At 45.1% G+C, this 138,788-nt stretch overlaps 15 protein-coding genes across 18 annotated transcripts; 6 read left to right on the top strand and 9 right to left on the bottom strand.

Moving 5' to 3' along the window:
- Positions 1 to 10,307: 10,307 nt before the first annotated feature.
- On the top strand, positions 10,308 to 14,571 carry LOC128297177 (protein tramtrack, alpha isoform). Its single transcript, XM_053032775.1, has 4 exons — positions 10,308 to 10,466; positions 10,587 to 10,904; positions 10,973 to 12,312; positions 12,395 to 14,571. Exons 1-4 carry the CDS (start codon positions 10,308 to 10,310, stop codon positions 12,936 to 12,938), a joined length of 2,361 nt encoding a protein of 786 aa, XP_052888735.1. The 3' UTR covers positions 12,939 to 14,571.
- A 3,507-nt stretch (positions 14,572 to 18,078) lies between these two features.
- LOC128297768 (probable DNA mismatch repair protein Msh6) lies at positions 18,079 to 21,858 on the top strand. Its single transcript, XM_053033459.1, has 4 exons — positions 18,079 to 18,789; positions 18,863 to 21,394; positions 21,470 to 21,625; positions 21,724 to 21,858. Exons 1-4 carry the CDS (start codon positions 18,079 to 18,081, stop codon positions 21,841 to 21,843), a joined length of 3,519 nt encoding a protein of 1,172 aa, XP_052889419.1. The 3' UTR covers positions 21,844 to 21,858.
- Positions 21,859 to 22,635: 777 nt separating this feature from the next.
- LOC128309612 (glycoprotein 3-alpha-L-fucosyltransferase A) lies at positions 22,636 to 24,859 on the bottom strand. Its single transcript, XM_053046046.1, has 5 exons — positions 24,462 to 24,859; positions 24,309 to 24,393; positions 23,549 to 24,126; positions 23,284 to 23,467; positions 22,636 to 23,217 (listed from the first exon to the last, which is right to left on the bottom strand). The coding sequence occupies exons 1-5, from the start codon at positions 24,548 to 24,550 to the stop codon at positions 22,693 to 22,695; spliced, it is 1,461 nt and encodes a 486-aa protein (XP_052902006.1). The 5' UTR covers positions 24,551 to 24,859; the 3' UTR covers positions 22,636 to 22,692.
- A 1,997-nt stretch (positions 24,860 to 26,856) lies between these two features.
- On the bottom strand, positions 26,857 to 29,856 carry LOC128305842 (alpha-soluble NSF attachment protein). The gene is made up of 5 exons (XM_053043462.1): positions 29,611 to 29,856; positions 29,099 to 29,285; positions 28,893 to 29,024; positions 28,500 to 28,820; positions 26,857 to 28,437 (listed from the first exon to the last, which is right to left on the bottom strand). The coding sequence occupies exons 1-5, from the start codon at positions 29,700 to 29,702 to the stop codon at positions 28,288 to 28,290; spliced, it is 882 nt and encodes a 293-aa protein (XP_052899422.1). The 5' UTR covers positions 29,703 to 29,856; the 3' UTR covers positions 26,857 to 28,287.
- A 315-nt stretch (positions 29,857 to 30,171) lies between these two features.
- On the top strand, positions 30,172 to 31,740 carry LOC128299652 (GPN-loop GTPase 2). The gene has a single exon (XM_053035668.1). The coding sequence runs from the start codon at positions 30,227 to 30,229 to the stop codon at positions 31,136 to 31,138; it is 912 nt and encodes a 303-aa protein (XP_052891628.1). The 5' UTR covers positions 30,172 to 30,226; the 3' UTR covers positions 31,139 to 31,740.
- LOC128299651 (serine protease inhibitor 77Ba) lies at positions 31,194 to 32,920 on the bottom strand. Its single transcript, XM_053035667.1, has 5 exons — positions 32,765 to 32,920; positions 32,393 to 32,592; positions 32,030 to 32,309; positions 31,590 to 31,952; positions 31,194 to 31,517 (listed from the first exon to the last, which is right to left on the bottom strand). Exons 1-5 carry the CDS (start codon positions 32,918 to 32,920, stop codon positions 31,245 to 31,247), a joined length of 1,272 nt encoding a protein of 423 aa, XP_052891627.1. The 3' UTR covers positions 31,194 to 31,244.
- Positions 32,921 to 35,078: 2,158 nt separating this feature from the next.
- On the top strand, positions 35,079 to 36,039 carry LOC128299653 (elongation of very long chain fatty acids protein 7-like). Its single transcript, XM_053035669.1, has 2 exons — positions 35,079 to 35,410; positions 35,482 to 36,039. Exons 1-2 carry the CDS (start codon positions 35,156 to 35,158, stop codon positions 36,028 to 36,030), a joined length of 804 nt encoding a protein of 267 aa, XP_052891629.1. The 5' UTR covers positions 35,079 to 35,155; the 3' UTR covers positions 36,031 to 36,039.
- A 1,597-nt stretch (positions 36,040 to 37,636) lies between these two features.
- On the top strand, positions 37,637 to 38,648 carry LOC128299654 (elongation of very long chain fatty acids protein AAEL008004-like). The gene is made up of 3 exons (XM_053035671.1): positions 37,637 to 37,694; positions 37,757 to 37,947; positions 38,015 to 38,648. The coding sequence occupies exons 1-3, from the start codon at positions 37,637 to 37,639 to the stop codon at positions 38,573 to 38,575; spliced, it is 810 nt and encodes a 269-aa protein (XP_052891631.1). The 3' UTR covers positions 38,576 to 38,648.
- A 143-nt stretch (positions 38,649 to 38,791) lies between these two features.
- Positions 38,792 to 48,765, bottom strand: LOC128299649 (small G protein signaling modulator 2-like). The gene is made up of 13 exons (XM_053035666.1): positions 48,720 to 48,765; positions 45,556 to 45,776; positions 44,288 to 44,460; positions 43,991 to 44,210; positions 43,699 to 43,920; positions 43,309 to 43,618; positions 43,069 to 43,248; positions 42,856 to 42,995; positions 41,619 to 42,791; positions 41,419 to 41,543; positions 41,168 to 41,347; positions 40,829 to 41,106; positions 38,792 to 40,761 (listed from the first exon to the last, which is right to left on the bottom strand). The coding sequence occupies exons 1-13, from the start codon at positions 48,763 to 48,765 to the stop codon at positions 40,673 to 40,675; spliced, it is 3,357 nt and encodes a 1,118-aa protein (XP_052891626.1). The 3' UTR covers positions 38,792 to 40,672.
- Positions 48,766 to 50,191: 1,426 nt separating this feature from the next.
- Positions 50,192 to 51,392, bottom strand: LOC128310303 (mitochondrial import inner membrane translocase subunit Tim22). The gene is made up of 4 exons (XM_053046908.1): positions 51,071 to 51,392; positions 50,671 to 50,989; positions 50,539 to 50,611; positions 50,192 to 50,474 (listed from the first exon to the last, which is right to left on the bottom strand). The coding sequence occupies exons 1-4, from the start codon at positions 51,205 to 51,207 to the stop codon at positions 50,392 to 50,394; spliced, it is 612 nt and encodes a 203-aa protein (XP_052902868.1). The 5' UTR covers positions 51,208 to 51,392; the 3' UTR covers positions 50,192 to 50,391.
- Positions 51,393 to 51,450: 58 nt separating this feature from the next.
- LOC128310302 (probable ATP-dependent RNA helicase DDX28) lies at positions 51,451 to 53,221 on the bottom strand. Its single transcript, XM_053046906.1, has one exon. The coding sequence runs from the start codon at positions 53,093 to 53,095 to the stop codon at positions 51,551 to 51,553; it is 1,545 nt and encodes a 514-aa protein (XP_052902866.1). The 5' UTR covers positions 53,096 to 53,221; the 3' UTR covers positions 51,451 to 51,550.
- Positions 53,222 to 53,509: 288 nt separating this feature from the next.
- Positions 53,510 to 55,730, top strand: LOC128310722 (protein NipSnap). The gene is made up of 5 exons (XM_053047430.1): positions 53,510 to 53,944; positions 54,193 to 54,375; positions 54,587 to 54,752; positions 54,823 to 55,090; positions 55,158 to 55,730. Exons 1-5 carry the CDS (start codon positions 53,892 to 53,894, stop codon positions 55,304 to 55,306), a joined length of 819 nt encoding a protein of 272 aa, XP_052903390.1. The 5' UTR covers positions 53,510 to 53,891; the 3' UTR covers positions 55,307 to 55,730.
- A 921-nt stretch (positions 55,731 to 56,651) lies between these two features.
- Positions 56,652 to 65,444, bottom strand: LOC128299680 (serine/threonine-protein kinase Tao). Of its 3 annotated transcripts, none has more exons than XM_053035706.1 (12): positions 64,486 to 65,444; positions 63,970 to 64,407; positions 63,241 to 63,892; positions 62,995 to 63,165; positions 62,691 to 62,902; positions 62,460 to 62,610; positions 62,262 to 62,384; positions 62,077 to 62,193; positions 61,812 to 61,985; positions 61,526 to 61,747; positions 61,333 to 61,451; positions 56,652 to 61,270 (listed from the first exon to the last, which is right to left on the bottom strand). In XM_053035706.1, exons 1-12 carry the CDS (start codon positions 64,920 to 64,922, stop codon positions 61,147 to 61,149), a joined length of 2,940 nt encoding a protein of 979 aa, XP_052891666.1. In that variant the 5' UTR covers positions 64,923 to 65,444; the 3' UTR covers positions 56,652 to 61,146. The 3 variants fall into 3 exon arrangements, with proteins under 3 accessions (XP_052891666.1, XP_052891663.1, XP_052891664.1); XM_053035703.1 differs by having other exon boundaries at positions 62,995 to 63,168; positions 63,247 to 63,892; XM_053035704.1 differs by having other exon boundaries at positions 63,247 to 63,892.
- Positions 65,445 to 67,215: 1,771 nt separating this feature from the next.
- LOC128297347 (vacuolar protein sorting-associated protein 33A) lies at positions 67,216 to 69,206 on the bottom strand. Of its 2 annotated transcripts, none has more exons than XM_053032973.1 (3): positions 69,093 to 69,206; positions 68,807 to 69,020; positions 67,216 to 68,739 (listed from the first exon to the last, which is right to left on the bottom strand). In XM_053032973.1, the coding sequence occupies exons 1-3, from the start codon at positions 69,204 to 69,206 to the stop codon at positions 67,250 to 67,252; spliced, it is 1,818 nt and encodes a 605-aa protein (XP_052888933.1). In that variant the 3' UTR covers positions 67,216 to 67,249. The 2 variants fall into 2 exon arrangements, with proteins under 2 accessions (XP_052888933.1, XP_052888934.1); XM_053032974.1 differs by having other exon boundaries at positions 67,216 to 68,728; positions 68,802 to 69,020; positions 69,093 to 69,205.
- A 2,369-nt stretch (positions 69,207 to 71,575) lies between these two features.
- Positions 71,576 to 94,013, bottom strand: LOC128297251 (zinc finger protein rotund-like). Its single transcript, XM_053032862.1, has 5 exons — positions 93,396 to 94,013; positions 92,510 to 93,061; positions 85,582 to 85,668; positions 84,937 to 85,260; positions 71,576 to 73,003 (listed from the first exon to the last, which is right to left on the bottom strand). Exons 1-5 carry the CDS (start codon positions 94,011 to 94,013, stop codon positions 71,576 to 71,578), a joined length of 3,009 nt encoding a protein of 1,002 aa, XP_052888822.1.
- Positions 94,014 to 138,788: the final 44,775 nt, after the last annotated feature.

Below are 138,788 nucleotides of genomic sequence, written 5' to 3'. Positions count from 1 at the left end.
TCAATACAAATGTTGCAGCCTGAGCTACACACCGGTACAGAGCAAACGGACGAAAAACGCGCTAGTACGAGTATGGATTATTTCGGAAACTTAAAAATTTGCAGATAAACCGAAACCCCCAAAACATGGAAACTGCATCAAGGGTTGACGGGTCCGATTGCTTCATGTGACGTTTTGCTGCTTTTTTTCCTCCGCAAAAACGCTTCCAAATGGAGAACGGTCAATAATTTGCATGCGTCTACGTCAGTTGCCTGGCACACCCGGGGTTTTCCACCATCACCACCGGCATTCAGTAGCGTCCACCATTTGTGGCTAGTGAACGTGTGAAAGGATTTCGAAACGTCAAACAGCTGCTTGACGCGCTGTCAAAGGACGACAATTCTGGTGGCGTTCGGTTTCGCGCTAATAATAGGTAACACGTAGGTCAGCATCCAGTCGGAGCCGTTACGGAAGCCGCTGACAGTTATTTAGCATTAAGCGTTTGAAAGTGGGGGCCGGTTACACATTGGCAGTAATTATGATAGCGCGATAGCGAATAGTTGCATGTATCAATTAGTCCACTCAATCAAACTGCCCCTGATGTACGCGAGACTGCGGACCGGGTAGAGATGGAGCAAGTGGACAAGACTTTCCCATTAGTGTTTGGGAATATGACAGGAAGGTTTTTATTTCGTGTTTCAGTATGCATACATTATGACATTAATATGCAATTCATGTTGAAAAAGCGTCCCGTGTGGGGAGTTCTACTATAGGTTACACAATCCTTTAGGGATGATATATTGTTTTGTAACATAATACTTGTAGTTAGAACAAGTGAGCAATATTGGATTTTATATTTCAACTTTCTTTTCCGCCAAAGTTTAATACCTAAAGAGTGTGGCTTGTTAATTGCTTTAAATACATCAATTAAAGCTAATTTAAAAAATAATATAAAGCAGCCAACTTCACCATGTTCTACCTTTACATAATATACGGCAAGCAAAACACATCATTTACAACATTTTCGAAGTTATGTAGCAACACACTGTAGATATGTCTCCGGCCTCCTAAACCAATCCCAATCAATAAATGCACAACTTCTCCCCAGAAGATCCTTCACATCACACTACCAACACAATCTTTTCGTTCTCTATCCCCATTTACTTCCATCTGTTTATGTCCATCGCGCATCTGTAACACATCGCGCCGTGGGACAGCACATGCACACTTTTCACCATTATGTACTCGAAGGCAGACGAATGTGGTGATGCATCTGCCTGCAGGGATGCATCTGTACCACGTGGCGGCTACCACACCGGGCGCACGTGTCGCGCAAGACAATGTTGTACATAGTACATAGGATCCGCATCGAGCGGAAAGCTTCCATCGCTGCGTGAGCTTTGTTAAGCTTTCGTGTAGTTGCGATCGGTTGATATCAGTTGTTCACTGGCCAACGACCGTAGAGGGTCACGTTCTATTCTCATCCGTTGTTCGTGTTGTGCTGTGATGCGACTTGTGCTGTGATGAATGAGTGCAAATAGTGTAATGTTCGCTGTAATTACTGAAACCCCAATAAGGTAAGGTTGTTTGGTAGCTGCTGCATAAGTCTAAATATGTTGTGAGTGTATCAATGTTGATAACATCTCCAAAGTTTCCAGCAAATTATTTGGACCAGATGTTTTTTTTTATTTAATTTATAGTATGACGAGGACCAGATGTGTTTATATAAAATTTTGATTGTTGCTCAGAAAGCCGTGTCCTTTCAGCAATTCGCTTTCGAGCAGTAATCAAAGTCAAATAAAACACTTCCGCTGCAGTTGTCCTAATATTGTTCAATTTTCACTATTTCCATCTTTAATGGCATTCAATTAGTAAAGTGTAGTGTTCGATGATGCAGATTCAGAAATCTTCGAACTGAATGAATTTATCTTAATCTCTAAGATCGGTATAAAGTTCTCTCCCCCTCCCCTCCACTCCCTTCCCGATCATCAGTTGCCAAAAATGGATCCAAATAACATTCCGCTTTAGATCTTCAAGGGACTGCTCTAAAGATTTATGAATCTTTTGAGAGTCGATTCTGGGTTAGAATGACTCCTCACTAGTAACTCATAAGAATGACTCTTCTCAAAAGGATGCGTCTTAAGTTCCCTCTTCTAACCTTCAGAGTTGCATCAGAACTGCAAGAACTTTTAATGCCCATGCAACACAATTTCCTCCAATGTCTGCCTTAACAACACTCTCGCTGTCATCACTTATTAAGAAGCTTAAAGCAACATGTCGCGCTCGATCGGTATCTTGCAATGTATGCAGATCCCTGTGGGCAATCAAATTACCGTGAACCATTGGTGCTTCAGGCGCAAATGTCATTCGGTGGAAGTAAAAGAGTGAGTTGGGACATCAGCTTTGCTCATCGCGCTGATGTTCGCTCTCTGTGGGCAGTGAACTTTTGGGAAAAAACAGTTTCCCATGTTCTCGCGGGAAGAGTGCGTATTTTCCGACCAGACCGAAACCGTCGCACACTCAGCCGCAGCGTACGCTAGAATCGGACAGTCGATCGGCAAGTGTGAGTTGGGCACGAGCTCATCTCTCAGCTCACCGGGGCCAAGCAACAACCCCGCTTAAATATACTTCACAAAAACTAAACGAACGAAACGAAAGACACGGGAAGAAAGACGAAACGGTGGGAATGTTCGTTACTATCCGCGTAGTAAGTCATTGTCGTTCCAAACTTCCGTCCATCTCGCGGTGATCCAGGATAACCCGTTGTCCTGCCGCCCGAAAACGAGACATCGAGTGCGTGTAGAGAGTGTGTGTTATTTTGTCCTTAAATGGAAAGAAGTGCGCATGGGATCACCTCGTTGCGTAGGAACACTTCGAACGGAGTCGATTAAGATGCGAAGGAGACGAAAAAAATATCGGGTACAGCTTCCTTCAGTCACGCACCCATTGCGCACTTGCGGTCCCTTGTTTCCCGGAATAGCAAAAGCGCACATCCAAAGAGTGGCAGTGGTAACGAAGGAGACAATCACGATCACTCGTCGATCGTCACTCGGTCGGTGTCAATCTCATCGCGTTTCGCATTTGTCACGGGCCCTTTTCTTTCCGTGCAGCACACGGTGGCAGCAGTGGCACACTCGGTCGCCACCCGCCTCCGTCCCAGTGGAGCCGATCGATCTCGATCGCGTTTGGAGTCGATTGTAGTCGTGAACAGAGCACGCGCCTGTCGTATGTACGAGGCAAGCTCACCCACGGTCCCGTGCGCTCGCAGAAGGAAATGATCAGCATAGCTTCTGGCTCATAGTTTTCGTCTCACGCCTTGCCGATGGACATGGCAGATTGATGGACGTGCGTGTGGAGTATTTCAACTCGGCTGGATGCGTGTTTTTTTTTTGGAGGGCAGGGATGGAAGATGGTGCGAATGGAGACGTTCCGATGTCACCGGACACCGGAGCACCCCTCACAGATACCAGCGACCCAACCGGTGATCGCCTCCTCGTCGTCGTCGTCGTCGTCCGGGCAAAGTCGTCTGCTGGCGCTGCCAGCGCGAACGCAACCGACCGCGACGACAACTGCGACGAAAAGAGCAACAAGACCTGTTGGCGCAGTCCGTGGATACCGCGAAGAAAGTGCGCGGACTCGCCGCTGTCACTGCCGACGGGTGCGCATTGTTGTAGTTGTAGTTTTCTCCAGGGTAGGCCGCCGGGTGCCACTAAAAATAGTACAATTCGGCCTGGATTTTTTGGGGAGGGAAAAGATGTCGTCTCTGCGTCGGCAGTAGTCGTCGCTGTCGTCCCAGGCTCGGCCTCCGGTCAGACACCGCACCGGCTTCCTACTCGGCCCCGGCTCCCATCCCACCAAATGGAACGCTGGCAGACGGAGGAGGAGGACTTTGCGTTCATTCCTTCGTTCTATTTATTGCCTGAATGTGGTCCGGACGCGCTCCGTTCGTCCAAGTCTGACGACAGTCTACGTTAGCGAGCGTCTGTTTCACTCCAACGCTCTTTCTCTTTATCGCTCTCTCGCTTTCTCTCCTTGCTCTCTTACGATTTGTTCGTGTCCAAGAGATCTTCGTTTTCGTCCACGATCGCTTTGCTCGCGGATACCTCAGCCCCTTGGCACAGTTGGCTCGAGAATCGCGGAGGAAGTCTGCTGTGGCCACGGAACGGAAGCCGAAGTCACATAATCTGCGGGCTGGATAGCCTCCGGGTGTACTCCAACCCGACATCAGTCCAGTAAATGACCAGTTTTCACAAATTTGAAGTTAATTCTCATCCGTTTAGTGTCGTGTATTTTGGTGACCATCACCCCACAGTGAATATCTGATGGAAGCGCCTGGTCATTCACTCAGTGTGAGAAGTGTCCAACGGCTAGGTCTCCTCCAATAATGTGATCGAATGTTTATCGCACACAGTGAGTCGTCGTTCTTTCTCCATTCTATTGCTATTTAAGGTGACTAGACGACAGGAAAAAAAACAACCCCATAAATCCTTTCCACTCTGTTCCACGTGTGTGCGTGTGTGTGTATGTGTGTGTGTGGCTTTGCTAACAGGGGGGTAATAAGATCGAGATCTTATGTACGAAAACGAGGATCGGACCTCAGCGCCGAATTCTCGCTACACTCGCGTTTTAATGCAGAAGAAAAAAAAGTGTTCAGCATGTGATATAAGTGCGCACTATTTCGCGAACGGACGATCGACGGTGATGGGCTACTGATGGACCGAACAGTGAACCGTGCAGGAGTGATGTACGATCGCTTATGCACGAAGCACGCGATATCAAGCAGTTTGGTTTCTTTTTCGATACAAAGCGCACCATGTGCTCCGGTGGCCCGTTGTGCGAACCGCCGCTGGAGATCTGGAACACGTGTTAGCTCATCTGGAAGACGACGAGAATCGACGAGTGCTCTTTAGCGTGCTATTTGTGGAGCTGGTGCAAACATGGACTCTGACCGTTGTTGGTTTTTTGTATTGTTTTCTTCCTCGTTTGATTTGTGATTATTTCCCATCAGTTGACAAACCGATGCGCGTAACGCGATCTGATTCGCCGGATTGGTAACGGATTGGCTTCGAATGCTACATGCATCCATTGTGTGCCGGGAAACATTTGTCCACTCATCGAACGTTCCTACAGTGAACCGAAAGGAATCCAGTGTAAGTTTGCAGTTTAGCGATAGATGACACAAACAAACAAACACGTCCAACCACACGTCCAAATCTTCAAAATTAAATACACCATTCGGCCAGGAGTTGCTTGTAATGTGTCCAATTTCCCAACGGTCACTCACAGACATGGGCAAGCAGGTGCATGCTTCTCCAGGATGGAATGAGTTGGCTATTTCGTTGTCCTTTCCCATCCACCTGAAGCCTGATTTAATGTCACCAAATGCATTGCATCTCGATTTTCCCGGTCATTTCGTGTCTCATGGACACATTCCGCCAGGGATGATAATTGCATTTGGATGTCGCCCTGACTCACTTGACACTTGCTCGCGCGCGTCGTTTGCACAGCCTCACTTGCGGATCATTGGCTGAGGAATTTTTCTTTTCACGCTGCTGATTTCCTTCTTTTCCTTACAAACACACACACAACACTCTCTCTCTATCTCTCTTTCTCTTCATGAGCTGCCACTTTCCACTCCTCGTTACGAGGCAGGGTTGATTTGGGCTGATTCAATTACACGGCAAAGAGAAAGAGAGAGAGAGAGAAGTGGGGGTTAAAAATAAACTTAATTCTACTTTATCCATTTGCGCGCACTGACGAAAACACAAAAAATAGCAACAACAACGGCAAAAACATCAACAACAGCAGCATGACAAATAAATCACACACTCGTCGCCTTTTGGCTGCGACCGATTGCTCGGTTTGCGCTCGTGGAGGCCAAAAGCAGTGACGGGCAGTGGGTTTGTGCGCGATCTTGCCTTAGCCGGCAGCAGCAGTCCATCTCCGTGCCGAGCAGATTGTGTCGTTGTATACTTTTTTTTCCTAAAAGGACGCAACACTCCCCGAGGGCCTTGCTCCTAGTGCGCTGGCGTGGGGTAGCGTAAAAACACACAAATGCCGGAAGACGGACAATAACATTGAATCGTTCGGTTTTAGCCAAGAGCAAGAGGGAAATAATGGAACTGATATAAGGAAAACTACCGTTTGGCATGTTAAATTTAATTATCTCAAAGCGATCTCTCGCTTGGAATGATTATTCCTACTCAAACTCGTCAAAACCCTTGCCCATCGTTGCCCATCCCTGTCCAACTCCACGGTTCAATCGTTACGAAAAAGATGCCACCACTTCACGATTTCGTGCGTGATTGATCGCTTGCCGAGCGTGATGTGACATAATCCACCACCCCACACACACACGAGCGCACACACACACACCCCACACGCTGCTTGTCCTCATTGATCGTCACCTTTCCTTGCTCGCTTGATCTTCGATCCTTGCTGCCCTCCAACGTGGTGACGAGAAAGTGCGTGGCAATGCTGCTGCGGGTATGGCCAAAAAACACCGATCGCAACCATGCGTCGAAGCATCTAAAAAGGAACACACTGCCACTGTGGGCCAGGCGGGCAGCAGAACAGATAGCGATCTAATCACGGAAAAAGACACAAGCAGCACGAGCCAGAAGCGACAGTTTCGACGTACCGCGGTGGTGATCGAACGGTGACGCGAATAATGGCTACCGTGGGGGTCCTAAAAATACTCTGGACTCTTGAGGGCTGCTTCGCTCGCTTCCCAATCTTTTGGTCGGTCATGCAGAGTAGGGATGGATATAATAAAGAATTAAATTGTATCCCCACCCTTTCTAGCGACTTCTGAAATGACTTCCTGAACGGTGGAGAATTGGTCAGCAATTATACGACTGGAGATGATATGGAGCACGAAACTATACCATCTCATACGAATCGTCATGGCAAGATCATGGTAGGACTTCTGAAGTTTCGGAGTATTTGAAAAATCCCTTTCATTGGAACTTTATAATTCTATTCGCCAAGAATTCTGATTAGATCGTGGTTCAGAACTCCAGAACGATGATAATTCGAATTTAATATAATAACAGATTAGCGTTCAGAATAAGTCCTCTGCCAGCATAATTTCGGAATTCTATTCCAAGCAATAACTTCTCAAATAAAAATGATTTCATTGGAGATCTTGAAGATTTGAGTAGACGAAATAAGATCAAAATTCTATTCCAGACAATATCCTCCCCCGAATAAAAATGATTTTATTGGATATCTTGAAGATCTCAGTAGACAAAACAAGATAAAATAAAATTCTATTCCAGGCAATGTCCTTTCCAATAAAGATCCTGGAGATCGCAATAGTAATCTCAGTAGTGACAACTCTTGACAGCTATTGAAGGACATGAGCTGATACTGTAACCTTTTTGCGCCAGGTTTTTCATAGTAAAATACGTATGATATAGACACTGCACCGTGTGACGTCGCTCGTCTGTCGAAAGGATCGTCGACATTCGGACATTCCGCACACTACACAACGCGTCCGCGCCTCTCATTGCGTACTTGTTTCTGTGCTTACTCACAAAACCCTTCCCTTGCTTTATTTTTCTCCATTCGAATCCTCGTCCCTCGTGCTTTCGCTACTTCTCTCTCTTTCTCTCCCTCTCCCTCTCTCTTTCTCTCTAACACACATACACAACACTTTACTCGTTTGATATCGGTGGAGATTCGTCGCATTCGGTGACATTCGCTAGAGATCTGGCCTGATCCGCGTTTTGCAAAGGGGTAGATGAGGTGGTGATTTTCCAACGGGACGACGCAAAGAGCGGAGTTTTGCATACATACAAACCCACACCCGTGCACTCACACGCTCACAGATGGGGAGGGGACCCCACGAGAAGCGAGAAGCGAGAAAAAAAGCCCCGTACGATTGCCGCATTATCATCAGCTTTTGTCTTCTGGGAGATTTATTTTAAGAAATTCTATCAACCAGCAGCAACAAGGGTGGGCCAAACGGTGCAGGGGCGATACGGTGTACACCAGCAGCAGCAACCTTTCGAGCCAGTAAAGACGGAGCATGGAAAATTTAAAAATACAAATCCCGCGCGCCGTGACAGACTGACGAACTGGCTGACTGGCTGGCTGGCTGGCTGGCAGATTGGTGAGACGGACGGACACCGTCTCAGCATCAGCAGCCTCTGCCAAAGGGTTCCGTACATGTCTGTGTGAGTATCTGTATGTGTGCCAGTGTGGCACAATCCAAGGTATGCATTGTTTCGGTGTGTGTTCCCGGTGATATGCCCCCGGATTTCGCGGTTTCCATCCCGCTGGTGCTGGTATTTTTGTTCGTTTGGCCAGTCCGTTTGCCCGGTACCGGGTCGGGCTCGGGCGGGAATCGAGATCCCCCCACGAGATCCGCGCACATATGGTGGAGCAATAAAAACAACAGCTCGCACCACCCTCTGTCCCTTTTCTGGCATTACCCACTAAAGCGCTGGGGGTTGTGGGAAGGAAGGGAGGGGTATGTTTGGGGGGTAATTTTTCCCACTTGCTCTCTCTCTCTCTCTCCGTGCAGTAGAGGATTTGTTTTGTCCAATGCCCGATTCTTCGTCACGGATCGTGTGTTTTATTTGCCGTTTGTCACGCGCTTACTTGTCTTCTTTTAAGTGGTAAGCATCTCGGTTACGATCGTAAAAGGCGATCGACACCGGGCAGTTATTTCCTTCCCAAGTAACCACTTTCCATGCTGGTTACTCGGGGGTGGGGAGGAAAGCTTGGAAACTCTTCCCGGCCGTACGGTGGATGTGTGGACAGTTTGACGCCATGACTTCGCAGAGGTTAAATGCAAACGCTCCTATGGGACATTTGGGTCTCATTTGAACATTTATTCCCAAGCCGCATTGTATACACCTCGCAAGGACACAGGATGTGCTGTGAAGTGTGTGAAGCAGTGTCTGAACTGAACCAAACAAACCAGACCAGACTGAATGTCTTGGTGGCGCCTGATGCCACGTCAATCATTGGTGTTTCTTTTCGTGCATCTTTCCCACTATGCTTCGTCGCCATTATTCGTACGTGACTTCCTCCTCCCGGGTCGAAACGAGCAGGTGGTTCAACAGAACAGAGGGAAGTACGCAAAATTTGGTCAAAAACCTCAAAACCCTTCTCGCTGTGCTAATGTACCGAAACAAAAAGAATGCTGTACAAAATGCATCCCATTTTTTCCCCAAATTAACGCACTCTGCCGTTTTGTGCCGTTTAAAAATAGTCCTATTGTCTTGCGATCTCCCTGGAATCACACGCTGGTGGTGGATTTTCCGAGGAGTCCCGAGAAAAGAAAACACGGTCCCAATTTTAAGTCCCACCAACACTTCCGTATCGCACTCGGTCTTGCACAATCGTCAATCCCTCGCATTTTCGAATGCCTTTGCGCGACGATTTCTCGCATTTCTTGCTGTCCCAGAAAATTCGTTACATCCCATATAAATCACCCGGCTTGCGGATCGCTCGCGTGGAGAAAATCACAGCGTCTGCTTGTGCGCCCGTGTGTGTATGCGTGTTTTTCCTTCACTGGTGGCGTTATTTTGGTTGCTTTCGTTATTTACGGTAACGAACACACTCACGGTGAGATCGCTTTTCCGTATCAATCCGTCTTCGTCCAAATTTTCCGTACGGGGTGAGAGCTGATGGAAATGCGCTCTCTAACTCTCCGGCTCTCGCTTGTTCGGGTTCTCTCTATCTCTCTGTTTTCCGCGATCCAACGGCTCAGTGTCGGAATCCTTTTTCATCGGTAGTTGTATCACCTGCGTCGATCGTATACTCACAACCGTACACGAACCCAGCTCCGAACACACATTCCACGACACTTTGCTGTCGTTCCGGACGAGCGGTACGAGTTCCTTCTTCGTGCTGGCATTCCTACGGCACGGCCCGGCATAACAAGTGGTTGGTGCGTATCACAAACGCGGGTGTGCACGGAAATCTTCAATAAACACACGAACAATCACACACATACACACATGCCCACGGACGTTTCACTCCCGACTCCCTCTGCTTCACGCCACGGATCACACGATCGCTCGATCACACGGGGAAGCAACGAAGGAAAGCTCGCGTACGTGCGTGGATCGAGCCGTGTTGTAGTAGCAGCAGCCCGCAGATCAGGACGGCCGATCGATCGAAGGGCTAACTGTTGTTGCTGTTGTTAGTGATCACACATTTACTCGCTGCCCGCAGCAGACTCGTCGTTACGATCGTTGGAATGAACTGCATCGTTGTAAGTGGCGCGTTTTGTGTGCCTTTTTTCTTCTTCTCTGGCTATTGCAGCGTTTCCGTCCGTACAAGTGACCTAAAATTGGCCTTTATTTTTAAAAATGGACGCCGCAAGCACGCACCCACTTGGAGGTCGCCCCGGTAGCTGCACCGGAGGTGGTGTTGGCAGTGGTGGTGGTGGTAGAGGTGGAAGAATGCCAGGAGGAGCAGCAGGCAGTTCAAGTCCGCAACAGTTCTGCCTTCGATGGCACAATCATCAGGTAAAGAAAGTTCCTTTTCTGTTCCTCACTGGCTCTTGCCCGCACGTCGTGCAGCTACTTAACTTTCATCCAATTCTTACTCTTCTCCATGGCGTACGGGAACGCAACCGTGGAACGCAGGCGAGTCTACTTAGTTCGCTACCGTTACTGCTCGACCAGTCACACCTTACCGATGTGACGCTAATGGCGGAGGGACACAAAATCAAAGCGCATCGCGTCGTGCTGAGCGCTTGCAGTACGTTCTTCTCCGAGCTGTTCCGTACGCTCGATGGCGCACAGTACCCGGTGGTGGTGGTGCCTGGCGCTTCCTACCACGCCGTAGCCGCACTGATAACCTTCATGTACTCGGGCGAAGTGAACGTGTACGCTGCGCAACTATCCGTCCTGCTATCGCTGGCCGAAACGCTGGGCATTAAAGGATTGGCCGACTTCAACAGTGTGAGTAATGTAGGTTTGTAGTTGTTTCACGAGCATGTAACACATTCACACTCCCTCCCTCCCATTAGAACCCCAACAAATCGAGCACTCCTTCCACGGATGCATCGTCCTCGCGGGATTCGGACGTACCTTCACCCTACCATTCAATGAAAGTGTCCTCACCGGTGGACAACTTCCTCGCCCGACCGTACGCGTTCGGTTCGGACATGTTTGAAATGCGCAACAATGCACAGGCGCTCAATTTGATCACCAATCCTGGAGGATCGAATGGAGGCGCGAACGGAGGTGCTAGTGGAGGGAACCATCCAAACGATGGGTACTCGGGCAACAACTCCAGTAACGCCAACACAACAAACGCTTGCAACACAATCGCGGGAAGTCTCGCCTCCAAGTCACTAACCACCAGCGATCTTTATGCACGGTTCGAGGCCGAACGTAATGAGCAGCTGAACGCGGAAACGCTGTGCAAGATGAACGAACTCAATCTGCACGCCGAGAGCGCCATGCTGAAGGAGAAACAGCATCACCTGAATCGTGCTAGTACACCGATCCGATCGGCTTACGCACATCAACAACAACACCACCAGTCCTCTTCTGGCGACGGCCGTTCGCTCGTCGAGTCGTCCATGTTTGCAAACTTTGGCAATGATAACGCGCGGGACTGCAAACTACCGAATGGTCCACTGCTGCTGGGCATGAAGCTGAAGGAGGAAGATCTCTCCGACAGCATCCACCAGCTGAGCCAATCGTACGGTTCTGTGCCGTCAACGCCGACTCCACAGACACCGGGACTGGAAGATGCGGGTCGTGTCACACAGGCGACGACCACGCGCAAAACGCACAGCACCCAGGACACGGCCACCAACAAGCGGAAAAAGTTGGAACAAATCACGGAAAATCTGCTCGAAACGCTCAAACAGTCGTCCGAAGGTGGCAAGCTGCCGTTGCATCTGTTTAGCAAACCACCCACCGTCACGCCCGTCAGCAACACGCAGAACCCGTACCTTGCTCATCATTTTCTCACGAACGAAAGTGCTTCCAAAACGCCGGAAAATTTTAGCTTGGAGTCGTCCCATCCGAATGCCGCTTCCAACACGAACACTCGTGCCTCGCCGATTGCAACGGCCACATCGATCGGGACGGCATCTTCGCCTACCACAACACCCGGTTCACTGCTGGCGCTGGCTCCCACAGCCGGCAGTGCTAACGAGAATCTCATCAAAACGCTTCACATTACCCATCCGTCGCAGGTGGTCGCCTTGCAGCAGCAGCAGCAGCAATCGCCGCAGGTGCCTTCCACACAGAAGCCGCCATCTTCGAAGCTGTACGCGACGTGCATGATCTGCAACAAGCAGCTGAGCAACCAGTACAATCTGCGCGTTCATTTGGAAACTCATCAGAATGTCCGGTAGGTGGCATGGAATGCTACGAGCAATATGCTGGAACAGTGTCACTAATCAAGTCATTTCCTATTTCCTCCCAAACTACAGCTACGCTTGCCAGGTGTGTTCACATGTATCGCGAAGCAAGGACGCGTTGCGCAAGCATGTCTCCTATCGCCATCCGGGCACACCGAGTCCCTGCGATCCCGACACGAAGCGGAAGCGCTCGAAGGGCGGCACCTCGTACAGTCAGCTCGCCAAGCAGGACGGCGGACTTGCCGAGCAACAGGCCGCGGCACTACTAAGCCACCAGCAGCAGCAACAACAGCAACAGCAACAGGCCAGCAATTTGCTTGCCAACCTAACCTCACAGGGTCCGCTGCCGTCGTTGTTGCAGACTTTTGCAGCACACCACAAATCGGCCGCACTGCTTTTCAACCAGACCGCACTGGCGCAGTCGGCAACATCGTCGGCCCCCACGGCCCCATCAGCAACGGAACCGATCACTGGATCTCCGGGCAATGTTCCGTCCACCGGTATCAAGCGGGAACCAACCACCAGTGAGTCGGGAGAGCAAAAGGCCGACGGCAAGTCGAATAATTCGAAAACGGATGACGCAACAGTGACCAAACAATCTGACAAAGACATTTAAAAGACCCCGATTGTTCTACTGCAAGGGGAGGCGTCTTACACCTAAAAAAAAGCAAAGAGAACACAAGCGGTTAAAGAAGAGCGTCCAGCCAAGCCCGGTAGGCAAACAGCTGAGAAACATTACTGAAAAAAGACATTAGGTTAACGATTTACGCTATATACGCTAGTACTAATAGAGACACATTTGGGGGTGACAGTGCGAGTTTGCATCCGACGGACACAACACCCAGTGCCGATCCGCCGATACGCGAAACAGACAGCGACGACTGGTAGCGTACTGTTTGCTTCGTTCAGCAAAGTTGACGATTATACTCCACCTTTCGATTTTGATTTCTATGTTGTTTTACACAAGAAAAAAGTCACGATTTTTGGTTTCGTTTTATCGCACAGATTTCTCATTTCGTTCTGTTTACTTAAACTTGTTCCCTAGCTGTGATAGTAAGACAATATTTTGTATAGACCTGTAACAAACTCTGAGTAAGACCTTATTTCGAGCGATCCTGTATAGGTCGGTACCGAGGGTAGAAATTCGAGATCAGCTTTTTCGCGTGCGCTATCAATTTCGTCACTTCAATTTGTGGTTAACATGTGCCTTAGATGAAATCTTGTACTACAAAGGATACTACTACCTCAACCGACATCGCCGCAACAGAGGACAATACGAGAAAAGGGATGGCGAATTCCTTGGGGAATGGAAATGAATACGAAATGCGAAGCTAAGCAAGTAGATCGCCCCGAATCCACGATACCTCTACCGATAGGACGAAATCCTCCTTAAACTCTTAAAAGACATTTAATTACCTACCCTGCCTGCTATAGTGCTCGTTCAGGTGAAAAGCCCCAGTGTTTGATTATTAGTTCCATTTTGTTGTAGTTACCTATTTGGTTCTAACCGAACGGAGCCTCCGGGCCTCCAACTATGTTTTTATCTAGTCTAAACCCTTATGCACCCTTATTTTTATTTCTCTTCATCCCACGACTCCTACTCTCACACCCAACGCCATGAAAGGCTGGCAGTTGAGCTGCGGGCTCACGTTGTTTCCGATGGCGGTTTGTTGCTTGTGGTAAAAAGGACACGCGTATTTCTTTTAATTTTGCTTTCTTAATGAAACGAAACAGAAACTTCAAAAAGACAAATACCTTCTCTTTTAAGCAACGATAGGCTAATGAAAACTCTAATTATATTTGTCCATACTTTAACAACACAAGCAAAGTGAGTGTGTTTTCCGCGTTCTGATTTAAAAAGACACACAAACACACAAACACACACACACAGATACGTTAGGAAAATGCTGAATGTTACCACCATGATCATCACACCCGGGAGGTTTCACACAACGCGGAACACCCAAACGCATGATCGTACACTATCAATACTAGCGTGTGGGGAGAGATGGGTGTTATTAGGTAATAGAGATTCTATCTATTGAAAATGTAATAGTAAACATTTGATTTAATTAAACATGAATAATGTTCACACTTTTCGCTCACTCGCTCTGAGTTGAACCGATTCATAAAACTTAACTAATACCGTACCAAAGCGTAACAAAGTTCGAAGTTTTCAATTTTTTTATAATAAAACAAGTTTGTTCTACATCGGAAAGAAATGCCCAACCGATCAGACTTCTTTTTGTAACGAGTGAAAACTAGTAAGACACAAACGAAATAAAAACAAGCAAAATTATTCACAGCATCTTGTTGGAATTAGAATTCACGCTGTATATAAACGCCACTAATCGTCCGGGATTATATTCTGCTGTGATAATATTTAAACGACCTGGAAAATAGTCACTGCGATTCAATTGTCGAATATTCCGTCTTACCTGATAAGGATGGAATCTTTAGGGCCCATCACGATGGCTGGGGCACATGACGAGAATGCCGGACTAAAACCCTTGTCTGTCCGCGATCAATTCGACACACGGCGTAGAGGAGCACAGCCAGCCTGTTGGCCAGCCAGCCTGTTGGCCAGCCAGCCTGTTGGCCAGCCAACCTGTTGGCCAGCCAGCCTGTTGACCAGCCAGCCTGTTGACTGACGTGTCTCCACTTAGAGCGATCCAAGAAGACACTTATTAGGGCATACTGCTGCAACCATAACTACATGCGCACTCACTAAGCACTAATTTTTTTATCATAGCGGAGCAAATGATGCATTCCTGATAGTCGTACGATCATAGATCATATTGCAGTTTTCGTATTACTGATTGTACCGTATTTAACTTGAACTATCGATGAAAAGTTGTTTACACTCGATCTCTATCAGGTGTCAAACGAGCGGCGTCTTTTGTGTCTTCTGCAAATATTGTTCACTAGAATGTACTCCTGCCGGCATGTTTGCCATCGACGCGCGCCGTCGTTGAGTCGTACGCGTTTGCATCTTTTTTACTTATAAATCCTTCGCTAACATGAGTCTCTACACACGTCAAGGGATCTGATTTCGCAAATTCAACACCTAAAAATTCGCACTGGTTATAACATTCACACGTTTTGTTTTCCGGCGACAAGCAACACAGCTTGTTTTTCTTCGAACCATGACTAAACAAAACCTTACAACAGTCGCTCGCAGATCATTCATACAAGCAGTCGCCAAGATACGTTCTTAGGGCTCATCCAATTATTACGTAACGCTGATAGGTGTGGAGGGAGTCAGTACCAGCGTTACGATTTGTTACATAAGGAGGAGGAGGGGGGGGGGGTGTAACTTTTTGTTACGTAACATAAAATAAGATTATATTTAGTTTCCCGCTTCATAGTCTATGTATGAAAAATTAACATATTTAAGGGATTTTTATACAAATTCCATGTTACCTATCTGCTTGTCGATTATTTAAAGGTCAAGTTTCTTAGTAATTGTTGATACCCACTCATTGATGATTTAGTGATTTTGGATTCCTGTGTGTAGTAGTTGTTCCTAGTGTAGTTTGCATCCATTATCACATAACAAATATCTTCGTCCCATGAACCTTAAATTTAGACTGAAGAGCTCTAAACTGTCTCCAATAATGATGCATCCAAGTTATCCACCATCTTAAAGAACTTCATACAATCATTCATCAATCATTAATCATACATCAGTTCATTATTCCATATCATTTAGCGCTTGTACGCTCATTCACGCTTCAATGATCAACTTTCAGTACTAGAATGATAAACACAATAAGAACGTGTGGTATCATGATCGGTGTGGTTGCCGTGTTTGAAGTCAGCATACCAGCTAAAATAGTTGATTTCAATGGGACTGAATTTTAAGAAGCTTATCGATTAAATTTAACCGTTTTTTTCCTAACCAAATGCCAACCACCATAACTTGATGCCTAACCAAATAACAATGATTAACATTTTAAATTTCTGATGTTCCATTGCGTGTTAAGCTAGAGCTATATAAGTTATATATCATCACCAATTTAATATGTAATGTAAACTCCAAAATTAGCTTCTTGAGCTTTTTTCAGTGGACGATTAGCAAATGAATAATGGTTCTACGTTTGGGATCTGAGGTGATTTAGGACTTGTATCGGAAGCGTCTTCCGATAATTGATATCTTTATCCAGAACCTATCCGACCTTGGTTTAGTTAACTTGGTGCATGCCAATAATACAAATTATATTGATGAAAGATACGGACATCCTGGAAACCAAAATTGTTAAAGAATTATGGTATGCAAAATTGTAGCTGTATAGATTGAAAAATGTTTCAATGTTTATTAATTAATTCGTCCACCGAGAACGGTTTAACGAGGATCGTTGTTTAGAATTACAATAAACGCAAAGAATTCTAATTTGGGACATGGACATCGTAAAATCGAACTGACACGAACATTGATTGAATCGCCTAATCATGGCTTGTAGGGGGTTAGCGCCACGCTGTTTGTAGGGGGTTAGCAAAGATTCGTCTGCCCAACCTAGCTTTCTTATGGCGTATCGTGTGAATCTTTTCTGTATTGTCTCAAATCTTCTTATAGATATCATAGTATACGGACAAGTAACAATTGAACAGTATTCCAATAACGGGCGAACCAACGAATAATACAGAGATTTTAGACAATGTGAGTCAGTAAAGACCCTCGTCGATTTAAACAGTAGACCTAATGTTTTATTTGCACGGTTAATAACGAAGTCATAGTGATGCTTGAATGTCAGCTTATCGTCAATCAAAACGCCTAGGTCACGCATTTCTTTGTCAATGAGTTCTGGACGTCAATGAGTTCTGGACGCACCACAGGTTAAAAACAGTAACAGCATGCTGTAGTCTTTCACAATCGTCGGCAGTTTTTACAGGCAAAACCCAATTTCACGTCATCGGCGTATAGAAGGTAGGCATCGTCAGGTAACACAGAACAGATCGTTGACGTACAGGATAAATAGAAGCGGTCTCAGATTGCTTCCTTGTGGAACCCCTGAGGTGCTGGTGAAAGGACGAGAGGGTTGTTGGCCAAATTGAACTCGATATGTGCGGTTGAGGAGGTATGAGCTTAACCATGCTGTGATTTAAATGGAGAAAACAACTTCAAATTATTAGCAACGATTAAGCAAGTTGGCCTGGCGTGAGTAGTCATTTATTAGGCAGTTTGTTCGTTTCGTTTTGCATTTGTCGAAATGCGTTGGAATTACTTACATAACTTAAGAAACATTCATATTTTTTTAAACGAGAGGGGGGGGGGGGGGGGGTCAACGAAATGTTACATAAAAATGGAGGGGGGTTGCGTCCAACGTTTTGTTACAATAGGGTGGGAGGGGGTCGCGTTACGTAATAATTGATTGAGCCCTTACAGCGGACCGCCGGGAAAGATCGTTAAAAAACTAGACAAAATCGTTTAACTTCAAAGTTACATAGTTGACTTCCTTCTCTGAAATTAATTTTCATAACAGGCGACTGTTTGAAAGAATACATTAACAGAACGGAAAACAATTGTTTTGTATGACAAAGGATGGTATTTTGGAAACCATTGTGCGTCTAATTGTGCCCATAGCTGTATATACCTTGAACACTTCAAAAAGCGCGCGATAAACGTCAAAGAGCTACATAAAATACGCGCATTTGTTGATGGTGCGTTTGGCTCTCGTTTTGCTTGCAAAATTCCAATTATTTTGTGAAGAGTGACCAGTTCATCCAGTTAATTTCTCGTGTGTGTCCGCCGCATAATGTCGAAAAATAAGGAAAAATTCCCAAGTTCTCCTAACACATTGCACAATTATTTTGCAAAATCTCCTGCTAGTACGAAGAAACCGGCAAACCCATCAACTCCGACGAGTGCTCTTGCTGCGGACCGTTCTTCATCTTTCAATCAAGCCAATGGGACTCCGAAAAGCTCAAAACCCTTTGTTAAAAAGGAAACTGAATCCACCGGCAAGGAAAAACGGTCTATTGCGAAAACACAGACGGCGAATGATGATGGTGGAGAAGGGACTGTATCGAAAAAGAAGCGTCGCCGTATCTTGATGCTGGATGATACGTCGGATAACGAGGAGGGCGATGGTGGTCAAAATAACGAGAATAAACCCAACAATAATAACAACCAACCGGAACAGGATGACCAAAGTGGTACGAAGAAGTTCGCGTTGCTTTCTTCATTTGAGCGCCCAAGTGAAACGGACGAAAGCGAACAAGCGAAGGAGCCAACCAAGCACGAATCGGATGATGGTCCAGTGCAGAAGAAGATCAAGTTAGAAGAGGTCCACGAACCGAGCGAACCGGGTGGTGCTTTGGACGAACCGACCGTTTGGACTCACCAGAAGTTGGACTTTTTAAAACCTAACAAAATAAAGGACATTCACGGTAATAAGCCCAGTAGTGAAAAATACGACGGCAGAACACTGTACGTGCCAGACCAGTTTCTTACAACATTGACACCGGTAAGAAAGGAAATAGTTGTTAAAATCAGAACAAACGGTTGCAATATGAATTATCCTTTTTCCCCTGTTATAGGCCATGCGACAGTGGTGGATACTGAAGAGCAAGAACTTTGACTGTGTGCTGTTCTTCAAGGTGGGTAAGTTTTACGAACTGTACCACATGGATGCTGAGGTCGGTGTTACGGAGCTAGGATTCAGCTTTATGAAGGGAGAATTCGCACATTCCGGGTTTCCTGAAGCGGCATACGACCGTATGTCGACCACACTTGTCGAGAAAGGTTTCAAGGTGGCTCGGGTCGAACAAACGGAAACACCCGATATGATGCAGGAGCGATGCAAAATCGAGCGTACCAACAGCAAGTTCGACAAGGTGGTCCGGCGAGAGATTTGTCAAATCACTCTGATGGGTACGGAGGTGTTTGGACAACAGGTAAACATCACCCCCAATCATCAGCCGCGCTACATGCTGGCTATTACGGAAACTTTCCGTCAAGGATCGGGCAGTCGCTACGGAGTTTGTTTCATCGACACATCGATCGGACTGTTCCATCTCGGTGAATTTGATGACGATAATCAGCAATCCAGACTGCTCACATTTCTGTCTCACTATCCACCGGTTCTGATACTCCATGAGCGTGCCGGATCTGGCAATATGTCTGAGGGAACGCAGCGCATTTTGAGAACATTGCTTGCTAATGTGAAGCGCGAAGCCCTCACCAACGGAAGCCAGTTTTGGTCGGGCGAAACAACGCTGAAATATCTTGCGGAAACGATTTACGGAGGATCGATGAGCGAAGAGTCCAAATGGCCACCAGCGTTGTGCGCTATGTTGGACGACGCGGATAGTTTGGGACTTACGCCAAAAGAATCTTACCAGCTTGCATTGAAGGCCCTTGGCGGATGTGTTTGGTATCTACAGCGATGTCTTCTTGACCAGCAAGTACTTTCACTGGCCACGTTCGAAGAGTACGTTCCTTTTGATGAAAACAAAGAAGCAGTAAGCGTAAAGATTGAACAGCGTCTTGGAGCCGCGCAAGCAAAACGCTTTATGGTGCTTGATTCCATTACACTGAACAATCTGAAAATCGTTGGATCGGAAGGTTCCCTTGTGGATCGAATGGATCACTGTTGTACCAAGTTTGGAAAGCGATTGCTTCACAGCTGGGTATGTGCACCGAGCTGCGTTAAAGAGGAGATTCTGCAGCGCCAAGAAGCCGTCAGTGAGTTGATCGAGAATGTGGACTTGCTGCAGGATGTTCGGCAGATACTCGGACAACTGCCGGACATGGAACGGCATTTGGCACAGATCCATGGTTTTGGACTTGCGCTTAACAACCATCCAGCCAGGCGGGCCATCCTGTACGAGGAGCACGTGTATGGAAAAAAGAAAATGCGCGACTTCATCGCAACCTTGAAAGGATTCCAATCTCTGCTAGCACTACCTCGGCTCTTTGCCACCACCTCCTCGAAGCTACTGGTACGTTTAACCCAAAAAGCTGCTTCTAACCCATCGGGAGTGTTCCCGTCAATGGAAAAGCAGATCGAATTCTTCGAAAATTCATTCGATCACGAAAATGCACTCAAGAGTGGCAGTATCGTTCCGGAGAAAGGACTCGATGCGGAATACGATTCAATCGAGCAGGAGATTAAAGATTTGAACGATGAGCTTGAAGAGTATCTCGTGAGCCAAGGCAAATTCTTCGGCTGCACCGTGAAGTACTTCGGAAACGATAAGAAACGGTTCCAGCTGGAGGTGCCGGAAGCGCGAGCAAAGAAAGCAACCAGCGACTACACGCTGGAGGGTACCAAGACGGGCAAGAATGCGGCCAAACGGTTTCACACCGAGGAAACGCGTCACTTCCTGAAGCAGATGATGCAGCTTGAGGATCGCAGAAAGACGGTTCTGAAAGATTTAGCACGAAGAATCTTTGAACGATTTTCACGCAATTATGACATGTGGAAGGGTTGCATCGATCTAGTGGCCACGCTCGACGTGCTTACGTCTCTGGCCGAGTATGCGCGCTCGGAAGGGCTCATGTGTGTACCGGAACTGCTCGATAAAGATGAATCGCCCAACGGAAGCAAATCATTCGTCGAGATCGAGGAAGGTATCCATCCGTGTCTGACCAGTGATGTGGCGGAGAATTTCATTCCGAACGGAATAGCGATCGGTGGTGAAGGTAAAGCCAATCTAGTGCTGCTTACCGGTCCGAACATGGGCGGTAAAAGTACGCTTATGCGGCAGGTGGGCTTGTTGGCCGTGATGGCCCAAATCGGGTCACGAATACCGGCCCAAAGCTGCCGTATGACGCTTATCGATCGGATTTTCACGCGGCTCGGCGCTAGCGATGACATTATGGCAGGACACAGCACGTTCCTGGTGGAATTGAATGAAACATCCGCTATCCTGAAACATGCCACCTCCGACAGTCTGGTGCTGTTGGACGAGTTGGGACGTGGAACGGCCACGTACGATGGAACAGCTGTCGCCGGAGCCGTAGTACACTTTCTGGCCGATTTAAAGTGTCGCACCATGTTCTCGACACACTATCACAACCTTGTGGACAGTTTCCACGAAGATCCACGAATTGCGCTGGGCCACATGGTAAGAAGAACTGGAGTGAAAGTTCATTCGAACAAGAAGAATTAAGTTTCTTTTGGTGTTCGTTTCGTTTCATAGGCTTGTATGGTGGAAAACGAAGATGGTGATGATCCTACCCAAGAGACGGTCACTTTCCTGTATCGGTACACCGAGGGGGCATGCCCAAAATCTTACGGTTTTAATGCAGCCAAGCTAGCGGGAATGCCGGCGGCCATCATTAAACGAGCATATGAGGTTAGTAAAAGGAATTGCAATGTGGTACAGTTTCTAGAGCATAATGTATAAGAAACAATGCTTAATTCCTTATTCCCTCTCTGTCTCTTCCTTGTAAGCTTTCTAAAACGGTCGAATCGGAAGCCCTTAAGCGTAAGATACTGATGAAGTTACTTAAAAGTGCACCTCAAAACGAGATCAAAGACCTCGTGGTAAAGTTTAAATCCTGCCAATTTTAATTGTTTTATATGTTCATTATCTATATTGTTTGCGTTAAGGTTCAGGTTTTGGACCGCTACAGCATAGATCAAACTTCTGAGAAAGATCTGCTGTATACGTTTAGTTTGTAGTCCGTGCCATAAGTACAATTTACTCATTAATCTACCTTGAAATAAACCATTTTTCCATTAGAATAAGCAAAACGATCGATTCCATTCTTATGTTCATTTTATCTACATCAAAAAGGATAATGTATTTGACAAAAATATTAAGTAACATAATTTCCGTTACAGCCGGCGAGACTACGGTGAGCGATCATTTATCCCACAACGCGCTCTAGAAGATTGAAATCGTTTAATGGCTAAGAAGAAACGGTTTTTTTTTCTGTTCCCTTCCTTATGACTTCTTTCAGCTCTTTTCTACTGCAATGTTTTACTAATGATGTATACGGAAAGGAACTTAAAGCACTTTCAGCCTGTTCACCCGCTTGTTCGCATGTTTTTGCTTCTATTCTAGCTAGTCGCCCGCATGAATACTATATGATCAACGTATTCCCAACGCAAAGTGACAATTGTTACACATATTAATAAGAATAAATAATCTGTTAAATAACTCCATAGTGAGCCGCATTCTGGCATTTCTCAAGAAACGAAGCTATCAAAATGAAAACTAATTATTTGTGAGCTCGCAGGACTCTCATACAACCGTATCTCTTAGTATTGATGGTCTAATGTCCTAGTCCCGTTCAAATGCGTTTAATTTAAAAGAAAGGAACTTTGCTATAATACACGTCTGCTCTCTGCCGGATCATCTTTCGCAAAAGGGAAAAAGAGTCGCGGGAACTGGATTTGCGGTCGGTTGCTCACTGCTCATCGGCTATCGGCGATCGGTTTTTCGGGGTTGCGTGCCCGATAGTTTCGCCACGAACCGTTCGTACAAACGCCCGGTCCACGCCACCATTCGTTAATATCGTCGTACGATTTGGGCCGCCGGAAGGAAGCTTCATCGTGGAGCATTGCACAGACCCGACACCAGTAGTACGTGTTGATAAACTCGCCGGTACCCTTCCACTTGAAGTAGGAATTGTACAGCTCGTCGTTACGATCGAGCAGATGCAGATATTCGGCGAGCTCTTTCGGGGAGCCAAACTCATCCACATGGATGTAGGACTTTTGGGGCGAACTAGCCTCATAGTCTTCCGGCCGGGCACCCATCACGATGGGCAGCACGTTGCGCGTTAAGGCATTGACGAAGAACTTCTCCGTGATGTAGTCCTTGCAGTTGGAATTTTCGAAGGCGAGATAGAACTTGTAGTCACGGTCGAGGATCTCGAAGCAACGCTCTGCTGTGCTGCGGGAGCACTTGAACGTGCCACAGGCACCATAAATATCGACCTAGAACGATACGTTGCGTTAAATAGTGTTCCGTACTGTGCGGTGATCTTTGTAACCCTCCTATACCTGGATATATTTCTGTAGCTCGTGTGCATACTGAAGGCGTCCGTTACGCGCACCACAGTTTGAAACAAACCAGGCAACTTTGCGCGTCTTGTTGAGTGCGTAGTTACGATCCTGCTCAACTTGTCTGATGCGTGGATCGAAGTATTCCCACTTCTCGTACGGTGCGACAATATCACTGTCCTTCCTGTTGAGAGGAACAGAACAAATGTTGCATTAGCGCCGGTGGACTTCAGCCTTCAGCCACCTCTAGCGACATTGTGCTCACCTGTACGTAGCTGTCCAGTTGAAGACGTCCGGATATTTGACGTGCTGCGTGTGGTATGGACATTCCAGGAAGTACATCATGTAGATTTGGTAGGACGATCGCGGAACCGAGGGCGGAATGTAGTGATCCTTGTACAGCACCAGATCGGCTGTGGAGGCCTTTTCCCGCTGCGCCGTAATAGTGCAGGTGGAAATGGGGCACTTTGAGCTAAGAAACACATCCCGTCCTGCCTTCACATTCCACGGACTAAGCCCATTGTACAGCAGGATCGTTTTCAACTTGCCCTTGCGTTTGATTGTCTCATAATTTGGCGGTACGAACATTAGCTGGTTGCTGATACGATCGCCGCGCGACGTTTCACTGGGCAGCAGGCGCGCCACCCGTTTGTTGGTCTTGCGATTTCGTCGGGCCGGCTTAGGATATCGCATACCCTGTGAGAAGTACCACGGTAGATCGCTTGCGGTTAGCGTTTCTTTAGGCCGCTCGTCCGATCGGGACTTTCCGTAGTCGACGATATCGTTCTCCTTCTCGCCATGATCGGCAACAGTATCCACCGCTTCTAGGGTCGTAACGGATGGCTGAAAACGAGGTTTGAAAATCATGCCCACGATTAGAAGTTTCCGGGTCGAAACGAACAGCCCCAGATATGGAGGTTTGCACATTGATCCAATCGACAGCAACATTACATGCGCTTAATTACACACTAAACGGTTCTACTCTGTCTTATCTGAGATGATACTACCAGAGCGTTGTACAGTACCTCGTGCCGCAGATTCGCTTCATCCAGCTGGTATTCATCTCTCGCATATAGCACATGTGGCGATTTGGTACTCCAATCTTTATCCCTACAAAACAAGACGAAACATTACGCTTGGGTGTATAGTGGAATTACAAAGTTGTTTCCCCCTATTACCTTAAGTTGAACACTAATAATATCAGTACGGCGAAACATAAAACAAGAAAAAAACATTTTTTAGGCGACACCTTCGAAAGTCTCATCATAGACACATTTCCATCCGCTTCGCTTTAATTGATTACGGAGTGGGAGCTGGGCATCACCATGCGAGTGTACTACCGGGAATAGATGTTTGCTGTGTTGTCCTGTCAATCCCGGATACAGGTTACTGTCGTCGTTCACCCTTAATGACTGTCTGCCATCTATTGGTTTGTGAGATTTTGGATGATTTACCACCACGTATATGCTTGTAATGGCGGGGTGAGCTCACTCTTAATGTCCGTAAAAGCCCTCTAATGGCATGATGCACCTTCGTACCCCGTAATCCGAGTGGTAATCCAGAGAGCCTGCACCCACTACACGCCACCACCGGGTTCTTTCGTACGATCAGCTCTATCCATACTTTCCACTGAACACAATTCGATTATCTGCACTGCATAAGCGTGGCTTGCTACCGTTGCCGCATTCAAATGTGTTCCGAGCCGGAGGGGGCGGATTCACTAATGCTTGTCACAGAATGGAGCTATCGGCACCCAGCAATAATCGCCACACACTGTTCTGCTCCTATCCCTCCGGCGCACTGCTCATCACCGTACGGGCACCGTAATGTTCACGTTTAGAATGTTCCGTAACGCTGCGAGCTTGTGATGTCCGCCGATGTGTCCCAAAATTGACCCAATTATTACTGTTCACTTTTTTCCACCCACCCAACATGCGTGTTCGATGCTGCGGCTGCTACTATCTACCAACCCTCATCAGCATGTTTCCCCTTCGCCCTTCTTGCGTAGAGATTGGGCTTAGTGTTTAGCCTACTACGATGCTGAGTTAGAGGTTGGTGTGAATGGATCACTGAGCAGCAACTAATCAAAAAACCGCTTCTCGGCCATGTTTTTCCAACCGGTTGTGCGGAACATGGTAGATTAAAATGTCTGAGTGTGTTTTTTTCTCTCTTCTTGTTAACAATTCTTGCGCTCCGAAGCAAGGAAAAGGGTGGAGGGGTTTGGGAACTTTGGCGGCGGTTCGGTAAGTTTGTTTTACAACACAATTTCTATAGCAATTTGTCGCAGTGTAAATGGTGATTATTTCACGATTTTACGATTGCACAGCTTAGCCCTAAAAAAAACACACACATTCACTGAGGCCTATCCTGTGGGGGGAGGTTATCGTGGGGTTTTGGGCCCTCTTTCAGTTCTTTGATTCATATCGCAGGAACGCGTGCGGTACGGATCACACTATTTTGTTGAACCTTCCAGACGATGAACGATTTCATAATTTTGATTTTCATCTTCGTCCTGTCGCTCCCTGCACCTTCGGCGCCGTAAAGGACTCTCGACCAAGGCTCTCTTTCGTGGAATGAGACTTGGGCAACTTTTTGCGGACTCCACTATCGTTCACGGTGCGTTTCCGGTACACCACGTTGGCTAGCGAGCTGTCGATGAGTACTCGATGCGAAACTTCATTTCGTCATCGAAATTCATGTACTAAACTTGCGACACGGACACATTTTCCGATCACGGAGTCCACCAGCCTACGTCCGAACTTCAACGATTGACAACTGAATCCATGCTCTCGCCTCTCTCTAGCTGAGGTTATTTTCCTGAATTTAGCTTAACGCATGGGGTGCAAATGGAACTTTTAGAAATATCCTTGCTCCTTTCGACACTGCTCACACCAACACACGCAAACAAACACGCACGTGTGTGCGCATGCAAAATAAAAAAAAACAATAGCTTGAACTCGAAAACACCACTCCCCAGGTTGCTTGGATCGGCAACAATTACACCGCACACACACACACACCTCGAAAGCAAGAAAAAAGGATAGCGATAGTGAGTGTTTAATCAGAAAGGACGTTTGGGTGCCCAGCGGTTTGATGGTGTGCGCTGGTGCACTTTTGATAGTAGGGTGTTTGTGCGTGCGCGCGCGAATGTGAACAAGTATTTTGCTCCGTAGTGAGAGCGCAACAAACGATACAAGGGGTGGAAAATCCTTGCACAGCACCCGACGACCCTTTTTCGTGCCATATCGACGGTGAGAAGGATATTCGGGAGGGTTTTTTTTTGAATGAGATTGTGTGTCTCGGGGTGTGTGCACTGCACGCAATGAAGCGCCACACACCAAACGGCTGTTTGTTCCGTTCGATAAGCATGCGATGCCGCCACAGTTAATGACCTGCTGGTTAAATCATAAAAATGCATACGATTTGTTGTATAGCGTTGATTTTATTTTATTGACTTCATTCACGGTAGTTTTGTTATTGCAATTCAATTGGAAACATGTAATCGTTAGTATATTTTACTCCACACTCTGTACTTCTTTCCCCCTTCCTCGTTTTTTTTCGCTGTCTGTCGCATATTATCGAGAATACATTATGCTTTTAATTCCCTTTCACTTCGTTTACATGAGTAATAGTTCAATGTTGTTTTGTTTTTTTTTTGTTTAGCAAGAAAGTGATAATTCCAGCCCTTCATTTCCAGGCCGTTTTAACGTTTTTTTTGTTGCTAGTGCTGCTAATAACTTGCTGATCGTGTATCTGTAACGATCTGCCTGTTCCGCTCATAATCCATTACTTAGCACGTAACATGCCACTGGTGGCCTGATAATGATTCGTGGTAGGATCGAATGGATGTGGTAATTGCTATACGTGGCAAGGGATCTACACAACTGCACACGAGCCAGCGTACGCCACGAGTATAAGTATATGGTAGTAACAATGCGATCTGATTCTAACTCCTCGCTACTGTCCTTGCAGCCGGTGTTGTTGGGTTGGGTTTGAAGATACATACTTGTTTTCTTTACTAGTTACTCTATATTTTTCGTCTAATGTCGAATGGTAGCGAATCATTACTATTATTACTTGTTAATGCCCCCCATTTTCTTCGAAGCGCCCCCTCGGAAGCGGAATCGTCCGGTACCGAACGGCTTCGTACAAACCGAAAGGACCGCATTCACTAGCCTATTGAACGTTTTTTTGCTATTGCTGGCAGGCAATAATTTATAATACGCAGCATAAAACAAATCCACGTCCCGGGACGATAAAGAGCCAGGACGAGAAAGCTTCCTTTTTGCACTGTAGTGGGTATGTGTAGATGTGTCCAGTAGTTTCTCGATCGCAATCCTTCACTCAATCCATTCACGCTTGTGTATTTGTCCTTTACTGTAAGATACGTGCGTGCTTGCTTTAACGTCTTAATACCTAGTGCAGTTAAATTTATTAACAAAACAAAATATAATTAGCATGCTACAGGTAAGACTCAACGTACGTATATATGTAAACGCAATAAACGGTTCCCGGTTGTCGAGGTAAAAAAAACGGATGTGACGACGAAAGATCGCGATCCCTGCTAGGGAGGATTTGCGGGGTGACAAAGTTATTAACACTAAACGCGGGGTGGTAATTTCGATAATTTTTACAGTTTACTGTTTGTGTTCAGCGAATATCGTGTGTGTGTTTTTTCTTCTTTCCGTTATTATACTTAGCTTTATAGAAGATAAAATTGTTGTTTCCATTAAATCCAGTGGGATAGATGGGTTAAAAGTGTTCACGCCCGGTACCATACCGCCATTCGAGACCGCAACAAAAAAGATAGCAAATAGAGTGAGTGTCGAATGAGCCGAACACAAACTACAATGCACTCGGTAAATAATAATCATTCAACGAACCTAACGTGCGGCCCAACAACTAAACAACGGTTGGTGTGTGTTTGCCGATTGCCACCGCGAGCGGGATGCACAAATAGACCAATCGAGAGCGATTGTGATAGATATTCTTGGTGTAAGCTGCTTATCGCAGGTCCGGATTGTCGTTGGCCTGCTTCTTGATTCGCAGCAGGATTGTGGTGTACCATTGGTCCAGCCTGGAGATGCTGTCATACTCCTTGACGGCTTCAGTGAACCCATCCACGTTTTGTTCCTCCAAATGTTCGCAGAGTGTCTAAAATAACAAAAGCAATGAAAAGAAGGCTTTTGCGTCGTTTACCTTCACAACAACTTTACCTTCACAAGCTTGTATTCTCGAGAGTCTTGGAATGCTGGGTACTGTTGTGCGTATTTCTCCATCGCGTGTTGAGCATTCAGCAGATCCACACTGAGGTGGCAAAGGGCCGCACGGAAGAAGTATTCTTTTGCGCTGTACTTCAGCAACGAGCTGTCGAGACAGGATCCGGCCACCTGTTCGTAGATCTGTATCGCCTTTTCGTAGTCCTCTAGCTGAGCGGCATACTGTGCCACCTTCAGCATGCACTTGTTAGCCGAGCTGGTGGATTCTTCGCCCTTGAAGTAATCGGCCGCCTGTTCATAATGCTGCACGGCTCTTTGCTGTCGAGGAGAACAAGGTGGCGGGTGTTAGAACACATCTTAAGAATGGTCTTATGCGATATAGCTACTTACCAAATCGTTCGCTTCATTTTCGTACATTTCCGCAATGCTCTGGTGATGTTTTGCAGCCATCGTGAACCTGCCCATGTCGGTGTAAATATCAATCGCCTTTAGCAGGCAGTTCACAGCTTCATTTGGATCGGTCTAAGGAAGGAAAGCATGTGATTAGATAGTGTATAGCTTCGCTACTATTGCTAAAGGGAACCGTAGACACTCACTTTCTTATAACAGTTTGATGCATCCACGTAGTTGGTGGCCGCATCGTGTCGACTACCTGCCTTCGCATGCAGGTTGGCCGCCTCACAGAAGGCCGATCCTGCCTGGCTCCATTTCTTAGCCATTTTAAACATATTTGCCGCCCGCTGGTAACATTCTACGGCCTCCTCCACCTTGTTCGAACCACCGCTAAACCGAGAAAGGGGGACAAATGACGACGCAGAAGATTAGTTAGTTTTATTGATTGTTTTTCAATGCAATGCTGCTGGCTCGGGGAGCATGGGATGGGAATACAAAGACCACCCATTATCCATGGGGTGTGAGCGTTTAAGTGGGAGACACCCTTTTGAAACAATATGACACACACGGGCAAGTGGAGAAATCCAGTAAGGAGGATTTCACCTGCTGTGAACACTTCCGTGTAAGCAAATTAGCGCGATGAGTCACTTGTTTTTGTGATTTCACATTGCTGATAGCAGCGAGGTGTCGTGGCCCTGCCATCGAATTGACCTACCCGAATAGCGATCCGAAAAAACTTTTCGACGAGTTTAATTTTTTCTCCGCCTCTGCCATCAGCTGCATCGCTTTCTGTTCGTTGTCGGCCATCGTGGAGCGTTTGGGTTAGGATTCTAATTTCACAATACAGTGGTTCTAGTTCTTCACAATCCACACAGTACCGAGCGTTTCTTTCTGATCGATTGTTCCTTGACGATCTCGACTTTGAACGAGAGCAAAGCTGTATTATTGATTTTTCATTCCTTGGCTGCGACGTTGAATGGATGCAACAAAGAGGAAGATTGCGCGACAGGCGAGAGACGTCAAAACGGAATTCGTCATTTTGCCATTTCAATTGTGTTCCTTTTTGTTCAATAGCTTTATAGAATGTTGAAGCGTAGGAAAATAGTACAAAGTTTCCAGAACTTATTTAAGTATATTTTTGTACGCATCAGTTTTACAAGAAATGCGTAAATTGTATTGCGTAAATTTGTCGGAACTTGTCTTTTCGTACGAAACGCCCTGTGTCAGCGCTTGCCGCGAAGCGAAACGTCAACGTTGCTGCCAGTCACAACAAAGTCGCGATTGTAAACAAACGGTGTGCGGTACGATTTTCCCACAAACGAGCAGAAATAATGCAAACCAGCATGGCAAAGCTTCGAACCCAAACGCCACTCTATGGACAGCTCGTTATAGGACCGCCCGGTGCCGGTAAAACTAGCTACTGCCATAAAATGCAAACATTTCTTGAAAAAATTGGACGTAAAGCAATGGTCGTGAATCTGGACCCTGCCAACGACAACATGCAGTACACCAGTGCCGTCGACATAATGCAGCTGATCACGGTGCAGGACGCGATGGAACAGTTTGGGCTTGGGCCAAATGGAGCGCTCATCTATTGCGTGGAGTTCCTGGAGACAAACTTTCAATGGTTATTGGATCAACTGAAAAGTCTCGATAGCAATTACTTCATCTTCGACTGTCCGGGTCAGGTGGAACTTTTCACCCACAACAATGCGTTGAAGAATATTTTCGCCAAGCTAGAACAACTAGGATACCATCTCTGCACGGTGCATTTGGTGGAGTCACATTACTGCACCGAACCGTACAAATTCATTTCGTGCCTATTGCTTTCCCTGCACACGATGCTACAAATGGGATTACCGCATGTGAATGTGCTCAGCAAAGCGGATCAACTAAAGGAACAAGATTCGAAGCTTCCGTTCAATGTGGAATACTACACAGAAGTGCTGGATCTTAGCTACCTGCTAGAGTGTATGGACACGAGCCAGATGGGGAAAAAATTCAAACAGCTAAACGAGGCAATCGTGTCCATGGTGGAAGATTACAGTTTGGTGTCGTTCCTGTTGCTCGATTCGAAGCGCGAGCAGAGCCTGCTGAGACTTAAGAATGCTATCGATAAGGCGAATGGATATGTGTACGGTGCTGGCGAGGAGAAAAACGTCAACACACTGCTGGCGTGTGCCGTTGGTGCTGAGACGGAGTCGGATCGAATGGAGCGAGACATCGATCCGTACCTAAGCTAATACAGGCGATCCGTCGATATTAAAAACAAATACTCTTCCATTTATTTGTTCGTTCTCCTGCTTCCGAAAGCAGTCAATCTGCAGTAGAATGATCGTGTAGGGAGATTTAGACCAAATTAGGCCGCTTGACTTGTCCGGCAAACAGGATCGTCCGTTGCTGTCTATTAACGATCATAAAACCAAACGGTCGGTTAGCCAAAAAGCGTGGCGGTGTTGCCTTATTGGCAAAGACACCGGTCGTTACGGCGGCCGTCATTGTGCCCTCCTCGTTGACAACTATTTTGGTTTGCTGTATAACGCTGCTAATGTAAATGGCGTTCAGTTCGGAGATTTTACCAAAGTTGGCCGCCCCAGAATCGAATGCTTCTTTGATACCCATCTGAAAAAATAGCAGAGATATTAGAAAGAAAAAAACTTGAAATCCTTCACAGAGCCTCAATCCGTCACACACCTGATTCAAGATGGGTATCAAATTATAGTCTGAGTTAAACTCGAATCTTGGCAAATGCACCTCCACCTCGTCGTCATCAAAATCTACCAAGCTACGGTCGAGCTCTTCAAAAACACGATCAACGCCATATTCAGTCAACTTGCGGACAACTTCAACTAGTGGAACACCTTTCCGTGGCATTATCAGCAGCATGCTAAGATGCCGATTGGCCCCATAAGGAAGTTCAAGAATTTGTGCATCTAATTCCTTGTAGCCGGCAAACGGGAAAATACCTCTCTGGAACATCATCTCTACCATACCGATAGGTTGATCGTTTTCATCGTAGAACGGTACGTTCGTGGTGAAAGATCGGTTGAATGGAATCTGGAAGAGCAACATGTATATCGGTAAGTACGCCTCACACACTTATTATTTGCATGAATTTAAGTTTAAGCACTAACCGTCCATTGTCCTTGGAAGAACAGTACCGAAAGCATGATCAATCGCGCCTCCTCCAGATCGCTCATTTCGATTGCCTTCGGTATCTGCCCTTTGGTTGCGTCGGAAACGAGTTGGTTAACCCGATCATACGTTTGCTTGCGATTGGCGAAATCCATCGGCTGCAGTACGCTTGGGTTGTAGAAATTGTCCAAATTCGTTTCGAAATCTTTCGACACGGGACGATTTTCGTCGGTGATGACGTACTGTGCCGCTGCCAGCTGTACATCTCGATCAAGGAGACTATGGATATCCGGAAGTTGTTTAGTTGTTCAGTAATTGTTTTTGCAGCCCTCTCTCTCTATGATTTTCCTCCCAAAACTCACCTTAAGCTTTGCACGAATGGTTTGTAAAAGTTTCGTATCTGTTCCTGCTGCTGGAGATCCAGTGCGGCGAGCAGCTCATCCAGTGTCAGCCCAGAGGCGCCTTCCGTTATCAAGGTCAACAGATTCCAGACCGAAAACGGCGATACGATGATGTTGACCGTAGTCACGTTGGGATTATGATCGACCAGCTCGGTGATGTACTAACGCGATCCGATCGTAGCCGGAACGAATTAAACGAAAGAAAGAAAAAAACACACAGAACCCAGCCAAACATGAAACACAAGCCTCGCACAAGGTCACTTGCAGTGAGATGCTTTCGGGGAGATATCACGAAGATGCAAGTTTTGCGAAATCGTCGCGGGTTGCTCTTACCTGGTAAAACTGTAAGCCAAATTTTTGTGAACTTCGCTGCAACCGGTCCACACCCGTATCCGGTCCCAACGTGGCAAATGAAAAGGTTTCATTTTGACTTGTCGCTAATGTTATCAGCAAACAACACACCAGACATTCGAGCACAAACCGTCCCATGATGTGTCTGCAGCAGAATAACAGCGACTCGCGGGCCAGCCAGCAGTAGCAGCAGCAGCAGCGGGCACCACATCAACGTGTGTAGGCACGGATGAATAAATACAAAAACCGGTATTTTGATTCCGGTTTCACGCTGGTCTCAGCGTAGCATTCTTCGCCGTATACGCATTGCCGGCATTAGCCTTCTATTATCTAATGTTATTTTGGTGACTTTTTGGCCGAACTATCGTACGCACACCACCGCACCAGGCTACGGTTTTACCTTGGCGTCGGTCATTTTTGTGCATGCGTTCATTCGTGCGATCGTTGAACATGGTGGCTGTGGATGGATTTTTTTGTACCGATCGATGTACATGCGTTTTGGAGCGCAGCACATTGACAAGATTCCTGGAGTGGAATGGTATCTGGGTTGGGATGCTCTTCCGCACACGTAGCGCGCAAGGTCATGACCTACTTCATTACAGACGCACGCATATCGTACACACGCATGGACATGCAAGTGCATCGGTGTGCAATGAGGTGCCAGGTATGGTTAATTGGGGAGGCTTGTGAATGTCCGTAATTATTGGGTCTGGTAGATGAAACTCTCAACAAGCTAGTTCAGTGGCTTTATCTAAATGCACTCGGCACACTTTGCCTGGGAGAGTCACCGTGGATATCTTTTGGCGTTGAATGGGGAAAACTTTCTTCTGGCAGTATTTGCCTCGTACTACGACCCGTAAATGGACTACCGTCAGGTGTTGCGGTCAGAATAGGATGGTTGGTTGGATGGTACTAATAATAGAGGTCTCGTTGTTGCCAGATGATCGACAGTCATTGCGAGAAGTTAGTGAGCGAAACGGTTACTGTTAATGAACAAATGGAAACGCTTCACAATACAGATTATGTTGTCAGGAATAAACGAATAGAAGTTATACTTGCTTATGTAAAGTATTGTACAGGGATGCTTATTGATGATATTTAGCACCCCTAAGCATTAGACTATAAAGCATTGATCCCATGGATTTTGGAGGGCCTTATGCACAATCTCTCTCAAAGTCCAATGAAGTCTTCATGCACTACCCAACAAGATCTCCTAGCTTGAGCCTCTGGTCGCTGGATTGTTTAAGATAAGTGTTGTGCTTAATGAATCTTTTGCGAAGAATCATTCATATGAATCGACTCATCGGAATCGACGACATGATTCATGATTCCTAAGTCGGAGCCGGATCAAGCCCTGTGCAGACCCTTAGTAAATGGGGCGAAATGGTAATTTGGCAATCAATGACCGAGGGGAAGAGGGACAACTTCCTTGGAGGTCATGAATCATATTCCGATTCATTCAGATTCATGAATCCCAATCAGATTGACCCACCACTAATTAAGATCGATAACGCTGGCAGAAGTGCGCAGAAGACTACCGCAATTGTCAGCTGATATAACGCTTTCCCGATGTGTCCAATACCTTGAGGTATCTCGATTTGGAAGAACTTTGCATAGACAAACAGTATTTAGCTGAGTGTTCATGCCTTTCTCTTAAACAACTCACAGCTCATACGTTACAAGGTGGCCAACAATGTCTAGAACGGGCTACCCCCGGATGGGGAAATTCGTTCCAAATCCAGGTGCGAAATGTTCTAGATAGTGCGCCTTCAGTTGCAACATGTACGAAAGTGATGAACTAGAAACAGTCGCGTCATCCAATTCGAATTTGCGCCATTTTCTAAACGCCTAGCATGTAAAGTAAGCGTCGCAATCGTTACCCACTGCTGGTCGGGACGTACTTCGTCTAGATTGGGGTTTGTGCCCCAAACAGTGACACCGTTACACACATTAGATTCTTCACGCCCAATGCAGTGTCCAGGGTACGTAGCGTCACCCAGGGGGTTGGTCATCCCTGAGGGAAACCCTCTCTCGCTCGATAATCGGCAGAGCTTCGGGTTGCTCGCGCGCTCCAGAAAGCGAGCAATTTCTAAGCTGCCCATTCTTAAGAGGACCCACCCCGGCCAAGGTTCCCGGGTGCGTGTGCATGGGATATGCATTGCAAATTTAAAGCATTTAAAAGTCGCTTTACCTACCCATCGGCGACTCAGTCGAACGGTGTCGAGTGGACGTGCCACGTGGCGCAGTGCATAAGGAGGTTCCCGCGTATCGAAGTGACCGTGGCGTCATCGGGCCGTTTCGTGAAGTGTTCTGTGCGTGGTTTTAGTAACTGCTGACATTGGTAGCTAGTGGAAGTACTCATCCTTCGCAGCCATGACGCTCGTTTTGGAACGGATGTACGATATGTACCGGGAGTACATGGTGGAACGGCGGGATATGCGCAGCGTGAATCTGCCGCTGGTCGGTAGTCCGTGGCCGCTGATGCTGCTGCTCGGGACCTACCTGTATGTGGTGCTGCACGCTGGACCACGGTTTATGGCCCAGAGAAAGGCGTTCGATCTGCGGAAGATCATCCGTGTGTACAACGTAGTGCAAGTGCTGATTAACAGTGTCATCTTCCTGTGGATTGTAAGCAAGACAGGGCGGCGTGTTGTCCGAGTACGATGTCCAATGTCCTTTCTCCGTTCGGCTCGTTGCAGGTCATTAAGATATTTATCGTGTACCGGGACTACAACTTCGCCTGCCAGGTATGCAACTACACCAGTGACTATCGCGGGCTCGAGGAGATGTATCTCAGCTACAGCTACTTCCTGCTGAAGGTGCTCGACCTCTCCGATACCGTGTTCTTCGTGCTGCGCAAGAAGCAATCCCACGTGTCCTTTCTGCACGTGTACCACCACACGGTCATGGTTGTGGGGTCGTACCTCGGCATGCTGTACGTACCCGGCGGGCACGCGATCATGCTCGGCATCTGGAACACGCTCGTGCACGCCGTCATGTACCTGTACTACTTCCTGTCATCGTACGGCTCAAAGTATAGTGCCCGCTGGAAGCAGAACCTAACCCGTATGCAACTGCTCCAGTTCATTCACCTCGCGTTCCACTTCGGCATACCGTTGTTCTTTAATCGCGACTGCAAGTTTCCGCGCTTCTGGATGGGCGTCGGCTTCCTGCAGGCGCTCTTCATCCTCGCCCTCTTTATGGACTTTTACATTAAGTCGTACATCATGAAAAGGAAAAAGCAGTAACAGTCCATTGACACCAATGCCCCTTCGTGGGGAAGGGGGGGGGGGGGAGGGGGGGAAGAGGGCGGTGGAAAAAGGGAAGGAGTGGCAAAAAGGGCCATCGATCGGAGACGAAGTTTCGTTCCGATCGGAAGTTAGAAGCAGCGAAGCAGAACGCAAATCACAAGGTACAAATTTATGAAGCGGTGAATGTGTGTACAGCCAAATGTAAGTGAGAGCTCGATAAGCAAAAATCGACAAAATAAAACGAATGAAGTAAGGAAATAAAAAATCAAACAAACCCTAGCGTACCGTTTCAATGTCGGCAACAGCAGCAACGCGTCGTTGCTAATTACAATTTCCAATCGTACCACCGAACCAATCCGAACGATGAGAGCTGCAGAAGGGGTAGGAATGAGGGAAACAAGTCCATCGTGTTGGTCAGCGGTTAGCTACCCGAATCAACGGGTGTATTGGACGACAATTAATTGCACTGATTATTCCATTACCATTGCCCAACCGCGTTAGAACGGTTAGTAGACACCGGTAATTTCCCACACACCCGAAAATGCCGATGTCACTCTCTGACGACAAATGTTGTTCCCGCATGGTCACTTCCTAGCTTGGGTATGAGCCAGCGAATATGCATGGTATCGTAACCTTCACCTCTTTCGTGTTATGCCAGAGTTTTGTTCTGTGTGCTGTTCAACTTCAAGCTGAGTTACACTGCTTTAAGCTGAGATTAAGGCTAAGTGCGACCTAGTCGCGGTTTTATCAGTCAATTTGAACAATAATGTATGAAGTCCTAATTCCTTAACTCGTGCTTGAATGGAGTTCTGTAACGTAATAATGCACTAGTAATAACGGCTATTGTTAAAACGACAGACACAGACACTACGAGATGTATCCTGTCCTAAAACGCACTAAAAAGCACACACGACATTTAACACGTCTACTTAATTTTTTGTTTGTTTGTTATAATTTACGCTCTATTCACTTTACGATAAATCGTAAAAGTAATTGCTTTAAGCATTAAATGTTGTTCTCTTCACCACTTCATTCGAACACCTTCCTGATTTTTTTGTACAAACTGGCATCCCGTGCCTTCTTTTTCCAAAGTTCCCCGAAGGCTTGAGATGCTTTGGGTTTTGTATATCGAGCACCGTCACAGCAGCGTTCCAGAAGTTTAAATACTTTTTGGGCCAAGGTTGTGAAGCACTGAATAGCACAATCAATTATAGAACTGTTCCACCTGACATGGAGTAAAGTAGTTTTGGTCGGTTCATTGTCGTACCGTGTTCTCGTGTGTGGAAGACGAAAGCTTATTCCCAACCTTGGAGGCGTGTGCGAAAACAAATTAATCCAACCAGCACGAGGTGAGTGCACGATCCTCGCAAAGAACTCGATGCTAACGTCACATAGTGACGGAACTATTTACTAGCCGTATGTTTAATTAATGGTCCGTAAGTGTAGGACCTCCTGCTTTGAAGAGCCATTCCTACTTCAAACTGGCGCCGGTTGTTGGACATCAGTCTTGCTCGAGAGTTGCTCCCGTGCGCAGAGTACACAAACGGTTGGTGTGGTGTAACTGGCTTGAAGTTCTAGCTGCAGAACATACGTTTGCACTAAGATGGCTTTGATCACACGATCGATCCTTAACGGATACAACTATCTAGTTGACAAAACAGGTATTAGACCAACTTCCCAAAGACACCTGGAACTCATGGGGTTTTTCTTCTCACCCCGACAGATGATAGAGTGGTCGATCTACCGTTCCTTCAATCCGTGTGGACGGTGCCATTGTTAACGGGAGCATATCTCTACTTCGTCCTCAACCTCGGCCCAAAACTGATGGCCAATCGGAAGCCGATCGAACTGCGCAGCTTTCTGATCGTGTACAATCTGGTGCAAGTCGCCGCAAATGTGTTCGCTTTCTCGTTGGTGAGATTACACCATCTCAATCTGGTGCATTGGTTCTCGATTGGTGACACGTTTTGAATCTTTGCAGGGAATTGACTTTTTACGAAACTATTCGTACTCCTTCGTCTGTCAGCCACTGCAAACGGAGAAGAACGATCAGTCGATGGTAGAGTTACGACTCGGTTACATCTACTTCCTGCTGAAGATCCTCGATCTGGCCGATACCGTGTTCTTCGTACTGCGGAAAAAGCAATCGCACGTGTCCTTTCTGCACGTGTACCATCACACGATTATGGTGCTGTCGACTTCGTTGGTAATGCGATATCTCGCCGGTGGTCACTGCTTTGTGCTCGGGCTGCTCAACACATTCGTCCACGCTGTGATGTACTTCTACTTCTTCCTCACCATCTACCGGCCGGAAGTGACGCGTGGTGCCACGTGGAAGCGATACGTCACACTGCTGCAAATGGCACAGTTCGCTTACCTGGTGTTTCATTTTTTCCGCCCTATCATACTCGGCCTCGACTGTGGCTATCCGCGAGCGGTGATGTGGTTCGTGGGCATGCAGAACGTCTTCATGCTGCTGATGTTCGGCGATTTCTACCGACGAGCGTACCTCAGAAAACCGGCCAAAGTTCACGAACATTGAGCAGAGCACGTTGGAGGTGTACAGGGTTTTACTCAAATTGTACAGAAAAGACAGGCAAGAATTGTTATATGTAGTAATAATATTACGATATAATACCTTTATTCAATAGTGTGTGTTTCTGTAAACACGGTCTGCTGATAACCACATTGGGTTGTAGTTTCTTTACATAAAATAAAAGAATGTCGCAATCCGCACTCGTCGGATCCTTAATGCGCTCGTATCCTGCCGTAATAGTATTTTTTTTTTGGTTTGTTTTGTATTTCATTCTGCAACAGAATGCACTTATATGAAAACAGTTTCTGTATCAACATTGACTACACAAAAATATTCACACAACACGCTGCTCTGCAGCGGTTGCATCCATCTCATCCACCTCTCAGCCCTGCAGTCCAATTAAACCCCGGCCGGTTGCTACCAGCACTCACGCTGCTGACTGTTGATAATCATTTCGTTCCCTTCGGGACACTATCGAGGATAGCTTCATTCCAGTTTAGTTGGTATGCGATTATATATGGCCTTGATTCGTTTCAGCCTCACTAAGAATACGTTCGTTAGAATGTTGCATCTATTGTATAATTGTAACTCGTTTAGGAGCATGTTTTGTGAGTTTGTGTGTTTTGTTTTGTGGTTAAGACTTTTGTCGACCAAACGCCAACTAATTGCTAGTGTTTTTAGGAGGATACATCATTGTTCTGCTATTTCTGCAATGGAAGCTTCCTGTTCAGTTGATTATTTGATGTTCTTGATCGTGTGTATGTGTGTGTGTTTGTGGTGTAAAACAATAGAACAACAAGAATATGAATAGTCCAACAGAACTCATAGCATTTCAAGCAAGTTTTGTACGTGATTGATTAACTGCACCCTATTTGACATTGAGTTTCACGCGGGTGGTAAACAAATGCTAAACAATTTGGTAAATATAATTGATTGATACCATTACTAACAGTTCCACTTACAACTCTAAAACTGTGTAATTTGTTTCGTCTTCGTCTTCTCTCTTCGTTTTTGTCTGCCTTTTAGTACGATTCATCATAAGATTCAATTGCATTGGATATTGTAGTTGTTTTGTTTTGTTTTGTTTTGTTTGTATGTTTCATTTACCAGTTTCATTTTGCAGTTTATTTAATTTGTATCATGTTTTTCAAATGGTTTTGCTTTCTTTTTTACTAGTTAGACATCGACACTAATCGGAAATGAAAAAAACACTACGTTGTGTGGGAAGGGAGGGTTATTTTGTGATTGTTTAACAACAACCCAAAAAAATTTATACATTTTGTTGGGTGTTTCACGTTTGTGGTGCATCAGAAAGTTGTGTTCATGTGCTTGCAGAAAATCAAACGGAATTTTGAATTTCTGTTTTTCTTCGCATGGTGGAGAAATGTTAGATGGTGGGATATTACTACGGGTTTTCAATTCTACATCGCTGATGCGATACCGGCACCTACCAGATGTGCCTATTATATGTGTATATGCGTTTGTACTGACAAACGAGGCAATAGTCTCACACTTTCACTCTAGTACACGGTGCAGCACAGTTAGGTAAGAAACGGAAACAACAGCGACAACAACGATAACGTAAAGCAAACCCAACGGAAAGACACATGTACGTACGTAACCGACACAGACAGGATACATGGTGTACCGGATGGCACTAGGAGGCGTTCCATTAGGTTAGGAAACCGTCGGATGCAGGTCCGTACTTTAAACGTAGCTACACCTCGAAAGTACTCGAACAAACTGTCCCCTTAAAAGATAACAGTGACAAGACAGACAGATAGACCACCGAAACATCTTGAGAGCCATTTGCCATCCACGGTTAGGTAGTTGTAAGATGGGGAATGTAATGTTGGTAAAGTAGTTGTCTAGCATGTCTAGCTGCCGCCCTGATAGAAATCGGTTTCGTACGATAAATACTTCGCCATTTTCTAACTCCCTTTCCCAAACTCTTTGTTGTACAATGTACGTGGTTTTTGCGTTTGTATACTGAATGCGTTTTTACTTTGCGTGTGCGAATGACGTGTTTTAACCGTTTATACCACACTGGTAGGTCAGTTCCAATTGTCTAGTGCTCACGTTCCGTATTTGTGATGCTGATTCTTACTTATTTTCAATAATAGTTTGCAGCTGTAGCACTAAACTGCGGGCCAGCTTCAGAACGGATGGTGTGTTGTGTCTTTCAGCCATTTCTGGAAGAAGCAAAACAACCCGATTAGTAATTGGAATGGAAGCTGGCACCAGATGTCTGGCACATACCGTTGAAAAATTTAATAATATCCGTAAAATCCATACTGTTGGACAGGATGATGTCGCGATAGGTTTCTAACAGGGCCAGCGCTAGAAACAGCACAAAGTGAGCTGACGCAACGTGCTTCGCCGCCCAGATCACCTCCCATACGGAGAAGATGTCGGCGTAGATGAGCTCTCGCTTGAAGTCGAGCAAGAACCAGCGGTAGCAAAAGTAGAAGTGGGTATAGTCACCGTGCGCATGCATCAGATCGTACATCTCGGAGTCTAAGATTTGTATCAATGATCTGCAACGAAGAGAACGGTGTGAGCAGAGTTCGGGAGGGACGAGGTATGCGATCAACTCACCTCATGTTAGCAAAGTGCATGTCCATGGCACCACCGTTCGGGAAGTTTTCGATCATGCGCTCCATAAACCGACAGAAGCATCCATAGCTGAGGGATTCGTCGTCGAAGATGACGAGCAGGGGCGCAACGAGATCACACATGCCCTGCATGTATCCCACATCCAGGTGCTCCCATACGTACCTGAAGGAAGCAAGAAGCGAGATCACACTTTACACTGTCTAACAAAGATGGCCGACGTCGGAATTACTCACGTGCAGATAACGTTACGCAGCTTGTCCAGATTTTCATTCGCAAAGTACCAATAGTTACGATCACACCGTTGAACATCCTTCTCGATGCGGTGGAGATTCAAACCGAACGACTCCAGCAGTTCGCTCTGTAATCAAAAGGGTCAAGCATACTATCCTATATATCTGAGCCCTATATAACCTATATTGAGGGGAACACATACACTATAGATGCCTCCGTTTGAGCTGGCCGGAGACACGCAGGCGGATTTGGGTTCTTGCAACGAATCCAGCGCCGGCTGATGATTGCTTCCCTCTTCCGGCAGTGTCGTTAGTGTGTTGTTGTTATTTAGCTCTCTAACCTCAGTCGGCAGCAGAGTGACGTCGATGGACGCATCGGTAACGATGACCGCACGAGGCTGCTCGAGGGACTTGGGCGAATCGGGTTCCTCTTCGTCTTCTTCCGCCTCGATCGCACCGTCGGAGGTGACCACTTCCTCATCTTCGTCCTCTTGCATACGCTCCACTTCCCCGGCAAGAGACTTTGCGCCTTCGCCCATCGGGGAGATGATGTCCGCTACATCGATGAAATCATTACCGACCGTAGCGTAGGATGAATCGGAAGGTGAGCTCTTGTTGCTGTCAAAGTCTTGTTCTTGATTCTGCTCGGAATGGTCCCGATTGGCGTCTTCGTCCCCATTCTCCCCGGTGTCCATGGTAGCGTCCTGCGCGACCACCGGCAGGGTGATGTTGTCCTTGGTAAGCTTTGGCTTTGCGTCCGATTTCTCTTCCCCTTCGACTTCCGGTTCCGACATGTCGGAGAACCCGTTTTCCTCAAACACCTCGTTCTCCATCTCTTCTTCCTCTTCCTCGCCGTCGGCATCCTGGTCGATGGTTTTGCTTTTGTTTTCAATGCTACCGCTTCCCGAGCTCAGCTTTGCAACCGCGACGGCCGTCTTTTCTTTGTCCCGTTGGCGTACGATCGCCTCCACTGCCAACCATTCGCTCATGGTCGTTTCGTAGTAGTGCTTCGCCGTTTCGTCCAATTCTGCCCGCTCGACCGGCGTGCTGCCGAAGGTGTAATGGCCGAGCAGATACGGCCACACTTCCTTCCGAATGTCATGCTCAACGCCACCGTAGTACACTAACCGGTAGACCTCCTGATCGTCCGCCACGACGCCGTTGCCATCATGCAAGCTTTCCCAGCGGGACCGTGTAAGACCCTCTTCGGCACCGGCTTCCGGTGTGATGCGACCATTCACCAGGCCTGACAGATGGGTCCGCACAGTGGAGAGATGGCGGCAGTACGCTAGCCAGCCGTAGAATGCGCGAGAAATGATCTGTCGTTTCATCGTGGAGCAGACGAGCGCAATGCTGGTCGATTGGTTCGATTGTGGCTAAAGAGTAAGGACGAAATTGGGATATTGGGATGGAGATGCTATTTGTGTGCGAGTTACTTACATTAGGACTGTCGATGGACATGGCATCGATCGAGAGACTTTTACTGGAACAGTCACTGCTTTCGTTGGTGGAGCAACTGCTCAGTTGGGCTCGATAGCGTGGGCTGGTACGTCCAAGTTCCAGTATCGAATGAGTTGCCACTGACCAAAGAAACCCCAAAAAAGAAAATGTTACAGCATCTTCTACGGGGCCGCTATCGCTTCTGATACTTACAAAACTCATCGGTGTTACCCTTGTTGACCACTCGAAACACATAATCGATAGGCATCTCATCGTTAGTCTCCAGCAAAGATGGCAATGGTCTGCGGCGCGACTTCTGAGGCCACGGAAAGATACGTCCAATGCCTCGCTGTGACCAGAGCGGAGGATCTAGTTGACCATGGGGCAGAAGACCTTAGAGAAATTTGGATTTTGAGTTAACTGGCAGCGGTACTCCAATGTGATCATCATTACCGGTTTCCAGACAGCTCAAAAAGGCGGCCATATGTCCACCCTCGGGGAAGTGTATTGGAGGACGCTGGACGCCATCCTGTCCGACCAGAATGATGGTCCCACCGGTATCGCCACCACGCGCCTGATGGCAGTGCACGTACACGATCTCGTCCACATTCACGTTCAACGCGTATGCCCAGTACGAGCTCTTGTCGATATTCTCCGACTCGGTGTAACCATTCATAAGCTGGTTCGGTGTCCACTTGATCGTGAGCGATTGCACTGTCTGATGCAGACTGAGATACCCTGGCATTGGCTCACTGACGTCTTTCTGCAGTTGGAGTTGTTGGAGATTAAAAAAAATATGAGAATTGTTAATGCGGAGTTGCTTCACGCAAAGGGAGATCGTACCGGGAGGACGAGAACGTTGTTCTTCCCGTACAGTAGTGTGGCTCGCGAGTTTTGATGTAGCGATTCCACGTAGTCTTTCGATGCCGATGCCAAGCTGTTTGACTTGAACGACGCCATACTGCCCTCCTCCGAGCTGGTGTGGAGACTTCGCTTGAAGTTCAACATCGGTCTTCGGTACGCCGGTGGCGTGGGATTACTCGAGCTGATTCTGTGGCGCTGAACCTGCCCAAAACCAAAGTGTACTCTTTAGTCACTATCGGCACACGCGATCCGCTCTACTTCTCTCTCTTACCAATTCGTCCGCTGGAGGATCGGTCCAAAAGTGATCGGCAGTTTTGGCACGGGAGTAATCCAGTGCGCACGGACCCACGAGCAGTGAGCTCAGAATGGAACCGTAGTCTGGATCAGCCACTAGCGAGTCGCGCTCGTAATACCGCGTTGCATTCGTCACAAGATGATCGATGATGCGGGACAGTTTCTTCTCGTACAGTGCCAACCGTATCCAGAGATATCTGCACAAACAGACAAACGATCGTCAAAGGGACTTTTCATGCTTTGGAGTGGGAAAACCCGCGTCCTGATAGCTTACTTTACAACTGGCGGTGACTGTGGTGGTGTCGTTGTCGAAACAGAGTTACTGCTGCTTTTCTTTAGTATCGGTGGTTTGTTGGTACTGTCGCTGCTTGACGAGGACCGTTTGTTTGGATCACTGTTTTCGATATCCTGCACCTTCTTACTGATACAGGCGGCTTCGGGACAATGCTGCGAAGGAAAGAACGATAAAAGATTCCAACGAGACGTAGAGGCGTGTGCGGCTTGTAAGTAATGGTGGTAGACGAAGGTGATCGGTAGCTGTCGGCAAGTAAAAGCTTTGGATTCTACGTTTTGTTGGAAGTTATTTGGTTCTGATGCATTCATTAGTGAGAGTTTCCACTGTCGGAATGAATTCAATGCTGTACAGATACACGGAGGAATTGGGGGCATTACATATTATCGACCAACCTACTCTGAGGTCAAAGGTCACCAACCAACTCAGCCAAATGAAAGGTCGAAAACTGGGTCTATCTTCGGTCATCAGGTACGGAAACAATATGGCGACTCAAGGTTACACGCAATGAACAATTTCGATACGAAGCGACGTGTATCTAATCAACTGTTTTCTTTTCTAGCGATCTACTAACAAACACCGAAACAAAACAAACAGCGCATCAATATTCTAACCAAACCAACGAATTACCTATGGCACGCGGTAGTGTGTTTAAAAGCTTGGAAAATGTTTTATCCCCAAAAATTGCTACATACATGATGATTGATCGAAAATAATAGAGAAGCGTCACGAAACTAGCATTATCTACCGTAGAAAGCCAGCCTTGCTGTTGTAGAACCAAATGCCAAATTAAACGGATAGAACGTAACATAACGCATATACCGAATGGTAATTTTGGGCAACTTTTGCTTACATGATTGTTGATCTTCCTTTTTGGGAATACACCGAGAGGAGGGGGATCGAACGCATCGAATATAGCTCAACATGGACACACACACACTACACTGAAAGTGGGTTGTGTATTTTTGTTGTTAAATGTGAATTACACGGCTTGAGGGCTGAACTGAAAACACGTTGAACGGTCTCTACACGATCAACAAAAAGTAAATATAAAACCATGTACAGAACGGAACGTATAAGACAAACGATCGAAAGCCCTCTACACGCGCTAAATGCATTTAAGGAACCTACGCTTGGGAAGGAAAGCGGGACAAGGAGGTGGGTTTTGTGAGGATCCAGAGGTTTGGATCTAAACCAGGAACGTTCAAGCGTTTTTTATCGAAGGAGGAAGGAAAGTTGTGAATACTCACCTTGGCCACCTTGTGCAGTAGGGCGGTGGTGGACGATGTCTTGAACAGGCCGAGAGCCCGCCTTCGCAGACCCTGGCTCAGGCACGCCTCGACCGCTGCACATAGAGCCGTTACCGAGCAAGACTCTTCGTGTATGTACTTCTTGGTGACGGCTTCCTCCATCACCTGTTTCACCTCTTTCTTCACTGCCGCTATGAGCTTTTCTTTAAAATCGACCGGATCTGGACGGTTGTTTGGGTGGGAAATATCGGCATTAGGACGTTGTGGAACGTGAACCAAAGGAGGGATTGTTTGAGATGTACATTTTAAGATCGGTTTAGTGTTTTTTTTGTTGTGCAACATCGTGTAGAGAGATAACCAATTGGAGGATCAATCGTACATAGGGATAGATATTAGTTTTGGATTATTGGATTATATTTGGATATTATATATTAGTTAAGACATGTAGCAGGAGTTTATCCACAGTCGAAGTACCAAGACGAATAGATCCATACGCAGAGTAGGCAAGCGATCGTGTTGATCGACACGACGAGAGAACGAAAGAACAAGAACAAACATTTACTAAATACACGGAGGTAACAGTTCGAACGGAAAGCGAAAGCAATAAGAACACACTCTGCGACACAGTGATCCGCAAAGCAATTCGGAAGATCGGAGAAACTTTAGCGCATAACGATCGATGCTAGCAGGGATAATTGATTCAAACTATTTACAAATTGATGAAATCAAGATTCAAATTTTGTACTGCAAAATAAGGAAAATAGAATAAAGATATCCATAATCCATGCAAACTAAAAGTGATAGTATAGAATTGAAGGTGATTTAATAGGGTGGATGATAAAAGACTTGTTGTGCATTATTGGCCGCTTACGGAAATACGGGGAAAGCGTGAATAATATTAATTGTGTGTTAGAAAGTATAACCTCGCCAAATTTCCAAAACCATCTTTCTGTCTATTTCATGCATTCCACAGTGAAGAAATTTTGAAAGATGCTTTTAAAGTCCATCGTTTTACAGAGCATTTAAAACCACACAAACCGCAGGTTCATTTTCATTCGGTTTATTTCCTCTTTGTTTGACTACAAGCATAACAGCCATCGGTACGTCTGTTCGCCGTTGACGTCAGCATGTCAGCATAACGAACCGCAAGATAAGGCCATAACTTTTAAAAAGAATTTTTCCCCAAAACGAAATGAAAAAAAAAACAGACAAATCACTTCTTACATCTTTCGTTTGATGTGCTTGAGCCTGAAGCGCTGTACGGTTTGAAGAATTTGTTCCCACCCGGTGAGCTAATAATGCCATCGTGAAGGCGAAACCACGTTGCACCATTGATGGAGGTGCCTGGTGGCTGATGATTAGTCCCGATGGCAGCCGGCAAGCAGATAAATTTACACAAAAGAAGATGCAAAACCGAAGTAGAAAAACTGGCTACATCATGCTTGGGAGTAGGTTTAATAAAATGAGCCTTTAACTTTCTATAATATGTTTATTTGCTGCTCATCATGCCCTAATGTCCTAAACAGTCCTTCTGATGTGTCATGCCCACTGTTCGATATTCCAAACCATCGACCTCGATATTTTCGCTGTCATTTCAGTGACCCGTTTGTGACCGGAACAATACCCCCCAGTGGTTGATTTGATTATCCACAACCTGAAAACCACACATCATCGCCCTACAATATCAACGGATGTTACAATTCACCGTTCACTCACCTCTCTCACGGCTTCACATCTCACCGAGAAGTGAACTCATCTCAGCCGGGAAAGCTTGCTCTCACTTGCTCGTGCTTACTTGGAACCGAAAAAAAAACACAGCAGGCGGTTTACTATACTATCACGCTTTTCTTGTCGTCTTATTTCATCATCCTTCTTTTGTTTTTTCCCTGTTTTTTGTTCCCTGTGATCAGGCCACATTGATTTCATTATTTATCTATCTGCCTTTCTGTCGCCAATCTATCGTCATTTAGCCACTCAGTGCATATTGTTAGCCGATTGTTTACCTTCGAAACCGTATTGTCCTGCTCGTATAAATGTGTGGACCCTTATTACCTTTCTGCTGCCGTTTAGGGGCCCTTCCCTACTAAGGTTTTTTGTGTCATCTACACACACACACGCGCTCTCTCGCTGCTTATCATTTCCTGTGATATATGTCAGCACAAATATGATGTTTACTTACGTACTCGAATGGTAAATAAGTTTCCTTTTAATTAATGCAGTAAAAACACTCCCTCTCACCGCCAGCAAAGCTCGCCACACACGCACGTGTACGCTACAATAACACCAGAGATGGGACGCACCCCCACCCTCACTGTTGGAGGTGGGTCCTTGGGGTGCAAAAATATGGAAACGCAAAAAAAAAACAGCGCATTGTAATAGCGCAAAAGCTCGCGTAATGATGATGGCAAACATCGGGCACACATACACACACACATGGACATGGTGCTGTTGTTTTTATCGCCACCCTCGTAAAATGGCTTCATGCTCGGCAGTTGGAGATGGTCCGGAACAGCTGCAAACAGCTGCTCACTCGACTGGCGACCGCCAGCTAACATCAGAATAAACAACAAAGCTGGCAAAAACGGACAAGTGAGATAATCGCTGCTCCCTGTACTCGTTGTCTTTGCTTGTTTTGTCTGTCCTGTTGTAGTTGTTGTTTTTCTTATTCACATTTGCAACAAAATCAACCGCTTTACTAAATTGCACACTTATACACACACACACACACATACAGGCTCACATTCAACATGTGGGCTGCTGGGAAAAGGATCTCTCCCGCGCCTACTGCGCCACATGTGTTTCAATGCACATGAGTGTTTGTCGTGTATATATTTACATGTGTATATGTGTGCGAGAGTGCGTTCGATAGCGTTTGGGGTGGGAAAGAAAATAGTGTGTGATAAAGCTTTTCCTTTTAATTATTTTTTGTTTTGTGATACTAACTTTCTCTTTTCTACATGCTTTTCTTTGCAGAACATAAAACGGAAACCAAGGAATACAGGAAGAAAATTCACCAAGTCAGGAAAACAACGGGAAAAATAAAACCTTTTTCCGACCAGAGAACTTGAAAGCGCATACACAGATGGCGATAAACGAAACAACAATCGAGTGAAATGGGGATGCATACAATACACACACAAACAGTAATTTAATCTATGCCATACCTGCTTGGAACGACATTTTTCTTGGGGGATTTATTTCGGGAAACATTTTCCGACAGGGTTGTGTGCTGCTCTCTCGCTCTCTCTTCTTTACTCAGTTGCACATCAAGGGAGTCACGATTCCCGTGCCCGTGAACGAGGAATGATACAAGTTAATTGGCCAACGTTGCACACCGTATGGAATGGTCCAAAACGAACAACAGATGTCAGAATGTTACTTGCGAAAATCCGCGGCCGTTTTCATCCTCACTGTCGAATGGCGCTCCACCGTACGCACGACACAACTTTCAATATTGAAATGCCCCAAACAATTCACCATATGATGTGTAGTAGACACTTTTCGCACGCTGAAACGTTAGTGCACGCACTTACGCATGCACATTGCAACGCTCCAAAGGAATATTTACTAATAGCCTTCGCAAAACTGCTGCCCCTTGTGAACTTCACCTTCACCCTGATGATGTTTGTGTGTGCGAGTGCTTGAGAGTTTTTTTTTATTCCCAAAAATCAGAACTCCCACCGGACATTGCTTTTTGCTCTTCCTTTCACTGCACACATCACACACCGCTCACAGCTGCTCCAGCAAAAACCCCTTTTCGCAAAACGGCTACATCAGTTCAATATGTTGCGGGTTAGATGATTAAAACTTTGCAGAAAATAGTGCCAAGACACACAACTTTTAGTTTTTTCTCAGCTTCCTGCCTTAGACGTTGGAACGTATCTATTCCGCACTAGCTAGCCAGCTTTTCATACGCCCAAAAGATGAAGTTGTCCGTAGTTCATTCCACACACTCCAGAAATCAAGGACAATTGTGAAAAATTCCAAAATCCTTCCTCCTTCGCGCGCGCTTCGAGTCGTTCGAGACGCTTTTGGAAAAAAAAACCTCGCTTTCCTTGCTTGAAACAACTTGCTCTGCCGTTCTCGTAGCACTTTCCGCTATTTGTAATTGTTAAATTTCAATAATAATCCACCGAGCAGCGTCCAACTGCGTGGTCGGACAGCTGTGCTTTCTGTTACTACAACTGAAGCTGCACAGCACTGGAAAAACGTAAACCGCGATAGCTTTTCACATGCGTAATGAGCGGCGAGAGACGGAACTGAGCAGCTTCACTGATGGAAAACGTACGGACGAACAAACTTGTCCAAGCGGGTTTACCTATTACTGCGCATGTTCCTGGCGAATGGGAAAAAGGCGAGAGCCTTCAGTTAAGCGTAACCTAACCGTGGTGTCTTTTGACAGAATTTTTACAGGGATGGACATTCGTTGGCAAATTTTGCCTAACTATGTATTTGGCAAGCTTGATGAGGGAATTTAAATTGGTCTGCTGTTTTGTATGAAAAGCTTTTTCAAAATATTGTTCTTTTTCTTCGTTATCGGCACACCAACCTCAAGAAGGTCAAGGCCGGCCATTTCTTTGACTTTATTTACCCGTAGCCAGATAGTCACAGTCCTGCCTACGGAAGATTGGTCCGGATGGGATTTTGCACCGGTACTGTCTTGTGAAAGTCGGCGCCGTTTCTGTACGCCACCGGATCACCCCAAATATTGTTATGAAATCGTCTTGGATTGTTACACCTAAACAACTTTTTATTTTACTTTAATGTTATCAGACAATATGGTGTGCCTGTGATTCTATAATTATGATCTCTTAGCCACACTCTTCCATCGAACACTTATCTGTGTCGCATGTAATAATCTATAACTGTGGAGAATGCGGCAAACCCAGCTGCACCGATTATTCCAGCTTTCACTCCAGCTAAAACAAAAATATCGTTTTAGTGTGCAGCCTATGTACCGAGAAAGGAATTTCCTATACGTACCTCGCAAGCCAATCAATCCTCCCGTTACGGCTCCGGCATAGGTTCCGTTCTTCCAGTCCGAGACGCCACGTTTCTGTAATTATTTTAAACATTAGCACAAAATAAATCCCAATCCTAATCGCAGGAACGTACCGATTCAATTGCACACTCGACGGCCGCAAACACTGCCCCGATGACGGCAAAATTTTTGCCGTACGAATGCGTAGCTTGACGCATTTCGCGAAAAATTTCCCTCGCCGTTTGTTGCTTTTCGCCCGCCATAGGATCGGCAATACTGGGATTGACCGATGAGCTGAACAGACCAATGGCCGCACCCAAACCGTACCCCAACACACAGCTCATGAACGATTTGAACGCACAGCTTTCGAAGGCGGCTTCCACGAGCTTTTCTTCGTTGGTTTTTATCTGCACCACTCCGTACATTTTCGGTATGATAATATTTTCTCGATAACTGCAATAAGAGGAAGTGAGTTATTAGTGTAATATCCTGCAGTTGTATTACGGCCACGTGCTTGGCACACTCTCCTCCTACCGGTGAATGTTTCCTATGAAATGTTTAGCCACCTCGTCTAGGTCGGATCCGGGAAAAAACACACCCTCCGTTTTGGCCGCATTCTCCCGCTTGGCTGCCTCTTCCGGGTCGACCGGTTTGGGCAATAGCGTGGCCATGGTTTTGCGTCTACCAAAAGCCGTCCCACAAGTGTATTTTACGCCTGAAAAACTTCGACAGATTCGTCCGACCGTGTACCAGCTGAGTTACAAAACAATTTGTTTACATCAGTGTGGTGATGTTGTGTTCATGATTTTGCCGTCAGTAGGAGTTTACACTATCGAGTAGGATTCTTCAATCCTGGTTCGAATCTTTGCTCCAGGAGCTTATCAAAAATGCCGATGAAAGTAATGGTGCGAATTATTTGAACGTGCTCTTTAGGATTTTATTAAAAACTACACATATTCAACCACTTAGTAGCGCATAGTATGACTATTATACACCTAACTGTTCTTCCCACATTTAGCTTGCTATCTTTTCTTCATTAAGCACTCCCATGCTCTTCACCATTCTTCGTCTAATTATACCCTTCACGTTCGCATCGACGTTCCTAAGCATGTTGGTTGTTCTGGCCGCATGTTCCAGACGCTGTACCGCACCAATTTCTGCTTGACTCGATATCAAATTCGTCGCCAAACAGTCGTTCCTACTCCCAATACGCCCGATACGTCCTACTCGGTGAATATAATCCGCAGTGTACAGTGGAAAGTCGAAGTTTATCACGTGTGCCGCGCGTATTGTATTCAACCCCCGGCTAGCGACATCCGTCGTCGAAAGAATGTTCACTTCCGCCTGCTGAAATTTTTCAAACTGTCCCAAACGTAATTTCAGCATCATGTCCCCGTTTAGATTAACGCACGGAAAACCGTGCGCGTTCAGATGCATCGACACAAAGTCACAGGCGGGTGTTTTGTTGCTGAAAATGATCGTCGGTACGTTGCGCTTCGCATCCTTGCGCACAAGATCGAGCAGGATCTGTGGTCGGTCTGATTTGCGTACGCGCATGAAGCGTTGCGTAACGTGTCCCATTAGGCGGTGAAGATTGGGACTAACCACTTGCTCAATCGTCGCTACATTCACCAACTTCGACAGCAGTTCTTCCATGTTGGTCGGCATGGTAGCGGCAGCTAGAATCATCTGTGTACCGTGAATATCCTCACCAAGATCCTGCAGATGGTTCTTATGGAAGGGGAACCGTTTCATCAGGTGTAGTAGCTTGCTGTTAAAGCTGTCATCTAGCAGTGTGTCCGCTTCATCCAGCACAACGTACCGGACTTCCTCCATGCGGTAAATGCCGCTCGTTATAAGCTTGCTGATAGCTCCAAAGCTTGCCACCAGGATGTCGATATCTTCGAAGGATGGATTCAGCATTTGTTGCTTCGTTCGTCCACCAAGCACCACGCGCGTATTAATACCAAGCCCTTCCGTAAGCTTTGTCGCTACCGAACCGATCTGTTGGGCCAGTTCGCGACCTGGAGTAATGATCAGCATCAGAGGGGTGTTAAAGTCACGCTGCTTTTCGTGAAGTTTTCGACGCAGAATATGTTCCACTACTGGCACCAGATACGTGTACGTCTTGCCACAACCCGTCTCAGCGGCCAACAACAAATGGCTACCGTCGAGCATTGCCTGAATTCCTTCCACCTGGTAGTGTGTCGGTGAGAGTACATGTTGCTTTTTAAGATTTTCCACCAAAGATTCACGAATCCCGAGTTCGGTGAAGTTCCGTTCGCTCAAACCGTACGCTTCGTAAGATCTTTGCACTGGATGAATGATGAAGTAATCGCCATTGGACCGACGGTGTCGCCATCCGTCCGAAGCGAGTGGCAGTTCACCAAACTTGATCCGATCCGGATTGCCCGGTAGATCATGCTGGTAAAGATTAAACTGTTGCCGTTTGCAGCTCACCACTGGCACCGGTGCCTGGCTTTGGATCGATGCTAACGGTCGCACCTGGGTTGAAAAGCAAGCGCGCAACGAAAGACACACGCGAGTTAACTTAGTCATTGCCCTGGAAACCAACCGCAATGGCTTTCGCGCAAATGCCGGTGAAGACAGCGTGGGATTGTTGGGGGGTTTTGTTGTTTGTGTACAACAATTTGGTTTCCCAATCAAAACACATCTGATCGAGACGAACTGTCAAAATAGAACGGTGCTCGCTTTGAGCTACTGTCAGCAAGCCGGCAAGATGTTGTTGCTCAGAGCGGAATGGATAATTTTGAAAGCAGAATGATACATTTTTCGATTGTAATAGAAGGAAGTTAGTAAATAAAAAGATCGGGAAACATTATAACGTAAATCACTATGCAAAATAGAATAAAAATCAATGAAAAGATAACCGAGTAGATATAAATACAGATTGGTCAACACCCAGCATGCGCTCACTTTTGTCAGGGTTGCATGAAATGCTGACAGGAAATTGAAAAATAATGATATAAGCTGTTTCAGCTAGTGATAACAACAGAGGAAGGATTATTTGTTGTTTTCCGCTTGTTTGCCTTCTGTTCATCGCCAACCGTGGCAACTGTGGCCCCAAGTGCGTAGATATTCTTCATCGCAAACCGTCACTAAAAATAAAAACCTTGCCTCTGTCCGGTCTGGAAGCGAAGCTGTTGCGTGTGTGTTGTGTTTATTTGTGTACACGGCCCACAATCAGTAGTCGCGTTTGGAGGATCCATCTCGAAACTTGTGTTCCTTGCTCTCACCCTCCGTAGCAGGATTACGATCGACTGAAAACTCGGGTCGGTGAACTTTGGCCGGAGGATATCGAAAAGTGCTCCGCAATTGTGCAAGGAAAATCACCATGTCCTTAGCATCACTACGTCACGCACGGGCACTTCTACCGCAGCCGGTTAGGTAACAATGGGAGATAAATATTGTTTTCTTCATGCGAATGCACCACTAAACGTAGAGGCCACAAAAACGCCAAAAATAAACAACAACATCCTCTTCCATCCGTGCGCGAATGCGTAATAACTCAAGGCATAAGATTAGTAATGTACATTCCTATTTTGGCATGCATTTTCGAACGGTGATGCTGGCGCCGATGATGGACACCTTGTTTGATGTACTACCCCTGGGTGACCCCTGCGATACACGTGAAGGACACTGACGACGGGCAGCGCCCTGCACAAGGACGAATCGTCATGGCTGAGCAAGCTGATGGTTCGCAAGATCGAACCGACGAAAAACTCCCACAGCCGGATGCTAAGCGAGAAGTTCGAAATCTACGAGCTACACACGCACAATGTCCGTCCGGATTCGGTCGGAAAGTATCTGGAAAATTAGTAAGTACCCGAACCCCGGAATGATCGCAATGGACATGATCGTTCAGTGAAGAAGGATTGAATGATCGTAGGTGGACCAACCATTGCCTGCAATTGTCGCTTATTCTTAGCCAAATCTTGTTGCCCTCCTGATACGCGTTATCAATACGGCTGAACGTTTCTTATCCGCTACACGCTGGTGGCTTGGTTTGTTCTTTTTTTGTGTACACAGCAAAAACTCGGTACAAATCGTACAATCAAAGGGGAACCTATCGATGGAACTGATCGGCTCGTGGAATGTGGAGGTGGGCGATCTAGACCAATGTCTCCACCTGTGGCGCTATACCGGTGGTTTCGAGATGGTTGATCAAGCAAAGCGTGAGCTGAGCAGCGATAAGGTAATGCGGAAAAACGGGTCGGGAACCGCTCGAGACATTCATTTCATGCGTATCGGTATCTCCTTTGTAGAGTTACGTGCAATTGATGCAGGAACGAGGCACATTTCTGCGATCCCGGCACTTGCAGTATCTGCTCGCATTCAGCTACTGGCCCCAGCTGCAGCTGCGCGAAGGCAAAAATATATACGAAATTCGTTCCTACCGGTTGAAGCCGGGCACCATGATCGAGTGGGGCAACAATTGGGCCCGGGCCATCAACCATCGTCAGAACAACAACGAAGCGTTTGCCGGGTACTTCTCGCAAATTGGACGCTTGTACAACGTTCATCACATTTGGTGTAAGCGAGCTCGTGGCAGACCGTTTAAAACTGATCGGATACTGAACTGGTTACTACTCTCTTGCAGGTTATAAGGATTTGCAGGGCAGAAAGGAAACGCGTGAATCGGCTTGGCGATCGCCCGGCTGGGACGAATGTGTTGCGTACACTGTGCCACTGATCCGCGAAATGCACTGCCGCATTTTGGCCCCGACGGAGTTCTCACCGACCCAGTAGTAGTAGTAGCAGTCGGCGTGACGCATGTTGGATGTTGTGTTGCCTTGTTTCCTAACGAAAATCTCCGCCACATATTATGGGCGTGTGTGTTGGGTCAATTAATTAGTTCCAAATGGCATTTTTTTTCATTCTTGTTAGACTGTTCTATCTCATTCACATGCATTTTGTTTCGCTTCTAACCGTTTCTGGGCAATAGTTTTGCAACAGGAAAGTGCTTTATATTTGAGCTTAACGCGAAGGGTTGGTTCTTATTGTGAACCCAATGGGAGTCATCGAGGGTCTTTACATGATTGTTTCTTAGTTCCGTAAAATTACATTCATTCATGCAGCTTTTGTTTTGATGTATACAAATGTATTGTTTCTCCTAAAAAAAGCATGTGATGTACGATAATAAACGATACACGGATACACATTGTAAATTCCTCCTGAACCGGGGTTATGTGGGACTATTATTTCGGATTTTTCATTTTCCCAGCTTGCCTAACTCTTCAATCAAGCGTTTAGAGGGGACCACCTGCGACTCTGAGATGAAAACTTAGGGGAGTTTGCTCTATAAGTTATTCCTGGTCCTGGTCATATAGACAGTCATTAGTTTGCTATCTACATAGTGGATGCTTATCAGAGGATCGAGCAGAAGGCGGAAAACGTCGGGTTGGAGATTAACAATGCCAAAACCGAATGGATGGTGGCTCCACCAGCACCTGCCCTGCTAACAAATGCTGACTTACACACTTTTAAAGTCGCACAACATTTTACCTACATTGGGCCAAAGGTCACCATCGATAACAGAATTGCTGTTGAGATACGTGCTGGGGTTCAGGCTGCCAACCGGTTTTTCTACAGTTTGAAGGAACTTTTCTACTCAATGCACCTGTCGCGGCAGCGGCAGATCAAACGGTAGGCGGAGTAGGCGGTCGCCTAGGGCCTCGCCGTGTTGAGGACCTCAAAAAATTTTTGCCAATTGTGCAATTTTTGGAAATTTAACAGCAGAGTTAATTTATAGCACAAAATCTAGTTAAAAAGGTAAAAAATGATTGAAAATATCCTTGGGTTTTATATATCCTTGGTTATATAAAACATTTGTTTCTGGACAACACAATGGAGGAGCGCTTTGGACTCGCCAGGTTCCGGTGCGCTGGTCATTTCATGAGAATGACACTGAACGACCGTTAGGTTGTCCACATGAAAGGAGAAGGTGGGATTTCGTTGATGCGTCCACCAGAAAGGTGGGGATAATAGATTAGCAGACGTCGGAGCTAGACTGGTAAGCCGTTTAGAGGACCAAACGTCGGATAAGTAAGCAAGTAACAACACAAAAGAGAAGGGTAAGTTTCGCATTGTGAGTATGTATTGTTTGAATGTTGTGTTTTCTCTTCTTTACTTCACCATTTCACGCATCAATTTCCACCATTCTCGCGGTTCGTGTTCTGTTCCTCATTGTGTTAGCTTTCATATCCTTAGCGTCTCTTACTACTCTCGTTGGCTTTGCTTTCCTATTCACATTAGTTAATTGTATGTACAAGAAGAATCGTCTAACTGTTGTTGTTGTCTGATACTGCTGCTGCTGCTACTGACGCTCTTTCGGGGCATTTGAGACACCCCTTTTTTCTGCCGTAAGGATCTCATATGTTACAGGAACTCTAGTGTGTTTAGGGAGTAGTAGTTTGTGTGCTGTATGTTCTACTAGGAAAGGCCGGGGTGTCGCGCTTTATTTACGTTCTATGAGCCTTGGTCGCTACGGAGGCAGTCTAACACCTTTCGGCGGCTGTGTTGGTATTCGTGTCTCACTGTAGGACACAAAAATGGGAGTTTGTTAAAGAAGTTTATTGTATTGTCCATTACGAACACCCATTGTACCAAACCTCCCAACTTGCCACAACAGCCAGGTGGAGTGTGGTTTTATATAGCGATCAAAATCGAAACGGTTAGTGAATTACGCATTCGGTTATATTAAGGATGTTTTCAGAACTTCTCCTTTTGATAGCAGCTTTATACCTATTATTTCCTTTCACTATTCGAGCAGTTGCAGTACTTGGTATTGTTCATACGCTTATACTATCCCTTCCCCGTTTTTCTTTTGTTAGCTTTAGCATCTTCGCTTCTTTGCTCACAGTTTTTCCCCGATGCCGTTTCACTTCGCACTCGGGCCGTTCCTCCCCGTTTTGTGTCTAGATAAAATCCTTTACAGTTTACATGCGTTTCCTCCCTTTTTGCTTACATACAGGACACTACCGTTCGCGTTCGCGAATTTCGTGCAAGATTCCTTCGTGGCGGTGAACTTCTTGTTTCGGAGTCACCGGTGTGTTTGCTTGTTCTGTGCTTCCTTGTCCTATACGTGTTTTATAATTGCAATAAGGAAAATGTACGCAGTGTTACTTAATGTTTGTGTGTGTATGTTATCAGAAAAAGTTTCTGAGTAGAATAGTAGTAGTAGCGGTGTGTGAGTGTCTCCTGTACGAAACACTTCAGCTGAAAGAGAGTTGCGAAAAAGGATTTACTCTGCTGGGTAGAGCACATTCATACACTTTTTGCGCAATGTTCATCGCTTTCACCATCGTCTCCTCTGTGGGCTGGCACACGCACGCACAGTTTGGTTATTTCATCGCTATTATAGCATGTTATTATGTTATAAGACTTCACAAGCATACGTGGTATTTAATTTGTTGTTATCTTTTTTTCCTCTCCCTTTTTTTCTTTTATTATATGAAACGCGTGTGGTGGTGTGGCTACTATTGGTTGCTTGCTTGCTTTCTCGTGGTTTAGATTGTTTTTATTTGCTGCTAATTTATTATGATTTCACTTTCATCACGTTGCGGTAAAAATGTGCATATGAGGCATTTCTAATGTTCTTTTAACATCCATCACACATTTGCTCCCTCCTATTCTTCCGGGGTAGCCCTAACGCGTTGCCTATAGCATTTTGTCTTTAGCTACTTTTACTTTTGTTCATTTTGTGTTTTCCTTCCCTCTCCTTTTTTCTTTTAATTTATTTCATATTTGTTCGCTAAAGCAATGAATTGTGTTTCTTTTATATCAGTAAAATGAATAAACTACACTTTTGTTTATTCACATTCCCGTATTTCATCGCTATCGTTAATAATAGTGATTATTCTTACTTATGTAATTGTTAATAAGGTTTTACTATTATTCACTCGAACCCACTCAATAGTTCGATCGGTTCGTACCAAGCTACGCCTGATGCAATGATTGAATCCAGCCAAGCGTGTGGCGCAAATATGTTGCCAGTATGCAACCTGGCTGGATTTTCTGATTGTTTGGCTTCCGTTTGCTCTAGAGAACTGTAAAAGACGACAATGGATGGGTATGCCTTTTCTTTACTTCAATCAAACTTTAATTTCGCAACAGTTAAGTCAACAAATTGCTCAATATCGAGTTTGCACGGTTTAGCGATAAGAAAGCAGAATAAGCACCACCGTCTTTAAGAGAAGCAACCCTCTTGATCAACTCATGTTGCACGGATAATGTAATTTTCATTACTAAAGTGCTGCTGCACGATTACTATTTCATTTAAAAAAAATCATGTAACAAAGCCGGAACGGGATTTAGAAGAAGATTCCCGCGTCCTGTTTTTCTAAGAGATGGAAATTACAAGAAGTTGATAAAAATTGCCACCTCCTTTTTTCAACCAAGCGAACCGCAAGCAATACAATGATTCATCACTAATTCGTCCTCTCTTTCTACTAGCCTCCCATTTTTATCGGCCAATTTGCTGTTCAGCTTCATTACGTCTGCGGTCTATTGTATATTGTCTAAAGGATTCGCGTACGCGCTTATTCAATTATTTGCTTTGTCTGTTCGCTGTGTATTATAGGTTTCTCTTCCGCCGCTTGTCAGATCTGCCAAGGCTGCAAAAATGTTGCCATTACTCTCGCGTGTTTATTAGGATATTGATTAAATGTTACTATAGTTTTTGTTTCCGTATTATCTTAAAAATGCACCGACCGATAGACACTTGCCTCCTTTTTTCACCTTTTCTCTCCCTCTTTCTTAGAATCTCCCGTTATACCGTAAAGGCATCATCACGGGAGCTACTTTACTTTGCACAATTATATACCTAGGTTTTTCTTTATCTAATTAAACTTTACGCAATGAAAGCTTGGCAATTGTTCTGATCCGGAAACAGGGGGGGGGGGGGGGAACAAAGGAAGCCGAAGTTCTTTTGTCGATCTGTAGTTGTAGGACAACAACTCCCGCCCGCGCACCGTTTTGGGTGGTGTGTGTTTAGATAATTAATTAAACCATTCATAATATCGGTACAGAAATTTTATCTACACTAAAATAGTATAAACTTAACGCATACGTAACGAATGTGTTTACCGCCGAATTGAAGAAGAAAAAAAGAACAAAAAATGAAAGACTTTTTGTTAAAAAAAATCCAATTAATCCAAACAACGAATAAGAAGAAAGACTAAACAAACTTATGTTTCGTGTAGTAAATTTGACTATTTTCTGCAGCTTTTTATGAAACTCCAATCATTTTGTAAACACGGAGCATGTTTTAAAATGGGACACACGCAAACACCGTTTAAAATTCTCAGCCCATATGGACGTGTTTTTTTTTCTTTTGCGACGACAGGAATATAGATCGATGATTCGTTTCTAACGCTATTACAAAAAAATGTACCCAGAATTTCGTTTTTCCAAACAAATCTATTTATCCTATCAGATGGAGCAGCTTTTACTTGCTATCTTCATGATCACATTCGTCAGTCGCAGCAGTCAAATAGGTTAAGAATAAATGTTTTTCCTATATATTACATTCAGAACTGTTTCCAAACTTTCTCCAAACAAAACACGGATGGGACAACCCGGTTTGCCGTTAAGAGAATGATAACGAAACGACGTTGCTACAGTTGCAATCGATGTTTCCTGACTCCCAAACACAAGTTGGGTCGGTCGGTCTCTCTTTTGGTAGCGTTGAAAAGTTGAGTATTTTTTGTGGTTTAGTAATATTCCATTAACTTTCTTTTAAATGTTTGATTGTTAGTAAGAAGATTAGCGTTCAAGAAGTGTTTTGAATAGCATGTTGACTAGAACATTCTTTCGGCGGTAGTTAGACATAACACAAGTGCGAAAGAATTAACAAAAACAACATGTGTGTGTGTGTGTTCGGTAGTCACGTGTCAATAAGCACTGGTGGACTTTTCACACCTCGAAGTGTGTGTCCACGATCATGACACGATCTTTTCTGATTATTTAATAATTTCTAAGGACAAACCAAGCCGATCTTTTGGGCCCCCGTCGTCTTGGGAAGGGCAGAGCCGACGGAAATAAAATAAAAACAACTAAAAGCAAACGAAACAGTTCGATAGCGTTAGTCTGTCGTCTTAACGTACAATTATTAAAGCTGAAACCGAATATGTGTGTGCCTTTAACGCGCATGGTAACACAGAACAAGGGGGGAAGGAAAAAAAACATACATAAAACATACGAGCACATTTATCCATAACGACATAAAACACACACCAGGCTGCAGCGTGTGTACCGCTGCACCTGGAACACAATAGATTAAATCCAAACACTCCACTGCTATATCGAACTCGTGTGAGTGCCTCTCTCTATCTCTGTGCCCCGAAACGAACCACAATTCCAAATTGATCGATCTATCAGTCTATCCGTAGGGCCTGTGTCATTCGCGCCAACTCATAATCTCAGAATCGCCCTCTCCGTATCCAAAAATTTAGTGTTTTGCTAGAACACTCGGCACTGGTACCAATCTCACCACTGACAATTTCAGACGATCCAACCGCGGTACAAGGAGGCCTTTCGCTTTACATCGAATGCTGACTCGACAGGGTCATCCATTTGGAGGACTTATGCTATAGAGATCCAGCCGGGAAGCTGGTGGAACTGTTACTGTGCGCCAGGCTCAGCATTGAACCGGACAGGCTGCCTTCCTCATCCGGGTACGTTTCTTTCGATGCTTCCGCTAAGGCCAATGCACTGTGGGCGATGAAAAGTGTGTTTACCAAAACCACGTCAGTAAAAGTTCGGGTTTTCCTTACCTGAAGCCCATCCGGGCAGACTCTTCGTCGAATGCCTCAAGCTGCTTGTCGTGTTTCTCCTTCAGCTGGCGGATCCTTTCGGCACGCTCCTGATTGAACTGCTGCAACTCAGTTTCCATCTGAATGGGAGGGGGGGAACAATATAAGCACTCGAACGATTTCTTCCATTGATAAAGTGTGTCAATGTCCTTACCTTACTCTCCAACAGTGCCCGCCTTACACTGACGCGATCCTCCAATTCCTTACGCTCCCGATCGCGTTGCGCTTGCGCCTGCATGCGATTTTTGCTCTGATAGGCGGTCAGAATGTCTAGCTCGTACTGTAACCGATCCTTCAGCTGGTGGCACTCAACTTCCTGGCTTTCGTCCAAACGAAGGCTTTGCTTCTGCAGCATATCAGCAATACTTTGTTCATACTGCACAACAACAAGCCATAGAAATTAGTTGATGTCATCTAGGCTTTGGCTGTTTTTTACATACCTGATCACCGAGCAGTGTTAACTTACGATGTTGTTCTTCCTTTAGTTGCTTTATCACAGCCTTTTGATCTTCCTTAGGTGTTGTCTGCAGTATCTGCCGCTTCAGTGCCTTATACTGGATGGTTTGTGTTTTACACGTTTCACGAAACTGTTTCCTTATCTGGAGTTCTTTTTGCTAGTTGAACGAAATCAGAAACAGATAAGCATGAGTTTCGCCGGAACCGTAGACTCGCAGACCAATCGATGTCATTTATTCGACGACCTACCTTCAGGCTCTTTGGCTGCTGTTTCAATTCGAGTGCGTGTCTTCGTAACAACTCTCGCTCGGCCCTGTCCATGTACTCCTTTTGGTTTCGCAGTTCACTTTCATGTTGTTTTGATATCTAAAAAAAACCAAACACCTTATATTTTAGTATTCCAACACTAAAATCCCAGATTTGCTTGTACGTACCTGCTCTTCTCTAAGTGCATGTACGCTCTTTTGCTGGCGATACTCGAGATCCTGTGTTTTTTCATGGTGTTTGATTAGCATGGCATGTGCTTGCTCTAGTTGCTGCTGCTTCTTGCTGAGCTCCTGTTAGCGATTAAATGGATTTTGTCCTTTCGTAAGAAAAAGCAAAAAAAAATAAAACATTCGCAACACACTTACGTCACGCAACAGTTGATCCTCAAGATCATGCAGCAATCCCATCTTTTTCCTGCGAAATTTTCGCATCTCCAGCTCGATGTAGTTTTTCTGTACCCGCAACAACCGCTGTTCCTCCTGTTGTTCCGCCTGCTTGAGGTTATCCTTCTGCGATCTGCGAAATAGGAATAGAAATGTAACCATTCAAAGAACTCATCTATTGGACGTAAGGCAAGAGCTATAGATAACACTCACTGCAAGGTTGCATCCCGTTGCCGCTTGGGCGTCGTATCGTCCATCGATAGTTCGCGCTTCCAGCGTTCCTTGTTTGCCTTGTATTCCTTCTTTCGATGGATTTCGAACGCCTTCCGGTCGCCCTCCTGTCGGGTCGATATTTCCTTGTGCAGCTTCTTTTCTGCCGCGTCATTCTGCTTAATCCTTCGCACAATCTCCTGTTGATGTTTTGCCTGGCAAAAAAGTGGTAGCGCGAATCAATGCGTAATTCGATTAGGATAAATGAAAAAGAATCACAATTCTCCATGTTCCCAACAATGCTTACAGATTGTTTGTCTAGCTCTCGTGTAAAATTATGCAGCAAAAGATCATACTCCTTGTCCAGGGCGGACTTATGCTGCTCCATCTCCACCTTACACTTCTCCTCCAGCTTCACCAACGCGGCCTGATGCTCCCGTCGCATACGTTTGTAGCCCGACATTTGCTCGTGCATTTCCTCCTTGACCAAAGGCAAAATTCACCATTAATTCCTCTATTATTTCCCATCATTCGCTAGGCGGATTCATCATACACTTACCTGCATGTGTTCCTTCTGTTGCTTCGTCACAATACTGGTCGTACGGATGGTAGCAAAGTTGTTGGCACCATGATCGGCGACGACACTGGCCGCCACCTGCGACACGTGGTTGTGGTTGTGCTGCGGGTGATGGTGCGATGGTGCAACGGGACTAGAGGAGTTGTGATGGTGATAGACCATGTTAGCACCGATATTCGTTTGCCCACCAGCCGCACCCGCGCTACCGCCCTGAATTCCACTTGCGCTCATGCCAACGCTGCCACCCATTCCGCCGCCACCCGCCATCATCATGCCGCTGCCCGATCCACTGCCACCGATACCGGCCATCATGACGTTCGAAAGCATGCTATCCCTCACATTGCCACCCGCCGAATTGTTATGCATCGATGACATCGGATTGGTCGGTCGGGATCGAGACGAATTCCTCATCAGGCCGCTACCTACTCCACCGTGCTGCTGCTGATCGACCGATGGCAGTGAGTGTTCGGAAGTGATACTGTTGCTCTTGCTGCTGTCGCCACCGATCTGCTCGTCCGGCGTATCCTCCGCGTCGCCAATGTTGCTTTCCGTCTCGCAATCCACCATCAAGATTTTTTTCATCTTGCGATAGTTCAGATTGTCTAGTTCCCTCACAGCTGCTTTTGTTCTAAGGTGTTTGATTAAAAAAACGGAAACCGAACGTGAGTTTTGGTGGGCGCAATTTCATCATGCGACCTAAATTACCTGGCAATTAAATCAATCAACACATTCGGCGACCGAACTCTTGTTACGAACGTATGTTTTAGAAGCTGTGTTGACGTGGGCCGATCAATTGGTGACTTTTTCAGACAGAAATCGACAAAGTTACGGAACATATCCGACCACTCCTGTGCCTGGAGCGATGGTGCATCATTCTGCGCAATATGATACAATGCCGACATAGCGTTCATGTTGAAGTACGGAGGTTTCCGTTCTGCTAACTCGATGCAGGTGATGCCAAGTGACCACACATCCACCTTCCCATCGTACTGGCCCTCGTCCATCGCTAGAATTACTTCCGGTGCCATCCAGTAGGGCGTTCCGACGAAACTGTTCGCCGGGCACTTGATGGCGGCACTGCCGAAATCGGCGAGCTTCACAATACCCTGCTCGGTGAGCAAAATGTTGCCAGCCTTAATGTCACTGTGAAAAGGAAGAAATAGGCCGTTCACATCATTTTTCCTTTTATACTGTTTCTGGGGCATCCGGATCAGCACTTACCGATGGATTCGACCGAGACCGTGCAGGTAGCTCAACCCCCGCAGCACACCATCGCATATGGCGGAGATTTCGTCCTCCTTTAGCGGGCGCTTGTGCACTTCGATGATGTCCGATGCAGACCCAACACAATACTCCATCACGAGCCATGCCGTGTTTTCGTGTAAATAGCATCCCTTGTACTCGATCGTGTTCGGATGGTTTAGTTGCCTCAGGAAGCGTATCTCCTTCAGGATGTCCTGCCACTTCTCCATGCTCTGCTTGCCCATGTAGGACATCTTCTTGATTGCGACGATCTCGGGCGTAAGGTTGCATTTTGCGTAATACACCGCACCGAACGAACCGTGCCCGATTTCGCGCAAATCTTCGAATATCTTTTCCGGATCATGTTTGTTGAAGAGTTCTGCTATCTCGGGGTCTTTTAGGCTTCCCGGCCTCATCCTCGCACCACTGTCTCGCCACTCGCTTTACGCGAATGCGCCCCGTTTTTGCACACACACACACGCAATTACCCGACGAACTCAAAGACCTTTGTCTACGAGGTGCCTTTACCACGAGAATGCACCTTCAAGCGTCGCCGAAATAACTCCGAGAAAAATTTGCTTTTGCTATACACTTACACTTTCGTAATCGTTTCTCTTTACACATTTAACACATTAAAACACACCACCGTCAGGGAGGGTGGCCACGATGGAGAGGTTCTTTGCTTTGTCGTGACACCTTCTCCTTGGACACATTACTCCGCCCTTATACGATGTGCGAGGTAAAAAAAACCAGATAGACTATTTAATTGGTTCTTGACGATTATCACCATTGGGCCACTATCCTTCGGGTTCGAGTAATCTCAACTGATCTCAGGTCGCTGTGGCAATACTATTGTCCAGCACAATAGTCCCGTTGCGTCAAACCGAACCCCAAACAGCAGCTGATGACGATCTCGATACGCACGTTTGCCACTTCCGGTAGAGCAGGGCGGAATTAAGCGTTTCGCCGAACCTGTGGAGAAATTAAGGGTGGATCGATTATTGTCTGTTTGTATGTTTGGAGAAAACGCGAAACAGCGGTTGTTGAGGAAGCATGGCGTGGCCTACTATTCAGGCAGTACATTATTTCCTATGATTCATTTGATTCATCGTCCCAGGAAGCATCTAGCACCAAGAAGAAATTGCACTGGTGTGATCAATTATTCCAAGAGTTGATATCTATATCATGTTCACGCTGATTTGCCAATGAACTAGAATTATCCCATTTCCCATTTTCTTGAGATACAGAACGGTCCATTTGACAACCGCTAATTAAATAGATCAACACACAACCGCGACGTTCTTTATGCTGCGTTTCATTCAATGTATTTGACGCACAAATGGATTCTGCTCAGTTTTTCTGTGTTTTGATAAATATCTTCAAACCCATATGCATGTTCGGGCAAAATTTCAGCTGCATCACAAAACCGTCCAAAGTCTTTCCAGCACTTTTAATGTCACCTTTTCCTTCGCTGCTTAACTTGCCGCAGGGCTAGTCGGGCTTTTTTCCTATGTGCTCCGGGCTTGAACCTTTCGTTGGCACCTTTTGGGCGAAGAATTTCAAGGTCGGCCGGCCGCATGTGTGTCAGGTTTTATTTGGTTTCATTAGTTTTCTTCACCTTCCACTTTTTCGCACATTTCTCTCCACCACGCAGAAAAACTATCCGCCGCTGCTGCCAGTGCACCACCAATCGTCACCCACACCCACAGTAGGGTGCCCGTGTCTTTTCGCACTCAGACCACGCCTAGAGCAATTCGGTGGGTGTGTGCGGCGCGGGGACATACGTTCGCATCACAAGCACAGACACACGACGGCAAACCTTTAATGGGCTATTTGCACACCCTTTTCGATTGCCAAATTTGCATAATTTGCAGCTGACTACGAATGACGACAGGACCCCGGATTGGGATATTGGTGCAAGACGAACAAGTTTCTATGAGAACGAGTGCAGAGATTTTCGTAACACTGAGCCACCTTGATGCAATATGTGCCTAACTGCAACGTTGCCGTGGTACTTGAGACTGCCCCATGGCTACGAACGGTCTCCCTTGTCATAGGCTCATGGATTCGTAAATTGTAGCAACCAAATCGTTTGATCTTAACCTTTTCCAGTTCGTCCGACTTCACATCGCCCTGAAACACAAAATGGCGATTTCACACAAAAAACATGCATACACACACGCACCCATTCACACACACAGCCCGTCCTGAAACGTCAAAATCCTTGCAAAGAACTAGAAGACGGCTACTGTCATCGTTCGGAGGAGCCGTCAAACATCGGCACGCTTTGACGTTCCGTCAAACTTCGTCGAAACTCAGTTTTCGCGGTGGCCAGTTTCGGTTGTGGGCCACCTGTGCCGTTGGTCGATGTACCGACAAACGTTGGAATCATATCCAGTTTTGCCAATTCAGTAAAATTTTTCGTTTTACGTTAGCAAACGTCCCGTTTATCATGTTCGTTGATAAACGAAAATGCGAGCTTGAGTTTGATGAGTTTGTGCTGATTGCAACGACTAACATGTAATAAATAAATACGATTTGTTCACAAATATGTCTTATTTCGTATCATAAATGTTAATAAACGATGACAGATAAGCTTTCCTTTGTAATAATACTTAATAATGAAAATAAACATGGTTCTCCATTTAATTATTGACCTTTATAAACGATATTTTAAAACAAGCAATGTTTTATACACGGGAAAACGTGCTTGCTACAGCATACTTTACACTTATGTTTTGTTTTAACTTTCAACAAACGCATCTAGGAATGTATTCTTATTGATTAGCTTTGTCGTGCAGATAACAAACTCGACGTTGTTCTCATCCTGTTGCGCGAGGAATCGCAATGCAGATATTTCCGCAAACGTACAGCCTCCCACGAAGAATACTACGATCACGCGCGGGATGTCGGATTGCGACATTTCGCTGGTGAATGAACCGCGACGACTACTTAAGCTGGGGGAAGCTTGAAAATCTTCGAACGTTGGACTAGGCAAGGAGGAAAGCTTCTCCGTTAACAGTTGCCATCCGTTCGGCTTCAGATGTTGCTCAACGATGCGAACGGACAGCGGCGCGTAGATACTATGCACGTACGTTATGTCCTTTGGAGATACTTCCTCGGGGGTTTCTGCGGTAAGGTTGAGGGTTTTGCGGAGAACGTGGTACGTGCGGGAACCGGTCTGCTGTCGCAGAAGGCCCGCTTTTTCTAGATTACCCAGTGTGAGCAACGTTTTCAATCCGTAAACTTGTACCAACTCCCGCTTGTAGTAATCTAACACTTTTGGTTTCAGCCCAGATCCTGCAATCGACTGCATGCAAATCAATCGAAGCACATTCCGCAGTGGTGCCTCCTTCGCAATCATATCCTCGATGAAGCTGTTCGGTTTGTCCACATCGGAGCAGAGCAGAAATTCCTGCTCACATCCCAACACGTCCAGAAATGCATTCGAAGAGATCACATCCTGCACCAGTTCGGCGATCGTGGTATGAGTCGCAAGAGATTGCTCATTCGATTTGATGTGTGGTAGACTTTCGACGAACTTTTTCAACTCCTGAATTGACTTTTCGCCGTGATTTTCGTTGGCTCGCGATCTAATTGATTTGGCCATGCGCGATAGCACCGCTCCCACCGCGTTAAAGTTTTTGTCCCTCAGCTCCGTGTATAATTGTTCCTTCGAGTTCAGTATGAATTGGCTTTTCTCCGTGTTTCGATCGGTCGACAGACCTTCACCCGTGTTGAATTTTTCCGCCGGAAGATTCACCGTCGTATTGTTGATACCGAAAATCTCGTCTATCAATCCTTCGTAAGTGAGCTGTGTTGCCAATACACTCATTAAGTCGGTCGATCGGTCGATAATGAGCATCTGATCGATGATTCCCTTCTCATTGTTCATAATATGCCCATCCTCTTCGGTCAGTGCCTTCGTAATCTCCCAAACGCGCTGCGCGTAACTTCCAATGCCGTACACCTTCGGAATGCGTCCGTATAATTTCTGCAGTGCGACAAGCGCACACGCTGACTGGTGAAGCGAACTCGTGTCACCCTCGATGTAGATCTCTTTGTAACCATCTTTCAGCTCCATGGAAAGCAGATCATTGTCAAATGGGAAAAACTCACAGCGAAACTCACCGATGTAGGACAGGCTGCCGTGCACTCCTTTGATTTGCAGTCGCTTTTCACAGAGAAACGATTTTTTGGGAAGAAAATACAAAAAATACTCCTTACGGGACACTGAAAAAAATGGTCTTCGTTAATACAAACCAAATAGGAAGGCGCAACAACACGCTTGATACGAAACCTTTTCGTTTGCGTTCTTCTTCGTGAATATTGTTAGCGATGTAATCCATCAGTATTTGATGGGGGCGTGTTATGAAGATAATGTTCTTCACGTCGATGTCCGTCCATGCTTCCGGTCGTAATGGATACATTTTTGTAACATGGTGCTCTTTAAGAAACGTATACCTTGCAACAAGCCCGACCGGTCCGCCCAATGACTCATCCCATATGATAGCCTGCAAGGATACAATCAAGTTTTGAAAATGCGGGGTTCTACCTTGTACGATGTCGGCTGGCATCGGATTTACCTTTGTACCCTCGCATCGATCAAGAATCGTAACAAATTCTCGTACAGCAGCTTCCTGCAGCAGCTGTATGTTGACTCGTCCTCCCGAAAGATGTGTATACATGTTTACTACCATAAAATTGACCAGAATGAAAAATCGAGAAAGTTTTACGAGGAATGTGTGACGTTTCCTTTTTTCTCCGTGAAGATTTCTTTCTTCTAGCAGTGGTGGAAACGAACGGAAGTAGTAATTGCTTATATTGTTTGTTTAAACACTTTCCAACCGCTCATCCAATCTATTTTATACACAAACTGTATCAAACCTCAGCGATATTGTTGTGTGATTGATCTTTGCCAAAACAGCTGATTGCAAAATTTCGGTTATAGCTGTAGGTTCAACACTCGAGTGCAGCATTGCGTAGCACAGTGGTTCGTCCACAGAAAATGTCTGGTCTCCCGCTGACAACAGCTGGATATCGAGGTATTAAAAAGACAACTATGTTGTGCGAATTGCATACTTTGCTCTTATAGTATATAGCATAGTATTTCTTGAACGAACACAAGTTGGCATTAATTGATGTAAACAAGAAGATGTAAAGGTGGAGTTCAATAAGAAATAATTGTAACTGTTAATCAACTCACCTACAACATTGAAAACTTGTTTAATTGAGAATGTCTATGATGCTGATGTTCTCACAGATTTGAACATCTGCATAAACCATAGATTCTATCGTTCTTTCGATTGTATGTCTAATTTTATTGTTTGTTTTCTAATACTAAAGAATGTTTGAAGAGAACACGACTGATTAGGTAATTTACATACATTTATAAGAGTTTTATTTTTATTCGATTTTTGAAGTAGTTTCATAGATTTGTGTTTTATGTGTCTGGATGCGTGTGTGTTTGTTGTGTTGTGAAGGATGTACAGATACAATGATACAAATAAAAAATAGTTTAATCTTTCCGTTTCTCAAATAGGTCCTTCGAAGCAGGACTCTCATTTGAATGTACGTTTGCTCAGACGATCGCCATAAAAGAACGCGAGAACAAGAAACATCGATCAGCTTGTTCAACCATTTCTGTGACACACACACGCTCACATACACAGGTGCAGCGAACGCACGCAACAGCGCCTTGCAGGATTATGCCGTGGTGTGTCGCTTGTATGTTCAGAATTTCAGTTACTTAAGTTACAAGTTTTAATGTTACTTAGCGTAAGGTTTTGCCTATGCTTTGCACCATCGACAGTCAACGACGGTTGGTTTTTAGTTAGTTTCATATTTTTCCATTACTTATATTTAGTAGTATCTTCTCATTATTTCGTTGCTTTCGCTCGGTGGCATATCTCTAGGCTTCGCTAAGATATTGGTGCACTGCCAGTGCTCACTGTCCGCATTCATTAGTTCATCGATTAGAACGGATCCGTTTGAACGAGTTCGTTTAATTTTGCCATAAGTAATGAGCGAAGTAAGAGATTTGGAAAATGTCAATACTCCTCCATGATTGTAAACTATTCGCACGCAGTGCTCACATTAAATTTTACACATTTATTCTCATATGCAGTGCCATATGAGGAACCTTGTTTTGCTGCAAGCTTAGAATGCTACGAATTGGCGGAGCACCTTCTTTTCGTAAACATAATAAGCTATCAATTTTTACATTCTCAATCGAACATCGCACGTTTGTCGGACGCATTTCAAGACGGCAAATGATCTGAAGGTTGTTGGGAAGATGGAGGACGACACATTGCGTAGAAGCAACGAACAAGAAGCAAAAGACACGGCCGGAAAAGAAGGAAACGCAAGCGAGACTGGAGCAATCTTTTGCAAGATGTCTCCATCATCTGACTGGTTTATCACAGTTGTATGTAGGAAACTAAACCCCTTCTATCGGAAATCGTATTTTAACACCAGACAACGAAACGCACCAGGAAACTACTGTAGCGGCGAAAGAACAGAATGTAGTTCAGCTAAACGATGGAGTCATTTGGACGGTCCTGTTCATTTAATCGTGGCTCAGAGTAGTCAAGGTTGTTTTGTGGGGTATTCTGGAACATCTAAATATTTCACTACCCACATCAACAGTCCACCATTTCGGCCGCGGGAGAAGAGAACAATGTGACGTTAGTGTTATAACGAAAAATGATTCAAAATAAATCTGTATCGTGTGAAATAAATGTGGCGCCAGAGAAGAAATCTTTTTTCGGAACACGAGATAAGAGATATGTTATGGAAGTGATGTTGCAATGAAACTATACCAGGTATGGATCTTTTCAAGGCTCAAAATGTTCAAGTGTTTAGTTCGTCCAAGAATCGGACGACCTCTGAGAGGTTGAATTCTAAGATCAGAGCTAACTCGCACGTCGGATTTTGGTTAGCCTCTTGCTTGCTCGTTCCAGGTGGCTTACCGTCGATCGAAATCGATCGTCAAGCGTGTATGTACAGATGAAGTAGGAGTAGCTATGTAACTGAGATTACACTGGGAGCGATTGAAGTCCACCTTAACTTAACCCTTGTCTTTGCCTCCGGGACCGACGGTGACACCGAGCAGATGCTCGCCGGCCATTAACCCTCCGGCAGGTTGATGCGCGTAGTTGCGTATCTGGTGAAGCGAGATCAGCTGATTGGGAAATGCATTTGAGGGACTTTGAGCCATGGCCGCCTTCTGGTTCTGGAAGCTGATGGCATCGTACAGATAGGAGGGCCTCTGTGTCGCTAGCTGATGATGGTGCTGCAGGCTGTTCAGATGCGGTGGCATCGCGTTGATCGGCGTGAAAGCCGAGTTACTGGTGGCCTTCGCTATGCTGTTCGAGTCGTAGCTAGCTGACATGGGTGTTGAGACTGGTGGGATTGCCAGGTTACCGTTCATGGATGCCGTTCCGTTGTGCTGCTGTGGTGGAGGTTGTTGTTGCTGTTGCTGTTGTTGCTGTTGTTGCTGCTGCTGCTGTGCGGACCCTGGATTACCACCGGTGCCGCTGTTGGTATTTCCGTTGGGTGTGTTCGCATTGTTGACGGCATTTTCGGGTGGCCCTCGGGCTGTTCCAACCAGCTCGTCGACAGCATCATCTCGCTGATGGTGTGATCCGGGAATGTCGGACCCGGACCCATGCACCGCATTTCCACCGCCCGATTGTGGGCCATTAGCTGCAGAACCATTGCCGGTGCTACCGTTACTTCCATTCGTTGCACTGCCATTCGGGGTTAAGCTGAAGTCGTGATGATTGTTCTGTTGGTTGATGACATCGTTGATGGTGGCCGCGGCCGAGTCTGGGCTTACCTTCGGCCAGAACGTGCTCTCGCCGGTCATAGTGGCCGGACCGACGGTGGTTGTGGGGCCGTTCGATGCACTGCCACTGCCCGAGCTGCTACTGCCGGGTGTGGACGCACTCAGGTTGACCGTACTATTGCTACTTCGCGTCCCAATCGGAGGCCGTTTATCTGTCCGTTCGGCGTGTTTCTGCATGTGTTTCGAAAGGTAGGTCTCCTGGGTGTAGGACTTTCCGCAGTACTGACAGATGTGCGTCTTGAGGTGCTTCGATTCCTTGTGCTTCGGGATGTGCTCCAGCAGCGACGGTTCGTCGGAGAAGCACTTGTAGCAGGAGTTGCACTTGAACGGTTTGTCCGTCTGGTGACAGCGCGAGTGGGACTGCAGGTTGGACAGCTGCGAAAATGCCTTGAGACAGCCCGAATGCCGACACTTGTACGGTTTGTCCCCGGTGTGCGTCCGGATGTGCTGCTGCAGGTGCGACAGCTGCGTGAACTTGCGCTGACAGATCTCGCACCGGTACGGCTTGATGCCGAGATGGATGCGGGTATGCTGCGACAGATAGCTCGAGTTGGCAAACGCCTTATTGCACTGGGAGCATTTGTACGGTTTTGCTTCACGCATGTGAATTTGCGTGTGCAGCTGCAGGTCCGCCTTGGAGGTGAAGATCTGCAAACAGCACAAAGAAATCAGAATTAAAAGAATTAATTTAATTATTGATTAATAACATCGGTACACAATCATCCGCAATTTGGAGCTACCTCGAAGATGAATAACGTAGAAAGTATTTGGGATATTAATCATAACATTAAAATGGGTTAAAGTTACTCGCAAATAAGGTTTAAATTGGGTACGCAAAAAATCATTCCATCATTGTTCATTGTTATTTATCAAGTTCTTCTGAAAATAATTAAACATAACCGTCTACTAATCAGTACCATTATCTTGTACAGTTAAATTAGCCTTAAAAAGTTATTAATGTGCAGTGTTCTCTCTGGATGTTTGCGTCATATCCCCTGCATTTCGCAATGCAGTAGATATCCGAGCGATATGGAGTACAAATCCGGATTCTAAAAAAAATTAAATGTAACCATACGAACGATGTAAGAACATGGAATGCTCTGCTCCAGACATCAGATACTACTCTACTCGGCCATTTGTTGCCAGCGGCCCTAAAGGTGGCAGCTTAAAGGAACCACCATGGACACTCTCGAGGCGTCAAGCAGCAGGAAGGCTTACAGGTCACCGGAAGCGTCGGCCTGCGGGCGTGATGATTGCGTTTGGTGGTAAAATTTGCACATAATTTCCTAGCCAGCAAGCATTAATGGTAGAGAAAAAAACGCACCCAAACGCGAGAAGCGCTCTTCCATGTCGCTGTCATCGTGTGCGGTATTCCCACGGCAGGGTGTAATTAAAAACGAAATGCCTGTCCCCGACCAAAGACGCCGACGGACTACCGACACACGGTGACGGTTGAAGCGGTTAAGCGGCGCAAATTGCACGGATGGAAGTTTAAGCTGGGAAGTTGTTGTTGTGTGGGAAGGAGTTGTAAGTTTTCGTAACACTTTTGGTTGTGTGTTTTCCCTATTGTTTCAATTGGGAACCATATTCCCGTTCGTGTAGTTAATTGATAATAAGCCGCTTTCGGTGTCTCATAAGGTTTGGGGTGACAAAATAATATTGCTTTTATTCTTATATATATTTTCTAATGTTCGGCAAAGAAGCCCGTCAGATAAAGAGGTTGGAAGCAATGAATTGCATTGAGTTTCTTTGGTTAGTTTTATTTTGATGGCATCGTTTCCAAATTAGTATAATTAATTATAAAGAATTAATAACTGCAATTTGAATCAAAATGATCCATATTTCCTCACAATAAAAAATGGTGAAAAAACCATTCCAAAAACGTAAAATTCATGACTGTATTTAATATGATATTTCTAACCGAATCTGGACAGATGCTAACTTCAAACAATGTGGTTGCTGATAGTGCAGTTCTCCGCTTATTATTAGGTCATATAGAAGCAGCTCATAGTAAATGACTTCTTTCTGCTCCCACCAAATACACAATATAGCTTTTTAATCAGCTGATTTAATTCTAATGCTAATGCTATGTTAGTTTAAAAATGTGATTTTTTTTTCGTTCCCCAAGCTTATAAAATGGATAAATCCATTCTTTATATACCACTTATGACGTGATATTCCAAGGTGATTCTGCCAACGGGATGAACCTCCCGCTGCTTACCTTTGAGTCCTTGGAATCGAGCAAATCATCCGAATCCTGAAGCAACTGTTGCTGTTGCATCAACAGTACACTATTCGTTGGCGATGGTGGACAGGAATTGTCCAGTTCCTTCTTCTCCACAATAAACTGCTTAAGCTCCAGATCGATCTGATCGCCGGCGGAATTCGTGGGACCCGAATTTACACCACCACCGACGGTTGTTGGTCCTCCATTGGTGGAGCTTGGAACATTGTTAGCAACAACACTACTAACCGGTACATGGCTCGGACCACCTCCATTGGCACGTTGTACCGGTGCAGTTGTAGCACCGCCGATAACCGGACCGGAAGGATTAACGGTCGCATTCGGACGGTGGTTACTGCTATCAACTCCAAGATGGTTATTGTTCAGACGATCATCGACGAGCGGGACACCATTGCTGCCGACAAGCAATCCGTTCACTGCGAGTGATATGTTACCGGGCACTCCACCGATCGCGTTAAGAGTATTGGTAGACTTGAGAGGAAACTCATGATGTGCTACGATACCGTTGGGTAGGAATGGTTTTTGATTTTGTTGCTGCTGTTGCTGCTGCTGTAGATGATGTTGTGGTAACTGTGGATGTTGTTGATGCTGCAACTGCTGCACTTGCTGCACTGGAAGCTGTTGCTGTTGCTGCTGCGGTGGCTGTTGATTATAGCCTAACACAGTGGGATTGTTGCCATTGTTCTGGATCGGTGTGAAGGTGACGGTAAGCTGCGTGTTCGATGCCGACGCAAGAATGCCTCTTTCGTTCAGCGATCGTAGCTGGTCTATCGAACGATGAAACTGGCTGTAATCGCCACCAGCGGCAATTTCACCGATCAGTGGCGAGTTGTGGTAGTCTAGTCCACCTCCCGGGCGGGAATACTCAACGACGCGTCCCTCCAGCTTGAGACAGTGCAAGGTAGAAGATGCAATGGAAGCAGCACTAATACACTTTGAGCACGCACAGCATAAGTTTTTAACCACTGTTCGATCACGTTGTATATGTTACAGATTCACTCTTCGTTGTAGAAACTAACAAGAAAGCATAAAATAACAGCTATTCTTCAATAACACAATGTGATGAACACTGTTCTTTCTTGAAACGCACCAGGCGCCTCCATGAGCGACTCAATATTACTAAAAGGAACCAAATTAATATTTATTAATAAATGCCAGTTTAAGTTATAGATAAAAAACAATAAATTTAAACTTATTGATGTGAAAAATTGGAATTTCACTAAAAATTGCTGCAATAAATCGAAAACGGAAATCTAAACAATAAATAAGCAGATCATCTCAAAGCTGAAACTCAATTAATTAACACGACAATATTCAATAAACATTCATAAACATTTCTCCATATCGCCTTAGCTTTACACCTTTTCACATCACTCAAATGATCCTTTGCGTAACAGGAATGGCTTTAAATATTATTTCCAAGATATATTTCGATTGAATCATGTATGATTGAACATTCACACTTTGCATAGCCATTGCACATCACTCGTAGCATCACACAAATGCTCATACAATGAACTCACACTAGAAAGGCACTTAAGGTTCACCGCAGCAGCTCGCCATATCAAACTTTCACTTGATAAGAAACAAATCCACCGCCGGTTACGTTTATCAAAGCCGTATCGATGCTGATGGGCCTCGGTAAGCCACTCAACCATTCCCTCCGACACGGCCGAAGGGAACGGTTGAATGCGAAAGCTGAACCGAGTCGCGATCGACTAGATCCCGGCAAATGGAATCCATTTTTCTATCCCGCTATTCTATTCCGCTGAGCAGCTGTGCTTTTTTTGTATTGCCAGCTTCTATCTCACCATGACATTTCGCATCCACGATGTGTCCAATGTTTGTTTGGATTTTCGGTTGATTTTTTTCTATATATTCACCACCCGCCACATGCTGCCACTGTCGGTTTTGGTGGCGGTTTTTCTTACGGGGTTCAATCGGTTGGCCTCTTTTTAAATGTTCCATTTACCGCGCCTCTCCCAACAGCTCCTTCACACTCCCCCAGAGTGGAAGGAAGGGGACAAGGCGGCCCTTCTGGCTGGGACGGTTGTGTTTGTGGATGTTTTGCTGGCCCGACGACGAGATGCGACTTTTTGCTCCGCGCGACTTTTCACACCCGAACCGTTTCTGCTGCTGCGCTGGAAAATGCCGGGCAGGAACGCGGTCTGGTCGCGTTTCTTCCGTGTGTTGTTGTTGTTGTTTTTTTTACACATTCATTTCCATTTCTTTCTATAACTGGTCGGTCCGGTTTTTTGTTTTGTTTGTTGTATAACAAATCACTCGGCTACAGCTAACAGACGGTTGGGGAGTTTTTTTTTCTGTTACTGCCGCTGTAGCAGCAATTACACGCGCGGAAAGGCGCGCAATCGGCATTCGATCCGATCGGGCAGACACGGATGGCACTACGGAGGATCTATATTTCCATTTCGATTGCATTCGTCTTACACTCGTGGTCGCGGGCAGCACACACCGGGATCGTTCGATAAGTCAAACATTGCACCGTGCGCGTGTGTGTTCAGGTGATTAAGGTGACACTTGAACTGGTCCGTGTCCGTACACGCGACCGCGTTCGTGTGTGAGTGTGTGTGAATTTCTTCAAGATAAGCCAACAGACCCAACTCGCGTACCGCGCACAGGAGTAATCGGCCTCCGTGGCCAATTTTTGCCGTCGCACAAAACAATTGCCGAGAAGCGCGCGCGCTATTTGGTACCGCGTACCAAATTCCGTCGCTTTTGTTCCGAGCGCAACCCCGGACGCGTGTTTCGGGCGCGTGCTACCGTGTTGCGGGCAGCGCAATTTTTATGTGCTGTTACTCATTAGAATGTAAAAACTCGACTGATTTTTTTGCACCAAAAACGCTCTGTGTGTGGCGTGGCGTCTGAGCGCGCGCTGGTTGGGCTGAATGTCCCCGGAACCTTTCCCTTTTCCCCCGTCAAGCCGAAAAAAAACTCGCCCCCGGTCCATCCTCCTCTCTCCATTCCCCCGCTTGTCCAGGATCGTCTTCGTTTTCGTCTCATTTGAACCGCGGTTCGGCGCGTACCCGTCACCACCAATAGAGCACCTTTCCTCCGTTCCTCCATTCCTCAATGCGTTGGAACCGTTTGCAAGCCTGCCGAGGAGCGACCGAGAAGGCCGAGACCGAAACTGGCCGAACCGACGACTGGTTGATGCTGCTGTGGCTTTGCACCGAGTAGTATCATTTTCGATGGGGAATCAGGGAATCAGGGCAACATGGGGACGGTAGTGGTGGGCCGGGTGCTCCTCTCGCGATGGCAGCGGGGTCAGGTGGTAACGAAAGGTGGACCTGATGAAGATACGATTGGGCGCATTCGGTGGCCAAACGTGCTGACGGCGAAAGGACGAAGCGTTGTGCGTGTGGCAGTTTGGTGATGCGGAACCGAAGGGGAAGGTTGGTGGGGGGGGGGGGGGGGAGGAGAAAAGGATGCGAAACGGACGAAAGGGGAGAGAAAAAATCGTGTGCAAATTTTTCAACCCTCCTGGCTGGGAGTGTGCTGACCACCCACCCGACGAGACGATGACACGATCGTGCTTGGTGGATAAAAACGCATTTACGTTCAAGCAGGGTAGGTTGGGAGAGAAGGATCGGGGTAGGTCTTTTGCAAGGGTTGTTTTGGGCGCGCGGGGGGTTGATGGAAGGAGACGAAAAAACTAAAACGAAAGAAGAAAATGGGTACTCGAAGGTGGGCACCATCGGCCGAACGTCCTAGCGGTGTGACGTTTAGCTTTTGTAAAAGCCCGAAAGTGTCAAGTGGTAATAATAGGAAGGTGTATTGTTCACAAATATGAGAGTATAATTATCAAAATAAAATTCTCTTTCTTCTTATTATTTCACTTTGCTTTTCTTTTTACCGTCTTTTTGAAAAAAAATCTGCTTCTTAAACCTTTTGAAAAGAACAAACTTTGACCAAAAACTAGTTAACCATTAATGATTCACATTTTCGTATCGAAAATTGTCGAAGAAAGGCAAATTTAAAAACACAACAATAAAACATGAAAACATAGAAAATGAATTTAAAAAAAATATAACAAACGTTTAGTAACTGCCTTCACAAAACAAGAAACAATAAACAGTAATGAAGAAATAGAAACAGCTAATGAAGCAACAAAACATTTCTGCCCAATTGGATTGCAATACTGTTCACCAGCGAACTGGTCTGGCAGATATTTTACCGAACCGTAATGAGTGCAGATTAAAAACGAGAAAAAAAAACAAGACAAGACGAAGCGCACGCGAAATGAGTGCAGAGAGTGGAGAATTAAAAAAGGAGCGCAAGGACAAGAAAAAAACCCGAGGATGCCATCTCCGTTGGTGGTTCGGCAAAAATAAAAATCGTGTACAACGCCGCGCACGCCGCGTAGCCGTAGAGATGGAGAAAAAATCCGAGATTTTTGCATGTGTTGCATCCACTTGTGGGGTGGCCTTTCTGCACCTCCCCTGCTCGCCCTCCGCTCTCCAGCTCCGCGTGTTGCGTCTGTCTGTCCGCTGCCCGGTGGTGGTGTGTATGGGTGCACGAGAACCAACACAGTACAAGGAAAGTATCCGGTGCTGGGCGCCTCCATCGGACATGGACACCCGAACGATGGGACCCACCAATACCAGTATGTGTGTGTGTGTGTATGGTGTTAAAATGCAAGAAAGGACGAAAAAAGGATGAGAACCGTAGGACGAAAAAATTGCCTTTCTTCGGGCACTCCGGGGTAGCGCTAGGATAACGCGTGCGAGTGAGCGTAATGGATGCGCATTTTTTCCCCAACTTTTGCGTGCATTTTTTCTCATGTACTTCTCACTCTTTCTCACTCACTCACTTGCTCTGTTCGTCCACTACGATGTCCAGCTTCTGTTCGCTGTGAGTGTGTTACGCAGTCAAATTTGAATTATCCTCCATTACGCCTCCCCCCAGTTTTCCTCATACCCCCTCGTGCTCCGAGCATTGGAGGCTGGGGCAGGGATAAGGTTTCCTTTTTTTCGCTTTTCCTTATCGCTTCGGCATATTGGGTGACGGGTTTGCTGTTTCGTTGCCTCTTTGCCAAACGGCCAAGCGGTCGAACGAGCGGGACAGCGAATCACAGCGAGGGGACGAAACGAACAAGATCCGCTTTGCCTGGTACGTGATGTTTCACATGGGGTACCGTGGCCGATTGTGGAACACAATGGAATAAAAAGAACATTAGCGTATACATAGGCTGCTTTGCTGACCGCCTTGCTTCCATTTGGCACTTGGCACGAACCAAGGGAAAGGGATACGATTTTTCCCGATTTTTTCGCCGTGTGTGCGTGCTTTTTTCCGCGGCTGGGACGCGGCCCAGGACGCATCGCGTGCGAGAGAAGGATCTCGCGTACCCGAAGCGCCTAAGTCTGGCTCACTCAGTGGGAAGGAAAATAGTAGAAAACAAACCGCGTCACTCACGCACACAAGCTAGAACACGGGCGGGAAAGCGAATTTTTATTTCGCCAAAGCAAAAGGAAGCTGAGTTTGTTGTCCCCCCGAACACCGAACCGGACCGAACCTGCACCAACACAGATAGTGGCGCGAAGTGCGCCTTTCGTTGTGGTGTTTTCTTTTCCCGCTTCTGTTTGCCGCGTTACCAAGACTTCCGTCTGGGCGAGGATGGGTTGGATCGTGGGAGATTGTGGTGATGATGCTTTGCATTTTGCCAAACCACTTCTATATGGCCTTCGCATGACGCATGAACGACGCATGATGCGTTCCGATGGATGCGTTGCGTGTTCCGCGTGGCATATGAAACGCGCGCGTATTGATTGAGCGCACATGTGTGCGTTTGGGTGACGGAGACGGAGGACGTTTGTTTCGCCATTTACTTACACTAGTTTCACCAGCTAGACAAAACAACAATCTAGCAATGTTCTGGCACGGGTTTTCGATCCTCGCATCGACCCTGGTAGGACGTGGGAAAAGCGAATTCAAAGAGGTGAGGTGGAAATTTGTTTTTTTTTTGTGTTAGCGGAGTTGGTTATGTATGCGTATTCGGTGGTAGCATGGAAGGAATTTGATAGTTTTTAAACTTTTTAATGCACACGAAACCATTTAATCGATAAATAAGTCAAAGGGAATTAAAAAGAATCGAAATTGTTCATATAGTTTAAACTATTTTATTATAAATGAACATTAGAAGTTTAAATGAAATGTTTCGTATTGTTAATATTGCATAAATAAATGGTTTATATACTTTTATTTTTGTTTCCAACATCAACTTGGCTAAAAAGTTTGTTAACAATATTTGAATTCAATGCCGTACCATAACTTTTCGTAGGGCTCAATTTTCTATTGGTAAAACGCCTAAAAGTATGCAATCACGTATCTGAAGGTTGCATCTAGCGTGTTATAAGGAGTAGACAGTCATGGCATGCTGTTAGCTAGTTTTTGTACCGAATCTATAAATGATATTAGATAAATTACGTAAGATCATACGAAACATTGTGTTGTCAAAAAGTAATTGAAGTAGTATTTCTTAGAAGAAATTTCCTTAAGGAACCTTGTCAAAAAGTGGTCGGTGTCCTGTTTAATCACGTTGGGTCCAGTTTCACGAAATGCAAACCCGCAAAGGCAAAAATTAGATACGATGAAATACGTACAATGCACATCAAACACACACAGGATGCAGATGCAATCATGCGTTTCGGCAGAAAGGAAAACTCGATATTCGGATTCGGGATGCCTTGCAGCTTTCCAATAATCGAAGCCTTAGTCGGAACAGTGCGAATAAAACCAAAACGTGAACCAGTGAACAGTGTCGGGCAAATTATGCACACAAGGCAAGAGGCAAAAATAAAAGCAACACAAAAGGAATGGGAAAAGCACAAATTCAAATTTGGTACCCAATGCCCACTTCGTTTCGCGTTTTGCAGGAATCGAAGGGATCGAAGGGCCCGAAAGCGACAAAGGACCACAGGACCAGCGGGGGACAAAAAAGGAGTAACAGAACAGAACGCATGCAATAAGATCTCAAGCAAAATGCCGTGTTTCGCTTATAAGGAACGCATACACGGACACGCATCGTTTGCTTCTCGTACATGGATGCGGCCGTGACCGTCATCGGAGGGCGTCATCGTCGTCGACGGAGGCATCATACCATCAGCCGAACATCACGAACAGGCCGGGTGATGGCGAACACTGGACACGCTAGACCATCAACGGTCATCAGACGAATTTCCATACGGTGTGGTGATGCGAATCGGTTGCCCTGGTGTGTGGTCAGCAACCGGTGCGTACTACGGTGTGCGAGTGGGAGCCAGCTTAGGGGAGGGAAGAGTTGATTAAATGATAGAGCCATCGGCGAATGCGGCATCGTTCGGATGGGAACCAAACGAGTTTAGTGTGGGACCAAGCCGGGAGAAAAAGACACACAACAACGAAACAACGAAAAATTGGTGGAAGTTTCCAAATTTGTGCACTCATCCCACCCCTAACGGAGCTCCATAGGAGCCCCCTGATCCTTCACCCCCATTCCCTGTCCAGCCCGGTCGCTCAACAACGCTCGGTACCGATCAATTTTGGGTTGGAATTTTCAGCTCTTTCTAGTCGAGCAGCGCGGAAAAAACTCGTGGAAACCGAATACCTACCCAGGAAAAGGAACGAGTTCGATACAGGGTGTGCAGTATTTTTTTACCTTTCTGTATTGCCCGATCCTGACCATCGCCTGGTCTAAGCAGAACGAGAAAAAAGAGGTCGGTAAGGGACAGGACATGACCAGCGAGATATTGCATCTCTACAGCATACGTGGAGCAGCGGTCCGGATGAGGCGTTAAGAGAATGAGGAAATAGGGGATGGAAACGCCATATAGAGTGACCATGGAAAATGTGGAAAAATGTACAGGTTTTTCCTCGGGTTTTGTGGTTTTTATCTCCCACTCCAATTTAGAACCGCATACATGCACACTAAAGCAGATCGGGACCTCTTTCCGGGTGCTGATAAAATGAAATTCTGACAATTGTTTTGGCTGCATCGGGCTAACACGCGCGCGCGCCTTTCTGGGTGAGCTTCACTGTCATACGAATTTACATAACTTTCCGCAAACGGATTTCGCGGAAAGTTGGCATGCAGTTTGGGCGAAAATGAATCGAATGAATTTTACATTTTTATTCCAACAGTCAAGGTTGTTAGAGAAATGGTTTAGCGTTGTTAGTCGGGAGTCGGAGTGGTCCATCAAACTTTGACGTTGTTGATTTAAAGTCTTCACGAGCGCCTTTTGCCAGAGGTTCGCCAATTAACGCAAGCTATGAAAAGGTTGAAAATTGGTTCAGAGCTTTGTTTTGTCCTGTTTCCCACTCCAGTCCAGTTCAGGCGACTTGAAATAAAAGTGTGCCGCTGTAACAGGAAAACTTTAATCAAAAAAAAATCGCTCTGTCACTTAATGAATGGGAAAGTTTCACCACTTTTGCTTGTCTTGCTTTCCGAGAACAAAACAATTGATTTGGTTCTGAATGTTTTATTTCAGGATTTTGCGTTTTTTGCGCTCTCTGTCGGTCTGTGCGCTGAATGTCACCATCAACCGGGCACGAACTTCCGGGTGTCGTTAGGGAAGTTGTCACACTTTGTTGCTTGCCCATTTGGCCAGGTTCGAATATGGTTCAAGCCACCACCAGAATTCATTGGTGCTGCCGTGAATGGGAAAGTTTTCCCTCCGTCAGTGGCTCGTGCAATGTGTCAGAATGGTGTGGATGTGGAAATAATGTTGGTGCATAATTTGGGTAAAATAATTGCACCAGTTTTTTGCCATGTGGCTCCATATGCGCCTCCGAGTGGACGATAAATGAAAAATATCCTCTTTGACAGGATTACATGCTACTGCACGTTCTGGATGTAAGAATTGCTAGAACTATTTACAAAAAAGTGTAACCGATTTTAGACAAGTAATTATTTAACCCATGCTAACCGAAGAACAAAAGACTGCGGTCGAAAAACCCCCGGACAGGGGCAAAAATGATGGTTTTGTTCGATTGACGAACTTTGAAAGTTGATTTTTCTTATTACCAGCAAGAAGTGAAGAAGTCCAAAAGAAACAAGAGCGCCATTTCGTTGCGCTCAATTTTTCACGGCACACAACCGGACACCGGTTCTATTCGCGTAGGGGTGAGAGGGAACTGACAAGCTTTGTTCTTCGGGTAAGTCTTCCATCACCACCTTCCACCAGAAACGGAAGGGTTCTGCGTGTTGGTTTGCGTTGTAGTGCGCCCGGAAACCCAAACGCAAAGTGAAAAGAACCCAAAAACTCCCGAACAAAGAATGTAAGAAACTCCTTAGCGAAAGATCTTGAAAAACAATTCCTCGTGGGATAAAACTGAAGGTACAAGCAGAACCGAAAACTCACCCAGGACTCAGAATCTCAGATAGAAACGAAAGCGGGAAAAGGGGAGCTCCCTGTGGGGTGGTAAAATTGAAACCAGGCTCACCCACGGATGCAAGGAAAGCGCGACGGTTTGGAATCGACCTCTCCACGAAAAAAAAAAACACACACACCCTCTGGAAGACACGATAAACGCTGGAGGTTTAGAAGTAAGATGTTGAAGAGTGGACTCCATATTTCGTTTCCTTTCATTAGCTTGATTGAGTGTTTGTAATTAGTTGATAATGAGTTTCTTTTTGCGATTCGTTGGTTATCCCGGGACAGCGGCTGCGTTGACCGGCGCGAACATCAAGAGCAGTAAAGAAAGGTCTACATTTTAAGCCGTTTGAAGCAACGAAACAGGAGGTTGATGGTCTAAAAATATACCAACACGATGTTATTAATGCTTAATAGGCGTCAACGGACATGAAGACGGCTGGCAGAGTTTGTTATAATTGTTTAAGGAAAGCTTTTGACGATTCTGAAACAACTTTAAATGGGAGTATAAGAGGGTATGTGTAGCATAAGTAAATTGCTTCGGATAATGTGTTTCACTCTCATCCACGCTCAAAGCTTCATAATTATTTAAATTCATTTAAAGTGAGAGTGGCCAGTCAATGCACGACCATCCGGACCTGTTGGGAACTTCCGCACACCGGAAAAGATGTACATGTTCATTGTCTTTTTGCTAAGTAGTCTTATTGGGGTGTAATCCGCGTATGACGAAAAAGCAGGCTACAACCCACGTAGAATCACTTTACAATGAGCACAAAGGTGACGGTGAAAGGTTTTAATTATTCAATCATTACTGCAACCAGATACACGTGCCCCGAACCCCGGATGTGTTGGAGGATGATTGCAAATTCGTATAGTGTTCTATTCTATGGTTTGAGGTGTGATTTAGAAGTTCTTCGAGGTAAGTCATTATGCAGTAATATATATCTTAAGCCGCGACCCGAACCTACCTGGGGACACATTTTGCACTGATACTTTCGGCCCGTTCCGTTCGGCAGTCCGTTGGCACCGATCTTGGTGGCATTGATGGGCTGAGGTACGACGAGCAGTGCGGTGGCCGGATTTGTGGGGCCACCGTGTCCGGTGAGGCCACCCCCCGGTGAGCTACTGCTGGATGATCCGCGGGCTCCGTACAGTTGGCTCATCTGGGCTGCGCCCGTTTGCATGGTGTGATGATCCAGCAAGCGCCCATCATCGATCATGTGCCCTTTCTGCAGGTTGTTGTGATGGTGATGATGGTGGTGATGGTGATGATCGACTGGATTCATTTTTGCCTGGCGGAAAGAGAGTAGAATGAGGTTTAAGAGTTGAGAAACTTAACGCAACAATAATAAATAAAAGCATAAGATTCAATACAATAGTAACAAGTAAAGCAGTAGTATTTATAAAACACCTAATAATATTAAAAAAAATGTAACTCTAGTAGAAGGAACTAGAATAATAAACTATAATAAATAAACACTAATATTAATCTTGCCTTGCATCAAAATAACAATAACACAATAATCTGCTCATCAAACAGAATAACCAAAAAGACAAATCAACATGGGCTGACAATCATCGTCATAGAGTCAACAACCATGCGGAAACACTACCTCGTATCCTTGCTTCATCGCCATTGGGTTTCGGGGTGTTGGCCAACCACCGTATGTGTCCATATCCTTCGTGTGCTGTCCACATTGCTGCCCCAATCCAAATGAAGATGGAGGCGGCGATGCATCGTAATGCATCGTGAATATTTGTAACGTATTTGCATATAGAGATTGTTTTTAAATTTCGTTCCATTTTCAGCCGTCAACAACAATGCAATTTTGTGGCAAGTTCGTCAACAACACAATCCACGTTGAAGGGTAGTAAACAGGTTGATGAAATTGGTGGCAGATGGTGTGCGTTAAAAGAGAACAAGAGAATTGTATTTAGAGTTAGCTTGTACTGCTGGAGTATTATTAAAGTTTTGTGTTTTGAATAAAGCTGATTAAACTATAAATGATTTCAAATGATTTGTAATGAGTGTACAAGAAAGTTCGCAGCGTTCATCGGATAGTTGGTTGGGTTTATATGACATGATCTCCAAGGATCCTTCTGATCTCACTGTATGTATTCTATTGCTTTGGTTTGGATTGAGTTTGGCCACTAGAATAGGCATATGTTGGGAGTGATAGAATTGACATATGTTGGGAGTGAATTGTTAAGACAATTTCACACGAGATCTGTCATTTCTAAAACGCCTGTCTAAAACGCTGCAAACTTACTTATAGACCCAATACTTATTGGTGTGTCTCACTTTCACTCTGGCTCTGATGTGTGTTGGCAATGTTTGGCCCTTCATCAACAAATAAATTAAAAATTTCTAAAAAGCTTGCTCCGGTATTTGGCTGCCAAAACGGGGATAACTATAAACTATAATGAAAAATCGCCACTCCAATCACAATAGCAGGACAATTTCCATTAGTAATTAGTTTATCTCTCTACAAACTTCAAGTCGATTTATAATTATTCATCTAGCCCGAGCTTCCCATGGCATTTTTGCTGCCATGGTCTTCCACATGCTAAACAAGTGTTCGTGTTAAAATCACCCCATTCCCATCAGAGCCAAAAGGGGTGGCCACTTCGAAGAAAAGGCGTTGAGAACCCAACCAGCTAACCGATGAAAGTGGACCGCGGTTTATGCTTGTAAAATGATCGCTTTCAAGCGTTCGTTTACTAAAATAAACTACAAAAAAAAACAAAGAAAAAAGAAAAGAAAAGGTTTCGCGAAAGCACGACCAAGATAAGTTCCTGTCCGGGGACGCCCTTTCGAAGCGGCGAAAAATGTGTGTGTGTGTACAGCAACCGGGTGCAAATGAAGGCAAAACGGAGCGTTCTGTCTCGTCTCGGTTCAAAATCAGCACCGCGCCGTGCGGCGGGATTGGCACCCCGGACAGAGTGGGTGGCGAACGTAAGAGGGTGGAAAAATTATTTAAAATACTGGAAAAAATTAGCTCAAGGGTGGAAAATTTTTATATCAAAGTTATTTTTTAATTGAATTTTTTCTCGCTCGCCTTGTGCGGATCGCCCCGTCCGTTTGGGTCCGCGTTCGCCAGTTTGCTCTGACGTTTGGGTTGCTTTTTTTTGTTTTATACCACCGCACCATCCCGTTTTCTTCGGTCCCTTTTGCGTTCCCGGTGATGGTGGTGAAAATTAAACCCGGCCAAAGCAGCCGGAACTGGAAGGTGGCCAAAAGGATCTTTTCCCGCCTGTCCCACCAGCCCGTCTATGTTACGCAAAAAGGGGGAAAAGCATCGCACATCAGCACATCGGGTTTAGTTCACGGGTTTCAATGTTCCGTCTACCGTGCCCTCTCCTGTTACGCCACCAGATCCCGTCCCACGAACTGGGCAGGGGACGGCTCGAGGGCTACGGACACATTGCGAGCGTAGCTGAAGCCGACAAACGGCTGGCTCTCTTCTTTGATTGCTTCACTTTGATGGAGCTCGGTTCCGACCGGGTCCGATCGAGTTCGGAGGGAAGCGAAGGAGCGGATGAGAGGGGGTAAAAAAGGGACGTAATCGGAACGAGGCAACAAGGGGACACGTGCAGGCAACAAGGGGAAAGTTTGAAACGTGTTGATGAATCTATGGTAACGATAGCGAAGGATCTGCCGTAGAGGCCGCGTTTCGTGCCCGTTGTCCGTTTCGGTGCAAGCATTTTCTCTTCCTTTTCCTCGCTGCTCGTAGCTATCGTGTTGTATTTCTGTATTTCCCGGGCTTTCTGTGGTACCCGGGCTTAAAGTGCGTCGACGGAATAAAAATGGTCGTGGACCTAATGCACGGGACACGATCGTTTCCAAAATCGACAAATCGGGAAAAGCAAGGGATAGCATTCGTTTTCCCGCTAGCAGAGAAAATTGGAAAACGAAACCAAAGCGGACAAAAAAAGTGGTAACATGAATTGGGCGTTATGTGTGTGGCGCGTTGAGACGATCTTCGTGCCCATCGGTGTTGACCGGTACGGAACACACATGCTACAATATACAGGACCGTAGTAACGCCGACTCATTGCGCCAGCAATGGCATTGGGTGGACGAAATGTACATTAAATGATTTACTTCGCAGCTACGCTTCCGGTAGTGCCGGTCGGATGACGATGATGATGATGATGATGCGTGTGCGCGTGTTTCCTACACACCGTGAGGGTTGTGTGGACGAGCGACAGTTTTGGCGCGAGCAAAAAGAAGCTCCCAAAGGGAAAACGCAATCAGCGTGTGTTTTGAGGAGGAATTAAAGCGACGAACCGGCTATGCGCTATCGGGCCCTGAGCGGTGGGACGATATTTGTTCAGACTCGTTTGAAATTCGTAGTTTTAATTAGATTTTTTTCTCCAACCGGCGTGCATAATGCTACAGCAGTATGGATGCTTCGCTTATAGGAGCGGATGAGTGGAGTAAAAGTTTTGATAATGATAAAAATTGTGCTCCTCTTTTGAAGGTCTGAACTGAGATTAGGAAATGTATTGATATTTTCAATGAATTCTATACTATTTTCAAAAAGTTGTACTACAGCAAGAGGAGTTAACAGAAACGTTGTTAAACTTCTCGCGTAATAAAATAAAACGCTCAATTCGCAAGGTTCTCGAATGCTCGCTTCCTGGTTGCAAATTATATTATCCCGCGGTCCGGTTAGTAAACATCGTCAGCGCTTCGCCGACGCTAACTACAAATATTTGAATTTAATCATGAAAAATGGGAGTCTATTTTTCTCCTTTGTTACGTGCGCGCCGCCACACCGCGGACGGCAACCGGCCAGCATCCGGCCTTGAAGTATTGACGGTCGTGGCCGCCGGTACCGTGGGCATTGAAGCGATGCGCGTACGCGAAATCGGTCCCTGTCGCGTACGAACGAAAGGGCCGAAAATTGAAAAATAGAGCAGGAAATGTAATGAATGCCCGTGCGCGATGCCCATAAATCATTAGGTGAGCAAATTTCTGGAATCAAAGCCAAAATTGCTGGCCCGCGGGGGAAATTTGTTCCAACACCAATGACCAAATCTCTAGCTGAGCTGGACACGGTACGCATGTGGGCAGGTGTGGGGTCTTTATGTGCGATACATATACGCCTGCACTCTGTTGTCCCTGTCGGTGGAACAGTCGTCGTATACATATACGCGAGCACTGCTTGCGGATGGAGTTGGAATCGAGACGCAAGTTAAAAATAAGAATACGTCAACGACACTCACATTCCCCATGTCTCGCGGGAGTAATTGGTGACGCAACCCAAAATGCTTTAAGGGAGCAGAAGAAGTAGTCACAAGAAGAGACGAGGACGCGTTCATTAGGTGAACGGTGGACGGATTAGGTGGGAAATGCATGTTCGAGTTTGTGAATATTGGGAAAACGGAAGCTTGAAGCTTTGCAACGGCATTGCTCTCCGTGGCCTGTCGGTAAGGTGACAGCCAACATCATTTATAAGCCGGTTGTAGATGGCTGGGTTTTGGGAGGGTTCTGATGTATCCTTTATGAGCACGATTTATGAGATTTTCGTCCCAGCTGTCTGATGTACATTAGAAAAAAATTTGTTCAACGTAGAAATACTGTCGAGAAATTTTGATTAACATGAAGCATTTATACGAAATGTGGTAGTGCCTTTTAGCCGATACTTTCAGTTAAGGAGAACTACTTTTACAAACTGACAGATGAACATCTATGTATCCAATAGTAAATAGATAGTATAGTAGTAAACACAATATAAACAATAGTAAAACACAAATTAAAATAAAACGACGTACTGTACAAAAAAACAAACAAACAATGATCTCGTTATATATTGCATGCTAAATTTTTAGTTTTTAAAAACAGATAAATAGTGTACTTAAATAATAAACAGTTATTAATCAAGAAACTGGATTACTAGATTGGTTTTAAGTAAAACGCGTGTTATTACTACTAAATATATAAAAGAGTTTAGTGTAGGAGTCTGTTGGAGTCATTCCGCTCCGTAAAAAAGAGCATTACACTATGATAATGTAAAATAATAATAGATTGGTTTAACAATTCAATTTCGTGGCTATGCTATGACCCGAAGTTCATACTTAATACTGTTCCTAACTTAGTATTTAAAATCATTTATTGTGAACCTAACGAATGAATGAGTTGCTCGTGGTTGAACAAAACATTTATCTTACGTAGCTAAACGTATGTTTATCTATTTCAATCATATAAGTATCTTAAATAAACTACAAAAATCACTTTCTTTTCTACTGTACTGTGTAGTGTACTACTCCCTTAACAAGGAAAAACGTTTCAATTTTAAAACTCGTCTCAATTAATCCTCTTATAAAATATCATTTAGTATTCTTCAGATGAACATAAAGCGATGTGGATCAAACGGTTTACTCAGACAACTCAATTCTCGCTTAATTAACAGAAAACAATATTGATGTTTTATTTATTCGACCGGACTTTCATGCAAACCACATCTTCAACAGTAGTTAAAATAACTTTCGCTGCTTGTTACACACATTCACAGTGCGTGAACAGCAGTGTGGAATACAACGCACTTACTGCATCTGGCACTGCTCGCCATCCGTCAGCAGCGAGCGTGGATTGTGCTGTAATTCCAGCTTCGAATTGCGAGGAACACATACACATACCGTTACCATTTCAAGCGTGGTGTTAGTGATTTCTACTGTTTTTCACACCCATGTACGTGTTGGTGAAGAGTGTGCGAAGGTGTGCAGGTTAACAGTTAGTAGTTTTTTACTTCTGTTTGTTCTAACAGCGATTCCGGTTTTTTTTTCCTTTCTTTTGCCGTACTGTGGGGATAGCAATTTTCCCTCCCGGCAATGGTAGCTGTGTGCTCTTCCGGGACGGATTTCCCCGCCAGTTTTATTCGTTTTTATTCGAACGGAGGAAAAAATGGTCACGATTTTTGCTATTTTCTTTTGATTCGAACAATTCCAAATCGGGGTTCGGGGTTAAATACCAAAGTGGGGAAATTCACACATACAAGCATTAGATAACAAAACAAAAAAGGAAAGAATTGAACAAAATTGTATATTTCCGGATGTCCCTTTCTCTCAATCTCCTCCATGCAGGGATGCTACTGTTCTGTTACTGCTCGATCACTGTTTGTATTTGTGTGCTAGAACGTGTTCGGTTATTGGTGTTCGTGTGAAGCAGTTATGTTATAGAGAAGGTTTGAAGCTAGCGGAGCAAGTATGCGTTGTGGTGGAGACGCACGGTCGTTTATCGCTTTGTTTCATGGGTTAGGGAAATGTTTACAAAAGTGGCCATTCAAACTGACTTTGTTGTCCTCAAACATCATCCACATCCGTCTAAATGACTGATGGAGCAAAATGAAAGGGAATTTAGACAAGAAAATCTTTCAAAAAATATAATAATACCATATACAAAGACATATTATGTAACCAGCATTAGAATAAGAGTCAATGTATCGTTCAGGAAAGTCATATTTGTCAAAATGAAAAAAATCGCGTTTCAAAAAACCCTCAACCGAGAAGCAAACTCGCTTCGTGGAACCTTTTCTAACAAATCACACACAGAACCAGTGGGAACGCATAATCAAAAGCACAACATGCCTGACCAGCCTCAAGAAGCCGCCAGTTGGAAAGGCTCCTAATGTTTGAATCTCACTCGTCACCGACCAAACTGTGAGAAGAAAAACGCACGTGATAGGAGTGGACAGGAGGTGGCGTTGATGTGTTTGTTTTCCTTTTTTGTGTGTGCTGTTGTTTGCTGCTTCGTAAAGCATTCTTTGTTACGCTGGTGTTTGTTTTTCTTACACATCCTCCATACTGCTGGAGATTCGTTTTTCTTGGCCACAGACGAACAGGAGAGGGAATAGAAAAAAGTATTGGGAGAGAACTGGAGAGATCAACCGACACCAAAAAAACACAAGGACATTCCTATGTGTTGTGGGAAGAGGATTGCTTTCACCTAGTTCGTTCTTCGTGGGGGATACTTTAGATTTTCGTTCGTTGTGTGCTGTGGCTTTCTCTAGCACTATGGCGAAGCATGGCGTACGTTCTTTCTTTTCCAACTGGGCACACTTGGGAGAAGCTAGCCAAACGAAACCAAACACATGCGCATATGGGTACGAACAATTGTATTTGGTTGTCGGTGGGAGAAAAGAAATGCGACTGGGTTTTCTTAAGAAAGCTGTGGAGGATATTCTTTTTGCAAACTGAAGGCAAAAGCTCTCTTTTTGCGATGCTCTAGCGGTTGATGACATCTAACCGTACGAACGGGAAAGTGGAAATCAATTGTCATATAACTTCAGCGTTTTATTCAGATGATTTCTTTTATAGTATGTCAAAGTGATGGAAGAATGATTTTTTTCCCGAAATATAGAAAAAATATATCCTTTAGCTTCTGAAAATCAAAATATTTCGACGTTTGTTGGTTGAGTAATATTTTTTGTTTAGTTGAGAAATTTAAATACATGTTTATGTAAAATATAATTTCATTTTGTCTGTGCATCGTCATGCATAGAATCATGAAATTCTTCACACATATTTGACACTCACCTCGACCGGTCCATTCCACATGTAGTGCATCCCGACGGCAGCCGGATCATGGTGCGGGTTGGAGGTCATATGCTCGGCCATTACCGCGCTCATCCAGTGCACGAGGCCCTGGGTCGGGTTCTGGCCCTGCACACCGCCCGGGACGGGCATCTGGTTAAAGTTGGGGATAGCCGTGGCGGTCGCCGTGGTGCTGCTGGAATCGGGAGTAGCTCCCTCGTTCGCTGCTAGGCTGGAGGAGGCCGTGGGCGATTGCGGTGGCCCACAGTTCAACGAGCGACACTTGGTGTCTTCCGGATGGCCGTGCCGACAGTTGGCGGCGGTTAGAGAGCTGCTTGAAGCGGGTCCAAGATTGGACTGACTTCCGGCCGAGGTTGCCGAGTGCGGCAGGTGAGGATGATGGGAATGGTGCGGATGATGGTGGTGATGATGATGATGCGGATGGTGCGGGTGCGGATGCAGATGGGGCGGCGTACCGTGATGATTGTTATTGCCCTTGGTATAGTCGTTGTTGTTGGTCGCCTCTGACAGCCACGGGAATGCGTTCGACGGTTTCTGATTGAGAGAGAGAGAGACAGAGTGAGAAAAGCGGATCGAATACAAAAGAATGTTTAATTTGCGGTTAATTGGGGTGGAATCAATTGCGTGGAATTTCGCGTGAAATCGTTAAGCTCATTATATTCATGCAGCTTCCATGGAGAACATTGAAATGTTCATTTGCATTAACGTAAATCCACGGAAAGTGCGAGAAGACGAACTTCATATTTTCATTCCGCGTTTGAAAAGAAGATGTTGGAATAATTAAATCCGGATGTCATCAATGTCAGTGTGTACGAAATAAAGCAACAATAAGCGGAGATGAATGCTACACACTTATGCGTTAACTAACCTCCAGGATCTCATTACTTTCACTCGTGTCAACATCACGGTCAATTTCCGGATGCGCACCTCCTGACGTACTTTCCTGGTGTGCTTGAGTCTGTGCGGAGGATGGGTTAGGAAACAGACTTCGTGGGAATTCCAGAGGTGAACTCGCCGTAGGGTTAGAAAGATCTTGCGCCTGCTCGTCGTTTCCAGTTTCATCCTCCGAATGGTCCCCTTGATAATGGCGACAGGTATCCGACCCAGACTGCTGTTTCTTAAGCAGAGACGCCGAAGCAGCAAACAAGTTCTTGTAGAACTGTGCCGGAAAGATAAACGCAGACTTGGGTGCAATGCCTGTGTCGGTATTCTCGTACTCATCTCCATGGTTTGGTGAATGTTTGGTAATAATTCTCTCTTTTATCACTTGAGAAGAACATCCGCCTCTATTACGATTCGTTTCTTCACTGGACGCTTGTTGATCGTGCATTGTAGCACCTTCATCGGTGTGAAAATAGTTGGAACTTCTTGTTTTAACAGCTTTGTACAGCATCTCATCGGTGTGAGATGGCGCGAGACGATTGTAGAGATCGTCCTTAATGCGCAACTTCGAGGGCGTCATTGGCGAGGAATAAATTGTAGACATTTGTTACACTAATAGGAACTTTAATCATAAAAACCCTACGCTCAAGATCGTACCACTAAACTCCCAACACACTCATTCACTCATCGGTGAGAATGTTGCAAAATTCACCACTTTGATTTTTCTTTACTCACTAGCTCACCCACTCACAAACTCACCACTCTCATCTTGCTCCGTGCAAGTTACTCACCAAACAGCCTACTACTATTTCCACCTGCAAACTGTCACCGCTCTTCCAAACACCAATAAACACGCCACTTTCACCCACACACTTCAAACTGACCAACGGTGGACCATGAAGCAATACTTAAGCGACGGTAAGACTTTCGCTTTTCCGGTCACTTTTACGATTTACTCGTGCGAACAAGAAACTATTAGAATAATGCCGGTCCCGGGTAATCTTCCCCCAGGTTCACACTCCAGGCGGAAGTTTTCCGGGAGATTCTCTTCTTTTTTTTTGTTGGTGCGATGAAACTTTTCCGTAAAACTTTTGCACACACAATCTCCGTGCGGGAAGTTTAGAGTGTTGCGGGGAATATTGAAGGGAACTGGAAGTTCTTCCTATCCGTTGGAAGATGGTGTGAGTTGAGGGTGTGAGGGGAACTTGAAAATTGACTTACTTGCTTCAAGTTGGAATCCGAGTTTGTGTGTATGAGTGAGACAGAGATGGAAGGAAAACAACACAGGAGGATGTGACACAATTTCTATTTCGGATGTATCGGATGTACTCCAGATTAGTTGACGTTGAGTTGGACCTACGCGCGTTTTGTGTGTATACGTACCACTTTTCGAGGGTTTTCACTAAGATATCTCTTCATCGATCACAATGACACTATGTACTGGAGTGAGGGTTTCGATTGTAAGGCTTTAGATGACTTTTAGGAACTTTTGGTTACATTCGCTTGGACCAGAATGATGCACTCGCTGGAGGCACCTTCACACCACCATCACGGCTCTTTAGGAACATTAGTTTCACACGTCAGGTTTGTCGAGAGGTCTCTGCCGTTAATCACAAAGCTTGAAGGCACCGAATGGTTTTAGCGGTTTCGTTTGATCACCGGTTCCGTGTGATCGCACACTGGCTTGGGCGATTCCTGGCTAAATATCGAACTGGCCACCGGGAGCGTAACGTCACCACGATGCCATCCATATCGGCGGAACTGGCAGCAATAGTAGCAGAAACAGCAACAGCACCATCGACGATAGTCTGTACGATGAGGACGACGACGACGACGACAACGACGACGACGACGACGAGGATGACGACGACAACCACGACCACCACGACCAGGACGAAGCAAACGTCTTGACGCTCATAATACTACTTCTGGGGGTTTTTTCTCTGCTCAAACAAAACCGAGAAAAAGTGCTGCGAGAAAAATATAAGTTTTATATATACACACATATATTTTCTTCTTGCTCCCATCGTCCCACCACCGTGAAGGACGACTTCGCGGGGTGGAGATGTTTGGGGGTGGGAGGTGGTGAAACAACCATTCACACACCCATACTCGCCCCGGACTCCCTTCGTTCTACTTGGCTTCAGAGGTGTGTGTTTTTTTTGTGTGCTATATTGTTGATTCCTCGTATGCACACTATCGGGACCGGACCGCGAGAAAGAAACGGCCCCCTTCTGGGAGGATGTTGGGTAGCATGAGGATTCTCCGTTCGGTGTGTGGATGTGCTTCTTTTTGCTGATTTTTTTACCTCTCTTTTTGGTGCTCTTTTTATTTGCCCCCTTGTTGCTTTCGTTGCACTTCGTTTGCACCCTTGTTGTCGCTTCCTTTTTTTCTGCTGGCCGTTTCCTTTTCGCTTTGCGCTTACTTCTTCTGGTCTATCCGCCACTGTATGCGAGCTAACACCGCGTATTACCACCGCGCGTTAGCTTGAGCTTCTTCCAGCCCCGACCGCCATCCTTGGACGTTCGTAACCATTTCGAACTGTGTGCTGTGGGGATGTGTAGCTTTTTACGGTTCTTTTCTTTCGTATGTTGTACTCCTGCTGGCTCCGGCAGCTTTCTTTCGACTAGTGTGTTGTTGGCTTTGGCCCACCCACGGTGTGCCCTTCGCGGTTCCTTCGCGCGTTCATGCTCATGCCGGAGCAGTGTTTGTGTGTGCATGTGTCTCGGAGGATGTTCTTTTCTCTTTTTCTTCATATCTTACTGGTTTTGCTTCTACTCATTCCCCAACTCAAAAGTGTTTTCTTTGGCTTTTCCCTAGTTTTTGTTCTTCTTTTTTTCGTTTCGTTTTGTTGTTGATGTGTGTGTGTGTGTTTTTGTTGTTGTTGTTGTTGTTATAGTGTTTATAACTCTCACTCGTCACACGGTTCTTTTGCTTTATTTACGTTTGAGTCACGGAGCAGCTCCTTTCGCGACTGTCCTTCCGGATTCCTGGCCGTACACCCGTAAATTTCTCGCGCATTTTCTCACACAGCCTTCTTCGCTTTGGCGCGCTGTTTTATGCTTCCGTGTGGCCCACCCATTCGGTTATCCATCGATTTGGAGCTTGAACCTCGCCAAGAAGCTGTTGATTTGAACCGCGCGTTCGTGTGAGTGCCCATGGACGGGGTGGAAGATGCGTTTGTGTGTGATGGGGAGGGAAATTTGTGTTTTGCTGTTTTTTTTTGTCCCACCCTTCTGGCGATGAATTCCTTGGCTGGGAGTGATATTTTATTCTGATGGTACCACGAGTTGCTGAATGATTTTTACTTTCGTCCTCACGATCATGTTTGGTGTATGCGAGGCACGTTTACATTTGCGCGCCATTTTTTTTTGTTTGTTTGTTGAGAGGAATTTTTAACGCGCTGTACTTGTTTTTCAGTATTTATGAAGATCAGCGTAATGTTGCTTTACTTTTAATGTATGTTTGTTTGACCGTCTGTGAATGTAACTCTAAACACATTATATTAGCACAAAAATGCTGGCGTTTTACTAACAAGGTTTAAATTTTCTTTCAGTTTTTGGTGTATACTGACCCATTTATGTTTAATAAATTTTGTATTACTTTTCATTCCTTTTCCTGGAACGCTGTATCGATATTCAATCAATATTATCTTCCATATTAAAAATTGCACTATCAACATTGTCAATCTGGTACGAATAAATGATGAAATCTTGTTGCTTTTCTAGCACCATGCTTTCAAGAAATGCATCCACTTTTTACTCCCTTGCATTCCGTTCCAAAACGGATAAAAATGCAGCCGCGGTAGAAAAAAACCTGGGTGTTTGAGTGAAAGGAATCAGCTCGAATGGAAGTAAAATAAAATATCAAATTGGTTCAGTGAATCCTTATGTGCATGGGTTTGCTGTGTGCACTTCGCAACAACAACGAACAAAAAAAGGACCCAAAAAAAGGAAGAAATGCATTCATATACGTGTATTTCTTTTGCTTGTCTGTCTGCAGAATGTATGTGGTACATGTTTCGCTCGGGAAGGAAACGAAGATGTGAACACTATCGAACTAAAAATAGATTGCTTCAGGAGTGCACAGGAGAAGGGAACAAGGATAGCAGCAGGATAAGAAAAGTACACACATACACTCAGTCTTATTCAAATGGTAGTATGTTGGTGCGAGAGTTTAAGATGGTCATAAAAACATACGAAGTAGTTCGAGCAAAAAACCGAACTTAGAGTGAAAATCTTGAGGAAAAAATGTTCCAAGAAAAACCAACGCCGTGCGATAAGGAAACAGTTCATACACGTTGAAAACAAAAAAAAACAACAACCATGAGTCCTTCTTGGCAAGAACCGTAAGGGCAAAACACATTCTTTGCTTTCGACCAGGGAAATAGTTGGAACAATTGAGAGGGCACAACGAGTGAAACAGTTTTGTATGTGAGCAGATGAAAATACATATCAATAAAGCACTGTGAAGCTGAGTTTTGCTAAGAGTTCTTTTTTACATTTATTTCACAGTAATGATGGGTGTTACTTTATGTAGAAATAAAAAAATACAAAGGGATATGGTGTAAGCTTGATCGATTGTACTCTGTATGAGCACCAATAATAAAAGTTTCAATAGTAAAAGATTAGAAACAAATTTAAAAAAAATGTGTGGTAGCTATGGTTGTTGAGTATTTACAATGCTTTTAGTGTTTCAAGAATATGCTTTAAACGCTCGCAAACTTCTTAAGAAAAAGAATAATTATATTCTTATCAATTGCATAATTATCTTTATCTCCAGAAGCTAATAGTTTTAGAATTTCAAAAACTTACGACCGTTTTTCCTCATTCCTGACCAGCCGTTGCTTCGAATTCAAGTGAAAATTTAACCGAGACAGCGCCATCTGTTGGATTTTCCCCGACACAAACCTTTTGCGCCTGATGGTATGCAATTTGCGATACAATCGGTTTGAATTGGGCAGCGTTCAAAAGCGACGACAGGCTTGAACTTTAGTGTTGTTTTTAATTCTAGTATTTAACATAGCAAATATTTTCTCAAATTAAGTCCAAAGCGGATAGATAAACTTCCTGACTTCTAAATAAACCAGAGTTTATTAGCATTTATAGCTATTACTATCTGAACAATGCAGAAAAACACCCATTGCAAGTTGATTCATTTTGCTAGATAAGAAAAGATATGTTACTCTGATACGGCGAAGGAAACTAAATTACAGTGTTTAAATACATCTCTTACATTGATGCGAATTCAAATCAATCGTTCGCTTTTTTGCCCTGCAAACACAGTGTTTGAGTCAGGAGTGAAAAAGTTCACTGTAACACGACCGTTTCCGTTCGATCAACGATGATAAGATAGAAGTAATCATTTAGAAGACAAAAAAACAACCCATCTGAATTGAAGAAATCTCTCTTACCCAACACCATAAATAACAGTTGCAATTGAACATGGTGCGTTCCAGGCAGGCGTTGGCGATCTTCAGCTGTCCCGGTACCGGGGTGTTGCTTCACCCCATGCAGCACCCAAACGGTCACATGCTAGGGCGCTACGGAACGTTCCTCCTCGCTCTATGCCACGTGAGACGATGCGTGCAGTGCATTTCGTAGTACAAAACGTCGCATTCGTATTCGCCACTTTTCCACTTGTTTTGTGGGACGCGAGCGCAATGTCGCTGTTTGTAGGCGCCATCGTCCCGTACCGGGAGTGTGTGTGTTTGTGTGTGTACGTTGGTTTTCTTTGCAATAGCAACATAATATGGAAAAGGAGAAAACAAAAAATGTGTGCTGATGCTCCATCTTATCTTCGATCGATTTGGAGCGTCCAGTGGGTTGTTTACCGTGGCTTTTTTTTAGCTCAGCTGTGCGATGGGAGTGAGTGTTTTTTCTTTTGAACTTGTGTTTTTGCCTTTGCTACTTCAATCTCCTATCCATCATCCAGCTGCAATCCGTGCAAAACGTCAGACCGCACGTTCGCATCGTTTTTACATTTTAATCGAAACAAGTGGTCGGATGGACGGGACCGATTACATAATGATTCACTTCCATTCGATCAGCTTCGGTTTCGGAGTCGGTTGTGTTTGATACCAAGGTATATACAACAGTTTCTAGGAAGGTACTTATAGCAGAGCTAGATCGAAAAAAAGTGTAATCAAAACGAAAAAAAACCGCACAAAAAACATCTATGTTTCTAGATGCAACTCCAATCACCTTTTTCTAACTCGCACAAGATCCCGCCGATGAGTCTCATTGAGTTCCTAGACTCCCGAGTTCCAATAATTTCCCCTTCAGCACGGGTTTTCTCAGCAAACTTTACTCCATTTCCCCAGGACTGGTTTTGGGAAAATTCTCTCAAAAAAATTGGGAAAACTCTCTCTCAATTTGTGTCGGAAAAGCTCACCACTTTCGACTCGTTTCCCAGCAAGGAAGGGCGTGGCTTTCCGTTGTGGAGTTCGCTAGGCACACAAAAACACATCCTGAAGCTTATTACTTCCACGTTTGCATGCACCTGTGTTCCCTAGCCGATGGGTCCTTACTTCCAGGGAAAAACACAATGTGCACTGTTGCACCGTGTGGAACCCTTATTGCACCACGCCTTTATTTTTGCACACTAATTTGCAAACATGCACATTCTAACGAAGCTCCGTGTACAATTGGGGAGAAAAGGAACCGAAAAAAGGAGGTTTTTTTCGCTGGCGGTGCTTCGGGTCTTTTTGTTGCTCTTTTTCATCCGGCCGGGGTGTTGGGTGTTGGCATGCCCATGCTACGGCACGCACCTGGCATCGGTTCGGTACAAGGGGGTTTGGTTTCGTGCCAAGATTTGCGCTCATTACATGCAAACCGACACGCCATTTACGGTTAATAAAGAACGCCAAGCGTTTAGCTGCCGTAGCTCGTCTTTTATGGGGTTTAATTTCCACCAAATAACCACAAATTCGTGAACGTATGAGAGCGTTCGTAACGGAGGTGCAGAGATTAAAAAATCTGCTACCGAAGAGCGTTGGGTATCGATTCGTATTTCCACGTATCATTAGTGCGTACGGGGAGAGAGCCTGTCAGATGCTCTGCGGTTGTGGCAAATTGAAGCTAAATAAGCTGTCGAAAGCTGTGCTGTTTGGGCGATGCGATTGAGCAGGCAAGGAAAGTTAGGCCGAGTACCAATTTGATCACTTTTGCGTTGTAAACGGAACGCTTTTAACAGCTTTGTGGTTTTGTTGGTGGGCAAATCCTAAAGTTCGGCAGTGTCAATGTGCTTCGTTTCATTTGGCACAAAGGTCTCCAAGCAACTGGTACTCGTGACTGTCAAACCTAACCACCTCCCGAAGAATACCTCCCGAATTGCTGAAAGGTGCTTGAAGGCTTCTTAAAATGCAAAGCGTAGCTAGAAAGATTGAAGTCATTTTTAGCAGCCGTTCCAATAAAGTATGACCAAGCCAAAGGGTTTGCAGCAACGGAGTTCCGGGGAAAAGGGGAACACGTATCCGACCTGGTTTTGATGGAACGACGACGTACGCTATAGGCTGCCCGCCTAAAGGATCCTGCTCGACCGGCTCACCGGCGAAACGGAGCTGTAGACCACGGCGGAAACCGAGCTCTGAATTTCAAATCAGTTCCTAACAGTTCCGACGCTGCTGCAGTTTTGCAGTTGCGCCGTGCAGTTGCGAATCGCATAATTTATACACCAGACGGAAGACATTAGTCCCGAGACGCGAGAGAAAGAGAGCGACCGAAGGGTCCAGACTTTGGTGTGTCAGCGCCAAACACCGGGACCAGTACACTCGGTCCGCAACTTGAAGTGCATTTGTTTTTCCATTTACCACCACCAAAGACACAATGGGTTGCATGGCCGAATTCTCCACACGGGACGGTCACCGAAATGGGGAAATAATTAATGGGGGACGTTTTTCACGGCTTTTCCCGCGTGACTTCAACCATAAGTTAAGGGCTCACTTGGAATCAATTTTGTGCTGGCCAGCCGTGGGGTGGAGGGTTTGTTTCAACCGCCACCGGAATGTCACCCGGGAGCTTTCCCTTTGTGACAATTACTGAATTCTTCTGTCACATTTAACATGTGGCTCGTGTTGCGTACTGTCAGGTGGCGACGGTAGTACGTATTTTTCCACGGAAATCAGTTACATTTTCCACAGACAGGAAGCGTCATCAGACGGCTTCCGATTTCCGGTGCATTCAATCGCGTGCTGCGTGTGGAAAACGGTACATCTTGAACGTTCTCCCGGTCTCCTCGCTTCGAGACCGCAGCCAAGATTCAATCGGGCCAATACCATGCGTATCGTATTGGAAGCGGGTCAGCTTCTAGTGGGAAACCTGAGAAAACGTGTTCGAAGTATCGGAGAACAAGTGATTCGGTCATTCGAACATTGATCGGTGCATCGTTCACTAATCATGCGCAATTTTTCGATCGACCTGCGTTCTGCTCCGTTCCGTTCGATTGGCGATACAATCGGTCGGTTGTGGTCGTGAATGGTGGAGGAGCGGTGTGTAGGGACGGTAAACAATGCGGTTTACCCGTTGAGCATCCTCACATAAATGGCTCCGGATGCAATGTGGATGCATCCGTAGGGCGAAATGGGATGGTGCGCAGTGTGCGACGGTTGATTGTTTTGTTTTGAGGCTTGTTGTGTGTGTAATGATGGAAACGGTTCATTCATGAATGCATAGCCCAAACCACCACCATCTCCGGTCAATGCGATGGGATGCGAACAAATGCACTCTAGCCGCAAATTGCTGCGAGATGACGCGGGATCCGCTGTTTGTTTTATTACGAGTTGCTTTATTTTCCATGGCGATTGAAACTGCACATGGAAAATACATTGAATGTGTATTGGTTTAAGTGGACGAGAAAACAATAATGAAAATATATCTATGAGTTTATATATTTTCTATAACCAGAACAACGAACACGAAGAACAACTTTTTTTATAAATTGTATGGTCTCTTCTTCGTAGCCTAACGTCTCACGTTCCTTACGTATATGGCAAAGTCCTCAGAGATACGGGAACAATTGGTACTTCGACAAGCAAATCACAGTACAAGTCCTATGGATTCATCACAAAGATGGGTAAGTCTTAAAAAAAAAAACAAGAGCTTCAGTTAATCAACCTACAGAGTTCAGCGTATGTTTCAATATTCCTAAAGCTCCTGGGCAATAAAGAAACAGGAATACGGTAGCATTGCTGATGAAATAACTATTTTCTTTCCTTTTTAAATATTATCGGCTGTTTTCACGTTAATGGATTGAGCTTTTATTGGAAATAATCGACCATAGAAACAAAATTTTGATTGCAAGCGAGATTTGCAATAAATCTTTTCGTTCGTCGTCGAGGCTATTCGTCGTCTAAACTGTCAGTAATATTTTAAATTTCAACAACACATCCTACACTCCATTCGTTGACAAATGTAGACCATCCACACACACGCATAGTTTATTTCACACTCTTCTTCACACGTTTAACGAACTGTGCAATTCAGAAATCTCTATCATAAAAGAAAAGACACCTAAATCTTCCTTGTTCTTGAATGACCTAAAAATAATGATCCGAAAGCGAATTGGAGTAAACAAGAAATACAGGAGAAGCAAGAACAGCTTCCTACTGCTTCATTCTCTCACGGCGCGTACCCGTAAAGTAGAAAGTGTATCAAATTACTGACCCCGGTTCAGGCGGTGGATATTTGCATTTCGAACTGACAGGAACGAATCGAACTGCGGCCGGAAGTATGGTTATCAATATTCAATAAAATAAAACTCCAAATAATGAATGGCAGTGGCGCTGCTAGACGATGCGGGAAACAAGTGCAACAGACCCCACGGTGGAAGGAAACGAATTCCCGAGCGGGTATTCGAACATTGCGTACGATGTATCAATTGGCAATGCAGGGCATGGTGGAACGTCGCTAACATAAGATTCGGTAGAACGTGTACAAAAGGCAGGGTAAGGCAATAAGGCAACATAAGAAAGACGAGCGAAACGGATTGGGTTTTGCATTTTTGCCTTCAATTCCGGAAGATCGAAACGCAAGGACAACGAGCGAGTTCGTCAATTGCAGCACAACGCCAGTGGTGGCTGTGTTGTTGGGCGATTGCCAATTTATTGTAATTCGTATTTAAACCGTTCCTAACGATATGCAATTTGCGAAAGCCTCCCTGCGTCAGGATGCGAATCGGGTGGCCTAATGAGAGGTGGGTTTGGGGTGGCGCCGGGGATCTCCTTGGGACCCCTGCTTTGTAGTCTGCTCAAGAACGGAATGGCGATCCCGCGGTCCCAATTCGCTGGCACAGGGATCAGGTGCATCAGGATCGGGGCGTCGTTTTAGCCACCGTCAGCGATGCGTCGACGTTTATCGATGAAGTCGCTCGCAGACCTGCCCGGTGGATGACGGTGGACGGACAGATGCTGCAGTGCAATTACGCGATTGGCATGAAGATTTGCTGCAACTGGCATCGGTGCCGGTGTTACCGGTGATGGTGGTGTAACAACACGCGGCAACGTCTTATTTGTGGATGTTTGTGCACGTTGTTTAACAAGCTCCACAGCAACAAGAGTGACTTCCGGGACGATAGGTGACATTGTGGGTCATTTTTGTTGTCTTCTTCACGCTGCAGCCCAGGAATCGATTTTTCGTTGCAAGCCATTTCATAGTGGTGTTTAACCGTACCCTCATTGTTTCACGTGCTCGAACAGCAGTGAGGCTGCACATTTTTGTTTGGTAAAGTGAGACGCGATCCAAGAGCGATCGATAGGATCTATGGTACACCCTCTGCGGGTTGTGTCCTCGCATTTTTTCTAACGCGTTTTGCTATTTTCCCCGACTCGTTTCACACATCTCCTTCACAAGCGTACAAGGGAAGGACTCCATCTGACAAAACAAAACCAACTCGAGATGAGCAACGAGATAATGTTTGTTCTTCGGGACGCTCCGTTCGGTGTCCCGGTGTTGGTATTTTTGGGGTGGATAAGCACGGAAGGATCTCCTTATTTTTTATTTGATTAATTGTCTTCGATGCTAATGATACGCCTTTGTTTGTGAAGTTTCGCTCGGTGTCAAACCATTCCCGGGTTTTTTCGGTGTTTATTGTCAGGATGAAGGTAGATGAGGATACTTACGAAAAGTTAGATCAAACAATTTGTTTGTGATACATTTGATGAATATACTTAAGAATATTGGATCTAATAATAACTGGGAAGTATCTTCGACAATTTAGCAAATTTAACTTTCGGTTAAGCTAAACGAACAAATAAAAATACATTAGAAGCAGATATTTCTCTTCAAATACTCTTCGGACATAGTATTACATCTACTTTGGCTTGTAAGTAGGGAGATGAAAATATATTCTTTTCAAAACACCATGGCACGTTCGCCATGTTGAGCCGCATCCTAGGCACCGAGGGCATGTCTTTAATGTTTGATTAACGAACCTTGTGCATCGACAAAAGTGAAAAGCCCCAGTAACGCCCATAACGACTCACCGGAATTGAGTGAATGACGTTGACAATCCAGCTAAAGCACATCTCCGTTCGTTCCATCTCCATTACGTAAAGTGCGATTGCAAGCAGCGTTTGGCGAGACACGCAGCCGTTGGAGGGGATCGCAGAGGGAGTGCGAAATACGAAGACAAATTTCTTTTCTCTTCCACCATTCTCAGGCCTGGCCTGCTCGCGTCAATCGATGACAGTTGCACGATGACGGATTTAGCGGAGGATTGCCCCGGGAATGATATATTGGCCGTGGTGAGTCCCCTCCTATCTAGCAGTAAGCATTAAGGGTGCCCGGATTCAGCACACTTCAGCACACGCCGTCAGGCGCATTATCCTTAACCTTGCGGCGAAAAACAATTAATCAGCCGGACCACACTGGATCGGGTCTTTAAGTTTCTGCGGCTGCTAATCGATAGTTTTATGATGCGACGGTGGCCGATGAATGCCGATAATTATGATGGCGATTGTGCCGCTGATGGTAGTGCTGATCACGGTAATGATTATTGTAATTAGCTTGTGGTGATGGTGGAAATGCAATTTTCGGTGGGCAAAATGTGGTGCTACCGTGTTGTTAAATATGCAACGAGAGAAGCCTTACTGCTTTACGCAGCTAAACTAGACGCTTGTACGTTCATTTCAATCAGTAAAAAGGGAATAAAAAATCTGCCCTCATTCACTATTCTTCTCTGACATACCGGTGCCAACAGATCTGATGAAATTGTCTACGATTAAAACTCAATCCCTAGTCTTAACCATTCTTAATCGAGAGGACAAATTGCACTTACATTGAGATGCTTTAAGGACCACAATGACGCTCAATGGGCCATTCCCGCGGCGCTTAATCATACACACGTGCTTCAATATCGATTTCCACCGGTAAGTAAATCGAAGGTGATGAAAATTAAGTGGACATACATCATCGTCACCAATGCGTCAGTGGCAAAAGAGCCGCCACCTCATCACGTTGGCCATCAAATGGAAAAATTATGCAAACGATCGAGCGCCGGGATAGTGCATTTGCATAATTATTATGCGATCGCGATAAAGTTTAATGCAAAAATGTTGAGCCAATGAGACGCACAGCTCGTGTTGGTGTCATTAAGTATTAATAATCTTAGGTGGTATTGATACACAATTGATTGGCTGTGGCCTGATAATTTTATCTCACCGGCGGTCTATCAAGTGCACTCTGGTTTGATGTTGTTGACAGAAGGAAGCGTGTTATTATTTAAATAAATTTATATAATGATTGGAGTTTAAAGAGAAAGATAATTTAAAACACTTCAAGTAGATAGGATGAACGGAAAAGTTTAGGGCATGGATTTCACATGGCAAGTGAATAAACAGCAGCAAATGGTAAGTCAACTGGTTCAAGTATTGTAGAATAGTGTGGAAATATGAAAGATGTTGAATAAAATTAATTGAATAGGAAAATTTCTCGGATCAAACCCCTTAAAGTAAATAAGCATACCAAAAATCAGAGCAGAGAATGATATTTATGATAAAAATTCTTAGAAACATTTTTGTAATCTTTCGTACATTTCCACAGGAAAAATTGTCCAAACGCTTTTGCAATTATTTTGTTTCGCTTACTATAATTGACGGCCATTTACCTTGCACCGAAAACATTCACGAACCATTTTCGGTAAGAATACGCCAGCAATGTACCGCTAATTGCTCTATTTTAGATCATTTATGCTACAGCAAGTGATTTAAAGCATTCTTCACACGGCCAATCAGACCCATCCCGTGGCTCTGGATTGTTGTTCCCAGCCCTTCCCGAAAGCTCCCAATCGGCACTGTGCTGCTAATTGTTTTCCGGTACGGCAGCAACATTCTAATGAGCAGTTTCGGTCACACTTTGCACCGAAAATGGGCGGGAATGTGTTGCCCGGGAATGCACTACATCCTTTCGCAAAACAGGGGGCACCATGCACCAAATGTGACTATCCTTTGTGCAAGTGGCTCGTTAGCGCATCCGTGCCGCCATTGCACTTTAGTGTCCGTGTGTATGTGTGCGTGCGTAAGGACAGCTACCCCCAATGGTGGAGCTAATTAGGGGTGCAAAAATGCACCGTTCAAGCCATAAAATAAGCGACGAACCGACGAATTCCCCACGTGACGTGCGCGTGATTTTGTGCACGCAAACCCCAACGATCAGGACGTCCATTTTGTTGTGTTTTTTAATGTTTTATTTTTGTGATGCGTATTGTTGCGTCTGGGCTGCAGCATTCATCGATTGGGAGTGTTCCAAACATGGAGGTTCTCGGTCACGAGCCGCCCAGAAGGTGGCCGTGAGTTGGGACTTCCAGCGATCGTAGCGATCAGCGGGGCAAAAGGACTCGCCAAATAAGCATCGAGCACAATTAACTCTCCCGATCGGATGAGACAGTAAGCGCACGAGCCTGTTTGATGTATGTGTGTGATTGGACGCGATTTGAGGGGCTGCCGATAGGCATAAACGCGCTGGAACCCACTACCACCCAACTCGCGATGCACCAACACAACCCGTTTTTGTGCTCTAATTATTTTCCCATAATTGAGATTTGTTCGCTTTTGCGGTATGGTTCGGTTTGCCTTACTACGCGGGGATGTGGCTCTTTCGAACGTTCCATCCGAATCCGAACCGAACCTTAAAGAACCGAGCAATTTTGCGTCGCTATGTGTTTGTGCTTTTTTTGCACCCCGATTCACCCTTACTCGCACGCCGGCATCGCTTACTCGACTCCCAACTGAACTCGTACAATTGACACTTTGTGCGGTTTGATGGTAATTAAAATCAAATCACCCCTATCACTGTGAACCCCCTTTCCGTAGCCGGGGTGCGCGATGCACTCGTTGCAACGCGGATGCACTTCGCCGCGAAGATGATTAGCTGCAATTCGTTTGGTGATGCTTTTCCCATTTTTGGGCGCTGCTCGCGATTTTAATTAATTGCTCGATCGATCGTACCGTTTAGTGATGGTAGATTGAAGACAAAAAAGCGGCAGCGGGACACTAATGCGCCCGCACACACCAAGAAGGGGTTGGATGGAACAGCGGGAAGGTGCACGTGCGTGTCAATTAATTGAGCCAGTGCCCCTTTAAGGGTGAGCGGGAGAACATTTTACTCTGCCGCCGTGATGGGAAGAAGAATTCCGCACCGGGTGTCACCGAATGACTCATTGCGGTGGGGATTGAGTGGAAATGGGATAAAAACGTCCTGATTCGAGCGAATGGTTGACTTTCCCCCAACCGATGCACCCGTACGGCAGCAGTGTGGTGACCGTGAATGCCTTTCCAGCGCGATAGACAATCTCGTTTCGCGAGAGTGCTAATGTCTGCATTTGGCCACACAGACCGCAGCTCGACCGCTCCGAATCGATCGGATCATTACCGCGGTTGACCCTCGGCTGGCTTTGATTGGAACAGTGTCCGCATCCCGAATATGGAACCTATGCTACGAGCATGCGAAGCGATCTATGTTGCCACGGGCGACAATGTGATCGCATCGCACCGAAACCGAAACGAACCCACCCGGATTGACGTAGAATCGCTCGAAGATAGATGGCCGGACTTTGCATCGTACGCGCCGTGTTGGGCAGAGTGACGCGTTGACCAAAAATCGCGATGCACCAGCGGCTCATTACGCTGTGCTGCAGTCAGTGGAGTGGCCAACACGGTCAACACGGTGATGGTGATCAGCCGTTTATGGAGTGCTAGGATCGATTGAGACAGTTTTGATTAATTACTTGCGATCGCTGGAAATGGGAGGAATAGAAAAAAACATAACACACTCACGCGCAACAGTCCGCGGTTTGTTGTCGGTGGTGGAATTAGTGCAAGAATGCAATCGATAATTGCAACATGCATCTGCTGCGCTGCTCTGTACGGTAGCGGTTGTTTCATTAATGCGACCGCATACCGAACAATCGTCGCTTCTTCGAGGCGTTGCAATGTGTGTACTCTTCTTGGGTTTGTATTTTATGCACGGCGGGGATGTAGAGCTTATGCTTCAAAACATGCACAGAGCGAGTCCGTAATTATTTATTTGATTAGAGCAATGATTCCCAATTAATGGAGGATGTGCTAGATATAGTAAGGAACTTGAGTTACTTGAGGAACTTAAGTTGAACTTAGTTTTACGATTTTCATGCGTGGTCCTTGCTGTCTAGAGAAGAATCTAGGCACTAGGCACTACGTGTACACTACGGTAGTAGATGTGGCATTTGGAATGTCCTCGCACTTCAGAGAAAGATCAGAAGGTTAGTTCTGGCCCACGACATTAGACTTCACATTAAAGTTCCAGCAGAAGCTACAGATGAAGTTGGAACGCTAAGGTATCACATTCTATCACCCAAAGTGGTGGAGCAACTGGTCAATTGTTTAAGAAGTATCTGGATAAGAAAGACATTGGTGTACAAAAGTGTCAATTCAATTGTCAGTAACGGAACGTCGCTAGCCTTCAAAGATAACGAGACCTATTTGATAGTTGGTGATAAACGGCATGCTCCGAGAATATGAACGTTGATGACTTCCGGGAATTTAGTATCCCGACGAAGATACTTCGTTGTTTGACAACCAAATGAATAATCCGTCAGAACTTACGGAGCCTTGGAGTGTGGACACAACATATCTTTTAAAAATTGCAACTTACATCAGGAAGCATCCTGATAAAAAAGATAAATTATTTAGGTCTAGCCTGGTCTTAGATCACTGGAGGAGAGTGTTGTAAAGTTAACGTTATATCGTTGTTAGACCCCTGTCTTAATATTCCTGAGATATTACCAGAAATACTTTTTTGGCTTAAACGGACTCTTAAATCCTCACATCTTATTTTTTTATTTAAGGCTAAGGCTCCATCAGTATGATATTAGAATTGAAGGAATAATACTGTCACTCTATTTCGTGATTAATTTCAACGTAATGTAGCATGTGTTAAGTTTTTATTAAATAGTTACTTTGTATGTGTAGTATAAATTTTAAATATTCCGTTTGTTGTCAGTAGGTTGTGGAAAAGTTCGCTCTCCGTCGCATATCCTTACATCATTTTTAATCATTCCTCGCCCGGGGCCATTTGCGACTACTTGCACAATATACCAGCCCCAATCAATTTCTGCGTACTTACTCGGAATTGAGTTGTCTTTAAGAACGTGCCATCAAACTCGTTGTTCGCGGCTGCTGTTGCAGCTCATCATCATCACCATTCACGCCGGCGATGGTGTTGCGTCACCGCTTAAACGGCCGCTTAACGACGAATGTCATCAGGCCCCGAGATGATGCCGACGATCTTCACCATTAACCGGGGGTCCAATCATTTTTACGCGCGAGCTTACAGCACCCGCCAATAACCATCATTACCAGCGATTACCAATCAACCCACGAAACATCGCTTGAGGTGCATACCGACGGCATAAAAACGCATCGAATACATTTACTGGTGCATCGATGGGGATGCATCTGACGCTCCGGATGTGTGAAGAGGTGATTGTGAGTCGCGATCTGGATTCCTTTTATTTTTAAACACAAATGAAGCAGACAGGTGGTCTTTGAAAAATATCTTGTGGGACATCTAACCAAGCGGAATAAAATTCTCTTTTATGTGAGAATATGACACTCAATTCGCAACATTTTTTTCTAAACAAAACGCCATATAGCAAGAAAAAATGGATTAATGTTGATTAGAAGCTTTTAGCTCAATTTCCTTCAACACCATCTGCAAACGATCGCGTGTCATTCATGATCAAACACTCAAAAAGCTTGCCTTTAAAGCCACCGAAACTTATAGCTTGCATGTGTACGTACGGATCGGTTCATTCATTCCTCCAGGGGACAGTTTTCCCACCGTGGCAAGAGTGCTCATTAATTTCTAACATATCATCAACACATTTACGGGCGACATGGTTGAGAAAATTTATTGCAACTCCCGCGTTTGGAAACGCGGGTGCCCCCGAGCGATGGCACAAGAACAGAAGCGAATATGAACGATAAAAAAAGGAAAATAAAACGGGTGAAACCGGGAAGCAAAGTAGGAAAAAAAGAACTCACGCTAAAACGATGATTTATGTGAGTTTATGTATGTGAATCCACATTCGTTGGGTTTCATTTTTATACACACAAGCAGAGAATTCGCTTCCGGATGGGTTTCTTTCCGGAAAATGCCACACCTTTGCCGATTTGCCACTTCTTGGGTGGGTTGGTCTTTTTATTTCGTCGAGTGACAAATGATTTAACGAATTTTCATATCTCAATTCGGTGTTTGAATTTTCAACTCTGGTACACTTCTGCCATGAGCTGTTTTGCTGTGACATCTATATCATAAATCGATTTGTATGCGTGGGGTGAGCACAGCCAGTAATGTGGTGCTGTGTATGGGTTGATTTACATAAAGTGTTTTTAATGACGTTTGGCGTGCGGAAGATGTCACGCTGCGTAAATCATGCTGGAACGATTGTTCCTTACACAGTTGTCATAAATCTTTGACATTTTTCTAATACTAAGCTTGTTGTTAAAAAATTGTTAGATACGTTGCATTATTCCTGTAAATGGAAAATACTTCTTCTAAGATTAAAGAACATCAAAAGAGGACAGCTAATGGCCAAAAGATAAAACTTTAATTTCAACAGCAAATGAAACAAAGTAAATATCATCTTCCTAGCGTTCGAGAGCAAACAGCTAACGAGCGATATTATGTTGCTTTTGCGAAAAAAAACATTACAAACTCTTTGTAAAATCATTGTACTCATTACTTTCATGAGCATAATTTGGCCATTCACACAAAACACCAAACGTAACACCCATTTACGATAAGCTGTCCAAAATATGCTCCCGAAGCGCATCCGGTGCAGACATGAGCGTAGCAACAGCACGCTGCTGCAACCGTTCCGTTCCGTTTGTGCCGGGGGCACATTTGTCATTACAAGCATTGTGGTACCTGCCAACTATCTCATTAGACACCTCTCACCCGATGCGGCTGGCGAGAGCGGAACCTCTACCGGCCGCTAATGTTGCGCGGTCAATTGATGGCAAATGACTGTTATTACACCCCGGCGAACGAAGGATTAATTTGTGACGGTATCTTCCGTACCGGTGCCGGCCGGCAAACGTGGCGGGCACGACCGACCGTCAAACCTAAGCGCACTGCCGGGTGTCACTTTCGCACGCGAAAGTGATGTTTCGCAAACGAACAAGTGACTTAATGTTTATGATTTGTGCGCTCGGCTTTGCACTGCTCCGTGTGCGTGTCTGTCCGCGTTGGCTTCGTATGGAAGCTGGTTTTCGGGTGAGAAAAAGGGAATTTTGTGAATAGCAACAATGAGCCCATTTGTGTAGCGTTGTTTTAGTAGCATAGAGTGCTTTCTGATACATTATGTGAATTAAAAAAATATTTAAAATGATTTTGAAGTTGTTCTAGAAGGAACGTTTTAAAAAACTTAATCATTAAAAATAAAGCTAAGTAAAGTTAAGTGCGTAAATTAAAAGTTCATGCAATAGATTCTAAAGAAATGTCTAACAATAGACTTCTTCAAGGGGACCGGTCTCGGTCTTTCCACAGCTCCAAACAACATTTCTACTTCGGAACATTATTTGCTATGCTAAAGAAAAAGTGTTGAAAAATAGCTGCATTTGAAGAATATTGTTAGTCAGTTAAGTACCAGAAGCAGTTCACCCATGGACCACGGCTTTCGAATGTGGCCCAACCCTCGACACCGTTTTGTCCGGTGAATTCGAATGCAACGTTAGTGAAAGAGGCAAACACACCCCAAAACGACACCGTTGGACAGCTTTCACAAACCTTTTCTTACAGCTCTGAGGAAGCTCCCCAGCAAGGGTTTTGCAAAATTTTAATGCTGCAGCTCATGAATGCATAAACAAATTCCGGACCGAAGGGGCAAACCAACAGAACCATGACGACTTCGAGGGCCCAGCGCAAGTGTGTGTGCATTTTGCAGGTTCACAAGTTGTAACTATTTAGTTTCGGAGCCCCTTGGTGCACACAATTAACATATCCATTTGGCCGACCGCCATCCACCCGCACGCGATGTGTGGTCCGGTTCTGGTTTTATGGTTCAATTCGCTTCTTTCCTTCTGTTTCCTACCCATTTCTTATTTGCTTTTCGGCCGAGGTTTGTCATTGCGGGAGGCCGGTAGGGGGATTTTAGAAAGCTGCCCCCAGATTCCTTGCCAGTTTGTAACGCGTAAAGAGATCCTGCGGGGCTATGGTGACGTAGTACCGCACGGACGCCGCTGGTGTAATAGGGGAAGGTCGGCCGCTGGTCATGTACACCGATGGGAGCGATGTAGATCTTATCTGTCGATTGGTAAATCCTCGTTAGCGCTTCGTTTGTTCTTTGCTGGAGCTGGGCTAGGTTGTGGCGCGGTCTGCGGCGAAGCGAAGAAGTTTTGTATCGATACTTTACGCGAGCCCCGCAATAATGTCCTGCTTTGTTTTGTGTTTGCCGCCCGACATAAGTTGTTCTGATAAGGAATAGTGGGAACGAGGGATTTGCCCTGGGGAATTGTGGTCACCGAGGGAAATGGGCTGAGAATTTCAAGCGCCAGCAAGTTTAATGACAACCAGTGCTCTAATAGTGTACATGTTTTAAAATTGAATACATGCATGAATTTGCTGTGTAATTGCAAACGATTAGTTCATAAGCGGAGCTTGTAGATATTTTGATTGCAGGAATCACGAAAGCAGTTGAATGAGTTGTGACGTAAAATTTGTTTAAATATAATTTTAAGAATGCTTCAAGAAAAGCCTCCTTAGGTTGAGTCTCAGGAGGTCCTGTCATTTCTGAAACTGACTTCATTCACCTTCAGTTGGAAAGTGTTGGGTCCGAAAGATTTGAGAAAACGGGTCGAATCCTGAGAAGACTAAAGGGCAATGAAGTAATTAACCTACAAAATCAGCTTTGCCCATTTATAACATAAGGTCTAGATACGAAAACACATGCGATTAATATTGCATTGTTTATTCAATAATATTAATAGTGGATGAACTCGTCTAAACGGCAATGACACTCTACTTGCCTAGAATTCAACTACTGACTCAAGCCCTAGGTGTGCCTCGTCTAGCATAGGCACCAAGGATAACCTTTCGTTGCGAAAACAAGTCGTCCAGCCGTCGTGGAGTGTCCAGACACCGCACACCAGATCAATGACATAAAAACCATGCACCAGAGGCTCACCGAAGGAGTGTTCCACGGGCGTGCGATTACGCAACGCGGGCTTAAATCGATGAGGTGTGATGGAAATGATTGACTCGATTGAATCGTATCTAGTAGCCACAGCGAAGGTGAATGTGGTGTGTTGGTTTTGAATGCGTTAATGCGCAGCCCCAAAAGGCCCAACCCATTTACACGCGTCAAAGCGTTTGTCATTCGGATGCCTGTGGGTGCCTTATACGATGTGCGCTATTTCATCGCTTATTTTCCATCACTCAATTAACATAAATCATCAGCTAGGTTTTGTTACTGTGTTCATCCACGAATAGAAAACTGGAACGGGCATTGAAAAGCGACACATACGTTTTCCACAAACACACGCACTAACCGCTGTCGTCTCATTCGAAGTGAATATTATTTGAATAACAGAATCGAGCACTTTTTATCGGCAGCATCAAATGCACACAATGCACGGATTTGAGCAATTCTCTGCTCAAACATCCATTAGGTGTGATTCGCTGATGGCACTGGAGAATAAAAGTGGTTCTGTTGGAACCACTTGCCGACCGTGTTATTGTGTCCATCTCAACCAGCTCATTAGGCAACGGCCCTGAGGCTACCGATGGATGACCGGAAATGCACATTGCTCTAGATGAGTGTGAAAACCGTGACCAACAAATGATCAGCGCCAACATTAACATTTACTGATGACATTGTGTGACAGATGAAATGTGTCACTTATGTCTGATAAGCAATATTGTTACTAAATAATTCTGGTGAATCAGATTTTGAAATGAAAGCATTAATGCTCCAGATTCGACGTTCAACTCAATGGTAAAGGTGAAGTTGGCTCCAACGCACCTTTACGACTGGGTTGGTATCATAATTGGTAAGCATTAAAAGGGAGGGTCTCTTTAGAAATTAGTTTTCCGTTGCATGTAAAACGAGTCTACCATCGCTTAATCGCCCCATACTTAATACCCTTTAATTGGGTATTGGCTTGCGTAATGTGGCCGCGCTGTGCGCGGTGCTGTGCTTTTCGTTATTATTTGTTTCCACCCTTACATTCTTTCACCGGTGCACGATCCGAACACAAAATCCCGTGCGCCTTATCGCCGCGGATTTGCCCCCGCTGGATTGCTGGATCGTTCATTATCCAATCGGGCATCGGCAAAAGGGCACGGCCGCGGGTCGTCCACGGGAGCAACTGGGAGCTCGCACGTAAAGGTAATAATTTTCCGTAACCTTAAGCGTGTCTCCTCCCTTGTGGCGATGCAGTTAAACATCCGGCCGCCGAGTATTGGGCCACACCAAACATTGACTGCCCGCGTTACGATTGCGAATTTTCCACTTCGGTCTACGGCACGCACGGTCGCTTTTAATTCTCCACAATTATAGGGGGTTTTATTAATCCTTTGGCACTGCGTAACATGTAGCTTCGGTCCAGCAGCGCCTTGCTTAATAGGGCGCGCCGGCCTGTCAGATCATCCTGTGCATCGTTTTGATGCGCCGATGACGGTGGACTGTGATGGGTGTGTGTGTACACGTAGGCGAGCAACGGAAGTCGATCCTTTCGCTAATGAATATCCCACCGCGCACGAAAGGAAGAGCCCATTAAACATCGCTGATCTGGTACGGGCCAGCGAACAAACACGCTTCGAACAGGTGAAACACCTCAAAGGTGGTCATTTGTGACGAATCGCTTGATTAGTTCTGGATCAAAAAGGTGTCGAGGAGTTGTGTGGAATTGTGTGGAAGATATATAAATAAATGTAGAGACAACTGGCATGGTGCATCATCATGCGGGTGTTGTTTACGCGAGATTTACATCAAATGTAGAGGTGTGCAATCATTTACACATTAGAACAATACAAAATCAGGCATTAAGCTCCATCTGTCATCCACGCGATTGATACATGCTGAAAAGATATCCCTTTTGTACCCCGTTTGGTATAGTATTCTGGCCTACCTTGTTGGGAAAATCCACAGCCAACATACAATCACTGTAGTTGTTCTCGGTCTTAATAGGTGTCGGTCCGGCCAGGGGACTGCAGAGTTGTCCTACGCTGAGCTGGGCTTCTCTATACCACGGATACATAGCTCACGCACGCTAGCACTTGGCGGTAACAATCGTACAAGAACATTTTCCACCTGCTGCACTGTAACACTGCACCTTAGCCGTGCCGATTATTTAATCACCCGCGGTGATGCACTTGATTATAATCTTTTCGGAGCGTGATGCAATTTCACCAAATATCTGTCAACACGAAGATCCGAACCGATAAATTCAATTTGTTAAATAATAGCACACATTCCAGCTATTGGCCATCGATGATAACTCACACACAGCACACTTTTCAGTACAGCCTTTAGGGACATGCAAGTTTTGCACAATTTTCAAAACAGATCACCAACACTTGCACCATAAACGCCATCCTGCGCATACTGCAGAAACGCATCGAACAAACAGGTTCCGGCACATGCAATTCGGTAATTAAAGGTAATTTTGTGACGATATGCGGTATGAACCCTTCCTTAGCACTATTAAACGAACATGTATCAGTAGCAATCGAACGTGTAAACAAATAAACGGCACTCGTCCCCTCGCCTACCGTAAGGGTTTGAGGAAAATGTGGAAATTGTTTTGTGTTTGCTGTGTTGACATTAGATCACGTTTGCTGCCGCAGCTCACACCCTAACCTGTTTGGGTGTACTCACAAACTGCACCGGGAAAGGAACAGGAAGAATGCTACTGTCGAGTGCTGCTCCCAGATCAGAACAATAGCGAATCCGGTGTGGTATGAAATTATTAATTGCAGAAAGTGTGGACGCTTGATGTCACTATTTATGGAGGGCTTTAATTAACACGTACATCTTCAGTTATCTCTCGGATGCACGGGTTGCAACACCGTGCCGTGGCACTCCTATTTTGTACCTGGGCACTAATCACTCTTAACATCCTTTTTGGGACACTCTGGAATCACAAGTCGCACGTCTACGTTTTCGGTTCAGGAATCACTGTTTTTCCCCCGTGTCACGATGTCACGTTTATCACTGTTGCTACCTGCGAGGCCGGCGACCGACCAGCGAAACCCCGGTACTCCGATAGAATCACCCAAAACTTGCTCCACAGGCACCGGACGGACGGTCCGGGAAAAAAGCGTTTTTTTACCACGCGCTCCCCAATGTGACTGCCAAGGCTGTTTCGGATGCTTGACAACGACTTCCCGAACGTCCAGCGTCAGCTCTGGTGGGGCGCAGGCTCCGTAGCACGCTTACCAGAGCGTACTCTTTCTCGCGTGCATGTTGTTTGCTGGCTGTATCGTTCGCGCCTACATGTAGCCCCAACATACCGAAGTCACTCTGAGCCGTTGTAAGGTTCTGCAGCACAACCTCTCATGCGGTGAGTGACTCTCGTCTCACGGAAAGAGTTCGTGCAAACACTCACAGCTCAATGCTGGATCAGTCGACCGGTCGGCGCTAAGGGGTAAGCGAGCGCTATTATTTATGCGTATTTCTCGGGCAAACAAATCAACCCACCCCCGGTGGTTTGATGTTGGATGGATTTTTTAATGCATTTACAGATTGTTTCGCGCACGGTTGTTCGCCATGGCACACCACATACTTTAAGAATGTTAATAGTGTATTGTGCTTGTGCCGACGTACTAAAAACACAAATCAAAAACACAACTTCTCTCCTGAGCTGATTGTGGCTGGATTATGGATCGAATTGAACGCCACACAGTCTTGGTGGTGTGAAATATTTGCCACTTATTATTGAATGCTTTGACCAGTTAAACTGTGTTCATTACGATCGATTAACTAGCCGCTAGTAATGCAGTCAGATGGTTCGACACAGTACATTTCTTGAGCTTGGAATTTATATGAAGTTATTTCCCTACACGTTGACGTGATGCGTTTTAAGCACAAGAATATTCCCACCATTTACATATGCGTCGTATGAGGTTCGCTCCTGCTCTCAGCGTTCTCACGGCATATTTCATCTTTCTGCGCTTGTGTTGCAATTTCCCAGACGAAACGCTTCCGGATGCTGGCCGAGCAGCGACAAATGCTTGCGCGTTTGGCATCTCGCCTTAAATGCATTATCAAATATCATCTGGAGAACGTTACGCTACTCCGCTGCTAATGAGCCGATGTTGTATTGGGAAAGGGGCAACAACGTAAGTCAACACTGCCAGCCAGTTCAACACTTGCACTTTTGGTTGGCCCAAACGGTGAGTGTATGGGACTGGGTCCAGATGTCGGCGAAGTTCATCGTCCGTCGGATATTGCAGAAGCTGTCAGATGCGCTTCAAAGTGACGCATAATTTGCCAACCACTGTCAAAATGTGGTGCAATAATTCTGTTTCTGAAGAAGGAAGCAGACAGCGAAATGTGTAGCAGACTTTATGTCGCGACGCCGTTAGATGAAATGAAGAAGAGCACAATCGTTGACGAAAAATGGGCCTCATGCAACAACTTCATTTTGCGCAAGTAAACGGCCCGGTCGCTAGTGACAGAAACCGGCTGCCCAATTGTATGTTTATTGTGGCAAATTTGAGAAACATAAGAACTCGTCATTCTATGCAAATTGATGAAGTCGACAATGCCGTTTCTTACGGTGGACGTGCATCCTCCGGTTCGTGAATCAAAATTCGCTTAAAAAATGTTGTCCAATTTCCATTCACCGATCTCCAATCCCGACAGACCCGAACCGGGTGGTCATGACCTACCCCTCATATATGTGTGCCCCAGGAAATGACGAGCAGTGGGCCGTCTTTTTTGTGCTGCCGTGGGATTGCTTTTTTCCCTACTCGAGAGAGCATTCTTGCGTTCCGGCCAGGTCATGTCTGGCGTTTTCGATCGCTTTGAATTCATTGCAATGTTGAGGCGAATGCGAAAAATAATGTCTGTGTGTGTACTTTTTTTTGTTCTCGGCGCAATATTTTCTTTTGCCTTGTGTCTTGTGCAAGTGTTGCTTCAATATTTTTTGTGGGTTTATCTGCCATCTAACGCTCGCATGTAAGTGTGGTGCATTACATCGATGGACAAATTAGGAGGTTAGTGTTGTTACAGTAGTTTCACTGCCATCAGGTGAAAGATGTTCCGATGGGACTTCTTCAATTGGGTCATTTTTGCACACATCAAGCAGCAAGAGAACTAAATTAAATGAGAAATGAATGGTAATACATATGACTAATGATTGTTATAGAAGAATTTGATAACAAGATAAAGTCTACAGATGAGGCGAGAAAATGATCCCTGTCAACTGTCGCATGTCACATGGCAAGGTGTATCGAAAATGGAGGACTCAACTCTTTTCATATACCCTTAAAGACATGCACAATAAAATGTAATTATTTTACAGAGAAGCCTTATTAAGCATTACTACCTGGATCATATTTCAATGTCTGTTGTATGGGAGAGTTTATTTGGCTTTTACTTTACATGGTGTTTGTCGTTATAGATGCACAAAAACGTCAAAACAAACCGTCAAACAGTGTTTTAATGTTGAAAAAAATATTAAAGAAAAGAACCCAACAGCAAAACAGTAAAAAAACTGCGATAATATGTTAAGAAAAAATGGCATGAGACCACAACCGGCCCCATCAGTCATACAGCAGTCATCATCGATTTTTTATGCTTCTTAAATGTTGCTGTTTTTCCGTGTTGGTTCCACGGTGCCACCGACACTATTAAAGCTGTCTAGCAGTTACACACTGCCAGGGTGTTTTTGTCCTCTGTACAAAAAAGCACAACAATTTCTTGCATGTTGATGCATCTGATATACTTCAAAGTGAGATCAAAACATGGACAAAATAGGAGAACACATGAGATGAATAAACTGTTGTTAATTAATGTCATTATTGCAATTAAAACGTTCAACTTTTCCGCTAAAGTTTTTATGCTTCTACCAGTTATCTGTCAACCAGTTTCATTTCGAAAAGCTATTAATACATCATTCAGTTTCTACGATATTGTTTAACGACAAAGTGTACCGCGAGTTATTTGTAATATAACAATGCTATAAGTCAAATTGTTTATATTGCTAATAAGTTAAGTTGTTTATATTGCTAATAAGTATTAATTGCTATAAGTTCAATTATGTTTTTCACGTTTTTTAAAATAAATTTTCCATGAATTCTGCACGGCTTTACCGTGTTTTTGTAAATTTTCCCAAACCGGCGGTATTTTCCGACGGCAATTCGTTACGGCGCAGTCGCGTGAGTTACGTCACTCCGCCTCCGAAACTGTACTCCGCGATATGCTGGACACTTGCGATTGGTCGCTTTTTTACGCACATTGCCCGCTGTGTAGAGTGCCTGTGGGGTGGAAAGGCACGAAGGGTGGTAAAAAAAGCTACAAACAATGGTCCGCAGGGAAACCTGTTTCTAGGAAAAAGCGGGATGGCAACAGCATCGAAGCTTAGAATCGCAGAAAAAAGGGAAGCTTCAGCTTGTGGAGGGTGGCCGTGTCTAGGGGATGATGTAGATGGGGTTTTTATCTCTTTGCTCAGCTTAGATGAGTGACTGGGCGAGAACTAGTCTCTCACAAGTTGTGGAGTCGCTCTTGCTGATTTGCGGCTTTAACAGGGTTCGTCATTTGTCCTAAAGCTTAGAAAGAATTATTCGTAATAGTTGCTTCAATATTCATTTCTTTTCTTTCTAGAGTTAACTACACTATTTGTTGGTTTTTATTTAAACTTACGTAAGGTAGCTACTAGAAAAAAGAAAATGTTGCTAACCCTGCTACACTTGAACATCTCACGAAGCAGTTTGCACCCAGCCACTCACCTGTCGCATAAAATTGTGAGCAAAGAGCAAAGGAGGCGCCTTATGCATGCGAAAACTGTGCACTCACTCGCTTGGGTCGCTGGTTTGCCGTTTGCTGCCAAACGAAAAGGAAAAATGTCCGCTCATCAACTCATCAGCAAAGACAGCAAGACACAGCCAAGTAGAACCGCAATAAAAACGTTCAACAAAAACAAAACGCTACTAAACAAAAACAAGACATCGAGAAGCAAGGATCGGCACAATAACAACAACAAAAAAACAGACAGACAAAACATCGGAGAACAAAACAAGCAACACTATCATAATGAGTAGAAAAGAATCGCATCGGGCGTGCAATTAAAGCAATTATTTAATTAAACATAAAAACACACCGATACACACACACAGCGCCATGCATTCAGGGCGACATAAATGGGTACATCGTTTGCCAGCGCAGTACTCATTGGCACACGGAAAACGGCCTGGGTCCGGCCTTAGGAAAACGATCGGACAGGAAGGCATCGTTGCATAATTTTATTAAATGCTATCGCTAGAGTAGGATCTCTAAATAAAAATGAAATTGATGTTATACATCATTCATTAGTCGGAACAAAATGGAGTGATGTGTATGGCGGGAGGGATGAGAATTTATTGATCAATGCGAGCTTGAAGAGATGGATACCCCATAGAAATTGGACGAGAAACTGCATCTTTGTAGAAGTGAATATTGTAACAGAGGAAATAATGCCTATTAAAATTGGTTATCTACAAAAAAGGGAGTTTTAGAGTCTAAAATTAATAAATCGTAAGTTTTATAATAACCTTAAAACAAACCTTCCTTCATCAAGACAAACACAATTCTACAAAATAATTTTCGAAAGAGACAAAATTCTCTTTCTTTTTTGGAATCCCAAAACGAGAATGCACCAGACACGCTTAACTCAAAGTTCAAAGACTTCTGAGTATGTGGATAGAGAGATGAATGAATCGAGGGTGAGTCAGCCTGTTTCGGGGTGTTTCGGTCACGACACTTACTATCTGAACGTACAACAACCATACACACGAATCACATCAGCGCTTTGCTCTTACGAAACTACTGACGAGTAATGGAGATGAGGAGGTGGGTAGATATTTTTGAACGTTCTACGTAAACATAAATCTACATCCGAGAAAACAAAAATATAATTTAAGTATAATTTCCTGAAAACCTCAAACAACTCTTCGATTCCATCGTTGCTAAACAACTAACATGTACTCACATTAACAGTAAGTGCTATTTTGGCTGTGATTCCGTAGTACTGATAAGGTGCCAAAATGCATTTGGGGTCATTTTAGCAAAGTCATCGCCATGAACCAACTCCCATTAAACGCCCTACATTCAGGTTGTTTTGATGGAAGACAAATAGCGTGTGCGTGTGGATGAGAACGAAAGGCACCGTAAGGCTCGTATCACACCACCGTATCCTGTCACGATACTGATTGTCTCAGCAGCCTGCACAATCTAATCGCCCCAGCAAGAGGTTATTAGAGCGACATGTTCATCTGCTGCTGCTGCTACTGCCTCGTTCTCCCGGTGGGTAGACCCTCTTTCATTAGGCACATTAGCGGCTTTGTTTCGTTTGGGTTTTCCCAACACACGCCCGTTAATGATGGGATGACTTGTACCCACCGTGCGACAACTACCACCCAGCAAGGATACGATGGCCCCGCCGATCATGAAGTGCATGATATTCCGTTTTATGAAGGTTGCAATATAAAAAAATCGTATCTAAACCTGACACAACGTTAAGGCACACGATACGCACAGTGAAATCATAATAAAAAAACATCGAGTGAGCAGGAAAATTAAAGAGCCCATCATTTTTCGAACCAATCCGACCCTCTATGATCGAACACGCCGAACGGTTTTGGAATCGATCGTGATGAGCTCACATACAAAAAAAACACAATACATAAAACTACAGGCACGATCTTCATCATCATGATCATCATCGTCATCTGACCGCGGTATGAATGAATGACGATGCGAGAGGTCGGTGGGCACATTGAATGAATTGCACAGTTAACGGTGTTAATACGTTTTGCAACAAGACGGCCAGCGGCAGCCATGCCGACAAAGTGGAGCGGATGTGTGTGCCGGCACTAAAGTGATCAATCCGGATCGATCCTCTCTGATGTGATGCCGGCCATCGAATGGGTGTATGGCCGTGTGTGTGCATGTAGACGCGCGCGCGACGGTTCCATTATAAGGAAATTAAACATGAAATAGATTCGTCACAGTGAAAATTGTTATTCATTCATTGCCGCGCCGAATGCGAGACGGTGTGCCCCGTGTGTTTGCTGCTGTTTTGGGGAGCAGATTAATTCTAAAGCTGAGCGGATTTTGTAGTACAATCAGGTGATGGCGATCCGTGCTGCCAAGTTGTTGGAGTTTAGCCCTATGAAAGAGTTCAAAGTAAGCTGACATTATAGAAAGGTTCAACATTAAAAATATAATTCATGTTCAGCTCTAAAACTCTTAGCAGCTTTTTCCAATCTTCCAGCCCTATATTTCCTTAATCAATAAGAATGGTAAACTCTGGCAACACTGCCCCATTCAAGATGAGCTTGTAGCGGGCTGGTCTCTGTTCTCGGCGACATGGTAATAATCTGTAGCGGATTAGTTTCTACTCCTTCTTAAAGCCGTCCCCAAGCCGACTGGCGAAGGTAAGGGGGTATTTTGGAAGCGGTCACTTTCAAAGAATAGTTCCGTGCCGGGGTGCCATGGGTAACATCAAAAGGCGCCTGCCCGTTTGAATGTGTTTGGATAAGAGCGTACCCGAGGCAGCAAATGACCCGACCGGTTTAAACCTTTGTACCCGTTGATTAGTTCGCGCCCGGTCACTATCCCGCGAGATTATCCCCAAGGACCAAAGGGACCACTTTGTTCGTTCCTCTTCATCCGAGTAGTGGACCCAATTTTCCTCCTTTTACAAATCCGAAACTTTTTATATCTCTTTCTGGGGAAATTGCAGAAAAAAAAGGCAGAGCCCCTCTCTGTGATATTAAACTATACAAACACCCCAGCGTAAATTGTGTTGTCTCTTAGCAGGTTCGCCAGTAGGAAGTGGTACGATTTAATCCATCAGCAGCACTATTTGGCAAGGATTTTTGAGCGAAACAACGTCCAACTGATTGCCCCTCATTTATCTCTCTTATCTCATTTTTCACCAGCCTGCAGTGCTTCCCTTCGAGAAGTGGGCAGTCGCGGTAAGTTCGGGAGCTGGCCGCTCGACTGGCTGAGAGTGCAAATTGCGGATTACCCCCGAAATGGTGGGAGCTTCTGTTTTCACTCACAACGCGCGCGTACAAAGGGACCGACGTGGGGACATTAATACAACCGACGCTTGATGTTGATGGCGTTTGTTGAAAGTAACCAGCGGAGTGGCCAACATCTCACGGAGTCTTGTGTGAGAATCCAAAAATCTCACGTTTGCCATCGTGATAAGCAGTAGGTTTTGTTGTTCTTCCTTTCGTTATATGCGAAGAACCGTGTTGCCTGGGACACAGGGGGAGGGTACAGAAATATAATAAATGTCCATCTCGGGGATGTTCTCGCTTTTGGCGGCAGACCAGAGCCACCAGCAATCAGCTAATGAGCCCGAGGAACGAACTGTTGCGGTCGAAATTTCGCATAGTTGATTGATATGTTGTGGCGCTGTTCGGTGTATGGTCGGAAATTTGTCTCGGAGAATGTTCAAGGCTACGGTCACTGTGTACGGATGTGTGTTGGCTGAGTAATTTGAGGAAATATATTTCGTTCTTTGGTTGGTAGTTATGAGCGGATCCATCCGTTTCCGGATTACTGTCAAGGGGAAAACAATACGCTTAAGCTGTGATACGAATAAATAAGATACATATTGATACTTGTTAGAATTACTATTTGCAAGACATATTAAACAATGTATAATAAAGTTGTAAACTCATTGGAGCTCCGATTGACATGATTGATAAATTGGAGTTCCATGGTATAACTACCATTTTTTGGTTAATAAACCGTTTTTGTTTCGCTGCATAAGTGGAAAGTAATAACCAGGGTAAAGAATGAAGAATTGCCACTTTCGCATTGCATTAACAAACGTCAAACACAGCTTCCGTAGGGCTGTGAGCGAGGAGGCTCGTTGAAAAATGCATCGTTAACTGGCTATTGATTTTACTTTCGGTTCGATCGTTAACCACCCGTTCGGTCGTTTGGATAACGATGATGGAGATTTAATTTTATTTGCAACCCAAATGGCCCCATTAATGACGGTGAAGAGTGTCACTACCATGCATGAGAATGACACAGAGAGAGAGAGAGTGAGAGAGAAAGACATGCAGTTTTTCCCTATAACCATTCCCTATGACCATAACAATCTCCAGAGCGCCCCGATACTTGCGAAAGCCACCCGTGAATGTGAATATTGCAATAATAATTAACTAATTATTTCATTAATTAATGTAAACACTCAAACGACCGCCGGGTAAGTGAAACCGTAGGAAGGAAGTAGTTAAACTTCTGGTCTTTTTGCTCATCGTGTGTGGTTTTGGGCGTTTAAATTTGGCGATTATGTTTCCCATGCTGTTTGAATTCTCATTGCCAGACTATTCCCCAGATAACAATTTGGATAGGTTAAGATCGGAAGATGCCAATGCTCATGATTATAGCACATGTACGTTTAATTTAAATTTGAAAAATATATTGACACCTACATTAGTGCAATAAAATATAATAATGAAATAGTAGTGAAATTCGAAATGAGAGCTAAAATAAGCAACGAAAGAAATCAATTCTGAGAGCAAACGACACTTCCTTTAATACGACCGTTCGTCCCAAAATGTACAGTCGAATGGTCCCCACGCTACGAACGTATGCTTTAATTTTCCAACACGGAACCAACATGAGAAATGAAGACGAATGACCGTTCCCTCCCAGGGCGATGAAGTGGTTCACGTTGAGCAGATTTTTACGATCCTATCGTCGTTGTACGGCGTCGATCTCCGAGCAGGCAGACGCAACCATTTCAACCATCATCCCAACGGTAGCCATTTCCGGGGCACTGGCAGGCGAAACCCCGGGCAGCTTCCATTCAGTGCAGTGCGTTTCATTAAAAGCGCACAACGAAACATTTCATTAACTGTCGGATTTTCAGTGTTTTCACGCGTCCAAGGAACTTGGCCCGCTGCGAAGGGAAGAGGAGTGCAGGTGTGGACCCAGTGGGCCAGTGGAAGTACTCCGGTTTTCACTGACCGCTCAAAGCCAATGCTCATCAATCGTGATGCACGGCGACTGGTGAAGATGCATGCGATGGTGAGGCCGCTTGTGGCGGGGTTAATTGTTTTCCTTTTACTGTCGTTTCTTAATTTGCTCTGCTTTTGGTCTCGTCAGTCTGGGTGCATCTCTGGCCGAGTTCTTGTTCAACCCATCCGGACCAACCGTTGCATTCCCGCCACTCGTCCCACAACTATTCGCCACTTTCTTTTGCCGTTTCGTTATCTTCGAGTGGCGACGGTGAGTGATCCGTTGGATGATTCTTACCAGAATTCTTCTGGAGGTGTCTCGGCAACAACAGCTTTACGACATTGCTTAATTTGCAGAAGCAGATCATCAGAAAGCAGAGGGGAGAAATGAATACCAAGTTCAAATTTTCGATATTCGTAACAATACCTTACAAAACATTATATCTACATCTCGAGACTAATGACATCATCGTCCTCCATCAGGATGAGATCCTTTCAAATGTCCAGAATCGAGTCACCATGCGTCGATTCCATTTGCTCTATATAATTTTCGATAAATTAAATATAGATTCATAACCCCCATTTCATACGCCTTATCGAGCAAAGTGCTTGTTGCTGAAACAGTGGAAGGGACGTTGGACTGGATTGTGGTCAACATAACTCATCGCACCAGACACCTCAAGGATTCGGAAAGCTCAAGGTGCAAGGATGTCTGCAAGGAGTTTTTAGTGCAGTGCAGAAGTCACTTTGTTCAGTCACTGCCGATTAACTGTTGAAGATTAGTTAGAGTTTGGTTTTAATCATTCGAAATGGACATTCGGATTACGTCCTCCATCAATGGACTGTTATTGTAGGGCTGCAAGACAAAAACTGTTTAGATGGTGTGCTAAACCAAGTTAAAGCATGTATAATGTTGATAGGTTTGGGGATCGAAAACTAAATCCATTACTTTAATTCAAAACATTCAACTTTATGCTCCTACTACAGTACTTTGGTACAGTACAGTACACCAGCATGATGGCCCTAGATCTCGAAGATATCCATTGTATGATGACGGTTTTTTCTCTTGCTCACCGTCTCTAAGAGCTGATATGCCGATGCTTACACGCAAGACCATGAAATATGGCATAAGAAACACTATCGGTTCCCTGGTGTTTGCCGACGGGATGCAACAGTAAAAAAGAAAACCTGCTTGGCCAGCTCACACGGTCCTACACGGCGTTCCGTTTCTCATCACCCTCCAGCACTCCGTGTGCTGTCGCAGTGGCAGAGTCCGACAGTTTCGAGTTGGATTTAATTAAAATGTATCCAAATTAGCTATTCATTGCATGTCGCTTCGGTTTGTGAACCGTTATGGATATCCTGCCCGATAGTGGTTTTGCCCGAAAATGGTGTCCCCTCATGGAACGGGGTTGTGGCCAGGCACCATCGTGTGGCCGACCATTACGGTGCGGTGGTTGAAGTGTTTCGGCGACCTTAGAGGATCAGTGCGAATATAAATTATTAATTTATTTGAAAAGTCATCATACAAAACCCAATCGTTTCACTGTATGTGCATGTGGTAATGAAATGTAATGTCCCTCTGCGAGGAAAGTTTCCGTTAAGCGTTTGCAAGTTGGATAAAATAAGACGCACCTTTAAGAGAGGTTTGATTTCTTCAGCTGATGAGATTAGCGGTAAGGGATGAGTGTCCCTTTGCCGTGTTCATTAGCAGTCAGAATCGTGGAAACAGGCAAATGTTTCGATGCTTAAACGTTTCCTTAATTTCATTCGCCGTCTAACGGACGAAAAGCAAAATGGGAAAATCTGCTACTCCCCCGAGCAGAGAAATGCGAAAGTGGCTAATGATAGACAGACTGTTTAATCGAAAAAATACGGTTTGATAAATTGCTTCATTGGCAGCATCTAGACTCTCTCGCCATTCGTGCTTCCCCCCGTTGGCAAATGCCTTATCGAGGCTGTTAATGATGGAAGTCTAGGCATATGATTAAGGTGGGATAGTATTCGCAGCTACTTTTCATAAATAAATGTTTTGTGTATTTGTTCACCAAGTATCTGGTATTCTTTTCTTCTTCAATAGTTTAGGAATTCATGTCCACTTTCTGTGTGTGTTGTGGTTTTTATGTTCTTCCCATTGCGAGTTTTCTAATGATTTAAGCGAAAGAATCGATCGTTCGATACAGAAGGAAAAAAATGTCTAAAAAGAAACATACCTTGCATTGATTTCATATCTTCTAGAAAACACAAATATGTCAAATATTTGTCGGCGGCAACATTGAATCGGCAATCAAAGCGAGAATGCAACCGAGTCCCGGTGTATACCCGGTCGTGCGATAGAGAGTTTGGGTTTGTTCGTTTTTGCCCTTTCTGTGTTCCGTTTTTCGTTCGGATCCTCCGTGTCATGCGGGGATGCGCGTTTTTATTGCACCCTTAATGCCCGCGTGCGTCTTTCATATTTGGTGCTCCCGTTTTAAGGTTCATTTTTACCAGACGATATTTTAGCTACGCGTCAAAGCGGTTGTTCCTGTATTGCGGAATTAAAAAATTCCACCCCTTTCAGGAACCCGTTTGCCTCGACAACCCTCCTTTCTTCGGCGATGACCGTTTGACGCAAATGTGCTGCACACGATGTGCGGTGGCAGATGAACCAGTAAACAAGCACAAAAACGCATCCCGAAGCGTACAAAAACCCGGGTACGGGACGGGTCTCGATATTTGGAGCGACTTTCGCTTTCCGAGACGGATCATTCACTGTCATTTCGCGTGCGGAAGGAAACATTCTTGCGCCTGACAATTTCTCGTCCTGATCGGTCCGATCGGTGCTGTTACTGTTTGGGGATCTTCACGCCATGGCAGATCGTTTAACGATTCGGGGTTCTGGGACATGTGTCTGCCTTTTTTTTATCGGCCCTCGCTCTCGACTCGGTGGGACGAAGGCTGGAAAAGGATTTCGAGACTTTAGCAAACGCGGATGACGTTCATTTGTGCGTTTTGACTAACGTTTTCGCTCGTCGGTCGATTATTCTGTTTGACTTGATTGACAAGAACAACGTATGGGGTTAGCTTTACCCCAGGGGGGTTTTTCGAGCTCTCTGTCGACAGTTGGTGGTAGATTTCTTTAAACGAAATCAACACAAGAGAACAGATCAGGTTTTTTTAGTTATACGCGACAAAGGAAGCCGCGAGGTTAAGGAATCGTGTGCATTATTGTTTTTGTTTCATCGTTCCAATCAAGAATAAATATTTCTTCCAATACTTATAGTTGTTTCGTAATGAAAATTAGAGTTTATTACAGACTTATAAACAGTAAATAGTTTTATTTTAATTAAACGTATCCAACTTAATATCATCTCTCACGCAACATTGTCAAATTTGAGTTAAAGTTTCACCTGCCTAAGGATCAAGCGTTTCTCGTTTTGGTTTGAACCACCTAAATGTTCCCGTCCTCCGTGTGCTGCCTGTCTGTCTGTCTCGCGAACAGAAGATTCGCCATCGTTTCATCCATATTTATAATCTTTGTGCCAGTCGAAATAAAGCTTTCGGCGGCCCTCAATTTCGCTGGCCCTGTATTTCGCTGGCGGTCCTCGTGGGGCTGGGCGATGGTTGCGAAAATATTGCCGCCAATTTCGACGACATAGCCACCGGTTACTGTCGACAAATCTTATCTTGGGATCAATTTTTTTGCTTCGCTGTCGACCGAAGCTGAACCGCGACCGGGCCAAAGTACACGGATCGCGATCTGTCCTTCGTACTCATTGAATTTTAATTTAGAACCTCGAGCAAGCTCTCGCTGCAATCTTATCTGCCACACTGGTGGGTTGTTGTTCGATCCACAGTGGAGCGTTCTTTCGCGAGCTACTTGCACTCGTTCCGTTCAGTCGTCGGTAGAATCTCTTTCTAGACTAATTTATCGCTCCACTATTACTCGCGGTCGATACTCGCAGTGTACCAGCACGAGTTACTGGAAACGCTCGAAATCACATCATCGAAGCAGATGGATCAGTTTCCGTGTGTTCTACACCATCTCGTGCTCGTGTAACTAAAAGGCTGCTCCTGTGCACCGCTTGTGCCAGGCAAATAAAACAATAATAACAATCACAATTCATCAAATAAATTAAACGTCCCCGCACATAAATAAAACGGTATCATAAATTTAATTAGTGGAGGAATTTTCCCATACGCATAGGGAAGGTTCCCTCTCTAAGCGATTCTTTTCTTGTCGTCGATTCCGACCTGCTTCTCGCTTTCGGTGGCTGTCGGAGGACGCAACTGGTTGGTGGTATTTGGGCGAATTATTGGAGGACACATTTTTCTCGTGGTACGCCATCATTCAACGTATAGCTCAGGATGCTGAAGTGGGATAATAATTCGAGAATCAGAATTGGCTATAATAATAATTAGTAGTGCAAATAGTACTAATTGTTAAACTGACCAAAAACTTGTTGTAAAAATAATTTTTATCGTATTTTTATTGAACGAGCCGACAGATAGTCAACTACAACTCCTCAATTTACATTTCATGCCGAAGAGATAGTTTCTCGATTTGCTAGGGCTGTGTCACTTCTTCCATTTCCATCACAGTAATAGATACAATTTCCGAGTTATTCGTACACCCACAGATGTGACTTGCCAGCAGATGAGTAGCATCCTCCCATTTGGCTGTGCAAAAGACGACAATGATATATTACTTCTTATTAAAGACAAATTTTGGCAACCGAATGCATCGGAAGCTGGTAGTCAGGAAGCCGGTTCACAGTTACATCTGCCAGCTACGGCAAATGTTTATCCTTAGCGCCTGAGAAGATGTGCCCGTGGTAATGAAATGGACTGCCCCATCGTGCCCATTCATCGACATTGGCATCTAAAGGTTTGGTCCCCCCCAGTTCCAGAGGGAGGATTCTTTCCGGGCGCATGAAAAGAAATTTTGAACCGAATGATGTGACACCTTCTGGGACTGGCGGGGGAGAGCTTTTGTCTGTGTTTTCGTGCAAGCAGCAACCCCCGTCCGGATGAAGTATGCTGACGAAGTGGTTGCTTTTGGGCTGAGAATAAATGTTTATTTAAAGACCACATGCAGCGGGTCTGAAGATTGTCTTTGGGCAGTGAAGTGAAAAGTCACTGCCAGTGGCTAGACTGCGGTGGGTGGGAGCGTTGAGTTCAAGGAAATAGTTTGCCGACTCATCGACAGCCGCATTGGTTCTGTTCGATGTCCTGCTGATATCTTCGCCCGAAAGGGTTCACAAACAACGCAATAAATTTCTAACCCCTTTAGTGATTGTGTATAAGTTTGTTTTTTCCCTCTTGCTCGCAGGACGATAAGAAACGAACAATTGAGAGTTATGATAGCAAGATTAAGAAAAATGACACTTGCTTCTCTTGAACAAACAAGTTATGTTTTAACAAATTGCAAAGAGTATAGTGATGATTTGTTTTGAATTGCTTCATTCTTCGAACTAAAATTGTCCGCACTGACTCTGTCTCTCTTTCTTAATGTTATAATATCCTTTTTTGCTTAACTTTGGCGTGGGTTCAGAGGCAGTATATTATAGTTCCAAGAAATCAACACTTGGAACCGTCAATTCCCAGCCCAGCTAATCGAACCATGGGAACCATTTGGTGGGGAAGTTTCTTTGCGTCGTAAAGTGCGTGATTTATGCGGCAGTAGAGTTCATCTCTACAGCTGCTACCAGTTGAGCAGGGCGTAAGTTCCCAGTTCCCTGTTCCTAGGAAGATACAGATATATACGCTATGAACGCAAGAAAAAAAGAACATCCCTTCCCCATAACAAAACATCTTCCAATCGACCCCAAATGCCCTTCGGTCGTCAGACTGATCAACACTTTGGCCAAAAAATGGAACAAACCTAAAACCTTCAAAGCCGCTTCCAAAGTGCATCTGGCTCGGTGGTCCATAAAAAGCGAGACCGGTGCAGAAAAAGAAGTAAGGCCGAAAAAACTCACAGCCCTTCTTCATTGCCACAAATCATGTGCAAAGTTATCGACAAACGTTCATCTGTTGATTGCTGGAGGCACCTTGCAGTTAAAACAAAATTATGGCCCAACGCGGCGCCAATGACTGAGTACCGTTGCCGTGGGTTTGGTGCTAACGATTGCCAACTTCTGGTGATCGAGTTTCGAGCCCTGTTCCCATCGATGCATTGGAGCTGGTGGTGAACTTTGCTCCCGCTCCCGCAGTGGTGCCATGTTGGCCAACGATAAATATTTGTCTTACGTTCGCTGGTCTCCTTCCTGGCTTCTACGTCCACAGAAGCTGTCCTTGGTGTATTGTGGCAGACGGTCGACTACACCTTTACCGACGACTCGCACATTGTCATTGAAATGGAAAATGAATGGCGTGTCTTGCTAGCGTCTTGCTGTAAGGCAAGATGCTGCACCAAATGAGACGAAACATCCCTTCTATCGTCCTTCCGTGAAGGAAAACCTCGGACGACCTCGAAAAGGGATGTAAATCTCCTGTCTTTTATCCGCTCCAGGAAAAAACAGATTTACCGACCTACCTGGTGTGTGTGTCCTGCCTACCCTTTTGGCACCCGAAGAAAGAAAGTTAAGCTCTCCACAACGTGAAATCTGGCTCTGCTCGGTATAGCTCCACTCACCGAACACGGTAGATAAATCCTTCCCTGTGACTTCCTCGTCTAAAGGCATATACTCACATATTTCACTTCGCAGCTCGGCGCAGTTTCCGGAACGGTTCATTTGCTTAATTTACTACCATAATAAACATGTTATCACATCGTCTTAGAGCATGGACCTCTCTCCTGACGTTGCCCTGCCGTCGGATTCTGGTGAAGAATTTCCTGCCGCCTATGTGGTATGTGTCTTTTTTATCGTAAGGCATTTTTCTTCCAAGGGCAGCAAACGAACGGTGGCTTTTTAATTCGACTTGGGCACTTTCCATGCCAAACATTCGGGAAGGGATTGTTTTTGTGAAAACCATTCTTCTTACAAATGACCAACAAATGGCACCGCGGGACGAGGATTTGCTCTGAGAAGTCGGAAAGGGTAGTACTGTTTGGAAGTGATATTTTCTTTAAATTGGATTAATCTACCGTAGCTAAGGGGTGGTCTATCAGATCCGGACTTTGGGGTGAGTTTTGGGAGCATCGTAAGTCTACCACATAAAAAGACAAATAAAGACATACATCACTGGGAATGGGCAAAACGGTGCTGATATGATGGTCTCACGTTTGGTGCGGGTATGCAGAAGAAGCTCTAATGAATGCTTAAGAGGATTTGTAGCACACGAGAGATTCTTAAACTCTTCTCGGGACGGAGGAAAATCAGCGCCATGTAAACCACTGCAGAAGAGCCTTGAAGTATTTTAGACATTCTAATGACTAGAACTTTTTATACTCAAATGACTTCTGTATATTTTAATAAATTCCATGACAATCTTGTTTACAATAAGTCAGATTGTATATTGTCGGGTTACACCAACATCATTTTCAGATTCTTTTGTTACCCTTCGCTGACATTTCAGCCAACAAGGGATGCTCTCGATCTACTTTTCGATTACTTTTATGCTGACCTATCTTTCCAGTTTTGTTGCTTCTTGTAAAAAATTAGAACACGATCCATTTTGCATTTGAATTTCTTTTCAAATTTCTCTCTTTTTTTCGTACAAGCGAATATTCCAACAAGTAAACAAAAAAACCGAATGTAGACTATCGTCAAAGGGTGAACAACTTCTTGCAAGAAAACTCCTCCCAATCGGTTTGTGTGTGCATATAGACGTATGTTTTGCTTTAAAGCAAGCCGTCCCCACCCCCGAGAGAAGCAATAAATTTTAAATTTAAAGTAAAAAATGCCAAACTTTTAAACCATCCCGGGAAACACTCTGCGACAACGTGCTGACACAAGCGGGAAAAATGTTATTAGAATAATTGAGTCCGGGTCAGATGTGTGAGTTTTTTTTGTTGAAGAAATAGTTTTTCGTTTAGTTTTGCTAGCAAGGGGTTAGTATTCTTGTTTGACATGGTAAAAGGTACGAGAAAAAAATAAATCTGGTTTGAAAGCTATTATAAAGTTTGTTAAACTAGATTTGTTTTGAAGTTTTCGCTCGGATATTTTCGGATATAAGCAATTTTGCTTATAACAGTGTAAAAGAAAAGGTTACAATTCTATTAGCATTACTTCATCAATTAAATTTCATTAGCATGATTAACCTATTGACTTTTTTTAACTTACAATCTTGAAGTATATATTTGAAGACCGCTTCCCCTATATTCAACGCCATACCACATAATGTTCGCAAATAATCAACATTGGCCTGCATTGGATCAACGTTCGGCCATGAAACAAAACACAAGCAAATAACAAATTTCTCTCAGCTAGCTACGCAACACCACGAGGATAACCAAACACCGGTGAGTGGTATTAGTGTCCTACAGAAGAGAAAGAAAAATAGGAAAGGTACCGGACGAACAGGCCACCATTGTGTCACCACCCAGCCTGACGATGGAAAACCATTGTGTGCCTTTGCTTTCCTCTTTTTTCCCATGAGACCGTTTATCGTCAGGCCCAACGTGTCCAGTGGACGGTTTTGGCCACAGTGTCTGAGCGAAGCCAGAAGACATTAAAAATGATGTTTATAAATGATGATTATTAAAGTCAGGAGAGTCAGCAGCGTTACGGAACTGGACCTGGGTGCTCGGATAGCCCAAGATGATTTAGGGGATCGCAAACTCCACTCGGCGACGGATGCTCGGCTCTTGGCGACAGGGCACACATTCCTAGCAAGGACACTTCTCTCACACCACACGCACACTGGAAGGAGGAACTGGCCGCATTAGAAAAGAGGAGGAAAAAAGTAATGTTTGTGTATCAGTGCAAAAGACAGAAACCCGTCATGTCACGCTAAATTTTTCTTTCCCAGCGTCTTGAACAATTTTCCCCCGCGCACCGGGAAAACCCTCACACATCCGCCCTCTGTCCGCCCTGTCTATCCACCCCCCGGGTGCGAGAACAAATGCACAACCTCATCGGGCAACCAGCGTACGCGAGCGGGCTTACGCCGAGAAGAGCTCACATGTCAGCCCAGGACACCCAGGGAATGTTATCTCATAAAACGTGCCGAGTGCAATAAATCACCCTCAGGATGATTGCGGATCGGTTGCGGCGTTGCGTCGTTCACAGTTGGAACGGGCCCGTACCGTGTGACGGCAGCTACCTTCGCCGGCAGCATCCCACCAGACAAATAGGGCCTTCTGTTCGGGATGTGTCGGGAGCGAAAGTGCCAAGGAAAGTGTTTTACACCGTACGTTGGGCAGAACGCTTCAACGGCTCCGCTCGCCCTTTCTTCGGTCGCTAGAGTTTGTCAACTGACACTGGAAAACTATAAATTTTCCGTCCTTTTTAAGGAACCCGAACCCGCCGAAGTCGCGTCGTTACAACCCACAGGCATTTTCCGTTTTGCTCCGGGAGCGCATTGCGAAAGTGTCGGATAGTTTAGGGAACATGATAAAAATATGTCTTCCTTTGTGGGTGCTGTTATGTCATGTTTCGGTTAAGAAGTTAAACTGTGAAATGGCACGGTGCGTTGGCTGGTGATTGAGCAGGAGATTATTTTCCAGAGTACCACAGTACCAGATAAAGGATCTAAGGAGTTTTGGGTGGAAAGATTCGGAGTTGTAAGGTTAAATGGTTGAACTTTGTAATGTTATCGTACGGTTACTTTGCAATATGTTTTTAGTGGTAAAAGTACCTACAAAAATGACTAAAATGGAAACATTCCCACTGTTAAATAGTTCTTAGAATCATTCGCCTAAATTGGGAAGAATAACAATTCGATGTTTTGAATACGATAGCGTTGAGTTTGATCAGCATTTTACAAAATTCGCTTTTACAGCTGACATTATCGTTCTTTATGAGCTGTTCTTACCAACTGCAAACGGTATCGCAATGTGGCAATCTCCCATGACGGTGGCATTGTTTAAATTGTAAACACTCAAAATTGGACAGCCTTCCAGCTCTTCCGTCCCAGATGTCGGTGCTAGATAAAAAGCTCTAGCGAATTTCTTCGAACCTGGACAAAAAGTAACAAATCACTTACAATTAATTAAACTTCCGACTCAACCCAAATCCGGCCTGAATCCGGTAGGAAAAAACGCACGGACGCACTAAACCATTAAACACTGTTAGCGTATCACGATCGATCTGGGTTTCTTGGGGTTCGCTCGTTTTATGCCAAAGATCTGTGCGTCCGGATGACGATTTAATTTTCTTCCCTAACTCCCACCAAACACTTGACTTGTGGAGAGATGCTGACCACCTGCTTGTTGCGATGTTTTAAATGACCGCACAAGAATCACTACCGATAAAGAAACCGATTACGAGTGGCTTTCCGGTAGTGGGAGTGAACTGAATCCCTTTTCCCGGGGTGTCCTATCAGGCCGGGTTGAAGAGCGATCGAACCCGAACTGTTGGATAGTTTCGGGCTAGTTAACCCTTTTCTTTCCCATTTCGGACAAGACGGTCACTCGCTGAAGGTGATGGTGCGCTACTGACACCTCACTCAGTCTACCAGTTCTTAACCTTTGTTCGGTTACTAAGTGACTGGTGTGATAAATATTCCCATCCCGAAGGAGTTTCCCTTGTAATGGTCATCCCCAGCGGCGATCCAGTGTGTCCAGCAGGGAAACTAATCGCAAAATCTTCTCGTAAGCATGGTCAGCACCTTCCTGGATGACTGTTGGGTTTTGTGGACTCTCGTCATCACCACGGGGTGCCGTCCCCGTACCATTGGGGCCAAAGGTCATTTGTCCTTCCCAACGCAGGTCGCTTATCGCTTTAATTATTTATGCCAACATTCTCGGTTAACCTTAGCACTTGTACACGGAGGCCATTTGATGTTGGCAGGCTGGCTCATCACGCTGTTTTAAGCATGTGTTATTTATTGCCAACCACCACTTACCCACAATTCGGATGCAGTGCAAAAATCAATAGGGAAATCTTTTCTTTTCCACCGAGCGCTGGACCGTTTCCGACGGATGATGGGCTTTGTGTTGGTACTTTTGTGAACAGTTCATGCGTTACGAGGACATGAATGGATGCACAGGCGAGTAAACAAATCAAGCACTATGCTGTGAATCACACATCATCAACGAAGAAAAGCAATCTGTTGACTGGCAAACAGTGTGTGACGTATGAATGGAGGGGAGGCATGTTTAATAGTGCATGTAGAAAATAAGCGACAATGATATTTTAGATGTGCGACAATATGTATAAAATTAATAATTCTTCCTAAACTTCATAAGTTTAAACGTGGATTAAGTGTCTCTTCTTCTCAAGCTCGGAACAACATGTACGAGAGCCTGAAAGTAGGCAAGTAATAAGTTTTTGTTTACTTTGGTGATTAAATGACACATGAATAAACTACATTGCATACCTCCAGGCGTATCGAGCAAGAACCTTGCTCCTTTCGGTGCATTTCGCTCAGAGGTTAATCCACAAAAGCAAAGCACAATCACATGACCACCTCTGTAAAAGCCGAGTAGAAAAACTCTAGAATTCGACCCAAACAAGGCCCAACCATCATCAGTCGGTAAAGAAATCGGGATAAACAGCCAATTGAATAGGGAATGAATTTGTCTCTGTCGCATCGGTCGGCATCAAGACGCCATCGGTTTCCGAGACCGAGAACCGCGTGCCTGGAAAACGCTAGTTTCCACCCCGTTCCTCGCCCAACATTTATCCATCACCATTCAGACCGATGATAGTTACCATGCCGCTGGGCTGGCCGTCATGATGCGAAACACTTTCGCATTCACGTCCGGACGACAAGGCCACGCGGCCCCGGGACGACAACCAGTGACAGTGGAACGAATGCGTGGAAATGCGTCCAGCTGCGGAAGACGAAATAAATCAGTAATGCATAAGATATGCTGATACGCGTTGCTGATCTACTGTCTCGGGGTTCACTTGCAGTGGTGAAAAAGCCAGAGCCCCCCCAATACAGGCCAAATGTGGTGCGTTTGCTGATTTTTCATCTACATGTTGCGAGAGGTTGCTTTCTTTTTTGTTGTTGTCATTGTTGTTTGGCTTTTGATTAAGCTGATCTCGCGTGACGTGTAAGCGAAGGATTTGTGCGTAACCACGTGCGTGCATGTACGTTCATGAATATTAATATTTGGCGATGCGTGACTAGGCGGAATCGTTCGTGTCCAATAAATATCTGCTGTACATTTCTATTAACAATTATCTATCATGCCACAACACTCCATCTGACACACCATTAGCAATGGAGGATCCATGTCGCAGAAAAAGAAAGATGCTAACGTCAGCTTTCAAAAAGGTTCTAGGCTTCTTTGAAATATATTCCAAAATATTAGATCTCCATTTACAGCAATCTGGTTAGTTATTTAAACATTCTAATTGCTCCAAGTGATGGGAAAACAAATGCTGCTCTTTAAAAGTCAAAAGCAATGCTGTCCCTAAATGTACCGCCTGGTATCACTCCCAACGGTGACTCCTTCCGACTGATAATCGAGGGCCCTGAAACACAAACACTTTTCATTGTCGTTAGCACTCACGTAAACAATCTGTCTACAAGACTTTAAGGATTTTCTTGTTATTAATTCCACCGTTATGGTAATTGCGCCAACTCACCAGCCCGCCCATCCGTCTGTTCATGATGGTTTTCGGGGAGGGGGTTCCGATGTTCGGGCACCGGATATTTGTTCGTCGCTCCCAAAT

The sequence above is a fragment of the Anopheles moucheti genome, chromosome 2 (assembly GCF_943734755.1).
Source record: "Anopheles moucheti chromosome 2, idAnoMoucSN_F20_07, whole genome shotgun sequence".
NCBI lineage: Eukaryota > Metazoa > Arthropoda > Insecta > Diptera > Culicidae > Anopheles > Anopheles moucheti.
This window is presented reverse-complemented; position numbering and strand designations above follow the sequence as displayed.

What these genes read in the sequence shown, in the direction of transcription:
- LOC128297177 (XM_053032775.1), top strand. Translation starts at nt 10,308, where the DNA reads ATGGACGCCGCAAGCACGCACCCACTTGGAGGTCGCCCCGGTAGCTGC. An exon ending in GATTGGCCGACTTCAACAGT is followed by an intron (nt 10,905 to 10,972) that starts GTGAGTAATGTA and finishes CCCTCCCATTAG; the next exon opens with AACCCCAACAAATCGAGCAC. An exon ending in GAAACTCATCAGAATGTCCG is followed by an intron (nt 12,313 to 12,394) that starts GTAGGTGGCATG and finishes CCCAAACTACAG; the next exon opens with CTACGCTTGCCAGGTGTGTT.
- LOC128297768 (XM_053033459.1), top strand. Translation starts at nt 18,079, where the DNA reads ATGTCGAAAAATAAGGAAAAATTCCCAAGTTCTCCTAACACATTGCAC. An exon ending in TTCTTACAACATTGACACCG is followed by an intron (nt 18,790 to 18,862) that starts GTAAGAAAGGAA and finishes CCCCTGTTATAG; the next exon opens with GCCATGCGACAGTGGTGGAT. An exon ending in GAATTGCGCTGGGCCACATG is followed by an intron (nt 21,395 to 21,469) that starts GTAAGAAGAACT and finishes TTCGTTTCATAG; the next exon opens with GCTTGTATGGTGGAAAACGA.
- LOC128309612 (XM_053046046.1), bottom strand. Translation starts at nt 24,550, where the DNA reads ATGATGAGACTTTCGAAGGTGTCGCCTAAAAAATGTTTTTTTCTTGTT. An exon ending in AAGCGAATCTGCGGCACGAG is followed by an intron (nt 24,127 to 24,308) that starts GTACTGTACAAC and finishes CCTCGTTTTCAG; the next exon opens with CCATCCGTTACGACCCTAGA. An exon ending in AGCTACAGAAATATATCCAG is followed by an intron (nt 23,218 to 23,283) that starts GTATAGGAGGGT and finishes GTATCGTTCTAG; the next exon opens with GTCGATATTTATGGTGCCTG.
- LOC128305842 (XM_053043462.1), bottom strand. Translation starts at nt 29,702, where the DNA reads ATGGCCGACAACGAACAGAAAGCGATGCAGCTGATGGCAGAGGCGGAG. An exon ending in CATCAAACTGTTATAAGAAA is followed by an intron (nt 29,025 to 29,098) that starts GTGAGTGTCTAC and finishes TTCCTTCCTTAG; the next exon opens with ACCGATCCAAATGAAGCTGT. An exon ending in AAAATGAAGCGAACGATTTG is followed by an intron (nt 28,821 to 28,892) that starts GTAAGTAGCTAT and finishes TCTCCTCGACAG; the next exon opens with CAAAGAGCCGTGCAGCATTA.
- LOC128299652 (XM_053035668.1), top strand. Translation starts at nt 30,227, where the DNA reads ATGCAAACCAGCATGGCAAAGCTTCGAACCCAAACGCCACTCTATGGA.
- LOC128299651 (XM_053035667.1), bottom strand. Translation starts at nt 32,920, where the DNA reads ATGGGACGGTTTGTGCTCGAATGTCTGGTGTGTTGTTTGCTGATAACA. An exon ending in CCATTCGTGCAAAGCTTAAG is followed by an intron (nt 32,310 to 32,392) that starts GTGAGTTTTGGG and finishes GGATATCCATAG; the next exon opens with TCTCCTTGATCGAGATGTAC. An exon ending in TCTTCCAAGGACAATGGACG is followed by an intron (nt 31,953 to 32,029) that starts GTTAGTGCTTAA and finishes TTGCTCTTCCAG; the next exon opens with ATTCCATTCAACCGATCTTT.
- LOC128299653 (XM_053035669.1), top strand. Translation starts at nt 35,156, where the DNA reads ATGACGCTCGTTTTGGAACGGATGTACGATATGTACCGGGAGTACATG. An exon ending in GTGTCATCTTCCTGTGGATT is followed by an intron (nt 35,411 to 35,481) that starts GTAAGCAAGACA and finishes GGCTCGTTGCAG; the next exon opens with GTCATTAAGATATTTATCGT.
- LOC128299654 (XM_053035671.1), top strand. Translation starts at nt 37,637, where the DNA reads ATGGCTTTGATCACACGATCGATCCTTAACGGATACAACTATCTAGTT. An exon ending in CTATCTAGTTGACAAAACAG is followed by an intron (nt 37,695 to 37,756) that starts GTATTAGACCAA and finishes TCACCCCGACAG; the next exon opens with ATGATAGAGTGGTCGATCTA. An exon ending in ATGTGTTCGCTTTCTCGTTG is followed by an intron (nt 37,948 to 38,014) that starts GTGAGATTACAC and finishes GAATCTTTGCAG; the next exon opens with GGAATTGACTTTTTACGAAA.
- LOC128299649 (XM_053035666.1), bottom strand. Translation starts at nt 48,765, where the DNA reads ATGTTTCCCGAAATAAATCCCCCAAGAAAAATGTCGTTCCAAGCAG. An exon ending in TTTGAGCTGTCTGGAAACCG is followed by an intron (nt 43,249 to 43,308) that starts GTAATGATGATC and finishes AATTTCTCTAAG; the next exon opens with GTCTTCTGCCCCATGGTCAA. An exon ending in GGGTAACACCGATGAGTTTT is followed by an intron (nt 42,996 to 43,068) that starts GTAAGTATCAGA and finishes TTCTTTGGTCAG; the next exon opens with TGGCAACTCATTCGATACTG.
- LOC128310303 (XM_053046908.1), bottom strand. Translation starts at nt 51,207, where the DNA reads ATGGCCACGCTATTGCCCAAACCGGTCGACCCGGAAGAGGCAGCCAAG. An exon ending in TCGAGTGTGCAATTGAATCG is followed by an intron (nt 50,612 to 50,670) that starts GTACGTTCCTGC and finishes AAATAATTACAG; the next exon opens with AAACGTGGCGTCTCGGACTG. An exon ending in AGGATTGATTGGCTTGCGAG is followed by an intron (nt 50,475 to 50,538) that starts GTACGTATAGGA and finishes TTTTTGTTTTAG; the next exon opens with CTGGAGTGAAAGCTGGAATA.
- LOC128310302 (XM_053046906.1), bottom strand. Translation starts at nt 53,095, where the DNA reads ATGACTAAGTTAACTCGCGTGTGTCTTTCGTTGCGCGCTTGCTTTTCA.
- LOC128310722 (XM_053047430.1), top strand. Translation starts at nt 53,892, where the DNA reads ATGTCCTTAGCATCACTACGTCACGCACGGGCACTTCTACCGCAGCCG. An exon ending in GGAAAGTATCTGGAAAATTA is followed by an intron (nt 54,376 to 54,586) that starts GTAAGTACCCGA and finishes TTGTGTACACAG; the next exon opens with CAAAAACTCGGTACAAATCG. An exon ending in GTGAGCTGAGCAGCGATAAG is followed by an intron (nt 54,753 to 54,822) that starts GTAATGCGGAAA and finishes TCTCCTTTGTAG; the next exon opens with AGTTACGTGCAATTGATGCA.
- LOC128299680 (XM_053035706.1), bottom strand. Translation starts at nt 64,922, where the DNA reads ATGAGGCCGGGAAGCCTAAAAGACCCCGAGATAGCAGAACTCTTCAAC. An exon ending in AGCAGCCAAAGAGCCTGAAG is followed by an intron (nt 61,986 to 62,076) that starts GTAGGTCGTCGA and finishes TCGTTCAACTAG; the next exon opens with CAAAAAGAACTCCAGATAAG. An exon ending in TCTGCCCGGATGGGCTTCAG is followed by an intron (nt 61,271 to 61,332) that starts GTAAGGAAAACC and finishes CATCGCCCACAG; the next exon opens with TGCATTGGCCTTAGCGGAAG.
- LOC128297347 (XM_053032973.1), bottom strand. Translation starts at nt 69,206, where the DNA reads ATGGTAGTAAACATGTATACACATCTTTCGGGAGGACGAGTCAACATA. An exon ending in ATCGATGCGAGGGTACAAAG is followed by an intron (nt 69,021 to 69,092) that starts GTAAATCCGATG and finishes GTATCCTTGCAG; the next exon opens with GCTATCATATGGGATGAGTC. An exon ending in AGAAGAACGCAAACGAAAAG is followed by an intron (nt 68,740 to 68,806) that starts GTTTCGTATCAA and finishes CATTTTTTTCAG; the next exon opens with TGTCCCGTAAGGAGTATTTT.
- LOC128297251 (XM_053032862.1), bottom strand. Translation starts at nt 94,013, where the DNA reads ATGTCTACAATTTATTCCTCGCCAATGACGCCCTCGAAGTTGCGCATT. An exon ending in AAAGTAATGAGATCCTGGAG is followed by an intron (nt 93,062 to 93,395) that starts GTTAGTTAACGC and finishes TCTCTCAATCAG; the next exon opens with AAACCGTCGAACGCATTCCC. An exon ending in CGATGAAGCAAGGATACGAG is followed by an intron (nt 85,261 to 85,581) that starts GTAGTGTTTCCG and finishes TCTTTCCGCCAG; the next exon opens with GCAAAAATGAATCCAGTCGA.